Source organism: Lactuca saligna, chromosome 2, assembly GCF_052625555.1.
Source record: "Lactuca saligna cultivar CGN05327 chromosome 2, ASM5262555v1, whole genome shotgun sequence".
Taxonomy (NCBI): domain Eukaryota; kingdom Viridiplantae; phylum Streptophyta; class Magnoliopsida; order Asterales; family Asteraceae; genus Lactuca; species Lactuca saligna.
Window position 1 is genome coordinate 142521479 of NC_136418.1, and position 144179 is coordinate 142665657.

Below are 144179 nucleotides of genomic sequence, written 5' to 3' on the forward strand. Positions count from 1 at the left end.
AAGTGATAAAAGATGTTTGACTAATGAAAAATATATTTTAAAGTAATTTTTTATGTAGAAGGAAAAGTTGGGTTTTTAAAAATCATAAATTCTATCTTGGAACTTTTTAACTGAAAAGTTAATTTTTACCCTAAAAACAAATAAAAACACATTATTTATTTTTTTTGGAAAAAGTCATTGGTCAAAAAGTTTTTTTTATAAAAAGAACTTTTAACCTTGAAAAATAATCCCAAACACCTCTTTAGTCCTATTTTTTATATGAGAAAAATATTTTCCTCTCTTATTTCTATTTTTATTTCAATCTATTTAAAATGATGAGAAATATATAAATTTAACAATCTAATCAATATATATATATATATATATATATATATATATATATATATATATATATATATATATATATATATATATATATATATATACTAGCCGTTTACCCACGCAAAGCGGTGGACAACAAATAGTTTGATTCGACAATTAATTCTTTTCGATGAAGAATGATTATTTTCAATTCAATCATTAGTTTGTTTTAAGAAATATATCATATTAAATATAAAGAAAATTCATGAAATGACCAAATTATAGGGTGTTGAGTATTTATTTTGATGAAAAAAGATCTGGTCAAAACCTTGGAAAAAAAGATTTATAGGAGTTTGTTTAAATTTTAATATTATTTTATTAGTGATTAGTTGTACAATTAGCTTAATGATTTCGACGTCTTAAAAAATATTAGTATTTTATTCAATTTATTTTTAGAAATAGTTGGATTTGTTTTATAAGATAGTATATATATATATATATATATATATATATATATATATATATATATATATATATATATATATATATATATATATACTAGCCGTCTACCCGCGCAAAGCGGCGGGGCACGTGAGTTCTTTCGGTGATATGTTTCCATTACAAAATTGTTATGTTAAAAAAAAGTACATGTTGAAGACAATATAATCAAACTATGGTGTTATTTGTTACATCATGCATCAAATAACCAATAAAAAGCAACCAGTCAAGACAATACAAAATATTAATCGTGCAATACTTCTTTATACACCACATTTGCTGTATAAACCCCATCACCTTTTGAATTTTCGTTAGGCTGTACTAATACTTTTGTATTGCAACGTGAAACCCCTCTGGACAATGCAACATAAAGTTGTCCATGCGAGAATACTGGTTCTGGAAGATAGATACCTACATATGGAATTGTTTGTCCCTGAGCTTTATTGATTGTCATTGCAAAGCACAATCGAATAGGAAACTATTTCCTCTTTAGCTTGAATGGGAACATATCATCATCAGATGGACATAAAGGAATCTTAGGCAAAAATATCCTTGTTCCTGCATGTTGACCAACAGCTATTTCTGCATCAATAACATTTTGCTGAAAGCTTCTACATATCAATCGGGTGCCATTACACAACCCATTTGCTGGGTCAATATTCCGTAACAGTATTATCGGACATCCAACTTTTAATCGAAGGTAATGCGGAGGTAAACCACTAACACTGATCGAGTTTAAGAATTCCAACGGATAGAAGCCATTTTTATCATCTATGGCTTCATCGACACTATAGTAAATTCTCTCTTCTCCTTGAAATCGATCGATCATGTAATCGTTAATCGCATCGACACTATCATTTTTTGTAGATAATATTGCCCGCGATATGATATAATCTGATTCAGACCTATTAAATTCCAATGAGGGAAACACTGCATCAATCAAAGAATCTAATGATTTTTCTTTATCAGTGTATGGAATGACCATATCATCAGGGATGCGAATAAAACTTCCGTCCACTGTTTCTTTAACTCCATCACCAACCCGTAATAGAAAGTTTGAGAACCATGGATCAGTAAGTGCTCTCATATTTATTGTTAACCGCAACTTTATAATCGAAGACCAAAGAGGCGACATTCGTAGGCTAGAGTCTACAATTTGTGCTCGTGTCCCACGTCTTACGACTGGCAATACTTGTCTAAAATCGCCTCCCAGAACCATTATCTTTCCACCAAAAGGGAGTGCCACCCCAGTGATATCTTGCATTGTCCGATCAAACGCCTCCACCACCTGTCGCTTTGCCATCGATGCCTCATCCCATATGATTATTTTTGCAAGCCGAAGTAGTTGAGCGGTACCGCTTTGTTTTTGGATTCTACAGAATGAGTTATTATCTGGAGTTAGAGGAAGTTTGAAACGCGAGTGAGCTGTTCTCCCCCCAGGCATGTAATTAGCCGCAACACCCGATGAAGCTGTGGCGAGTGCAATATGACCAAGTTTGCGTATATTAGCAAGTAAAGCTTTGTACAGATATGTTTTTCCTGTTCCGCCAGGACCATCTATGAAGAACACTCCTGTACAATCAGTACACACATGCCTCATGATCTCATCATATGCATATTTTTGTTCAGGATTGAGAAACTCTTTGGCACGCAAATGGTCATCTTCCACAATTATAGAGCATTCTTCTTGTACCTCTCGAAAAACTCCAGACTGAAAATTCAAATCGGTGTTTACAGTCGGGAGATCAAAGTTATCAAGCTTGTTACCCATAGACTGTAGGAATACGCTTATGTCTGTAAGGACCATATTTTGTACTCGATTGACATTATCGTATTGTCTACTATAATCTTCGGAGAGAGAATTGTAGTGGGAATTCCATATCTTGCGAACATCTCCAGGATCACAAAAAACTAATATCGTTGCAAACAACCTTCTGAGAGCATTTGGAAACTGAAACAAGGAGGCCTCTACAAGACACTGCGATAAACTATCATCTGTCTCTATTAACCCTCTTTCAAGAGCCGCTTTTCGAAATGTGGGATGTCTTACGTTATTGACTGTGTACAGATCTTCAAAACATGTAGGACCCCTAACATGACATAATAACACACGTAGATAGTATCGCTCACCTTCAGCAGGATTTGCAGAAACCAAACGACCAACTGCTCGTGATACTTTTCGAGGATTCCATAGACGCGATTCTTTATTCCATGTGAAGTGTTTGGGAAAATCTTTGTATAAATATTCTCTTGCATTAACGTTATCTTTATTCATCTTGAAAAATGCAGTCAACATTGATCTCTTATCTTTCTCCCTCTCAACAACTGATTTCATTGCATCATCATCAGTGAACCTAACCAACTGTTGGTTTGGAAGATGCAATTGCAAAGTGATCACATTAGGGTGGATTTGATTAAGAGAAAAGCTAAAAATTCGCCATACTGCTTCTGGAGCGGAGACGTATCGTGCATCCTGAAAACGTTTTATCTCATTGATAACAACAGGTTGTGCATCTGGATCAATATGGATAACTTGCTTGTCGTGACCCTTGTAAATATACTTAAAGATGTATTTCACTGATGTTATACTCGAGCAAACCTCAACATTTAGATGGAAGTTGAACATCATCAACAACTTTGGGTTATATGGGACAACCCATCTATTATCCATCATAATACCTTGTTTATTCACAGCAATTCCATTATCTCTCCTTCGATAAACCGGATATGTGTCCTTTCCTTGTGTTGTGGCTTCGTTGAATTGTCGAGGGTATCTAAAATGACAGGTTGGTGGATCACCTTGCATACAAGAACATTTTTTGTTTAATGTACCACAAGGACCATGTATCATGTGTGATTTGACCAGATCGTGTAGTATAGGATACTTTGTCGGGTTTGGAATTTCGGCACACACATACTTGTCATAATGGTCTGTATTGGTGAGCTTCCATTCAGGTTTCATTATTAAGAGAAAATGAGCATGTGGTAAACCACGTTTCTGGAACTCTATTACATAAACATATGCACTCACCACACCAAGGACGTGCCTCTTCAAGAGTTGTTCCTTAAGGTCATGTAACTTAGCACGAAAAACTCTTGCAACCAGATCTGGTCTATCTTGTGCTGTTTGAAAATGAAGTAACTCATTTTGGATTTCAGGCCAATTCGGATTGCACGTTATTGTAAGGAATATATCAGGTTTCCCTCCATCTTGAACTAAAGCCATAGCATCGAGAAATCGTCGTCGCATGTCACGAGGACCTCCGATGAAACTTGCTGGCAAAACAACACGTTGCCCAATCATACTTGCTTGTACCTCACCGGCATTGACACAATCCACAACACCTTGGTATAACTCCGCTCTTATTGTAGATTGGTTTTTTCTACAAAATTCCAAACGCGAAGTCTCAATCTTGATGTAGATATCTACCACAAATTGTTGTAATAATCTCCCTCCTAACATAATTACGTTCAAGTTTGATCGAATCTGCAACTTGTAACAGTAGTACTCCCGCATAGTTACAGTTTTCCTACCCGTTCTTATATCAGTCTCTACATAATGATTAAATTGAATAAATTATATCAATTTTTACATTTGTAAAATTTAACAATATTAAAATTGTGGCTATGCGTACCTTCTAGATCTTCATCGAAGATTTGGTCGTCATTAACCATCTCATTGAATGAAACCCCTTGCCTTAGTATGTTAGAATGCCATCCAGGCTCACCATTTGGAAAGAATAAAGGATAACACAATGGGTCATAACATCCCCAATAAGATTGAATTGTTTTTGGTTTGTCGGACCTTCCATATACTATAATACTTCTTTTATATGCGGTTATGTTGTCATTGCCTTCAATCCAAATACCAGCAACCTGTGAAATTATACAATAGAAAAAATATGATTAAAATTGGTACGTAATTTGCATAGTTATATTTAATACATGAAACATCTTTTTTCTCAAAAACATATGTACATAATTAATTTCAAACCTCGGATGTGGTTGGCCGGTTGTACACCCTTTGGTCTAGTTCTACTGATGCATTTAAAGTGACTCTGTAATTGTCGAGCGGTCCTAGATCAGCAAGGCTACGAAATATTGCAACGTATGGGTTTGTAGCAAGAACGCGAGTCAAAATTTCAACAATTGGTTTAGCAAGATTCTTCCATTCGAGTCTATTTGACATCTCAGCTTCAACATCGTAAAAATACAATTGTAAGAACTTAGGTTCATCCTTTTTCCTTGGAACTAACTGATCGATTCTATGGTATATCCCTCCATTCACACAAAAAGTGTATACCCCAGATGTCATATTGGCCATCGATTCATCCACTTCTACGCCCATTGATGCAAATGAATAGTTGGTGTTGTATGCACGTATATTCTTTCTAAACAATTTGCCTAATTTTGTTTCTGAGGTGAAAAGATTGTGTAATTCGTCAGGAATAGATGAGTCTGCCAACTTTGTCTTTCCACTCATGCAACAAAAGCCAGCAGATTCAAATTGTAGTCGTTTTGCCCCACAATAACTACATATATCATTGAACTTCACCACACGATGTTTTTTACGGATACCGGCGAAAACAAAACTATATGGATCATCCGAGATGCTACCATTTTGTACTGATGGAGTGACATTGCCATGGATACAACCTTGTGGATCTGTAGACATTTTATTCATTAGTTAAATGTAATATAAATAAAATTAAAATAATTACACATAATTATTAGCCAATATATATGATATTTTTCGGTAAAAATCAAATACTGACCTATTGATGTTGAAATTTGAGTTATCAATTCATCGCGTGGAGGTAGTATTACGTCAGGCTGACTTTGAATACCTACGTATAAACAAAAATTTCTCATTAAGAATGTAAATTATGAAAGATTATGGTTAAATGTAATGTTGTACTACTTAGATTGTAATATGATAACTTCAGACATAGTTACCTGGTTTTGTTATGGTTGGTTCCGTCTGACGTTGATAAGGGTTTCTATTATAAATCAACTTTTTTTGACCAAAATCCATTACACATGTAGGAGATGCATTGGTAATATCCACCAGATTCCTATTTACTGTTGGCACATTTGACAAAAATGTTGCGTTTTGACTATTTCCTTCCCCATTAGCTATTCGTCTCATTTTGTTTTTCTCCTTTCGTCGTTCGTAACATGCCTTATTATATGCTTTTCGTTTTTCTGCAATATTTTTTTAAATGAATAATGTATAACGATGATATACTAATAATGATTGTAAATATGTGATATACCTTTTGTATTTTCTGCATCAATTTGGATAACATTATTATGTTTATTTTCTTTACCGTCAAACCTCATTGCAAACTGTAAAACACACAAAAAAATGTATACTTTATTTTATACATAACAAATCAAAAAGTATGATTATTCAAATACGAAATTTATTACCATTTGTTTTTGTTATAATAGTTTAGATCAAAACCAGATTTTATTTATGTGTTTCTGGTAATGTGAATGGTCTATAAGGAGATGATGCTTGAGTTGCCGACATATATTGGTTTGATGATACTTCTTTTCTTAGGTGAAGCTAGTTACTTTGAAACACGTTGCATCTAACTAAAAAAATACTATAAATAGTAGACTTTTTCATCATATAGTACTTGAATAAGAGATAATTTAAAGTTAAATACACATACCTGTTTGATTTTGATGGATCCGATAGAGCAGATGGTTTTTGTGAAGCCGATAGAATATATGTAGTTTATGCATGTACAAAGGAACACAAAGTGAGTGTGAATGGTGTATAATCGAGAAAGTAAAAATCGTAAATAGTAAACATACGCAGTAGCAGACTGTAGAACCGATGAAGCCTTCTTATATGTTAAATTATAATTATAGAATATGTTTGCAATTGGCGCCTATGGTTCATCTACTACGCAAATATCTCTCTCTCTCTCTATATATATATATCTATATATATATATATATATATATATATATATATATATATATATATATATATATATATATATAGGTTAAAAGTTTGTTATGAAAGGATTACATATAGTTCATACTTATGTGTATATTTATAATAAAATTTGAAAATTCGTAATCCATTTTGATTTACTTTTATCTTATTAGTTGAAAAGTATTCAAAATTATACCGGGAAACAAAATAAGATTTTTTGTTTTGAATTGGTTTTACATGTAATTCAATTTTAATTATTATTTTTGTAGATTCTTAAAAAAAAAAAAATAGGAATTGCATGAATTGAGTTCGCATTTGGTTTTGTGGGTCAAAACAGTTCGCATAAGAAGTTCACGATTTGTTTGAGGTTAATTGATTTTGATTTCGCAAGCTTGGAGTCGGAGATCTGGATTGTGTTCGCATCTATGGAATGCGAGGAGAATTTAATGGTGATATTCAGTTCGCATTTGGTGACACAAGTACGTGGTTGATGATTTTTGGTTGGTTCGCATTTGAAATCAGTGGGTTTCGCATTTGGGTTCGTATCTGGGTTTCTCAAACAACTGAAATGCGAATATGAGACAACTGATTAATTTCTCAGTTAATGCGATGAAATGCGAATGAACTCAAAGACGGATGGATGCAAGATGCGAAGAACTTGAATGAAAATGCGAAGTTTTTAATGTATAAATGCGAATTGGGGAAGAAAGCTAAGAGTTTCGCATTTGGCACCTGATCTTTTCAAGAAATAATATAAGTGGTCCAACTTCGCAAAATGGGGTCATAAAAAGACAAGTGCAGAATTTTCATTTCGCATCCCTGTAGTTGGACCACTTATATTATTTCTTGAAAAGATCAGGGGCCAAATGCGAAACTCTTAGCTTTCTTCCCCAATTCGCATTTATACATTAAAAACTTCGCATTTTCATTCAAGTTCTTCGCATCTTGCATCCATCCGTCTTTGAGTTCAGTCGCATTTCATCGCATTAACTGAGAAATTAATCAGTTGTCTCATATTCGCATTTCAGTTGTTTGAGAAACCCAGATACGAACCCAAATGCGAAACCCACTGATTTCAAATGCGAACCAACCAAAAATCATCAACCACGTACTTGTGTCACCAAATGCGAACTGAATATCACCATTAAATTCTCCTCGCATTCCATAGATGCGAACACAATCCAGATCTCCGACTCCAAGCTTGCGAAATCAAAATCAATTAACCTCAAACAAATCGTGAACTTCTTATGCGAACTGTTTTGACCCACAAAACCAAATGCGAACTCAATTGATGTCATATGCGAACTGATTTCATATATGCGAACACAATTGATTTCATATGCGAATCCACATCCATCGATATGAAACCAATACCAGTTACAAGCAATTATATATATATATATATATATATATATATATATATATATATATATATATAGTAATTCAAAAAGAAAATAAAAACACCACATTCACGAATGAAAAGTTAACAAATTAACAAAACCAATAATAAAACATAAAACTGATAAAAGATATAATGTGGTAAAACCATATGTGTTAAAAGTTCCACAACTGAATTGAAAACACGGGAATTAAAAAAGTTTTCAAGAAAATCTTTTTCTAATACTCTCTCATCAATATCTAGCTCTAATCCTATCAGCTTCATACATTTGTGGTTCAACATCAAAGTCGGTTAAAACAGTAGAAACCAATAAATTACCTGCAAAAACATGAAACATGTGGCATAAAATTTAATAATATGTATTTACAATTTGGAATATGTTGATATTAATATAAATTATATACTGATCATATTTTTTAACTGACCCAAATTGTTGTGGACCAGCTTCATGCAAGAAACATAGAGTATGGATTTGTTGTATGTTGCAACAATAACCTTAATCATAAGGTTTGCTGGTACGTTATACAACAATAACTTTGTTACGTTCCCCCTATTAAAAGGTAATGCTGTTTAAACTCTTATAATGAATGATAATAAATTTAATAAAAAACTATGTTGTTTTAATTTTTTTTTAAATACATATATACTTACGTCTCATCTTGGAGAATTAACTCAAATGATCGCAGCTGTCTAATTCGATTTCCCCATACTATTCTTCCAACCACATCTAAAAAACATATTTTCTTGTTAAATTTATAGTAGATGATATAAAAATGATTAAAGAAAAGATATAAATATACCAACAAGCCTTCTTTTATTTGTATGATCTTGTGCAACAGTTGTGACAGTAGACACAATTGGATAAAGTGGATACCCACTGGCAAAATCGCTTGCTAACCGAGTAAAAGTTGTGGCATGGTTTATCATTATCGCCTTATCACTGGTGCAGATTTTGTACTGTTGATACATTGGATTGTCCAAATGGTATTCATCAACTTGGAAATGTTGCACAGAGAATACATTTCCTTTCAGATTCATGTTTCGATATCCGGGCACTAAATGGCGAGGTATGATTGCTAATATTTTTTCTCTCTGGTGTAAATAACAAAATGGTAATGGTATTATTTACAAAATTAAACTTTTAATAGAAGTTGAATATTTTAATTGGAAAAAAACCTTACCTGGCGATCTATCATCCACAAGAGCATCCTGTTGTTTTCCATGTCCTCCCAAACATACAATACTCTAACACTTGTAATGTTCCACCATTCATATATTTGCCCCAAAGCAGAAAATTCATTAACAGTAGTATGATAAATATCCATTTCAACTGAAAAACACTTCAGTTAATAATTGCTATACTTGATGGTTTTTCTAATACATATTGCTTGTACTATGAAATAAAGTAAAAGTTCAATACCTGTTTGATTCTGATATAGCATATAGAACAGATGGTTTTATGAAATCAATGGAACAAATGGTTTGATGGTAAAGTATGGAAGCAAGATTCGTAATCTTAAATACGTATATATGTACAGATTACAAAACATGTTTGTTATTAATGGATGAGATAGATTTAATGTATATCATCAGTTTTTTTTTTAAATGACAATTTAAAAAATCCTAATCAGTTTGGATAGAATTTGAAGTGCTTATCTGATAAGCACTATGATAATTTCGAAGTTAGTGTTATCTTTTTCTAATTAATAATGATATAAACTGTAAAGATAATTTCGAAATTAATATGTTGACTAACATTGATCCTTAAAATTTGGGATATGAATGGTTTTGAGCGGGAAAATATTGACACCTGGGTAACCCTCTACAATAAATACCTATGTTTGCTTCTCTGAAATTCGATAATGACTTGATTCTTCCACCTGGGAAGAAGGTATGTTCACATATTTTTTGTTTTCTCTTTTGATTTAATTGTTACGTTGTAACTAATACTACTTTTGACATAGAAAAACGGCCATAATGTCGAACTCAAGTAGCATTGTAAATAAGCAGGAATGTGAACAAATCATCCTTCAACTTTGTATGCATGAGAAACATGAGAAAGAAAAGAAAAGGGAATGGGCATTGCTAAATTGGAATTGGGATGAGGTTATTGATATTCTAAGTTCTGAAGATGAAAAGCTGGATGATGAAGCTGTGGAAAAGTCTGACACATTAGATTCAACAAAACCAAAAACTTTGTCACCACCACTGAAGAGACCCCGTGTCAAAGTTCAAAGCCGAAACAGATGTTATAGGCTTCGTGATGAAGAAGATGGTGAATTTCCTGTTGATGTTGGGTAAGATCATTTGTACTTTGTTTTACAAACGATCATGAAAAACTGTTTTTTTTTATATATTTCAAGGATCAAGAAACTTATGAATGCCTTAAATTTCATTTTTTTGTCAGGAGTGGTTTGATTACTGTTGCAGCTGAAAACCAGCCATCTCAGGATGATGAAGATGCAGTTGTTAACACCTAAGTTTTTTTAGTAGATTTATTTGATGTTGGAATTTTTATGGTTGTCTTTTTTTTGGATTGTTTCAAATAAGTAACATGTTTTTATGGTGTTGTTTTTCCTTTGCTATTACATTATTATTTTCTGGGGTATAAATGCATGCCTTGTTTTTATGTCTTTTAAAAGGCAACCAATGTCACACAATCCATAGGTATTTATTGTAGAGGGTTACCCAGGTGTCAATATTTTCCCGCTCAAAACCATTCATATCCCAAATTTTAAGGATCAATGTTAGTCAACATATTAATTTCGAAATTATCTTTACAGTTTATATCATTATTAATTAGAAAAAGATAACACTAACTTCGAAATTATCATAGTGCTTATCAGATAAGCACTTCAAATTCTATCCAAACTGATTAGGATTTTTTAAATTGTCATTTAAAAAAAAAACTGATGATATACATTAAAGCTATCTCATCCATTAATAACAAACATGTTTTGTAATCTGATTAAATGTCACACATATGACATTTAATCAGAAAATCGATCATTCTTCAAATATGACATTTAATCAGAAAATCGATCTAAAAATGAGACATTTGGTGTTTATCGATTTTTCAGGGTCGACGGGTTGTATGAAAAGCGAAGGCTGAGTAATTGAAAATTAGAGGATCGATGGTTGCTACTAATTGCTTGTAACTGGTATTGGTTTCATATCGATGGATGTGGATTCGCATATGAAATCAATTGTGTTCGCATATATGAAATCAGTTCACATATGACATCAATTGAGTTCGCATTTGGTTTTGTGGGTCAAAACAGTTCGCATAAGAAGTTCACGATTTGTTTGAGGTTAATTGATTTTGATTTCGCAAGCTTGGAGTCGGAGATCTGGATTGTGTTCGCATCTATAGAATGCGAGGAGAATTTAATGGTGATATTCAGTTCGCATTTGGTGACACAAGTACGTGGTTGATGATTTTTGGTTGGTTCGCATTTGAAATCAGTGGGTTTCGCATTTGGGTTCGTATCTGGGTTTCTCAAACAACTGAAATGCGAATATGAGACAACTGATTAATTTCTCAGTTAATGCGATGAAATGCGAATGAACTCAAAGACGGATGGATGCAAGATGCGAAGAATTTGAATGAAAATGCGAAGTTTTTAATGTATAAATGCGAATGAACTCAAAGACGGAAGAAAGTTTTTAATCTTAAATGAAATCATAGTTTCCTAATAAATTAATTAACAAAATACTTAACCCGAAAACAAAATCGAAAACCAAAATATAACCACATAACGTGAACCCACCAAACCAATTACGAATGTCAAAGAAAGACACATGAGAATTAACAAAAAAAAAAAAAAAAAACTTTCATTCACAAATGGTATAATGCATAAATAAAGCTTATTTTTTTCATTTACATACAAAATATTAAGAACAAAACACTCCCATGTTCTTGTACATGATACATACAAAACAAAGAAGAAACTATTATTCATATGGTACCTTCAAATATAAGAATGATACAATAGTCAAATATGTATATGATAAAATTTGAAACAAATCAATCCAAATTCACAAAATTTTGTCAGTTAAATTTTTTTTGTTGTCTGACAATAAATGAAACCAAAAACTTATGCATTGCAATTTTCAAAAACAAAACTTACAAATGGGTTTACCCCAAACAATAACAAAAACTTACATATTGCAACTTTAAAGAAAAAACTAAACATTCAACTACAAGAGCTCTAAAAACCCAACAAGAAGATCATATTCAGATCTTAAGAAGCTTACCCACGATTTCTTTGAGATGTTGGTTTATATCAATCCATTTCAAGTCCTGTAAACACACATAAACACAAAGTTAGACATACGCATAGATACAGGACGATGGTCAGCAGCACCGGAATTTTAGAAGGATGCATAGAGGAAACTAATATGTGGAAGCTATGAGGTAGCTTTTTGATAGAGAGACAGAAAGGGGAAGTGCAAAGAACGATAACAAAGGTGGTGGGTTTAGCAAGCATTGTTATTTTTCTTGAAAACAAACATTAATTAAATGGATAAGGATTCAACAACTACAGTAAAATGATAGAGTAATAAGATATTTCCTTCATTAACTGGAGTCCATATCAGTACAGATAGTTGAAGATATACCTGAATTGATACAGATAGTTGAGAAATGTCAAAAGGACACAAATACCCTTAGTACCACTTAAACAAGAAAGCTTTACTCTAGATACACTTATACAAGAATATTTAATATACAAATGATTACCCAAAATGTAGACAAACATCAGAACCTGAAATGGAGAGGAAACACCGAAAATTGAGAGTAAACATTGACGATTATGTGATAAATGACTGAAAAGAACACTTTAAAATTGCTAACAAAAACCTGTATTGTTAGAGAACGTTTGTAAATTAATAGTGTTTGCCTCCTGGTTCTGCAATAGAGAGAGAGAGAGATGGTTGGAGACCTATGACCACAAAAAGAGAAATTCTCAAATTCACAAAATTTTGTCAGTTAAAGAGCACTAACCTTGAAATCGTGTTGGATCCTGGTCCACTGTGACACTTGTGAAAATGGTTGTCTGAGGTTTCTAGAGAGTCGAGTGCGACCAGCTGTGAGTAGTAGATGGTTAGGTCTCCAGGTATGTGTGTAAAATGCGTAACACTTACGACCTCACAGATAAGAAATTTTTTGCAGTCAATTGGTCATATAAGGGGATGGGGCAGAGATATGAAGAAAAAGATTCGTTCTAGACTTGACCGGTGCAATCGATCAAAATCAAATAATTAGAGAATAGAACAGTAGCATATGCTAGATGTCGAGAGATGGGGGTTGTGAACGGTGGTAAGATGAAGTGCGATGATGATGAAGGTGGCCTGTTTGATGGTAGTGAAGGTTATGTGACAACAAAGTTTACTGATGGTGTTGTGATGTTCGATATTCGGGTTTCTAAAGGAGATATGCAAGAGAAGAGAAAGGCAGAGGTGTTTAGCAGCGACTGTAATGGTCTCAGTGGTCAAGGTGTGGTGGGTAACTGCGTCGAATATAGGAGGAATTTTAGAGTATTTAATAGAGAGGGAGAGAGTTCAAGGAGAGAAGAGATGGCGACTCATCTAGGGTTATTCTACAAGGAAGGGCTATAGATACTAAGATAAGAGATGATATATAAAGTTTATCTATAGACCGATTCAATTGGCAAAATCTGAGGAAGACGGGTTCTTCTTTGACCAGTTCAATTTGAAGAAGAAAGCCAAAGCCTATTCAATATGTACGTAATTCATGTTAACCGCGTAAGATTTGGTATTTTTCTATGCATAAACTCATTGTAAATAGCGTAATAAGGGTTATACCTCTTAAAATTTAATATTATTTTATTAATGATTACTTGTACTAACAGCTTAATGGTTTGGACGTCTTAAAAAATATTATTATTATATTGAATCTATTTATGGAAATAGTTGGATTTCTATTATAAAGTAGTATAGATATATATATATTACGTTATAAAACATCTTTAATCCAACGCTAAATTTTAAGTTGTCCAAACCTTATTGCAGTGTTTACAATCATTGATACATTAAAAATTTATTTGGTCATATAAGGATAAAAACCGGTTATAAAGACTAATTCAAATAGCCACCTCCACAATTTTTTGCTTAAAATATGGAAAGACTCATTCAAATCCCCAGGCCAGTTCATCGGCTCCCCGTCACCTATATCTTCCATCTTCCCGTGGAAGAATTCAGAAAACCTTAGCATCCCTCCTTCAAGTCTCCGTCATCATCACCATACACCACCATCTTTGCTGCTGCTGCCCATTTGCACCACACCACCATCAACTTCACATATTTCCCCTCTATCTTAGAAGACAGTGACCAACAAACTTATCTGAAAATAAATCAGTGAAACTTATCTGTAATAGTCAAAGTTAAAATTGTATTCCCTCATTTTCAGTGTTCTCGGTGTTTCCATATTTTTAGCCAATTGAATAGGTATACCACATAAACTCTATATAATCTCCTATATCCCAGTCACTATATAGTGTATCGACATTCGTTGAGATCTATGCTCCTCATCCTTTCTCCTACCACTAACCGCTCCCTCTTTCTATCAGCCTCGAAGCACCGCCACCCAATCACCACCATCTCAATTAAATACCCCCAACAGCTTAACGCTCCTCTATCCCCTCATGAAAACCCATCTGGAGACAGCTGCGAAATTCATCGCACCCTCCTCATCCGCCAAACCTTTCTCCTCCACAACAGTCTGAAAAACCTTAAAACCACGATAAAAGGCAATATATACACAACCATCACCGCCCACCATCACAGAAAAACCCAAAGAAACCTTCATTTTTATCAAAGAGTTACAAATCCCTAACCTATTGCATTTTCTTTTACTGTAATTTTCGCAGGTTGCAGGGCATACATAAACTTATTCTCAAGATTAAGCAACATTTTACTCGTAGGCATTCATAGATTTAATTATTTTCTTTTATCATCTCTTGCCGAAAACGTATTTGCTATTTTTTTTTCTGTTCATCTCTGATTTGCTTAAAAGAAATTTTGTTTTTGTTTTTTGTTATCTAAGATGTGCAATCTGATTAAGCAAGCTTGGTGGAGCATTTTATGGATGTTTTCATAGTTGTAACCTCAGTTGTAGACATGAGGAAAGGTTGCACACCAAGTGTTTGATAAGAATCTCCAGCTAAATTTCATCTCAAATGGACAAGTTCAGTATTCCTCAATCTTTTTCTTTATTTTTTGATGAAACTTTTTCATGATTTTATGAATCATTTATTTAACCGAGGGACCAAGTTTGGGTAAACGAAAAGGGTATACAAATAAGAAAAAACACATTTAAATATGGATTTCTAATACTATAAGTTGTTTTGAATGTCTTTTACGAAGATCGGGTTTGTGAAGTGATATGATAGTATAGTATTGCTTGAGAGAGTCAAAACAACGAGATAAAAATAGCACTTTGTATTCAAAAAGGTTGTCCAGGGGGGATAACTGGGAACAACAAATTACAATTGTACGAGGACAAATCATTAGATTGTGATGTTCAACAAGGTATAATTTTTTTTATTTATCATATATCATGCTTTGTGATTACAAAGATGAAAATAGTAAAACGGTTATAAACTCATTAATAATTATATTAAAAAGTTATATCAAACATACTTCTGAATGGGATCAAGGTCCAAATAGTTATACTAAAAAAGCTTAAACAATTATACCAAAAATACCTCTGAATTGTGTATATTTTTAACTACTTTTAAGCCAAACCTTGAGATGATTTATACTCATTTCTTTCAACTATATATTTACATATTCACTCCTTTTGATATTTATAAAGATGGGACAACAAATTTTGCACATGGGTATCCAATCTTTGCAACATCTGTGGGAATGCTCTTCAAATGAAAGTTGCAGCTGCTGCTGTGATATGAAAATTATGATTTTTTTTTTATTTTTTTTATTTTTTTATTTTTTTATTATCATAACCCCTTAATATCTACTTCGATTGTTGAGCTCATAGACTTCAGCAAAAAGTTAGCTTCTTTTATGTTTTTTAGTTACTTTATTTTATTTTTAGACAATTTATTTTTACTTTTCAAGTAAATAGTTTGACCGGTGGAAATGATAATTCCTAGAGTAGTATCACCATCATTCCGTCAAAATCATATTCTAAACAAGATGATTTTCATATAAACCACGTGTTATAGATCGTTTCTGACATTTTGGAACTATATCAGGTACAACACATAAAACTTTATATAGTTTTTTTTATTCACACAACAATTTATACTAACTACATTCTCCTTTGTACAGGAGAGTGTGAAGGCCACCGAAAGCTTTTAATCTTCAAATTAGAGAAGTAAATGGTTTACTTTGAAAAATAATTATATTTTTTATTATAAATTATTTTGGTAACTTATTCTACAAATTCATTTCTTTTATATATTTTTGATGGTTGTAGTTTATGTACAAGTTTTAGAAGCATTAAAGTACGTTGCTGTAATCATGGATTTTGATAAAGTACATTGTTATTACTTGCCATGAATAAAATGTCGAAAATACCTTTTATGTGATATACAAAAAGGGGAGCTAACCATAGCATTCTTTTATTTCTTACATTTTATGTGATATAAAATACCTTCATATATTACATTCTTTTATTTCCTTTAAATTTATCATATTAACATAACCATAAGATTTCGTGATCAATTGAATATTCAGTAACCTTACAAGTTGTTGATTTCCTTTGGTTTTGGTTTCCCAATTAAGATTAAGTTTTAGGGGATAAAGTTTGAAGTTGCTAAAGATCCACCAAATATTTTGCATCACAATCTTCAGTTGAGAGGCTATTCGAGTAAAACATAATTCATGAAATTCGATGCATGTTATAGGATGCAATGGAAAGTAGACATTATGTCCACAAATTATTTCTATAATTTATTGTAATTTGTAGTATTTGTAATGGTTAGTTTAAAAGTTTTATTGTTTCAAATTATTTATCTTTATTGGATTTTTTAGAGACGTTATTGTAAAAATATATAAAGGAGTTTCTTTCATACATATGATAAGTAGTTCTTTTTTGGTTGGATAATATATATCTAAAAGAAATCTTGAACAAAGGTAAAGAATAGTAAAGAGCACAATGTTGAAAACCATAATAAACCGACATTTTCGATCCGTTTAACCAAGAAGCGGTCAGGTTAGAGTTTTTTTGAGCCGTTCAACCAAGAAGCGGTCGGGTTAGAGGCTTTTTGAAGGCCAACAACCACTTGTATACGAACTAGAGAAAATCGGTCGGTTTTTATGAAAACCGGTTTGACTGTAGCTGATTCAACCATTAAAATCAGATTTTAGAAAATGATGATTTTGTTTTTATTTTTAAGTATCTTAAAATTGAACTTAATATAATTTTATTTGAATTTTGTGTAGGATCTGGAGCCGAATTTCTTGGCCTCTTTTAACTTATTTTTTCTTTTGTATTTTTTGAACTTTTTTATAATTATGATATAATAATGACATTATTAGGTTTTGGACTGGTTGGACCCGTTGAAAATGACACATTATCATTCAAACTAAAGAGAAAATAATTTTATATTTGAGTATTCGATTATGTTTTGCATGGGCTTGTATTGTCAAGAGGGATATCACGTGACAAAACAATGGTATTAGTAAAGAAGGAACAAAACAAATCATCTCTGTAAATTAATTTCTAAAAACAATATGCATACCCGACGCTTGGCACGGATAAACGGCTAGTGTGTGTGTATATATATATATATATATATATATATATATATATATATATATATATATATATATATATATATATATATATATATATATATATATATATTGAAAAGGACCAAACTAAGGAACAATAAAGTTGATGTTTTTTTGGCACTTTCGGTCCTTTGTTTATGTTGGTTTGTATTTTTTGGATTTTTTACTGATATTTTTGTTTTGGGCAATTTATGACATTGTATCTAATCTTTGTGGACACGTGTTTGTATACGTGTCTGCTTCTTTTTATTCACTGTTTATATGTGTCTGTTTCTTTTTGTTGACCGTTTTATTCTCCAATGACATTCATCCGGATACATTTCTTTCCGACTTCACTTTTAGGCACTCCGTTTCTTCTACATCCAACTCATACCCCTTATCGCTTCTCTCTCGGATGTTCCTCTGCTTCCTAGCACCCATGTAGATCGATTTCACCATTTCTCTCTGTCTTATCTATTTGTTCCATATTCAAGCCCTAAATCGATTGTGACTTGCAATTATAGAAAGAAAAAAGAGAGAAGGAATGCAGAGAGAGAGAGAGAAAAAGAGGGAGATAGAGAGAGACAGAGCACATCACCTACGAGACACCCCCTTCACCGCCACGCACTACCACCATGGTTAAAGTCGGAAGCTCATAGATGTTGATTTCCGAGCACCGCTTTTTGTCTTCATTCATAGCTTCTGGAATGGCCCAAAGTGATGTCTATGTGCTCTCTTCCTTCTTCATGAGGTTTTCTATGAGCAAAAGGAGACGAACCATTGACTCAAGTAAAATCCTTGATTTTCTTCAAATCGGTTCTTGATTCGGCTTTCTTCCACGTAGTTCACAATTTGGAAAAGTTCATGACAGTTTACCCGACTCGGCAATGAAAAAAACGACACCGATATGTCCAATTCGTGTGTCACGTGAAGTGGTCAATTTCTACGGCACCTGTCCCGATAATCGTAACACATCCTCTCTTCTATATGTTGGAGGTGTTCATATTTTATTTTAATTTTTAATGTGTTGGGTTTGAATTTTGTTGCAGACTTTGAAAAAATAAGGTTTAAGAGAGAAACCATATCACGTAAGGTTACTCATACCTTCCCCCTCTTCCGTTTTGGTGATGTCTCTTGTGTGTTTTTGATCGTCTGTTTCTTTTTATTTTAATGTTCTTTGGCCATTGTCTGTTGTTGTTTGCAGGTTTTCAAACTTCTTTTGCTTCTACTTCAACAGTCAACTGCTTCTGGTATGTTTTCTGATGAATATTTTTTTATGTTATTAGTTTATGTTCTTTTATGTATTATGTATTTGTTTACTTTATGTTTACGTGCTTTGCCTATGTAATCAGTATCAATATAGGTTCATGTTCCTTTAAAGAAAATTGATTTGTTTGCCTTTTCTCCTTTGGCTTTGCAGTAGGCACAAACGTAGACTATTGAGTTTTAGGTGACTTGGATGGTGACATAAATGAAGCTATTTCACCAAATTGCTGGGTGCCTGTTCCGTTAATTCAATAGCTTTAGGTATTTAACATACATTTCTCAATTTTAAGTGCTTAATCTATTAAGCTCATGAAGTTACAAATAGAAGATTCATTGTTTTTGTTTAGGTATTTATGTAAAGTTGCATCTGCTGTTATAAAAAAATGTTCGGACGTTTAAAACAGCAAAAGAAACGGCTGATGCAATGCAGTGGGACTAGATTCATATGTAGTTTGTTTTTTATATCAGATTTATAATAGGCTTTACTGCATTTGATGCATAAGTTTTCAAAACATCAAAAGAACCATGTCCAATCAAATGCTGAAAGATTCCAACAGTTACAATATCCGATTTATAATTGTTTGCAAAAAGTGATCTCAGCCATGAGACATCATCAACAATGTCTCACACTCCACCAGTTGCAAAGACTTCGTCATATGAAGCTATAGGTAAATTTGTATATTTTGTATTTATAGCATAAAATAATACAATCCAACATGCTCCTATTAATATACAAATGAAGACGCATCCAAAGAACAAAAACACAAGCTGCAATAGCCAACTACATCCCTTCACAACAACATTATAAACCTCCTTTTTTGATATGCCACTCCATAGGCACTACCTTTTATCTACATAACTTCTAGGTGTGTAAACAGTTAATATATGAATCGATATACAATACTTATGCATATTTTGTATCTAAAACACTAGATAAAACAATGTGTAGTTAATTATAGAATTTTACTTAAGTTGCCATAAAAGTAATGGTGGCTTACAACAGATAATGTAAACACTCCATATACCTAATTAAGTAAAATACAATTAAGACCATACAAATCCATTTCCATCTAATACTGTTTTCCAACTATTTTTATTAAACATTTAAAATTTTTACATTACTCCAAGTATAAACAAAACATAGTAAAAACACTATATACAATTTCACGGTAGCATGAATATTACAAAATACAAATGATTTCATTTGCAATCAATATAAAAAGTCAGAGCCCACTAGTAGGCAATAAAAAAGCATTAATGGGCTCATTTTTACAACAACGACTTCACTGTTAAACCAAACTGAATGTTCACTCCAACTCAACAGTCAACACTCTATCATTAATCTAATACACTTTAATATTGATGCTACATCCGGATTAAAATTACACATACTCTGTCAAAAATCTGCTTCAAGAATGAGGCTCAAACAATCACACCCTCTCTTGTTTTCAAAGTATAAACAAATAGTTCATGAAAGAATATTTACAGAGAACCAAACAAAAAATCTCGTTGCGGGGTCACTCACCTAGTTTAAATTAAATTTAGTGATAATTGTCGCCGTCTATTTAAATAAATAGGAAGATAAAAAAAAATAGAAGGATATTTACCATTCAAGTTGTTCTCATCTAATCTTTACTCTATAGTATAGTGGCTTTAAACTAAAAGTACTCTTTATTTTTTGGGCTTTAATATCCAATTGGCCTTTCATGGGTTCATGTCCGTCCACTTGGTGACGAATAGTACTAACTACTAACGATAACGAACATTGTGATGTCAATTGTAACCCCAAATCATAGTGCTTCAAAATTGACAATCTGGAATTTAGCGTATTTGATGAAAGATTGATCCAAGCAATCCCATAATTGTTGTGCATGTTCTTCCATTATCTTTTTAGCATTGTGTTTGGTAATCTCTATCTCAAAAACCTCACACAGTTTCATGTCACAGTGTCATGATGAACATTGTTTGAATTAGGAAAATTTGTTTCAATTTTGCATTGTTGGTTTAAATCCGAGGAGATATGAGGGATGAGGATTCCCTGCCGATATCAACATCGACAACAATATATTCATCATCGGCATTGATTTCTAATAAGAAGGAGACCCTAGATTATAGCATCTTTAGAAGAGGCCGGTATAAGTTTTGGGTTTTCGCCGCCATTATCCTCCTCGCATTTTGGTCAATGTTTACAGGCACCGTCACTCTCCGCCTCTCCGTCGGCAACCTCAACCAATTATCCGATGACATCGCTAATGGCCCTCCTATCTATGACGATTTCGACGTCCTTGTCCGTCCTTTTCTCTCTCTGTGTGAATGTTTCCGTGTTTCTTTGGATTCGTTGATCTAATTTCTGGTTTTGAATAGGAAATGGAGGAGCGAGAGAAAGTGGTGAAACATATGTGGGATGTATACACCAATAGCCGTAGGATCAGATTACCTCGATTCTGGCAGGAGGCGTTTGTGGCTGCTTACGAGGATTTAACAAGCGACACGCCTGAAGTGAGAGAAATTGCCATGTCCGAGATCGCTAGAATGTCTTTACACTTTATTCATCTTGATCCTCCTCCTCTCCAATCAACGGTGCGTATTATACCTAAAGCCCTAGATTCTACGTTGAATTCATAAATATTAATTTAACAGTGACTTTAGAAAGAACTAAGCTTTGATTGAGTAACATATATGGTTACCTTTGAATCTCTTTCAAATGGTTGCATTGTTGGTAGTGTGTACAACACATAATTGATAGTAATCACCATCCTTTCCACATTCTCCTTATATCAGTACCAGACTTTATGTTTGTCTGACAATAATATACATAATGCACTTGGTGTACATTGGACAATGAGAATGGAAGTCGTGACACAAGAGAGCTTTTGGTTTTTGAATTTTAAAAACTACCAAATGTGTTTGGCCACTAATACATGTCCCCTATTTTATTTGAGAGAATAACATATATGCATATAAGTCATAAGAAATTAAGAACTTGATACATAAGTAACTTTAAGAGTTTGAAGTTAGATTAAGTGTATGTTGAAAAAAAAAAACAATGATGATCAAGTACAAAAGTTACTTGATCTTAATCAAAGTTTTCTAGTTATTGAGGTAGAGCTTATTTCATCAATGTATGGAAAAATGCAAACCCTTCAAACTTGACATCCTTTTAGGAAAGTACTAATAACTCTACAGCTTTTAGAAAATCCCACACTGTTTTTAGTTGACAAATATATAAAGTAGCAACAACATTTGAGATATTTGTTTATGAATATTTTGATTGCTCATTAGAGACTAATTGTGTGTCTACACAAACAATAGCAACATCAATTCCTACTTTTCCAAAACAACCATATTTTTTTCCTATTGATGGTTAAGTAATCTTTTGTCCTTTTTTTGTGTTGGTAGGAAAATTTGATTACATCACGAACTGTTCCTAGCTTTATTACACAACTACCTTCTTAGTAGAAGTTGAAAAGGGGTAACTAGGTAGTATAAGAATTGTACATACATGTTCTTTAACCCTTTTCTCGATTTATAGTCAAAAGATTTGTAATCATGCTTAAAGTCTAACCACTCGTAAGTAAAAGCTAAAAGCATGAACACACCTCATTTCAGCACTCAGCCTTTATGGCTTATTGTCATGGCTTGCTAAGTTATAGATGTATTACATGAAGTTAGACTTAAAATTTTGAAACCATCTACATGAGTCAAGAGAAGAGTTCATAGGAGGGAAGAAGGATCTTTCATGTAAAATACATTGAAAATGAGTAAAGTATTCTAGAACTAAGTGTCGTACGATGAGCTTATAAAGACAAGTCTTAGATAAATGCTATCAAAGCAAGCTTGTTCTAAATTTGGGAGAAGGTTAAGAATTGAAGGTGATAATGAACAACAATTCTAAGGCTAACATAGAGGTGGGTTTGAATGTGGGCGAGAAGAATATAGTACATGAAGAGCCTTGTCAATCATCACACATGAATTAGAGAAAGTCCAAAGACAGTAGAGGATGCCTTGACACACGAGTCGTAGAAGTAGAGACTTCAATAAAAACATGTCATAGGGAGCTTGGTTATGTTCAACAACTAGAGGGGTTGCGGAAAGAGAACGAAAGAGTTGAGACGAGTAGACGACGATCTTGTCCTTAACTCAACATGTTTGATGGAGGCTTACATTGAAAGATTTAATGACTACTGGAATCATGATACAAACCAATCTCATACTAGGCTCATATCATGCCATAAATCTGAAGTGCATAACTCAATGCTAAAAATGGTTTATAAGGGGATGGGACGCCTAGACTTATAAGCCACCAACCCAACTTATATTTGACTGATGTAGGATTGTGACAATACCCCATACTTAAAGGGATAATGTCTTTGTTGCTCACGAGGTCAATAACCCTCTTTTCGGGTCCAAACCACCACTCCCAGTGTTGGAACATTGTAAGGTGGGGATGGATCGTATACCAAATGATACAAATCCATCCGATACTAGGTTCATGTCATACCACCACCCTAAAAAACCAGCTTGGGGTGGGGGATACTTAGACCTATAAGCCACCACCCTAACTTATATTTAGCCGATGTAGGAACATAAGAAATCACTCATAAAGGAATTCAGGAAGTCAATAATAAAAAGGGTGTGTGAGTCTCTAGTGAGAGAGATGCATGAAATGTTAGCAGGAGAGCTTGTTTTGTTTACATGAACAAGCATATAGAATTTTTTTCCTTTGTTTTCAAGATGGTGGCTAGTGGAGATGGTGCTTCTGCTACTACATTGAGGATCGAGATTCCAAATTGAAACTATTTGTTTGGTAGGAGAGGGGAAGGGTGGTGGTTAGCTTTCTATGAGATTATTTTTGCTTTTCGTACAATATTTACGTTAGTTTTGTTTCCCTTTTTATTTTTAAATTACTTTGAGCTTTATGATGGTATTTGCTTTTTTCTTCCCCTTCTACCCCTTTCCTATCATTTATTTACTAGGGTCGGCTTGATTATCTATGGAAGCAGTCTCTCTACCTATAGATGGAGGTACGACTGCTTACATCTTACCTCCTTTTGCTCTATTCCTATTGGACTTTGATTTTGTTGTTGTTGTACTCTTGAGACGCCAGAATTTCCGAAGAATTTCCAGACGGTGACTCATAATCCTACTTTGGATGGTGACTCATAGTCCTACTTTATTGGTTAGCTACAACAATTGACAGAGTTGAAATTAAGCAGGTTAGGGGTGTTCATCAACCTTAGTAAAAGGGATCTTTTGAAACCTTAGTATGAGGATAGTGTGAGAGTATAAAAACTTCATGTATGGAACACATAGGGCATGTTTGGCACTGAGCATTTGGGAGCGTTCGAGAGCTTCTAACAGCGTTTGACAAAACGCTTCGTTTTGAACAGAAAGTCTCGTTTGGCACTTCAGTTTAAACAAAATGCTCCAAATCTAAATGCTACTTCATGTAGCGTTTAATAAACGCTACAAGCTACAAGCTACCCGCTACCTATTACAAGCAACCTGTTTCCAGCTGGTTTTGCTGAACACGCCCATAAACATAATGGTGATGGTCGTCAAGGAGAAGTCGACATACATTACTCTTTTTTTACAGACATAGGCAATGTACTTAATTTTTTTATCCATCATGGCAACATACATACATCTTGTTTTACTAATAATAGCAAATATGTAACTCATTATACCAACGTACATTCATTTTTACACATAATAACAACATACTTACAAAACTTTACTCATAATAGCAACATACTTACACCGAGATAATAGCAATATGTAATTTATATTGGTAGCAAAATGTGAGTACATTTCTATTATAAAGAAAAGATTAAAATAAATACATAGCTATTATATGTAAGAAATATAAGTATGTGTTATTATGTTCATACTTTTTAAAGTATATTATGCATAGTTTTAGGTTTGGAAAAATTCTGATGTGAATTTTATATTTTATATATGGTTTTAACAGAATTTACGAGAATTAAGTTTAAGACATGCACAACAAAACAAGGCCGGGATTCCAAGAAAGTATAGGTGATTGTCGATTGATTAGATCCAAGAGCCATTTTTTTATACTCATTAAATTCCTCATATTGGTTTGCACTTCGTAAAAAGTAGAGAAGATTATATCATATTTATACCCCACAGTTTTATATGTTTTTACACGTTTGTATTTATTTATTTATTTATTTAGGCACCAAATCTTGCATCATTTTTAGTGTTTATTTTGTTTATACTTTCACAAACTTTCCATCGTATTGTATGCACATAAGGATACAGTTAGTTTAATTTGTTTCTTTTAAGGTATTTTTTCAACATCAAAATACGTGGATTTTTCTATGTTGTTAAACTGTGGTTCTCCATTGTTGTAAAATAAAATAGATACAAACAATATATAAAAGCGTTTCTCCATTGTTGTAAATTAAAATAGACACAAACAGTATATAAACGCATAGGCAGTTAGTAATTAAATGTGTTTTATAAAAAAAATAATTTTCTTATAATAAATTGATAATGAGATTCGTTGTTACAAAATTAACCATCATTAATACACCAAAATGGGATGTGTTACTACTTACTACCATGTTGTTAAAATCTCGATTTATTTGTTATTTATACGACTAATCTCCAAAAGAAAATCAGGCTAAAAGCACATGACCTTATAATAATTATGAGGAATCATAAGTTTAGTACTTTTCTTTGGAAATTATTACAAAAGAATAGTTTATTTCTTAAATTTGCAAAAAATAAATAAAAATAAAAGATATTTTGTGATCTGTTTCGTAAAATGTTTTGGAAATAATGAATCTGTCAAATGAAATGGAATATGACGGGATTGAAATTAGATAGGATTGGAGTTTGTTTTATTTAGTTGAACTTTAATGAAATTTGTTTTTTGTTTGGTTTGAATATTTATTAAATGATATTGCAAAGTAATTATTTAAGATAAAATTACTAAACTAACCATAATTTATAATTACTTATTTATTTTTACCCAAAAAATAGCAATTATCCCATAATAGTTACTAAAACCATAGATTAAAAATAAAAATAAAAAACCTACGGTCAACGTAACCAAAAAAAATTAACTACGTTTTCGGGCAATTGGCTACTGTTTCGTGGGCCGTTTACTCTTTCAGAGCTTGTCGGCCTATAGCATATAGAGTTTTAGTTTTTAGATGACAAAATTGCAAAAATGGTCTCTGTGGTATGCAAATTTTTGGAGTTTTAGTACAAACAATGATTATAATATCCTTGGGGTATTTATTTTTCATTTTTCTTTCATTATTCTTAAAATTTAATATTTATTTATTTATTTTAACAATTAAAAAAAATGAAAAAGGGTCTACCTCTCTCTCTCTCTCTCTCTCTCTCAAAAACCAACCCCTCATATGTTCCTAGCCTTGCTGGAAAAACGAAGCCAAATAGTGGAGACTGCCACCAATGGTGATCTAGAAGCAACCACCACACCACCTGTTAGCCTCCCGTCGGCCACTAAATGCCACCGTAAACCCTACAGCTCCGCCACCTTCCATTGTTGTGCTGGAAAACGAGCAGGAAGAAGCTACACCACCCCACTGCCACCACCTTCTCCCCACCGAAAACAACAATCCCAACCCTACTCTACAAATGGTGGGGCTGATTTAATCAAAGTGTTATATACAATGGGAAAACAGGTTTGTGTCTTCATCTGATCGGGAATGGACACGAACGAAACTAGTCAAAAAATTGAGGGCACCGGTGGGGTCAAACAGATCGCGGCGAGGGGAGAAGGAGTTCATCAAGACCGACGATTCCTCCTTGGCCTTATTGATTTCATCGTTGGCAGCCACATATCGAGGAAGGTGAAGTAATTGCAGTCGATGACAGTTTTGGTGTGGCCGGTAAATACCGAGGAGGGGAAAGGAGTCGATATCTATCGAGCTTTCCTTGGTCCTCTCACCTGTTCGCTGGCAACAATAAACCGGGAGAAACAAAACAACTTAAACTTTCGCCATTTAGGGGTGTTTGGTAGCTCCAATCGGCTAAAAAGAAGGAAGAAGGGGTAGGGTTTCGTTGGTGAACTGTGAATGAGAAAGGGAGGTGGAGGCGGCGGTCGTCGTTTGTGGTGGTGAGGGAGGCTGCTCCAGCGGCTTCCCTTGGTTTCCTTCGTGCTGATCCAGTAGCGCACAAGCAGGAGAAAATCCGTAGCAGCAGCTGGGGGTGTTTATGGGTGGTGTATCACGATATGATCAAGAGGAAGAACGAGGGTTCTTGCCCCTCTAGCCTCCCCAAAAAATGAAGAGAGAGAGAGAGAGAGAGAGAGGCCCCTCCTTTTTTAATTATTAAAATAACTATTAGATTTAAAAAGTTGAAAGAAAAATGAAAATAAATATCCCAATGGTATTATAGTAATTTCATTATTTAGAGGGACTAAAAACGCAATGAAACTAGCTCAAAAGGACCATAAAACCAAAAAAGTCGATGTTTGGACTAAAACCCCAAAAAAATGTATACCACAGAGACTATTTTTGCAGTTTTGTCTTTTTAGATTAGGTTATTTGTGTAATTTCCAAATAAGTTAGACTACTATTTTATGTTAATAGAACTTTCAAAGAATAATAATGTATCTTTTGATTCTTGTTGTAATTTTAACGTATTTTTTATTAGGACTAGCTTTTATAGATATAGTTTTTTATTAATACCCGAAAAGAAAAATATGAAACCGTAGACTTCATACGAAACATTCGGTGTACAAGTAGACAATGCACACATTGTGCATCGAATGCTTGTACACCGTAAGTTTCCTTGATGAAATCGTAGGTTTTTCAAAAACTACTATTTGGGAGACTGTAACCCTTAGGAAGTAAGGTGTTGTTTGTTTTTTTGGAAAAAACCTTATTAGACCTCTTATTGTTGCGCGACGCAACACACGCGCAACACTTTTCATCTCGCAGCTATTTGTTTTTCAAAAGTCTTCGGATTAAAAAAAAATTTGTGCATGTTATTCTTGGTGCAACACTTGTTTTGTCTCTCCCTACCTCTTCCAACATCTTTTTTTTTCTTGTTAAAATATTGATTATATATTGCAGAAATCTTATTTCACTTTTTTTTTTCGTTTTTTTTTTGTTTATTCTCGTTGAATTTTTTTTCCTTTTTTTTTATATTGAATAATAATAATTTGTTGATGAAATATCATTATTTTATGCTGAAATATCTTTATTTTTTTTGTTAAAATATTATTATTTTTTGCTGAAATATCATAAATTTTTGCCGGAATGACATACATTATTAAATTTTCGATATTAAAAAACTATTTTCGGATTATAAAATAAGATTATTTCAAATTTTTTAATATTTGCAGCAACATGCAGATGTTAAAAAAACAAACACGATTCTTATTAGAGTATTCAGCCGTTTGATCCACCTCTTCTACTGAAGAAGGTTGTAGAGGTGGTCTGTAGACTTTATAAATTTTTTCTTTAAAAAACAAACAACACCTAAATCGTAACTTATAAGAAACCTTCGATTTTTATTTCAAAAATGGAAATATATATATATATATATATATATATATATATATATATATATATATATATATATATATCACTTTTTGAGAAAGAGTGACAAATTATGAAACTTATGGTTTTAATGACGTATGTAGGATAAGTGATAATTTTAACACCTCATATTTATTTAGGACTGTTTCCTATTTTATTGGTTTTATTGGTTTTAGAGTTCGGTTAGGACTCCTTGTAAGGTTATTATATAAAGTCATCTAGATGTTTTATTTTATTCATTCCAACATCTTCTTTCTCTCCTTTATTCCTTGGAGATTTATCAGCAATGTAATCTTTTAATAAGAGTGTTGTTTTAATAGTGGTTTTTCCGGTTTTCCACGCAAAATCGTTGGTGTTTCTGGGTTGCTCTTTTTATAACGAGTAGGATATACTAATTACTGTTTTTTCTACTTTTTGTTGTTGTTCATTAGGGCTACTCTGAAGGGAGTGAAACTTTTACTTCGTCAAATAAGAAAAGGGTATGTGTGTTTGGTTAGCACTTAGTATCCAATTACCAATTTCGAACAATGTTTCTTTGTTTTACATTTACATAGGTCCGATTTTGAAATGGAGAAAGACTGTGGATATATTCAGATATATTCAACTCATGTTATCAGCCTTGTGAAAATCCTTATTTTTCTGATTTTGAATTTCCATTGACCCGCCTCATGTTGAGTCTGTTACGAGACTAAAAGTATCTGATTCTACTTTTTTCCTCTAAAAGTTGATAAATTTTTATATACTTCATCATTGGGTTAGAATAGTCCTGATCTGATTTGCAAATAGAAAATGTTAGTGTTTGTTCTGAGCTAAAGTTGCAAATAAAAATATCCTGATTTGAATTTGTAACTTTGAAGGTCATGACCATAATTTTTTTTTTTGTATGTTCCCTAATCCCTCTGTCTAATGTCTTGAAGTCAATAATCTCTCTAATTTCTTGAATCGGGATACCATTGGCAATCTTCTTCTTACATGCTTTGATTTTTGATCGCTTCTCTACATGTTGTGTTGAAAGTGGAAACACAAAAAAGATATTAAAATTCTATGTATCACAAGTTAGTGAAAACAAACTACATTGATTTTTAATTTTATGGTAAACCAAAAGATACAACAAAAGTTTCGTAAATTGTGGTTTTTTGGTCAAAAATTCAAAAATATCTACTTAATATCGTTTTTAAATGTAGTTAACACCATTCATTGAAAAAAGATAGTTATGGAAATGGAAAATATAGTGTATTTTAGAAAGACAATCACAATCTTATTTAACGGCCACATTCGCTTCCATTAAAAATAAAGTTCATAGCAGGATGTTATCATAGATAGAAATTCATTTCCTTTTTTATCGGATGATACTTTAATCCTTTTTGGATGTTATCATAGATACGTATCTGACAATTGAGCCTAGTCAAAGCTCATTGCGCGTCGTCTGAGCCTTTTACGATGCGCAATGAGCGTCGTAAAAAGCTGTTTTTCTAATAATGTTTTTACTAAAAATAGAGAAGTAATTATGGTCGATGGCTAGTTTAGTAATTTTCTTATTGACCAAAATATTGATTTATTTTTGTAAGTTATTTTATTTTTGAAAATGATAAACTTTCTTTATTAAACTTTAAAAACAACCGACCTTCAAATTTCGACAAATCCTACATGATCTTGAGCAAATTTGGTTTGAAATATTTTGTTCTTTGTTTAATTCTTAATTTAGTAAATAAAATAAAATTAAATGGTATAAATATCTTTCTACATACATAAAGGACATGTTATTTACGGCAAAGTTACATGGACTAATCATGTAAATTTTTTTGGGTAAATTATACCATTCGTCCCTCGTGCATATGTCAGAAAGCATGTTTAGTCATTATTTTCAAAAATTAACTCGGACCATCAATTTATTTGTTTTTCCTTACACGCTTAGTCCCTATTGACATGATTACCTTTTTACCCTTAATAATTTGTTTTTTCATTTTATTTTGTTTACTTATTAGTTTTAAATTATATATATATATATATATATATATATATATATATATATATATATATATATATATATATATATATATATATAGGTTCAGGTTCATTTGAGACCATTCTAATTTTGTGAGACCGTGAGACCAAATCTAAAAATAATTTTAAAATGCAAAATAAATGGAAAAATCCAAAAATTCTTTTTTTAAATATTATTTTCGGAACTTGAATTAACTAAAAAAAATTAAAAAATAAAATATAAAAAAAATCTCGTTTTTTTTTTTTTTTTGAAAAATACGTGAAATATTCTAAATAAAATATTACACTGACATATTTTAAAAAATAATTTTAAAATGCAAAATAAATGGAAAAATCTAAAAATTCTTTTTTTAAATATTATTTTCGGAACTTGAATTAACTAAAAAAAAATCCTTTTTTTTTTTTAAAAAAATACGTGAAATATTCTAAATAGAATATTACACTGTACATATTCTAAAAATAATTTTAAAATGCAAAATAAATGGAAAAATCAAAAAATTCTTTTTTTAAATATTATTTTCGGAACTTGAATTAACTAAAAAAAATTTAAAAAAAATAAAAAAATAAATAAATAAATGACTCTCACGGTCTCACAAAATTAGGCCGTCTCACATGGACTTAACCCTATATATATATATATATATATATATATATATATATATATATATCCCTACCCATCTCAAAATTTTCCATAAACCACCACATATAACCGCCAGCACCTCCGGCATCACCGCTTACCGCCAGCACCTTCGACACCACTGCTTATCACCGCCAGCACTTCCACACCACCACCTTACATACTTTCCTTCTTTTCACGGTCTGTTTCCTTCTCTTATTCCATCACCACCACCTCTTACTTATTCCGACAATACTACCGTATACCTATTCCAACACCACCAATCACCTCTAGACCACAATCTAGTAATATATCTTACATTTTACTTGACCCTCTCACATGCGAACCTAGAGCTCCGTTCAATATGGTGGTCTGGTAGCTTCACATGAGTTCTAGCCCTAAAGCTCTAGGAAACACATACATATCAAAATTGGTGCTGAGATCTACATTATAAATTCCGAAATTGAAATCAGTGATGAGAGAAAGAAATGGAAAACCACCCCTGCATCTTTATGAGATTGAAGTATGGGAATTGATAAAACAAACAGAAAGGAAAGAAAGAAACTAGAGTTCAAATTTTATCATATCTGAAAGATCTGCACTTGGTCCCAATTTGAACAAATTTAAAATGGTCTTTAGGCCCTTTCCCTCTGTAACCATGTTGTCGGAGCTACTGGCCGCCTCTGCCTCCGATTCGAACAAAGAAGAAAGAAAGAGTGATAGTTCTTTACTGAGACCGGAGAAGAAAGAGAGATCGATCGACAGTTCTTCATTTGGGGTGTCTTGATGCTCGCCGGAATAGATGAAATCGTTAAGGCGATGTTCCTCGACAAAAGAGAAATCCGAGTAAGTGATGGTGGGGTTTAGTAACCTGGAAACGAAGGAGGTAGAAGAAATGTAGAAGGAAAAGGGGAAAGAGAACGGAAGGCTGGTTTAGAGTATTTAATTTTTTTTTTAATATAAAATAATTTTCATTTTATAGTTGGAAAGGAATATAACGTGCAAATTTTAATTAATGAGGGACGAAACATGCAGATTTTAAAATAATAAGGGATGATCCGAATTAATTTTTAAAAATAATGACTAAATAGGAATTGTGTAATTTACCCTTTATATATATATATATATATATATATATATATATATATATATATATATATATATATATATATATATATATATATATATATATATATTTTAATCATTGCGTAGAGGCCAATGTGAGAGCCCAATCCAAGAGCGATCGGCCTAAATCGATAAAAGAGCTCGTTAAATTACAAATTGTGATCAAAAGCCCACAAGACTATTGAAAATCACACAATTCTTTTTCTTTCCCACCATCAGCCTGATAAACCCTTGTAACTCTACAGCATCTTCTGGTTTTACTCCCTTCCAAAAAAAAAAAAAGATGAAGGCTTCATTCAGTGGAAGCTACGACGTCAACAATTCCGACGGCACGGGTTCCATAGTAGTGAACGCCGGCGGCGTCAACTTACAAGCTTCCGTCACTGGTGGCACATTCTGCAACGGGCCTCTTTTAAACGACCTTACTCTATCCGTAGAAAGCCCTGGATCCTTCGTCGTCGATTATATCGTCCCCAAAAAGGTGTAAATGAGTATTTATGTTTGACTTTCATCTAGATTTCCATTTTGCAGCTAATACTTTAGTTTTGCTATGAAATTAGGATGTGCGATTTCAGTTCATGAATACATTTAAGATTAACGAGAAGCCATTGAACTTGACGTATACACACTCGGTAGTTGAGAACACGACATCATTGGATGGTACGCTAGCGTTGAATTCTAATCATAAGGTTTCAGCGAATTACGGATTTAAGTCTGGGAGCTGTAAGGTGAAGTACAATTACATGCATGGAGGTGTGACGACTATTGAGCCTTGCTATGATTTTGCTGAGAATTCGTGGGACGTAGCTGTGTCAAGGAGAGTTGACGATGACAGTGTGGTTAGGGCTTCGTATCAGTCGTCCACTAGGGTTTTAGGGTTGGATTTGACAAGGAATTCCTCTAATAATAGAAGCATCAAGGTAAATTCTCTCTCAACTTTCACTTTATTGATGTAATTTATGTAGCTTTTAATGTATAACAGATGTTGAATTAGTAACACTGTAACAGAGGAATTGCAGTTATTTGATGTAATTTGCGTAACTTTGGAATTGGGCATGCTATGTGAAACAGTTCTTGACATTTGGTTCTTAATGCCTTTCAGGTTTCTGCATCAGTGAATTTAGCAGATAAGAAAAAGAAGCCAACCATAAAAGCCGAAAGCATCTGGGATGTCGAGATTTAATTGCTCCAATTCAAGAACAAAATTTTTGTTAGTAACTACTCGTTTTGCTAGTATTTATTTAAAAAAAAAAACTGGTCAAAGTAGTTTTTGTATATATATCACTGCATAATTTTTTTTTGGTGACAATTAGATTACAAAAATAACTTTATGAAAACTACCCTAACAAAAAGATATTGATCCTATTTCAATTTTCATGCTACATATAAGGATTAATCTTTGAGCTTAGATGCTTTCTATATGAGCTCAATTGTCTCCCAATATCTTCTGCTACCCTTTCTGCATCATTCGAAGCTCCAAATAAGCCTTGCCCTGTGAATCCTATGCTGTAAATTCCATTTCTGCCCTTCATGTTACTTATCCATGAATTTTTGGTTTTATTACCCTGTTCTTGTCCTGAAAAACTTTCCCCCTACAAGAAAAAAATCAATCAATGAAAAAAAAAAAGCACACATTTGGAAATTAAATGCATTCTTATGTTGTATTATTATGCATTGCAGATTGTACCTTTAACCATGAAGCTACATTACTTGTATAACCAGTAGCCAAGATTACCGAATCAAATTCTTCCACTTTTCCATCAATGAATTCCACGTGGCGAGATGTGAATCGTTGGATTTCACCCACAACCTATCAAAAATAAACAACTTAAAATATTTAGTCTAAAAATAGTATTAACTAGGATTATGTCAAGGTGATTTATATTTACCTTAATTTGGCCAGACTTAATCTTAGATAATGATCCAACATCCAAAACCGGTGTTTTTCCGGTTTTACCCTTGAGTTTAAGAGGTCCATCTTTAGGTCTTACAATACCAACCCTACTTGTGTCTCCAAGAGTCATCCGTGAATATACAATTAAGAACCAATCAACAAATCTTAAAGGAAACAACTTTAGCAAACCAACTGCAATCGCAAAACACGATCTTCCTAAAATGTCCCTAGGTAATATATGCAACTGCATACATTTTTAAATTATTCAATAATTCATATCAAATAAATATTAAACAAAAAAAAAAAAAGAAGAATATGTTATATTATATGTACCTTATCTCTTACTACTAAAGAAACTCTCGCACCATTATGACACAAATTCAAACTAATCTCCATCCCCGAATTCCCACACCCAACAACCAAAACATTCCTCCCTCTAAACTCACCACCGTTTTTATACTCACTACTATGCATCACTTTCCCGCCAAAAACCTCCAACCCATCAAACTCCGGCACCACCGGGGCGGCATTATCTCCGGTGGCCACCACCACCCACCGCGACACAAACTCCGTCCGGTTCGCCACCACACGCCACAAACCAAAACCATCGGAAGTTGTCTTGTATTCTGCACTCTTAACCTCGTACCCAAACATGGGACGAATTGAAAAGTGTTTGGCGTAGGAATCGAGGTAAGCGATGAACTGTTCCTTGGAGGGGTATTTTGGGAAATTATTAGGAAAGGGGAAATGAGGGAGTTGACAAAAGTTCTTGGGTAAGTGAAGCTTAAGGGAATCATAGGATTTTAGTCTCCATAGAGATGCTAAACAATTTTCTTTTTCAAGAATGACAAAGGGTACCCCTCGTTTTCGAAGGCATGCGGCTATAGCTAAACCCGAAGGTCCAGCACCCACGATTAGAGGGCCGGGGACATAAACACGCGTTAATTCCATGTCATCTGTAGTTTGAGAGAATCCCATGGATTATGGTCAAAGGTGTAGGAGTGAGAGTTTGAAATTTGAATTTGAATGAATGTATATAATGAGAGGTTTAGAGAGGTGGTGTTTGTGTCTTATTCTGTATATTGTTGGTTTAATGGGTTTAGTATTTATATTGTATTTTGGTATTTTTCTATGTTAAGCAATAAGCATCGTTGTTGTACTTTATTTATGGGGGGCCTTTGCTTCAATGTTCATTATCCGTATTCTATAATATTTTAGCGAGTGCCAGTTCACAAAAGGGGAGGCTTTTTTGGTGTTTTGGGTAAATAACCCATCAACAATTGACCCGAAATTTTGGAGGTTTCTCTCAAAATATGGACCCGGTTATTGGCTGTTAGTGAAGTACATGCACATCGTCTGGTCCTAAACAGTCTGGTCTTTCTTAACAAAAAAAAATAGTCTTTGTAAGACTTGTTCGGTTTAGGACGTTTTTCTTTTCATTTTCATATATTCTTTTTCTTCAAAAATTAAATTATATGATCATTTAATAATTAGTAATAAGTTATAAAAAAAAGCTCCAACTAGGTACTATTAATATTGTAAGTTTAACAAACTAGATAGGTGTTTGAGATTGATTATTTAAAACAAATTAAAGCTTATATGGTACCAAAAGAGTATGAAGTATTATTATTGTTCATGGGATGGTGGTCACACTTGAGTTGAACACGTGGTAAGCTACTAAGCTTTCTTGATGAAATACATTTTGCTATAATGGACCAAAAAATAAAAACCATGCATGACGTGAAGCTTTAGTGTCCGTCGATGGTGATGAAAACACAGAAAATATGAGGTTGTGATATGTTGATTGTGGGTGTTTTTTAGAGTTTAGAATGGTAAAACTGTTATTTTGTTTTTATTTATAATAAACACTATCCAAAAAATTGAACCAAGTATGAAGTATCAAAAACAATTTATTTAAGATCAATGAACACTTTTGAATTTATGCCATCTAAAACGCTAAAAAAATCCTTATCATATCAATATACAAATTTAGAACCAAATGTGGTCAAATTTTACGTAGGGTTTTAGTTTTTAACTAAAACATTCAGTCACAGTCACTCACCGTACCATGAACTGGGGTGTGACTGTTTAAAAACAATCACATCAATCAATCAGGATTGAGACCAGTCCTAATCATTACAATCATTTTTTAGGACCAGTTTCTACCAGTCAGATTATGATTAGTTTCAACATCGAACTGTTTTGTGAAATATGTTGATACGAGTAGCACACAGGATTGATACCAGCAACCGATTATGACATATTGCGGTTACGAAATGGAGTGAGTAAATCTGTTAGATTTTGTTTTCCATACACTTGTCACTAAACGGCCATCATTTTGAAGGGGCCTTAGTTTCTTCATGAATGTATGGTAGTGGAAGTCCATCCATGGCCTAATGCTTGTTCATATGCTGATCAAGCTTTTGTCTTTTATATTTTTTGTGGGACTGGCAAAACATGTGTTTGGCTAAACGTTTTCTATTTACATTTCCCCTTTTTTCAACTCAAATCTTGATAAAAACATTTGTTTTATTTACCAAACATAAATCAACTTAAATTTTTTTTTTTTTTTTTTTTTTTTTGTATAAATGGCAACTTGAAAGAGGTGTAGAAGTTTAAACCTAATGAAACATATTTATTTTTATTTTTTAGTGAAAAGGAAATGGTCATATACTAAATGAGCTTTTCTTCTTTTGTGTATTTTGAAAGGTTTAAAAAGATGTGAACAGAAAACATAAGTGTTACTAAACGTGTATTTGAGTGGTGGGTAATGGATGTTGATATATAAGGAAAGTAGATGGAGTACAGTTTTAAGGTGGTGATTAAAAATTGGATTATTGTGTACTAGAAATGATTATCGGTTAAAGTTTGAAAGCAACTTTAAGCAGATATGATCGGTTTTAGAGACTTGGAATATGCATAGATGTGGGGGTAACACTAATATGCTCTTTGGTCTTTAAGCCACGACACAGATTGTTTTAATTGTAATCCATTGTACATTAAACATCAAATCCTATTAATTTAATCATTCAAATTTTGTGTTACCAATTTAATTGTTTATTTGTCGACTGGCTATAAATGAACCACATGAACAATGTTCATGATATGGACTGAACGATCACATAAACATACAAATTTTATTTTTCATGTTTTTTATTTAACAAATCCAAATTTTATTTTTCATGTTTTTTATTTGATTTAACAAATCATTTTGTTCATGTTTGTTTTCGCTTGATAATCATATTGGCTAATAAGAACGATTTTGTTATATGAGCATGTCCTCAAATCTTTTGTCATTACATAATTTTGTTATCCATTATCACATAATTTCAAGTTGATATTCTCATGATCTCATCACTAATCTTATCCATTGAATTTTTGTGTAGTATCAACCCGTTTAATTAAACGGGTTCAAATATCTTAAACCTTTTGATTTCATGTGGTATCAGTTTTTGTCACCTCAAAATGACACCTTTGCATATAAACAAGCAGAAAAAAATGATGTTATCCCTTATTAGTCTTTTTCGTTTCATTTTAGCTTATCTAGATCAAATTTATGATCTCTAATGCATGCAAGATACAAATGTAAATTTTAATCCAATCACCTTGAGACTTGAATTAATGTTCTTATGGATCTAAGTAACTTATCATTAAAACCATGGGATTAGCTATCAAGTATCAAATCGAACTTTCAACTATATATTAGATTCCATACATGAAGAAGAACAACAGTCTAAAACACTGAATAAATGAGGAGGCTTATTGTCAGGACAAAATTTGAGCTTCTAACCTGTGTTAAAAAGTTTAAACAAATGACAAGATTCAGAAACTGAACCAAAAAAGAGCTTCCAACTGTAATAAAAATCAATAAGCAACAGAAAAAAAGCTCCATATTTGAGCTACAAATCACTCAAACTAACTAGAAATATAACATTTGTATCACTTACCTCGTTGACAAAATCCAACCACCAGTCTGGAGGCTATTGGCAGCATGTTTGTGCGTATCAGTGGTTTTATTCCCATATTTATGATTTATCAAACAGGGTTCATGACCTAGCTTCTCTTGCAGGATCAATGGCATTACTAGCTAATCCAAGTTCATTCTCCAGTTTTGACCAAGCAACCAAAAGGTTAGGAGGGAACTTCTTCCTCATTGTCCTGATCATCCCTTTTGCATCCTTGGTTCTTGACTTTTTAGCTAACCCTTCAACCAAATGCTTCAATGTATTGAAATCAGGTATCTTGTTTACCTTCACACTGTGCTTAAACACCTTGTAACCAGTCTCAAACTGCTCATTCTTACACAGATAAAACAACAGTGTTCTAAATGTTGCAGCATTGGGTTGACAGCAGTGTTCTTCCAACTTCTCATACACTTCCTTTGCTTCCTTCATCATCCCCTTCTTACAGTAACAAGTCATCAGGTAATTGTAACTTATGGTGTCTGGTTTCAGGGCTGCGTTGCTCATTTCTTCAATCATTGACTTGATGTTCTCGGGATCACCATCAACTGCGTTCATTAACCTTACGTTGTTTGCAGCAACATCTATCAAACACCCTCTGTTCACCATCTCATCCCAGATCTTCTCGGCTTCAGTTGGGTTTCCTTTCTTATACAATGAATGAATTATCGATGTATAAGTGATTCCTGAAATCTGAATACCTTTCTTGTCCATTTCTTTCAGTTTATCTATCGCCAATTCAGGCTTACCGGCATCGCAAAAGGACTTAACCAGTATACCATATGAATACTCGTCTGGTCTGAACCTATACTTTGCTGGCATTTCGTCGAACAGTAGTGGCGCACGATCGAAATTCTTCGTGTTCAGACAAGCCGTGAGTAAGGCGTTGAATGATAGAGCTGATCTAGGCGTTTTCAGGGCTTCCATCTGATTATATGTATTGAGAGCTTGCTCAAACATGCCGGCGATGCCGTATGATTTAATAAGGGAAGATAAAAAGTGCTCATCGGTGATCCGAGGATCGCTTTTATGGGACTCGATAAGGGCTTCTATTTCCGAGAAACGATGAGATTTTGCAAGGCGGCGGACTGTGATCTGTTGAGCATGATGTGCGGATCCGGGTGAAGATGCGGAGTAATTGGCTTTGACGGTTGAGTAGATGTCTAAAGCTTTGTCGGTATCGTGTTCCGTTCTGAGTTTTGATTTGGCTTTGGAAATGGTCATGGAAGCTGAGTTTGTGACATTGGTGGCGGAGGCAGTAGCGACGGCGGTCGACAGATGACGGGTGCGGCGGAGGAGCGCAGAAGAAGACGACGCCATGTCTATTGTCTAGGGTTTTGGGTTTAGCAATGAATGAATCTTCTTCAGTCGAGTTCGAGTCGCGACTCACGAGTGTACCTGTTACTAACCTGTATATGAACAGTTTGGGCCTTTGTTGGCCCTTGGGTTAACCCGCCTCAGTATTCATTAAGCTAATATTCGCATTTAAACCGGTTTTTAGGTATAAAATAGTAAAATACGGGTTTAACTTGTGACTAGAAGCAACCCTTTTTTTTAAATCAAATATAATTCGTTACATATCGACCGACCAAACGGTTAACAAGCTGCGTCGTTAGCTCTTTCTGAATGGCAAAACTAATTATTTTGAAAACAACATATATGAATCTAGAAGATATAACATTAGAATGTATCAAATGCAAAAGCTACAAACACATGTTGATTTTTTATATATGCATTATCGTATTTTGCCACTTTGCACGCAACGGTTTTCAAAGCGGCATGCCTTGTTGTGAAACCCCCGCTCCTCCAACAGACGAGAGGAGAGACCCAGTAAGATCCACACAAGCGTGTTTTCCTTCTATCCATCCAAAGACCAAAATGTCAGCCCGCCTGAGTGTGGATCTTCCATCATGCAGGTCCGTTAAAAAGTTCATTGATGCTTTTTTCATAGAAATACCAGAACGCCGACAAACATCAAAGAGAACATCCCTAATTACATCATGTTGATACTTGAAACCATGGAGCTCTCTACAATGAACCGCATGTTCCCCAAAAGTGTCCATGAAACATCCTAAAATTCAAAGCCAAAAAATTCATTTTTAATTAGGTTATTACATAAAACCAAAGTGTGAATAATCAAAATATAATATTATGAAACCATATCAGAGAATAATCTCAAGGATCTCGTGTGCGGAGAACATAGTGTGATGCGCTCCGATCAAGCCGGCTCCTTTCCTTTGAAATAAAGTACCTGAAACCAAAATTGTAAACCGTAAGCACGAAGCTTAGTGAGTTCCCCTATCATACCACATACCACTATCACATCATGTCGGTTTAACGTATTCTACGACTTTCATTTAGATCACTAAGGCTAAATATCACTCTAACGTAAATTCACTTTTTACGTCATTCAGCGTCGTGTCGGTTCTGTCGCGAAACTTCGACAGGTCATAACTTCTTCGTTATAACTCGGATTTTAGCGTTCGTTATATGTACGAAATCCTTGTAACATATACTACAACTTAGTTAAGATTATTCATTCAAAATAATCTTCCATCAAAAAGTCATTTTTGATGCTTATTGTTCTTAAATTGACTAGCCCTAATCTACGGGCGTTACAACTTTGTTAGCTAATTTTCACTTTATTTTTCGTTTTACGGTTCGAGAGGGCTTACATTATAAATGATGTTGCAAAACTCACAACTTCTTCATACGATCTACGTTTTCGATATTCTTTATAGTGTCGATTTCATATTAGGAGTACTACAATTTTCATTTGGATTGTTCGGATAATAATCAACCAATTTTTATTTCGATTTCTTTTTCACACACTGTTGTACTGTGTCGCACTCTAAACTTCAAAAAATCATAAATTATTCATATGAAGTCGGCTTTAGGAGTTCTTTATATGCACGATTCCTAATTACGATTATTACGACTTTCATTTAGATCACTTAGGCTAATAAACAACCTATCTCCTATTTATATTTTACGACATACGTTGACTTATTTGGTTGAACGCGAAAATTAGATAAATCATAATTCGTCATATGAAATTAGATTTAAGCGTTCTTTATATTCACGTGTATGTGATCACGACTACTACAACTTTCATTAAGATTATTTGGTGTAAATATCATTTATTTTTTATTCTTTATTTTATTGCTTCAACGATAAATTTTATATTTGGTTTTCTACAAATAGTATATAATCATAATATTTGTCCACATAATGTCTATACAATAAATATTTATTAACTCATAACACATATGAAGAACAATTACTCTAATCAACGATTTTAATTTTTCAATAAAATGTATAATTATAATTATTATACTCTAAATGTCTAGCCTGAAATTGCAGACGTTACAGTTTGCCTACCAAAACAAACTTGTCTAGCCATGGTATTGACATTCCTTAATCTTTATGACCAATTTGTAACAACTCTACATAAGATATTTGACATATGCTCATCGAGTGTGAAGTGGTGTCCCAAATTCTTCTCAAAATAAGTCGTTAGTGTGATATATTATATAATCTTATTCTTATCTATGGCCTGGCTTTTTGGATTTGTTGCATATGTCTGTGGCTCGGCTTGCAAAGTAGTTTGGGAGGTGATCATATGTGACACCCCCAATTTCACGGCTAGAAAAGACCGATTGGTTTATGTTTTATTCGAAAATTAGAGCACCCTTTTAAAAAAAGTATTGTGGAATTTGTTCCCAAAAGATAATCAAGATAAAATTTTATCAAAGCATTTCCGAAGAAATGTATTTCATTATATTAAAACCTCGGGATGTTATATTCGAAACAGATTAAAAACATAAACAAAACAACATAGGCCTTACAACATTTATCTATATCTACTGACCTATAGTCCGTAATCTATCGTCAAGTCATCCAACTATGCTCTTGTGCCACTACCTATAATACAAGAAACTGAGTGGGTCTGGCTTGGGATCCTGGTGAGCACATAGGGTTTTCAAACCATAATAAATAAGTTTATTAATTTCATCAAAGCCAACAAACCCGATTACCCATTCCCATTATCCTCACTTTACGTCCCTAATGCATCTAATATAAGGGACCCAGCGTAAAGATTTTCATCGGGGTGGACAATACTGCAAAGGGGGTTCCTCAACAATAATTGTATGTAAGGCAACCATGAGGGGGATGGAGTATACACTTGAACACATCATTCACAAACACCTACAAGTTGTGATCCTCCTAGCGTTCCACTGGACTGTCTAGAATAGTCTATGGTCTTCATCTATACTCCGCTAGATGACCAGATCATTGTCAACATCGAGGACTCTCATCATTTTATCGCACATCATCTATTTCATCTACCTATGTTTTACCCCAACATTTTTGTAGATATAAAATACATATACATTTTAAATCATTTAAAACTTGTATAAAAATGTTCATCCAACATAGATATCAAGTAAACAGATACTATGCATACATAACACGTAATTAATATAAAATACTTCATATCTATGTGTAAGATGAAAGTGACTATGCACTCACTTGTTAAAGTGACGACTTGAAAATTGAGTAACACTTCGCTTCCTAACAATATGATTTCCTTCGACAAAACCGGATATTATTACCACTAGATTTTAGTCTAATATTTATTGTGACTAATTATTAGGCTAGATTTGTCATTAACTCAGAGTCTACTTCATGATCTATCAAGTAAGGAACAGCCAGGTAGGATCATATCGGAGGTAGGGTTCGTTTGGTATACGAAGTATACTGTTTGGAAATCCCACTTTAAACACCTCATTAAATCACAGCCTAGACATCATTCTCGTAAATAGATCAATTAGTATAACGACTTTGAATCACTGATAAATCTTATTTATAGGTTCATAATAACGATATTATATTTAAATACAATCTATATTTAAATTAAGGTAGGCATATCTCACTTATAGCAGGTTTTACTAAAAAACAGGGTTCCGCTGGAGCAGAGCTTCTGAGCCAAAAATCTCTTTTTCTAGGAGCCATCGGGTGCTCTGGAGCTTTCTTCTAGCGCTAGGGGAGTTTCCTAATGCTTTAGGGGAAGAGGGGGTTAAGGAGGTTTAGAGAGAAGTTAGAGATAGAAAGAGAAATATGGAGGTGAGAAGAAATGAGGGTGGAATGGGTTCTATTTATAGGTTGAAATATGGAGGTGAGAAGAAATGAGGGTGGAATGGGTTCTATTTATAGGCTGAAATATGGCTCAACTTGGTGCCACATGTCATCATCTAGTAGCAAGACTTGGGGAGAAAGCAATGCCCCAGATTTAGCCACGTCACCCCCTTCGCAGTAGCACTCTTCCGACTTCTAAACCCCGTAACTTTTGCCTACAAACTCCATTTTCAACGTTATTTATATCCACGCATAAGTGAAGACATAATCTACAACTTCCATTTAGACTCCGTCGACTAATTCTCGACCTATTTTAAATTAAACAGTATGCGAATATTACACTGTTAACGACTGTGTAAAATTCATAACTTCTACATACAAACTCCGTCTTCGACTGTCTTTTTATCGTTGAGTTCTTATTAATGAGATATTTAATTCTCATTTAGGTTGTGTCGGCTAAAAATCGCTCTGTAACGACCCAAAATTTTTACAAATAAAATTTTCATTTTTAAATAGTCAACCATATTTCATAAAACTTGAAGATTTCAATAGTTAATGTCAAACCACCAACATTACAGTATTTTTGTTTTCAAAACAGCGTAGTGTCCCCAAAAACATATCAGAAAAGAGAGATAGAGTGCACGTTGCATCATCACGCCTTGACTTTGCCCTTGGGCTCCGATGTACCTAAAACAAATCCACAAATAGTAAGCTGAAAGCTTAGTGAGTCCCCCAGGGCATACCCCACACAAACCACGTATCACATTAGCTATAAAGCTATCTCTACCATATATCACATGTCAATTTATCTATAAAAGCTATCTCTACCATTGGCGCATATCCATTAGCTATACAAGCTATCTCTACTGTTAGCCACAAAGGCTATCTCTACCATTAGGCATTAGCCACAAGGCTGTCTCTACCATCAGCCATAAAGGCTGTCTCTACCATTAGCCACAAATTTATCGCTACCATTATCCATAAAGGCCATCTCTACCGTTATCCACAAAGGCTATCTCTACCGCATATCACGCATACATACATATCACACACCTCTACATAACAAGTATACCAACTATCATAAAATGGGCCAGCCTTAGTGCCTTAGACCCATTGGTATGGTGAGAAGACTCACCTCTCGAAAGTTGAACTGATAAGCTGAAGTCAAGTATATACCACACGTTGCTCCTTCTGAACTGCTCATATTCGATGAATAAATAACTCAGCATAATCCCAAGAATACCCTCGGGATCAACCCTGGTCAAAGTCAAAGTCTATAGTCAAGGTCAACAATCCATATTGACCTTGACTCGTCGAGTACAATCGGCCACTAACCGAGTTCCCTGCTTAACTCTTTGACTCGCCGAATCGCTCGAGAGACTCGTCGAGTTCCTTGATGTTCACGGCTGTAAGCCACCAACCATACACCCCTGACCGTGAACCCTTGGCCGTAAAACCTTGGTCGTGAACCCTCTCGACTCGCCGAGTCACCAGAGGGACTCGATGAGTTCTCGCGTAATCAGTTCCTTCCAGTAGGATTTAAGGTTTCAAACTTCAGATACATACTCTCCTAGTGAAGATATCACGTAAAGTTGCAAACTTTACATGCATGCATAGTATCACATGGCCATAACACTAAAACTAACATTCAAACAAGGTTCTTATGCATGGAGAGGGAATGAGATCAATAAAAGATGCAACTTTATAATACTTGGGGCCTAATAAGGTCCAGATCTGGAACCATATCATTGTGATAGGTCCAGATCTAAGCTTGCTTCCATTTCCTCAAAGTTGGTCACAACTCTCAAATATAATTTATGTTTAAGGTAACAGATTCATACCTCAAATCAATGCCGAAGACGAACTAGATGCTAGATCTAGTGTTTTCCCCTTGATACTTCTTCTTGAAGCTTGGAATCCTCCCCAAAATCTCATGGATAAGCTCCCAATGGGTCTTACTTCACTCACAAGAGGGTGTGCAGCCGTAAAAGTTCTTCTATGGTGCTAGGGAAGCTACTGGGGCGGATAATGACGTTTATAAGGGGGGGAAACCCAAAATTTAGAGTTTTCTTTAAACAGCTCGTACTCGTCGAGTCGGTCTCGTTCCACGTTTCATGAACTCACGACCCTACTCGACGATTTGACCTCCCAACTCGCCAAGTCCATGCATAAATCCTTTCCAATTTAAACGAGGTGTTACATGCTCAATCTGAAATTCGAATTTTAGGCTGTATACTGCTATACGAAATCTTAGAAAAATCATAATTTTCTCATACGACGTCAGATTTTGACGTTCTTTTTATGCACACTATCGGTTTAATGTATACTAAAACTTTCTTTTAGATATCTAAGGCTAAAAAGTAGTTTATCAAAAATTCACTTTCTCATACGACGTCAGATTCGAATTTTAACGAGGTGTTACACGCTCAATCTGAAATTCGAATTTCGGGATGTATACTGCTATACGAAATCTTAGAAAAATCATAACTTTCTCATACGACGTCAGATTTTGATGTTCTTTTTATGCACACTATCGGTTTAATGTATACTAAAACTTTCATTTAGATATCTAAGGCTAAAAAGTAGTTTATCAAAAGTTCACTTTTTACGATTCCAGTGTTGTATCGGTTTTGCCGTAAAACTTCGACATGTCATAACTTCTTCGTTATAACTCGAATTTCGGCGTTCTTTATATTTTCGGTACCAAATTTTTCATAGATATTGGATTTATCTACACTTTATTTTCACTCATAATTTATTATATTTTATAAATAAGTATAATGCATATAAATTCACATAATTCACATAATACTCTAGTAATTCCTCTTTATTACTTCAAAGCGGGTTACAATGGCTGATCCTAACTATTATATCATCGCATTAATGCTTAGCCTAGAAACACAGATGTTACATCATAGTCATTGTATGGTGATCAATTTGGAATTTCATAAATAGATGTGTATTTGATACAAATAAACCGAGAAGGGATAAAATATTTGATGACATAGTTTTGATTGCTTTTAGTTAGGTGGTTGGTATTGACATTCCTTATTCTTTATGCCCGATTTGTAACAACTCTACATAAGATATCCGGAATGTGCTGATCGAGTGTGAAGTGGTGAGAATATGAATATATTTGAAGATTTCAGAAAGAATTAAACAATATGAATTTTCAAGATTACAAAAATGATCGACGATTAGGGTGGTATGGTAAAAACAACACAGCTAACACAGATTTATACTAGGAGTTAACTATGAACCTACGACTTTGTTCCTTATCATCATCACCATCAAAGTCATCTTCACTTCCTCACCCAAAGTACGAACCTTCATGTAAGTTTGGGGACTCACAACACAACTCTTTATATTCCTATCCCTCACAATCATAGAACCGTTGTTGAATAAAGAAAGAAAATAGATACCACATTTCCTTTTTATGTCATCATCATTCATTAGAACTCGGTTGTTGTTGTCCTAATATACCTAAACTTTCAAATAACTCTTTATCTTCTTTTGTTGGTTTTTGTTAACTTGTAGATACCAATTTTTTTTTGCATCCTCTTATACATCTCTTGGTATGCAATGAATTAATCCACAACCACCACTTTCTTTGCATCACGTTTGACTCCCTTGTATTTTACATTTAACTTCCTTGTATTTTACTTTCACTCCACCACTTTTCTCATCCTCATTACATTCTAACTTAGACCCCTTGCTCCATCATCACGATTCTCTATGATCCTTGACCCTCCCGGACGATAATTGAGGGCATCTTTGATTAACTATTTGATGTGTCGGACCACACTATTCCATGCTTGTTCTACATCCCCCACATGCTCAACAAAAGCTTCTATGTTTAAGGTTGCCTTATCCTTAAAAGCCTAAAAGCTTCGTTCGTAGTCCATATTAAGTTTTTCCATAAGATCCTTGTTATCATGTGTATGCTTATTCTTAAAAGGAGGTCTACAACTAACAATCTTTGTTGCAATACACAAGCATCTTAGTAATAGTCTTTCAATCTGTGCATGCCATAAGGTTACAAGGTTACGCCTGTACAACAATAGGTAGTTGATTTGGATGTTATGCAATCCATTCTGGAAGGTAATCTAATGAGTATCCCTCTTTTTAAATTAGTATGAGATCGCTTAATTGGTTGAAATTTACTGCTCAAAACGATGATATTGTAGGTTCGAGCCTTACTAACATTGTTGGAAACATTTTGATGTGATTGTCACTTGAAATAAGTTCGGTCTATGTCTATATCTGTCTAATAAACATTATAAGAATGTTTCAGGTTGGAAAGATCCTTAAGATTTAACAAGTGTTTGAAGAATCAGATGTTGGAGCATTGGAAGTTGTCATGGAGCACTTGCCCAACATGGAGCACTTACAGCTTACATGGAGCACTTGTTGAACATGGAGCACTTGAAGAAAGCAAGCTGGATCAACATGATCTCAGATGTCACATCTAGATCATATGTGGAGCATCAAGATATTGGTGGATCATTTGGAATATTGATGATTCATCAGAAACATTGTTGGCTCATCCATAACTCTATGGCTCAACAAAACGTTGATGGATCAACATGAATACTTGGTGGCTCATCTCAACTCAATGGATCAACATGATCACATTGATGGCTCAACAAGATTGCTCATGACACATGCATTCCGTTCATGGTCCATCATGAACACGTACATCTCCAAGTTCAAGATGCATTCCAACATTCAACAAACAACTCAGCTTGATCAATGACACCTCTGGAAGTTGATGATATCTTAGAAGACAATAGAGCAACATGATGCTCATCACATTTTCAATGTTGATCAAGAAGGTCTAGAAATATGAAGACTGATAACTTGGATGGAACCCTAACGGAATACTAACGGAATTGGAATATTCCATCCATTCTACGTTAAGTATGGCGAATGTGTCAACTGCTGACTAAGTCATGATGACATGTCAACACCTGATTGGTCAAGCCATGTCATGGGCTTTTCCGAAGCCTATAAATAGGTCATTTGAGATCCATCATAAAGCTGCTCTTCCTGTTTCATTCCTGCTCAATTGTTGTTTAGATTAGTTTTCATAGTGTCATTTGAGTGTTTTAATGTGTTTACCATTCAAACACTTGTAACTGAATTCTAATAAACTTGGTTAATTCATAACTCTTTATTTTCCGCATGACTTGCCACTTGATGATTCTGAAACTCTATTTCAGTATTTTCAACACTTGACTCTTCTAGTCTAGGTTTAGTGAACATTTTTCATCTTTTTAAACATATCATGTGTTGTAGCATACTCAAGAAGTGAGTGACCATCATGTTACTAGTGTCAAAACTATAGTTTCCTTGCACCCATGGGTACCAATCAATCTTTGTATATGTCCATCGAAGTCTCCTCTAAGGTCAAACATTGGTCCTATGCTTCTAAGTATATCATCCAACCACATCCCAAAAACTCCTCTTTTCCAAGTCACCTAACTTACTACAAGGAGCATACGCACACACAATGCTCACCACCTCCCTTCATGCCACCATCTTACAAGTTCAACCACATTGTGTCTAGCTATGGCATGGAGACAACAGGACACCCACTTTCTTTTTTTTTTTTTTTTTTTTTTTTGTAGTCTTAAATACAACTTACATAAGTTACACACATTACACCCTCCAGCTTTCACCCATTTCCACTTGATCTAACGTATATAAGCTATGCTCACTTCCTTTTTCCTTAAACCCTAGATCGAACAACTTCACATTTCACATTCAAAGAACCAACACTAAGGGTGCAAATTCCCAACCTAGTATCCTCTATACTGGCAACCGTTGTCGTCCAGCTAGGCCTCCTACGAATGGAAATGTAATAAAAAAAATATGGAGTATAAAGGTTACGGAAAATGTAATTTTCAAAAGCACAACTATTGTTTCGAATTGCCTTCGTATCCATCACCATAACCACCACCCACCCCCATGGTCCACTTCATGTATACCATCGGATTGAAGTTGGAGTCAAAAAGTCAACTCTCACAAAAGTAACCATCACTATCACTTTCTCTTTGAGAGTGTGGCACGTTGAATTAGTAAAATTTGAAATGATTTAAATTAGTATCAAACCATACATGTTTCCAGCTACAAAAAGTCAACATACGGAATCTTAGAAGCTATTAAAGAAAAGCAAGAAAAAGGAGCAACTTGGCATAATGGATGGACTCCTTCAAAGATCCTAAAACCAAATGGAAATCCAGATTCCCATAATTTCCTTTCTTTTCTGGATTTAATTAATTATACAAATAAAAAAGAAAATATTAATTTACATCAAAATAGTAAAAATCCATATCACTAATTTAAATTTTAAACTAACTTACTACAAACAAGACTCAACACTTACCACACTACAATTGCAGACACAGAAAATGTAAGTCTACTCACAATTCGTGGCCCATTAACCAACTTTCCAACTGCTCACTGCTTTCCCATGTCTTTTCCGGTGAACTCACCACCACCACCACCACCGCGTCCAAATGACGAAACCGCCCTTGTAACATCAAGACTCCCGCCAATAGATGTCATTAAAGCCGATAAACCATTGGTGGTTCCACCACCAGCCGCCATACCCAACCCAAGAAAATCAAGAGTCGCATGTTTAGGCCCATATACAGATGGCGTCCCCATCATGAGTTCTTCCAAACCAGACCGCCCATCATACCCCACCCCTAACCCTAACCCAATTGTCGCACCACCACCACCACCGCCGCCGCCGCCACCGACATCCGAGTCATCTAACCGCCCACCATCAAGCCCGTATCCTCTAAGTAAAGACGCACCTGAGGCGGATGCACCCATCTGAGCAGCTTTTTGAAGTAATGCTGTTGCTGACATGGTGGGCTGAGGTGGCGGGGCGTATTGGCGGAGCTCCGGGCCTGCTGTTCTGAAAATTGAAGAGCCTTGATTGGTGGATAGGCAGAGAGAGATGGGTTCTTGAGATGAAGATGGTAGGGTTAGATCGGGTGTTTGTGTTGTTGATTGATTCATGGATCGAATCAAATCTTTGAATCCAATTGTTTGTGTTTGTGGTTGTGGTTGTGTTTGTGTTTGTGGGTGTAAAATTTTGGATGCAGTTGATGATGCAAACAAGCTTGCAAATACACTGCTGTTTGTGCTTCCTGTATTGGTTGATGTGCAACTACCACTACAACTTCCGCTCACTGCCGCCACCACAATTGGTGGTGAATTGTCCAAAACAGGTCTAGAATCTTGATTGGAGGTGGAAATTTCCGGCAAATCTGCGGGCAAATCAGTAATTTTATATAAAGCTTTTCGCTTTTTATTTGCTAGAATTGATGGTACTTACCTGGAGACTTTGCAATACATAAAACTGAAGACGTTACAGGCGGTGTTGGGGCGGCAGTGGGTGGAGGTGGTGGTGGTGATGCTGTTGATGTTGACTGTGGTGTTGATTCTACAGATTGAGGTTTTGGGTCTTCATCTTCAGGTTGACTTTTAGCAGTCTCTACTGCTAATGCATCACAAAATGCTCTGTGGGTGATAAAGCTATCTCTCCTTCATATAAATAAAAGAAATCTTCAACTTTTGTTTAGGGAATAATGAAAGATTTTTATAAATGTATGATACAAGAAGTATATTATATAACCTTGAAAACAGTGTCCCACAATCACATTTGTATTCTCGGGTTCCACATATTTTGAGATGAGCTTTCCAATCGGATTGAACTGCGTATTTTTTTGAGCATTGATCACATTTCCATTTCTTCTCACCATGTTTCCTACAGAAGTGTTTTTTGATCCCTGTGAGATCTCCTAAAGCGCGTGAAGGATCATGGTGAACACATGAGGGCTCAGGACATACATAGACTCTTTTCCTAATCTCTTTGCTTGTTCTCTGTTTAAGCTTCCATGGCAAATTGTGTCCTCTTCTATGGAGTTGCAAATTCTGGTCTCTTTGAAACCCCTTGTTGCAAATTTCACATACAAATCGGTTTGTGGCCATTAATGTTGTGGGAGATAGAGCAATCACCTCTGCATCTGGATCTATATATTGAATATTTGAAAACATAAAAAAAGAAATTAACTTAATTTCCTAATAGGTATATGCTGAAAGAAGTTCTGTTTTGCTTGACTCAAACAGCTTGAAATCAATTCCAGCTGGAGATTTGTTGATTAATCTAATGAAAACCTCCGAATAAAGGCAGCCAGCACAATAATCTTCCAGATTAAGAAAACACATATCGGAATCGTAGTTAGATTATTAGCAAATTTGGATAAGTTCCAATGTTACCTGGCATGCCGGCTAAATTTCGCTTCCTTTTCACTGGCTTTTCCGGAGGCGCCGCCGTCTGATTACCCGGAGAGGAAATACTAGCTTCGCCGGATACCGTGGATTCGTTCACCGCCGACGAGTTGTCCAAGTCGGTGGTCATGGCGACTTAATTATTCTAGGGTTTGCTTCTACTTCCGTTTAGAAAAAGGAGATATCTGTTATCCAACCAAATCAAGTATCGGAAGCACTTTTACTTTTCTAGGGTTAGATATCAAATTTAGTATTACTATCTATGGATCAATCTAACATCGATCGTTTCTACTTCGAACCATAACGCAAATCAAGCAACAGAAGCCATAGCACAAAATCAGCTCAGCTCAAGTTAATTTAGTCTCAAACAGTATGAAACAAGGGTTTCAGACATTTTCCCTAAATTTTAGCACTATTGATCGAACCACAGAGATAGATACAAACAGATCACTAGAATCCGAATTCAAAGCCGAAATCAATAATATCGACAAGAACTAAGAACAAAAGTGATAGAAAGATCTTAGAAGAGAAAGTGAAAATCCAGAGAGAGAAAGTGAGCGAGGGCCGAGGGGTTGCAAAAAGTCTTCGTTTATGAATTTTCAATAAAATATAAATATCAAAGGGGCCAAACTGGGGATAAACCAAAACATTTGGTTGTCTAACCATGGTTACTGTCTAACTCGTGGCTTCTTTAACTATAGTTAGACTAGAATAAGGGTTGTGGTTCCGAAAAGTCAAAGTACTTTTGGTCTTTCTCTTTTCAGTTTTTAACCAATAAAATTTGAACACGTGAGTTATACGGAATATTTTTGAGTGTTCCTGGATAGACACCATATCCCTACTAAGATCACACCATATTTCATTTTTTTAATTTTATTTTCATATTATCTTTTTCTTCACTTTCCTTTTATTTATTTTTTATTTTTTTAATATTTTTTATTTTTAAAAAATTTATTTTATATAAATATTTATTTTGTAGGAAATTAAAAATATATATTTTTTATAATTTTTTAATAGATATAGAATTTAATAAAATTTAAAAAAAAAAAATTGATGAATCACACGATAAGAGAGAGAGGGGGATAGACCCCCCTTATCTTTTTCTCGTACCCTCTAAACCATAGTGGCGGTACGGTGTGTCAATGTGAGGGAAAATATCTTTCACTTTTTTCTCTCTCCATACCTTTCGGCCTAAGGCGAAAGGGAATCGTGTTATAGAAATCACAACTTCTTCACTACCACGTAAACGACATGTCACTTTTTACCATAAAATAGGATTCCTTGTCACACACAAAGAGTGATGTCACATTTCTTTTTTACCAATTTTTTTCTAAAAAAATTATATTTTTAATAAAAAAAACTAACATTTCATTACTTCAAAAAAAAAAAAAAAAAAAAAAAAAAAAACATTACATTGAATTACTTAAAATGAAAAAAAAAAATCCTTAGCACTTAGAAAAAAACACTAAAAATCTTAAACTTACAAACTTAAAAAAAAAATACACATCAAACAATTAAAATAACTTAAGGAAAAAATGTTGGAATCCTAAGTTTTGGGGTCCAAGCAATCTAATTTATGGAAAGTTTAGTTTATAACAAGTTGGTCATAAATTTTCTAGTCTAATACAAGTTGGTATGTTAGACTATATATACGTGTCCATAATCGAGTTTATGATTATGAGAACAGATTGTAAAAATATTGGTTTTGAGTGATTTTCCAATTAATCAAAGAGTTATTTTGGCTATTTTGTTTTGCATTCTTGTTTTCAAAACTTTAATTGGTATCAGAGCTTAGGTTGAGAAGCTGTGAGATCGATTTGTACCTGTTGACGAGTCAGGTCAACATGACAAATACAGGGGGAGAAGGAGAAGCTCCGGTAAGAGTGAAGGAGGTTGGGACAACCTCAGTTTCGTGTCCGATGCTCACATCCACTAACTACACCGTGTGGGCAATGTGTATGAAGGTTGTCTTGCGCATCCACAAAGTCTGGACTGTGATTGATCCAGGAACCGATATCAATGAAGAAAAGGACTGCCTTGCCATGGGTTTGCTATATCAAGCCCTACCAGAAAACCTCATAATGCAGATTGGAGATCAGGATTCGGCCAAGAAATTGTGGGATGCGATTAGAGCACGTAATGTGGGTGCAGATAGAGTCAAAGAAGCGAGATTACAAACCTTGATGTCGGAATTCGATTGCCTGAAGGTGCTCGAGTCAGAAACAATCGACAACTTTGCCGGAAAGCTGTCCGGAATCGCGTCTACATCGTCGGCATTCGGAGAAACGATTGAGGAATCAAAATTGGTGAAGAAATTCCTCAAATCATTACCCATAAACTTCATTCACATCGTTGCATCTCTTGAACAGGTACTAGATTTAAAATCGGTATGGTATGAAGACGTAGTGGGTCGATTGAAGGCATATGAAGAAAGAATTGTTGGGTTTTAGCCATAAGAACTTTCCTATGTGCGCATGCAAAACCCTATTGCTTGGATCTAGGCTTTCTAATAAACATGCTTTTGAATCCAAGACTTCTAATGGCTAATTAGGTTAAACAACAATATTAAAACAGATCTAGAATCATACCTTTGAATCCCTTGTTGATCTTGTTTGTCTTGGAGCTTCTAGAGTCACAATTGTCACTCCTCTAATGGCTTACAAACACCAATAGCAAGCAAGATGATTTAGGAGAGAGGAGAGGGGAGGAATTCGACCAGAGGTTCCTTGCTTAAGGTTGTGTGTGTCGAATTCCCTCATCCATAGGGGCTATTTATACTATTAGACTCCTTAAGGGCTTCACCCTAAACCTTAATTGGATAATCTTCTCTTAAGGCTATCCAAATCCATTCCATAGATAACCCTATGGACGATTTTGAGCTATCCTAAAGCTCTTAGAATCCGTCCAAGGTGTATCCTAATGGATTTATAGTCTAAAGTCTAACTATCAAACAATTGACAGTTTATACCCTCTAATTTAATTAATCTCTTTAAGTCACCAAATTAATACCAATTAATTTATGACTTATATTAATCAAATAGCTAAATATTATTCCTTATAATATTTACTCTCTCTTAATAAATCATCCTTCAAGTTGCTATGGTGAAGGCAACCCAAAAGGACTATGCACCACCGAATATAGTTATAGCCTTAGACACTATTCCAACAGTCTCCCACTTGGATAAGTCTAGTAACTATATAAGTACAATACGGTTTGCAATCGTAGCTCTCAAAGACGCTGTCAACTCTGATCTAATCAATCTTGTCCTTTAGATAAGGGATCGTACAGTCCTCTGTTAGATATCATGCTGACAATCCTATGGAATGGTTAGTCTAGCATTTAGATTTCTCGATCTTCGATTTATTTGACATAGAACTTAATCGAACACATCAATTCAGTTCTGACCGGGCCCGGCACATAAGTCAAATCAAATCATCGAGTAGCCAAAATATCTCTTCTATCCTCTTAGGATAAAATTTACAGATAAACTTCGACTTATATGCATTTACTTATTCATTAACCAACTATACACAACAATGCGTTTTATAACATCAAGTTACTGATGCGTTTTCGCATTATCAATGCACAATCAATTAACAAATAATAAACCATATATCTAGGTTTTAAGACCATATGATATTATCGTCTTGCGATCACCTTTTATATCGTATTCCATAAAGTGATTCCAGCAAGCGCGGGTTTATTCCAATGCTCAAAACCAGTTCATAAGCACTCATGAACGTTGCAGCAACCCTTGTTATGTCTAACACCATTTAGACATTCTACACACCAATTCATGACAATCTTCATTCATATCTACTCCCAACATATGAACGGTTGTGGACCATTTGAATAATTCGATTATTCCTAATAAACTCAATTATTCTGGAAGTCAAAACATGCAAAGTGAAACAATAGTTAAACAATTAACATGTGACAGTAACTTTACTCATAAATAAAACTCCTTTATTTAATCATCAAACGTTAATTACATTTATCTATTATACGTTTCTAATACTATCTAACCCATGCTAATATCATCCTTCAGCCCAATACTCCTAGCATGCTGCAAGTGCTTAACCTTACTCAGTCCCTTCGTAAGCGGATCTGCTGGGTTATCTTCTGATGATATCCTCTTCACTACGAGTTGTCCTTCTTCTACACGATGTCTAATGAAGTGATATTTTCTGTCGATATGTCGAGATCTACCATGATCCCTCGGTTCCTTGGTCAAGACAACCACACCTTCGTTATCACATAAAATCTCCATGGGCTCCTTTATGGCCGGCACAACTCCAAGATCACCGATGAAGTTCTTAAGCCATATTGCCTCCTTCGACGCTTCGCTCGCTGCGATGTACTCTGATTCGCACGTTGAATCAGCTACGGTTTCCTGCTTGGAACTTTTCCATGTCACTGCTCCTCCATTTAGGGTAAAGACCCAGCCCGACTGCGAACGGTAGTTGTCCCTGTCGGTCTGAAAGCTGGCGTCACTATACCCTCGCACCTTCAAGTCATCACTCCCTCCAAAGACTAAGAACCATTCTTTCGTCCTCCGAAGGTACTTAAGGATGTTCTTCACCGCAATCCAATGTGCTTTGCCAGGGTTCCCTTGATATCTGCTAACCATGCTCAAAGCGAAGGCTACATCAGGGCGAGTACAAGTCATAGCGTACATGATTGAGCCAACTGCGGAAGCGTATGGTACTCGGCTCATTTCTGCTATCTCAGCTTCGGTACTCGGACTTTGAGTCTTACTCAACTTGGCATTTCCTTGTATCGGTAGTTCTCCCTTCTTTGAGTTTTCCATACTAAAACGTTTTAGTACCTTCTCCAAGTAAGTATTCTGACTAAGTCCAATTAGTCTCTTACTTCTTTCTCTTACTATCCTTATTCCCAAAATGTAAGAAGCCTCTCCGAGGTCCTTCATAGCGAAGCACTTCCCGAGTCAGGACTTAACCTCCTGCAGAGTCGGGATGTCGTTTCCTATGAGTAATATGTCATCGACATATAGAACGAGGAAGCTTACTATACTCCCACTGGCTTTGACATATACACAAGATTCGTCTTCGCTTCATACAAATCCAAACTCTTTGACTTTCTCATCGAAGCAAAGATTCCATCTGCGAGACGCTTGCTTAAGTCCATAAATGGACTTCTCAAGCTTACACACTCTATTCGGATGCTTCGGATCCACAAACCCCTCTGGCTGAGCTATGTAAACATCCTCAGCCAACTTTCCGTTAAGGAAAGCGGTCTTGACATCCATTTGCCAAATCTCATAATCATGAAATGCGGCAATTGCTAGCATCACTCTAATAGATTTAATCTTCGCAACTGGTGAGAAGGTCTCATCATAGTCAACTCCGGGAGTTTGAGTAAAGCCCTTCGCAACCAATCGCACCTTATATGTGTGTACGTTTCCATCCACGTCGGTCTTCTTCTTGAAGATCCACTTGCACCCTACGGTCTTACGTTCGGGCACGTAATCAACCAAATTCCAAACTTGGTTATCGTACATGGATTGGATCTCGCTATCCATCGCCTCTTTCCATTTCGCAGACTCCGGGCCTGCCATGGCTTCCTTATAGCTATTAGGTTCATCAAGATTTACTAGTGTACCATCACTAATATACGTGTCCCCTTCGGTAGTAATATGAAAACCATAAAACTGGGGATGAACTCTAACTCTATCGGAACGTCTAAGAGGTAAGGATTCGTCAATCGGTTCAACCGGAGTTTCCTCCTCGCGTTGAATGCCAGCGGTAGAGGTTCCTTCATCTATCGATTCTTGAATCTCTTCAAGTTCGATTTGCCTCCTACTGTCTCCTTCGCTTATAAGTTCTCGCTCTCGGAAAACTCCTCTCCTCGCAACAAAGATAACATTATCTTTCGGTCTATAGAAGAGATATCCAAAGGAAGTTTGCGGGTAGCCGATGAAAATACATCGCTCACTTCGAGGTTCAAGTTTGTCGTGAGTATCTCGTCTTACGAAAGCCTCGCAACCCCAAACCTTGATATGTGCCAACGAGGGAGCTTTCCCTGTCCACATCTCGTGAGGTGTTTTGGCAACCTTCTTAGTAGGGACTCGGTTAAGGATATGGGCGGCAGTCTCTAAGGCATACCCCCAAAAGAAGATAGGTAGTGAAGCACGACTCATCATAGAGCGAACCATATCCAATAAGGTTCGATTACGCCTTTCTGCCACACCATTCAACTGCGGTGTCCTAGGAGGCGTCAATTGCGAAACTATTCCACACTCCTTGAGATAATCGTGGAATTCAAGACTTAGGTACTCTCCTCCTCGATCGGATCGAAGCATCTTGATTTTCCTGCCCAATTGATTCTCCACTTCATTCTTGAACTCTTTGAACTTTTCAAAGGTTTCTAACTTTTGCTTGATTAAATAGATATACCCATATCTACTATAATCATCGGTAAAAGTCACATAGAAGCGGTTCCCATCCTTCGTGGTTGATCTAAAAGGTCCACATACATCGGTATGTATTAGGTCTAATAGTCCCTCACCCCTTTCACAAGTACTCGTGAAGGGTGACTTAGTCATCTTTCCAAGTAAACAAGACTCGCATGTGTCATCTTCCCTAAGGTCGAATGACTCCAACACTCCATCCTTTTGGAGTTGGGCTATGCGTTTCTTGTTGACATGTCCAAGACGACAATGCCACAAGGATGCTTTATCCATACTAGTGGAAGAATCAATATTCAAAACATCATTTCCTAAGTTACCAACAATCATAACAGTTTCATATATTCCATTACATGGTATAACTTCAAAGTAAAAGACACCATTTAGATAAGCCAAAATAGAACCATTCTCATTATTAAAAGAAAATCTAAATCCTTGTCTATATAAACCATGAAATGAAATGATGTTTCTAGCCATTTCTGGCGAATAGCAACAATTGTTCAAATCCAAAACTAAACTATTCTTAAGCACTAAAGAATACACTCCAATCTTGGTCACAGGCGACGATCTTCTGTTCCCCATGATTAGATTGATCCTTCCTTGCTCCATATCCCTACTTCTTCTTAGTCCCTGCACATTAGAACAAATGTGATAACCACAACCGGTGTCAAGAACCCAAGAAATAGCATGATTAGAATCGTTAGATTTGATTGCATATATACCTGCGAAAGATGGCTTGATCTTTCCTTCCTTGATGGCTTGCAGGTAATCCGGGCAGCTTCTCTTCCAATGTCCTATCTTGTGGCAGTGGTGGCACTCTGCCTCCTTCGGGTTAGAGCAGGGCTTAGAGGGATCAACTTTGGTCCCACTAGAAGAGGAACCATCTCGGGCTTTCACCTTGCGATAGTTGCTCGAAGAAGCTTTCCTCTTCTTTCCCTTCCCTTGACCAATAGCCAAGACAGGAGCAACGGATGGATTGGGAGTTGGTGCAACAGACTTGTCCTTGAAGTTGCTCTCAGCAACCCTCAAGAGACCTTGGAGTTTACTTAGAGTGACCTCCTCTTTGTTCATGTGGTAGGTCATCCTAAATTGATTGTACATCGGAGGCAAAGAGTGAAGCACCATGTCGATCGCCAAGTCTTCGCCGAAGTCAACATTTAACTTGCGAAGGCGGTCGACATACCTTTGCATCTTTTGCAAGTGCACGGTAAGAGATTCTCCATGACCCATCTTGGCGGAAATCATGTTAGTGAAGATCTCATAACGCTCTTGTCTCGCGTTTTGGTGGTACCTCTCCAACAAGTCTTGATGCATTTCGTATGGATACATGTCCTCGTAGGACTTTTGGAATTCGGAGTTCATGGTGGCGATCATGATGCAATGTACCTTCGTTGCATCTCGCTCATGAGTTTCAAAGGCGGTGATTTCGGCGGGAGTAGCAACTTCGGGGTTGATTTTCTCGAGCTTCTCGTCGAGGACATACTCTTTATCCTCATAGCGAGCAATGGTGCAAATGTATCTTATCCATTCGCCAAAGTTCGTTCCATCGAAGGTGACCTTTTGGCAAAGGCTCATCAACGTGAAAGAACTAGCAGCAGCGTTGTTTGCGTTTGACATCTATAGAAAGGACAAAGATAGATTAGGACAAGAATCCCTAATTATCACCCAATAAGAAAAATTAGGGCTAGGATCCAACAATAACATTTACATACTAGAAAAGGGATGCCGTAATCTAACATGCAAATAAATTGAAGGTAAGTGAATGACGATTCACTAATTCTCCATCACAAAACTTAAACTTTTAGTCCTAAGTGTTTTTGAGAATTCCTAGATTCGGATGAGATTTATTGAACTATTCAATGGCATGTTTAAATCTCGATATGCCCCTCTTGTTTGTGACTGGGATGCCGAGGATCACAAAGCGGGTGTGAATTACCATGCAAATTCACATGGTGCCTTCATTGTAACGATCACCTATTCGATGTGCCGGTAAACTACACACGCTCCATCGAACTATGATGAACAATGAATCACCCTTTGCCACCTTCGCTTAGAACCAATTAGTGTGCCGGTAAACCACACACGCTCCACTAACATCTTAGCAAGGTGCAAAGTGTAATTTCATGGGATTGCATCAATTCACTTTTCCTACAGTAACTAAGATTGGGAAATTAAAAAAAAAATTTTAGTTACTTCGTATTTCTTATCATACTTTTAATGCGAGGATGAGGTTGCCCTATCCTACCCGTTCGGCTAACGACCCTCCACCAATCAAGCAAGCGGTGGGTGTGAGTGTACACCCATTAAGCGCCATTTTATAGGCCGCAACCTTATACCCACCTTATAGATCGGCTTCGTGAATGAGGCCTACTAGCGGTAAGACTAGCATTTAGTTATACATATATATATATATATATATATATATATATATATATATATATATATATATATATTATTCTAGTAATATCATATAAGTATAGGGTTGCATTTTAAACTTTTCAAAATCTAGGGTTTGAAATTTAAGTTGTCTAAATTAAAACTTTTAATCACAATTATAAATTTCAAAACTTTAGGGTAGGTTTTTAAACATTTAAAACATGAAGGATCAAATAACAAATAATTCCAATTAACAATTAATATTCTAATTATCTTTATTTGATTTATCTTGATTTCTTTGAAGATAATTACCAAAATAATTAATCATTATCATATTAGGAAATTAAATATTTTATTAGATGATAAATATCTTTAATTAGATCAAGATAATAGTCATATTTATCAAAAAATCGGATTTACATTGATCTAATATGATTAAGGAAAGTTTCCATAAGATAATTATGAAAAAATCCCGAATCTGGCCATTCCTGACGCCTGGACTCGCCGAGTGCACAAGGGGACTCGCCGAGTCAGGTCTACTCGACGAGTCCACCTTGGAACTCGACGAGTCAGTGACTCAAAACCCAAAAAATCGAATTTTGCAGGTTTGTTTCAGTTAATCAAGCAACAATTTAAAGAAAACCAATCTAGGCTCTGATACCACTATTGGGTTTTAGCCATAAGAACTTTCCTATGTGCGCATGCAAAACCCTATTGCTTGGATCTAGGCTTTCTAATAAACATGCTTTTGAATCTAAGACTTCTAATGGCTAATTAGGTTAAACAACAATATTAAAACAGATCTAGAATCATACCTTTGAATCCCTTGTTGATCTTGTTTGTCTTGGAGCTTCTAGAGTCACAATTGTCACTCCTCTAATGGCTTACAAACACCAATAGCAAGCAAGATGATTTAGGAGAGAGGAGAGGGGAGGAATTCGACCAGAGGTTCCTTGCTTAAGGTTGTGTGTGTCGAATTCCCTCATCCATAGGGGCTATTTATACTATTAGACTCCTTAAGGGCTTCACCCTAAACCTTAATTGGATAATCTTCTCTTAAGGCTATCCAAATCCATTCCATAGATAACCCTATGGACGATTTTGAGCTATCCTAAAGCTCTTAGAATCCGTCCAAGGTGTATCCTAATGGATTTATAGTCTAAAGTCTAACTATCAAACAATTGACAGTTTATACCCTCTTATTTAATTAATCTCTTTAAGTCACCAAATTAATACCAATTAATTTATGACTTATATTAATCAAATAGCTAAATATTATTCCTTATAATATTTACTCTCTCTTAATAAATCATCCTTCAAGTTGCTATGGTGAAGGCAACCCAAAAGGACCATGCACCACCGAATATAGTTATAGCCTTAGACACTATTCCAACAAGAATAAGGGAAGTCGATGCTGGAGAAGGACAATCGAGGGTTCTATTTGCCGAAAAATCGATCGGAGATGGAGGTGGGTCGTCGACTGGTGGGGGTAACTCATCGGGAACGAAGGGAAACTGGAAAGGATCGAATGGGTCTAATAAAGCAAATGAGTTTGATAGGACTAATGGGTCGAGTGGATCCGGGTCTGGAGGGTCACATGGGTCAGGCGGGCCCAAAGGGAATAATAGGGTTTCTCAAAGCAATCGGCCCAATAAACTATCCAATTCTAATTCTGATTGCAAAAATTGTAATTGTTGTTATGGCAAGAATCGGAAAAATAGGGAAAAGGATCGATCTAAGGTGATTTGTTTTCGGTGTGACAAACCGGATCACTTTGCTTCTGAATGTCCATAACGACTCCAAAAATTACAAGACGGTGATTTTTCGGAACGTGATGACAGTGACAAATCCGTTTTTTAAATACGGATCGGGTTGAAGAATTCTATAGAAGGACTTAGAGATTCGGGGGTGATTGTTGGAATCCTAAGTCTTGGGGTCCAAGCAATTTAATTTATGGAAAGTTTAGTTTATGACAAGTTGGTCATAAGTTTCCTAGTCTAATACAAGTTGGTATGTTAGGCTATATATACGTGTCCATAATCGAGTTTATGATTATGAGAACAGATTGTAAAAACATTGGTTTTGAGTGATTTTCCAATTAATCAAAGAGTTATTTTGGCTATTTTGTTTTGCATTATTGTTTTCAAAACTTTAAAAAAACATAATATATGAAGTCGTCACTCGAGAACTTATCTTCTGGGAGATCCAAATTGAGGTTGATATGTTGAATCTTGTAAATGTGTTCCACCAAGTCTGTGCGAAGATTGTGAAATGTTTCGGTGCAACGTATCTCTACTCTCTTGTCTATGTACTCAACGCCACCAATTTCTATTGGTTGTGTATCGGGGATGGTTTCTTGCTCGTCATAAGCACATATCGCTCTTCATTCGTATTCAATAATCATATTATGCAATATGATACATGTATACATGATTTCTAAAGTTTTTCCTTTCCGAAATAAATTGTTGGTTTTTTCAATATGTACTGATGTTTCTTAAGAGTTCCAAAAGCTCACTTACCATCCTTCCTAGCTCTTTCTTGAGCTCTCTTGAAAATTTTCCGTCTAGAACCATGTGGACACAAAAATGATTTAAAAAACACAACATACTATCCCATTAACAAGATAATAATCATACTTATATGATGTTCCATGCACTTGAAAAGAAGAATTTGATGCAGATCCATCATATATGTTGTTAAATATAGGTGAACGATTGAGTTAATTGAACCGGGAGAACAAAAAAAATGTCAAATCCACAGATCCTGTGACACCGTCGTTTCATGTATGATTAGGGGTGCAAATGAGTCAATCTACTCGCGAGCTACTCGGGATCGGCTCGTTAAAAGCTCGACTTGAAACCAATTTTAAACGAGCCAGAGCCGAGCTCGAGCTTAATATTAAGCTCGTTTATTAAATAAGCTCGATCTCAAGCCTATGCCACTAAGCTCAATTAGGCTCGCAAGCCTAAACGAGCATTTATATAATATAATTTATTATTATTTACATATATTAAATTAAAAACATTTTTGGGAAATTAGGAATTTAGGGTATTAGTAAACGAGCTTTTCAATGAGCTCGAGCCAAGCTTAAGCTTATTTAGGCACGTCAAACGAAAAACGAGTCGAGCCCGAGCCCAAATCGAGCTTGTATATTTCTTTATGAGCTTGAGCTGAGCTCAGTATAAGAAAGTTTGAATCGATCTGAGCTCGAGCTCGAGCCTCCTATAACTTAAACGAGCCCGAGCTGAGCCTGAATAGGCTCGGGCTCGGCTCGGCTTGTTTGCACCCCTATGTATGATGTAACCTCTGTATTTCCAACTAAATTAGCCATAGTCTGTAACATCATTGGTCAATTATTGTAATCTTTATATGAATGAATAAGAAATGATTTTTAATATATTTATGTGCTTATGTGTTATACAATATTTTATAAGTATTTAATAATCAAATAAATAAGATTAAAATATGTGTCAAAAATAAAATGTTATTTAGGACAAATAATCTTAACCTAGTTGTAATACATGTAACAAAGATTCCCGAGATATAAGGAGCGTTTAAACCCAACTTCGTATGAATAAGTTACGCTTCTTCGAAGTTTCGTGATTAAACCGGTACGACTTTGTGTATCGTAAAAAGTAAATTTTTGATAAATTACATTTTAGCCTAAGTGATATAAACAAAGGTCGTAGTAGTCGTTAAACCGAGAGTGTGCATATATAAAATATCCAAATCTGACTTCGTATAAGGAAGTTATGGTTTTTCTAAATTTCAGCGTAGCAAAGTGCAATACTAATATCAAAATTTAGAACGGTTAATTGTTAGGAAAAACAATCTAAATAAGAGTTGAAGATCTCACCCATTTTTATTTGTCGATATAAAGATAGTCGAGAACGGATACTGTATGAGAGGGTTATGATTTCTACACAGACTTTAACAATCTAAGCGTGTAAAAATATAACTTTAAAAATAAAGTCAAAATTAGCCGATCGAGTCTAAATGAAAGCTGTAGATCTCGTTGATAACTGTGCGTGGATATTAACATGTCGAAAACGGAGCTCATATAAGCAAGTTATGGATTTTTAAGAAATTAGTAAAATTCGCGCGCAACCACGCGCACTGACACATGACCTAAACCGTGACATGTGGCATCATAAGAAAGCGACACATCACCCCTTCTGACCATATTTGCGGCGCCCATTTCAAAAATTCCTACAAATAGTGGCATTTCGTATATGGTGCTCATCTCTCCCCCCCCTCTCTCTCTCACTCAATTCTCCATCTTGTAGCCCATTTTTCCTTAGTTTTCTGGTAGTCGGTAAAGCCCTGCCCCCCCTTGAAGTACCCTACTAGTAGTAGCTACCTGGAGGAAGCTCCCGAGTTAGAGTTATGCCCACATAATTCCAAGTTTTTGTTAAATTACTATGTAAGTCAAGCTGCTTATTTATTTTAAGTGTAACTTTTAATTATAGTCATAGTCGTTATTATGAATCTATAATTAAGATTTATCGGTGACTCCAAGTCATTATACCGATTGATCTACTTACGGGAGTGATGTTTATGTTGGATTTAGTAAGGTGTTTAAAGTGGAATTTCCAAACAATATACTATGCATACCAAACAGACTCTACCTCCGATATGATCCTACTTGGTTATTCCTTACTTGATAGATATTGATGTAGACATTGAGATTATTGAGGAGTCTTGACTATCATTAAATAGCAGCAAGGATTATGAAACTAGACCAAGACTTAATGCTTTATACGTTTAGGTCTTTGAGAAGTGTTAAGGCAAAGTGTTGCCCTAACCCCTAGTCACCTACTTTGTCAGGTGAGTGTGTAGTTACTTTCAAGAACATAATTTAGTAAAAGTATATATTAAATGAGATATGTTTGATTTTATACTATGTGCTACTTTTATACCTTTAATAGTATTGCGTGCTACAAACTGTACAAGACATAGTTTCCCTTTACTATAAGTTTGGATTAGTTATAATAAGACATGCATAAGGTGTTCAATTCCCAATAAGTCGGACATTGTTTAGGTCTCATTATGGGGTGGAGTGTGAGATCAGACCGGAGTGTAGTAGTCCTCATCTTTCTTATATAACCAAAAATGGTGAGTCCATATCAAACAACTAGCAAGTATGTATGGTTCATTGACCAGAGTAGACGACAACACTTGACTATTTTAGGCGGTCTAGTGAATTACATTACTAGTGTGGACTTATAACCTACAGACGTAGATAAAATATTTATCAATAATTCTAAATATTGGTTGCCTTTATATGACTTACACTGACCATGGATTCCCTAGCTATGTAGTTAACCAAATACTCAAATGGCTTATCAGGTAGGGTGATTTCTCCAGATAGTGGTTGACTTAGGATTCATGAGAATCAATTGGGTTGGGTAGAATGTATTTAAGGATATTTATGTCAGATTTTATATACCTATAACATCTGTCAATAATTGTTTTTGCAGGAATGATATTATGATTTATTATCATTAAATTATTATGGGCTTAAAAACCCTATGTATCTCATAAGGTTTCTCAAACCTGACCCACTCATTTTATATGCATAACAGGTAGTGGATGTAAGGTTGTTGAAGCTTAGTTAGGTTTCCGAGTGAAATAAGAGATGCGCCTGTTATAGTATTTCAGAACCTTTTATATATTTACGTTGTAATGTATGTTTCGATATGAACGATGGCATCCTCAGAATTTAATATTACAAAATAAATTTTGTTATCTCAATATGTTTTAATTAACTAGGAATTTCCGCCTCTCGATTAAATAAAGTGCAAATAAAACGTTTTAATTGGTTATAAAAATTGGAGGATGTCACATTTGGTATCAGAACATTAGTTTAAGTGAACTAAGATATTAGGTAAATTCTAGACTTAAACTTAGAAGCTAAGTAGGAACGGTGAGTTGTGCGATAGAATGATTTAGGGTAGATGCCTTAGTTACTTTAGATCTTAACACAAGCATATTATAGGAAGATGACTTAACTGCTAATTATGTGCTAAATATGTATGTAGTAAGTAATATATCCCTTTATTAAAACTACTCGCCTATACGACTATAAAACGTCATGACAATCACGAGGAATTGTAGAGCCGTCAATAATGAAGGAGGTCCAACACCTCAGAACGTCAGAGCAGGAGCTGCTCAAATTTCAATGAATGAAGCTAGAGCAATGATGCGAGAAATGCTCGATCAACAACAACGTAAGTTTAGGGAGCTCTTGGCTCAGGAACCAACTAATGCTAGAGGAGGAGCGTGTCACATCCAAAAACTTTACGCCAAATTTAAACTTTTTCAATCATAAATAAAACCAAATAGTATTCGTTTACAAAATGTTTTCAAATCATTGTTCATCAGAGTGTCCCAATAACTAGATCAAAAGGATGAGGAACGTACAGTCACACCTTCGCCTTGCCATGATCTCCTGAAGTACCTGAAACAATAAATTTAAAACTGTAAGCTCGAGGGCTTAGTGAGCTACCCCCAAAACACCAATACCATGCTGATAAAACCATTTCAACAACAAACAATTAACAACATGCATACTGGGCCATCGGCCTGACTGGACCGCCCGGCAGGGCCTACAGTCTAGCTGAATCTGTCCTGAGCCTTCAGCATTACTGGACCACCACGTGGGCCTACAGTCTCCCGGACCGCTCATATGGTATGTTGGCCTTCAACACAAAGCAGGACTGCGTCAACCTAACCGACAAGAAAATAACCAAGTGCGCATAACTATCATATATTGACATATACAAACATCAGCCATATCTATTTCACTGAGCATCGATCATAGAAATCCCTCGTAACTAGAGTACCGACCTATCAGGTCACTAACATACCAATCCCTACGAATCATAAGTCAATACGAAAATCCACTTGCCTCTCCGGAGGCACTCCTAGCAATTCTTCAGGAAATACGTCTCGAAATTTCTGCATAACCAACACACTGCCCAAATCCGATACGACCTCCGCTCTCGTATCTAAAAACTAAGCCAGAAATCCTGAGCAACTCTGTTGTAGAAACCTTCTTGCCCTCACAGCCGAACAGAGGGTCGGTCCCTGTGAGACCCTCTCACCATGAATAACCAGCTCTCCCCTACTTGGAGTTCGAACCGGGACCAACTGTCGCTCACAATCGATCATGGCCCCACTGGCCCCCAACCAGTCCGTCCTAATGATCACCTTCAATCCTCGCAACGGTATAGGAACTAAATCCACACGAAACCTCTTGCCATGCACATTCAGGACACAGTCCTGAAATACCCTCACAGCACTCACAGTGCGATCATCCGCAATCTCCACCTCGAGCAGGGTATCCAGAGTCCCCGACGCATCTCAGAACTTCTTGCTAAGCGCAAGAGACACGAACGATCGGGTAGCACCTGAATCAAACAAAACATGAGCCGACATACCATTGACCAAAAAGGTCCATATGCAAAAATAATACATACATATAAGAAATTTTCAAACATAAGATAGAGAAGAATAAACACATACCTGCCACGACGTCTGGTGCTGCTCGAGCCTCCTCGATAGTCAGCTGAAAAGCGCGGCTTTTCACCATTGGAGCTTCCGCCTTGATATAGCGGCCATCAGTAATCCTCATAGTGGCGTGCGCGGGCGCCGCCACTGATCCCCCTCATCCTCCCTGCAACCTCAGACAATCGGCCTTTTTATGGCCTGTCTGGTTGCAATGGAAACATATCAAACCCTTCTTGGGGCAATCCTTACTCATGTGGCCTTGCTGGCCATGAGAGTAACATCATGATATCCCGGCTGTCCGACAAGCCCCACTATGAAACCTCCTGCACTTGGCACACCAGCCCCAACCCTGCTGGCCCCTACCCGAAGAATAAGAGGTCTTAGGCTTCTTAGCTTGATCCCCTGCTGCTTGTACCTGCTCAGTCTTCTGCTTCGTGCGGGACTCCAACTCCATCTCCCTCTCACGGGCCTTTTCCACCATCTCGTTCAGGGTTTTGCACCATGTAAAACTCACAAACTCCTGAATATCATCCCTAAACATAGCATGATATCGGGTCCGCCTCATCTCCTCATCCGTAGCATACTGAGGAATCAACAAAGCTCGATCTCAAAACTTGGCGGTGATCTCCGCCACAGTCTCGGTGGTCTGCTATGACCCATGAAGCTCCCTCGCCAATTGTTGAACCTTAATAGGTGGTGTAAGATCCGCATTGAAACATCGAACAAACTCAACCCACGACATCTCAGCTACACCGGCTGCTCCTACTTGGCTAGTAACATTACCCCACCAATCTTGGGCCCTGTCCCTCAGCATACAAGAAGCAAATCCAACCTTTGCCTCCTCCGGGCAAGAACTCGTATGCTAGGCATTCTCAATGTCTGCTATCCAGCGTCTGCTCATAATAGTGTCCCTGACCCCGGAGAACTCTTGAGCTCTACATGCCTTGAACTCCCGAAACGAGGGGGCTTGGGCTCCACCCTGACTCGCAACAACATCAACCCTGAATACCATAAGTATCTCCTCCATGATCTCTATCATACCCTCCTTGACCGTCCCAAAGATGATTGGGGTAGCGTCAAGGATGCCCCTCATAACCTTAGCCGCAATCAACTCACGCAACCTCTCATCAATACCATCAGTAGTACCGCCTGACCCAGCCCCAGATCTAGATCTCGATCCTGACCCCCCTGTTCCCAACCGTGTCATCACCATGCTGAACTGAAATATCATATATTAAAATGATCAGGATTTCTATATATATATATATATATATATATATATATATATATATAGGGGATCTTCTCACATTGGTCCTCCTCGAGGTCATCAGATCTAACAATGCTTCGGGTACATGTCCTGTGCTTCCAGTAGTACGGGCTCAATACTACCTTCCATACCTACATGTACTTTTCCCCACTGCTCTACCTGATAACTTCGATTCATCCCACAACCCAACCATATCCCACAATTACCAAATACATCAGCCTCAGGTTGTCCTAAGACTCGCTCTACTCATATCAACCAAACCAATCATGATAGGCTGCTTTTATGCATGCAAATTACACACAGAAAGGATCAACTAGAATTTAAAATAAGAGATTCTACCCTAAGACTATATCCAACGAGGAAAGGAAAATAAGGCCCAATCAATCATTCTGAGGCTATAAGATACTAACCGTATACAATTTTAAAAACATACACTTAGTAGGTTCCATATAATCAACAAAGCTTAATATCAGTATCATATGGTTATTCAAATTTGGACATTACTTACTTGGCTCGACTGATCATGTGCATCACACTCTCATCTTTTGGGTTTCTTTTAAATTCCTTTTAGGTTACTTTTGAAAACATTTGATCACCTCCTTAGTTTGAGTCCTAACACACCCGAGGATGTGCCCGAATCACTCAAACCAAGGCTGTAATACCAACTTGTAACGACCCAATTTTACAGAGAAAATTTTCATTTTTACGTTAATCAAAACCAATCTCATAAACCATAGTTTTCCAACATATGTTTTCAAAATAACATTCATTACATCATTGTTTTCCTTTTTAAACATCAAAGGGTCCCAAATACATTAAAAAGAGAGATAGAGTGTGCGCCACGTCATCACGCCTTTCCCTTGCCCTTGGGCTCAGAAGTACCTGAAACAAATCAACAATCTGTAAGCAAAATGCTTAGTGAGATTCCCAGAGCATACCACACACATTCACGTACACATATCATGTTAGCTAATAAAGCTATAACATGCCACAAAAACCATGCAATATAATCCATCAAGAATGCCATGGGCTACCCCACACGATCTTTACCTAGGACTACCATGGGCTACCCCACATGGTCTTACATCCAATGCCATGGGCTACCCCACATGGTCTTTACCTAGGCTTGTCATGGGCTACCCCACATGGTCTTATATCAAATAACATATAAATTCATAAACGAATAACACACACATAACATGATTAGATAATGGGTCGGTCTTGGTGCCGTAGACCCATAGGTATGGTGAGAAGACTCACCTCCAACTGCTGAATACAATAGCTGCTCTCTTAACAGTCCGAAACCACTAGTGTTGAACAATAACAATATTAACCCAAGATTCTAGTTTGATCATGGCTAAGCTGAAAACTCAACCCCGAAGTCCTTTCCTGATGGCCCAAGAGTCTTCCTTGGTTAATAGGCCCCAAGGTCCATGTTCAAAATTCATTAATGGGCCACATGGCCCATCAAGGTGCAACTATAATACACTCGCCCAAAACTGATCACATGACCCATTAACTCGAATTATGGTGAGGCCCAAAGATAGATTAAGGCCCAAAAGGCTTATAGGCCCAAAACAAGTTTAAGTCCATCAGGGGTGCGAACGCCATGCATACCACCATGGTACACGCAACGTATCAGGCTTTTGTACATTACACACGGTGTTCTCTATGCTACGCCCAACGTAGGAACAAATTAAGCACTCTTTCCATGAAGTGCTTATTACTCGATAGATCAACATCCCAAAATCAGATATGAGCACATCTTAACGACCTAGGTCATAAAGTTGGCAACTTTATGACCCTGCATACTATGAAGGATCTCAAAACCTCATTTCTCACTCTAAGACCTTAAGTAAGAGATCTCAAATCATGCATGGAGTCTCAGTACTCACCAAGCTCGTAACTTTATGCACTTAGCATGCATACAAAGCTCAGATCTGGACATCTCAGTCTCTAAAGTTGCTTCACATCCAAGAGAAGGTCTATATCCAACTAAATGGGACAAAATGGAAACTCTAACTAGATCTAAAGAACAAGATGGAAAGGTCACGACTTTATACCTCTAGAAGCCTCCCAAGGTGAACTAAGTGCAAAATCTTGAAGCTCCAAGCCACTCCAAGCTTACTTAGGATCTCCTTCTTCTTGAATGAACTTTACAAAGACCACAAAACCCACTCCTCAGGCTCAAACTCTTTCTCACAAAGATTCTCATGTGATGAGGGACAATAATGAGGCTCTAGAGGGCGAATAAGTTCGGGTCTAAAGGCTTAGAGGTGTTTAAATAGGGGGCAAGTCCGCATATTAGGGTTTTGCATCCCTGGCGTGTACACCCCGCATAACTCAAGATACGCCCCATGTACCCTGATTCCTCCGCGACCACAATCATGCAGTACGCTAAGCGTACTCTTAAGTACACCCAACATACTTAAGGGACCAATTATGCAAAATTATCATTCCTTAGGGTTTTCAAGGCATACCAGAATTTTGGATATTATAACTTTGACTTTTGACTTATATCTTTGACCAAGTTTGTCCCAAAGGGTGTTTGTGGTAACCTAATTTGGATTTAAGGAAAGTGTGGGCTTAGGATAAGACCCATATAGGGTTGGGCCCAATTCGTAAAATTGGTCCATTAGTGGGCCTTTGTGGATCTTTTGGTTTGGGGACTCAGTTTTTGGTGTATATTGGGTCAGGGGTAAAATGGTCATTTTACCCTAAGTATGGGTTATGGATTATGGCATGGAACCCAATTGCTAATTGGGTGTGTTGATTGGTATTGATAGCTCAGGAAGCTAACAGGGAAGAAGCTAGGGATTTCTTTCGGGGAGTTTCTGCATTCGAGGTGCGTCTTCCTCACTGTATTTGCGGGTTGAAGGCACCAATGCCAGCCTAATGGATTGGTACTCTATTATGCATGTTGCTATGTTGTTATGATCTATTAGATCGATATCCCGGTAGTTAGGATGTTGCTATGCTAGTTTGGTAGATCGGTAGGACTACATGTAATACTGTCTGCACGATTATTTATATATGTTGTTATCTGTCGGCATAGTATGTTGGGTTGAGATTGTATTGCTTTGCGCTGTAGTGAACAAACCCTGGAGCATTCCAGATATGAGCTGAGGGTCAGGTAAGGCATACCCGACTCACACTCAAGGCTCAATAGCATGCAAGATACAAGCTGATGACTTGGTTGGTATGCCAGACTCGTACTGAGGGCTTAAGGGTATTGGAGCAAATCCAGATATGAGCTGAGGGCTGGGTAGGGCATGCTAGAATCATACTGAGGGCTTAATAGCATTCCAGATACGAGCTAAGGACCTAGTTGGTATGCCAGACTCGTATTGAGGGATTAAGGGTATTGGAGTAATCCAGATATGAGCTGAGGGCCGGGAAGTGCATGCCAAACTCGTACTAAGGGCTCATGGGCATTCCAGATACAAGCCGAGGGCCAGTTAGGGCATGCTAGACTCGTACTGAGGGCCGAAGAGTAAGCTAGACATAAGTTGTGGGCCCAGGGGCAAGCCATACTTATGTTGTGGGCTTAGGGGTAATCCAATCTGATTAGTTGTGGACCCATTGCATGTTGTTATTTGTATATATTATCTGTTTGGGTGTTGGTACTTTGGGGGAACTCACTAAGCTTCGTGCTTACATTGTTAGTTTATGGTTTCAGGTACTTTATTGGACAGTGGCAAGGTGAATGCATAAACGTACACATCCTCGCATTTTGGACTTATGATTTCTAGGAAACTTTGATAATGGGAACTTTTGGAAATTATGTCGAAAGAGATTCTGATTTTTAAATAATGTTTTGGGAAGAACGGTTTTAGTAAATACTTCTATAGAAAAAGGGTTTTGAAAAGTTTAAAATTTTATGAAAATTTTGGGATGTTACAATGATCATAACTACTTCCTTCTAATTTCACTTTATTTGAATCGTTTTCGTATATTTTCTTTGTCAAATGTCAAACAACCTACACTTTCATTTTATAGAGTTCATTTCCATTCATTCTAAATCTTGAGTTATAAAGCTCCAAAGATGATATCTTAAAAATGTGTAAATTTCCATAAGCTTTTCATAAAATTTCTCCTAACATTATAAGTACATGTGTTGCTTATATGAACTCGAATTTGGGTGATTTTATATCTCTTGATTCCTTTCCATATCTACTAAAACTTTTGTTTAGATATCTTCTACATATGAGGTCAAAATCTTGATTTATAAGGTCATGAATGATGAGTTTTGTACAAGGCCATTGTGTTTTAAAAAAATATTTACATATCCATAGTACTTTTAGATTTATTTACCAAATCATAATAAACTTTAAATTTTACTGCCAATTCCATCTTTTTTTTTTATACCGAACATAAAAGAATATTAATTAGACTTTTATGGGTTGTGCTTAAGAGGCCTCCTCGCTGCATCCTCTTTGTTTGGTTTGTCTCCGGAAAATGATAAAATCAAAATAACCCAAAACATTGAAAAAATATTTTTCTTTTTTTGCTTACTCGCCAGAAAATAAGAACAAACATTGTCAGCAGAAAATAAAAATAACCAAAATCGATTTGAATATGTTGACAAATTATTTGCTTTGAATTTGCTCGCCGAAATATGAAAGCAACCAAAATCAATTTGGAAATCTAAAGTGTAATGCTGGAGATGCACAACGTTCATCGATAATATTCCAAACACTTCTAGGATTGTTTCAAACATTGGTTGTTCAACAGTGTGTTATAAATAGGAATATTGAGGGGGAGACGTGTTTCACCAATTGTACCGAGAGGTATGAACGGAATCGCCGGTGACGTATTGGAGGTAGATGGTCGGCCTCGTTGTGTCAACAGTGCTTTAAAGTTGATGGTTACAAGTACCGGTAGCGGTTGTGAGATGGGTGTTCTTCGACACTCCTCATCGGGTAGACTAACCATTACTAGTGGTGCTTGTGAGGAAGAAAGCAGAAAACCAGTAGACACGTATGAATCTCATGGTGAAGTAAGCTTCATCATCTTAATTATCATGATCTAAGAAAGTTTGCTCCAATTAGTTAACCAATCATCTGTAGAATTCAATCGTTAATCATTAAAACATGGTAAAGGCTTTTAAGATAGAATCCATGTGTAGGCACCCATGTCCCAGAGGGAGTGAAGTTTAGTAGTTTACAGTGGTGGTAAAGATTACTGATTGTTTTTAAGAAAAACGAACCACAAAAGACAATTAAAAATGATTTCTTTGTTTTATTTAATAATAAAATAAAATCTACAATTAAATGGTAAATAAATTTAAAAGTACTTATGGTAAATACTTTTTAATGCTACCTTTTGGTAAAAAACTCCATGAATGATTTAAGACTTAATTTATAACCAACTAGTTTATAATCCGTGGGAACCACGGTTACAAAATTAATTAAATTTTTATAGTGAAAACTCAAAATTATTAATCAAATATTTTAAATAAATTATTAATTAAAAGATATTTTTTTTAGTTATATAAAATTATAATTGTTAATTTAAATAAATATATAAATTATATCATCTTATAATTTGTATTAATTTTATTGTAATGTTATTAATTTAATATAATTAGAGGGGGAAATTTAAAATTAAGAATTAATATGTTAATAAATGACATGTATTAATTAGGAAAACTAATAGGGTGATACATATCAAAAGTAGAATAATATGTATTTATTAAAAGATCTAATAAAATGATACATATCAAATGAAGATTAAAGTTATTTTTTTATTAGAATAGAAAAATATATTTTCTGCAAAAATTCCATTATAGTGCGTACAAGGGGCAAAAATTCCATTATAGTGCCCACAAGGGGCCTTTTCCATTATAGTGTAAACAAGGGCTTTTTCTACAGTAATTCCTTTAAAATGCACACAAGAGGTATTGCATATACATATCATTAACAAATAAACCTATAAACTCACAATAGCTTATAAAAAAAAAGACGTGATTACAAAATTTTCTTATATTTAAGAAAATACCCTTTGGTTCACAAACATAATGCACATAAATTTTACATTTGTTTCTAAAGGTACCATTTGCACACTTTAACGTATTTATTATTAATTTCTTTTTAGTTGTTACATGTTAGGAGTAATCTAAATTGGTCATAATAGGTTCAAAACCTTTCTAATGTTGTTACCGTAATGTAATTTTCTCCATTGTTTTTCTAGCTTTTTACTAGAGAGTTGGTGTTTTGAATCATAATGTTACTGTATCTTACATAAGTGTGAATAAGACTCTTATGTGTATGTATATGTTGAAGTCTCTCTTATCTATATAACAACTTTAAACTCCACATGTATTTTATATGTTATCATATTCCACATGTATGTATATGTTAGTGTATCTTACATAAGTGTCTGCATTCCTGTTGCTTAACAACACATTTTTCTGATCTCATCGAGCCTCCATCTCTATGGGAGTGTTAGTTTATCCTACATTAGTACAACATGGTTCCGTATAAGAGTCGGTGTCCTGCACCCCATTGATTTAACACATCCATGTCTACCTTGTCAAGCTTTCGTATCTTGGGGGAGTGCCAGTGTATCCAGTATCAATATAACACGGTAATATAAGTGTCTATATATGTTGGGATTTTTCATCTCTCTATAAGGACTCTAGACAATTTTAGACTCAAACATATATCACAATGATAATTATTTCTAAGAAAATATACACATACACACATTAACATACATATATTCATAATGATAGCTGAAACATGTTTATATTATAAAGGCCGGGTGTGACACTATTAAATGTGAGAATTGGTGTTTGGATTTTATTTTTTTTTTTTTTATTTTTTTATTTTTTTATTTTTTTTTTTATATTATTTGATGGCACTAAATTTTATGTAGCTAGTCAGTTGTCAAATTGATTTCATCATAACAAAATTGAAAACAACTAAAAGTTTATTTCTCGTTGTACTTGGGTTTTAGTAGATTTGCCAAAGTATATTAGATGATACACCGAGTGTCGCTAAAATTATCACTATTTTAAAAGATACGAGCTTCAAATTCTCATAAAAGAGACACAACGGGAACTCGATCATGGTAGTTTCCATGTAACATATCAAATCAAACCCACTTAAAACTAGAGAGTTAAGAAAATGCTATTGAGAATATACGTTTATATTAAAATTGGTTGCATATTTATTTATTGGTTTTAAGCAAATAAAGAAGTAAAATTGGTCTCTTTAACTCTCACAAACCAAGTTCAATACATTCATAACACATGGCAACTTCTTATGACTCCTCTTAGCCTAACTTCCACTTCCTAAGTCTCTCCATCACAAGTCCCACATTTTCATCTCTTCCTCCTCCCTTAAAGATACCTTCCCTTCTTTTTATGCCTCTTGCCATCCTCTATCACCACCCCCTTCGACCTTCCTTTCCACTTCAACTTCTTTTTCTTTCTCCATTCTAGCTCTTTCTCCGTCTATTTTTGCCTCTTGCGACTTTCCACCTCTATCTCCTCCAAATCCCCTTTCCATTCTGACTTCTTCTTCCTTCCTCCTTATAGCTATTTCTCTTTTCCTTTTTGTCTCTTTCTTCCCTTCACCACCACCCCATCTTCCCCCCTCCCGTTCCCTTCCTTCTTCTTCCATCGCCCTTTCCTCATCCTCCGCACACGAGGTGCAATCTAAGAGTATCGATTCTTTTTTAGCAGACAAAACTTGATCCATTGTCGTGTTACTGACATTAAAAGACTTCACCAACACCGATTTATCTAATTTTTGGAGAATGGACAACTTTCCAGATAGATATTGAGGAAAACTATCCTTTGATGTCAGCGTGAACCCCATGAAAACAAAAGTATCATTATTGAAGGATATTTGAGCCATTGGATGATATCTTGGAACCACAAACACATCACCTTCTGCAACCTTAAACCTCGAGTTCTTGCATACTTTTTCATTTGTAGTGGTAGGGCAAACCACCTGAACTATTCCTTGTCCACGAAGCACAATCGCTATTTCTGCACTTCTTGGGTTCCAGTGTGGTCCTATCATCGATCCCTTTCAACAATACACCATCATGAGAGCCATAAACCAAGATAGTAAAATCTTCCTTTCTAAAAAAAGTGTTAAAAAACCTAACCTTTGTTAGATTCACCATGAACACACTGAAATCAGTGTCTTTCAACACATCCAATTGTTTTTTGGTGACGATTGTACTCCATCCATAACAATTTTCAACATCATGATCCGACTCACATATATTATATGCCTTCTTTTTGTTTTTGTCCTTTTTATTTTGGATGTGGAAGATGTCACTGTTCTTGGTTTCTAGAAAGGAATTGGTAACCCTAGAACCAACTTCCTCCATGGAGTTATTAACTACAGGCAATCCTTTCACAATCAAAGGTTGTGTTTTTCCTCTTCTTAGTTCTTCCACCAATTCTCCTGGCAACTGGAATTAGACAGTGATTTCATGCTCTTTGTCAAAATTTTTAAATTTGTTCTCTTTAAAAAGATAGGAAGTGCATAATTTCGGGAGAGAGAGAGAGAGAGAGAGAGAGAGAGAGAGAGAGAGAGAGTACATTTAAGGCGGCTTGAAGGACTACGTTGTCAAACCCTAGCACCAAATCATGAACCCCGACATATACTTCGTCGCCTTGTTTGTTCTGCAACATGTGGAAAATATTGCACTTAATGTCAACTAAATTATAAAACGAATAACATAAGATAAGGCTAATATTGTGGGATTCAATCGATAGATGCTCATACTTGTAGTAGCTCGTCATCTGAATCAGAAAAAATGGCGTAAATCTGAAGTTCCTGCCCGTCGTTGTCCACTAAGTTGTTTTCAAGGTAAAAAACAGTTTCTGGTTGTAGCCTGTAGACGTCTCCGCTCACCAAATTTACTTTCTCAAGTTTATCGTCATCGTTGTTGACGTCCATCCAACTCAGGCTTCCGCTGCCTGATCATAATTAATATTCAGTACGTTTAAGAAAAATCCTTAATTAGACTTCAGTGTTATTGATCTGGTTAAACTCCAAATGTAATGCTTCAGTTTCAGTTTTGTGAAATTCCTATTAATATAAGTTGATCTACTCGTTTGTCGATGATTACTACAGAATATGCATACATCTCTTTCATATTACCTTTCACGTAGTGACTTTGGTTAAGCCATCAGAAATAAACCTTATCAGTAATAATTGTAACATCATTTTATAAATAAATAAATAAATTATTAATTAGAATTGGTCAAACATTTCTTTAATAAAGAATAGCTAAACCAAACGTTTCCTATAAATATGTATTAACTCATTACGATTTTTATGTTTATGATACTTACAACATAGAAATTAATTAGCGTTTATGATACTTACAACATAGAAATTAATTAGCATCAACAAAGTATGAATTAATATTTAAACTAACATTCACAATAATAAATATATGGGTATCAGTAGTATCAATGTCACACATATATAATAAATTAATCTGTTGACGAAAATATTTTAATTCAACCTAATTAAAATCTAACATCCTTATCATGCATGTCTGTACGATTTCAATACTTTTTGTTATATCTATGATTTTATTAAGAACAGAACCTTTTATGTGAAAGACTTAGGACGAACAAGAAAAAAAAGCCCTTATCTTTATTATAATTTTGTATTTTTAAATAAAAATATATAATCAAAAAAATTAGGCCCTGTGTGCAGCTGCCCACTTTGCCCTCCCTGTAAACCTGTAGTTACTTTTCCGGTATTCAAATTTTAAAGTCATGAATGGCTACAAAATATAACTTGTACATTAAACCTGAAAAAGTTGAGAATATATATGTTGTTGGAAATTTAAGTTAACGAGCGCATGCAAGATACCTGAGTTAACATAGAAAATCATTTCCGAATAAAGTTGAACAGGAAGTAAGAGAGACTGAGGTTCCATGGTGATAAAATGGAGGTGGTAACTCCCATTTCTGCCATCACTGATCTTAACAGCCGATATTTCACCAAACTCCGACGACAATAAAGGCCACCTCTCGTCTTTCCTAACCGTAGGTCCATCAATCACCGGCACCGAACCCCCACTACCACCGCCACCAGCGGCAGCTACAGCTCTTGTTGCATGTGGGAAGTAAAAACTTAGAGGAAGTAGAAAGTAAGTAGAAGTGATCAGTGTAAGGGAAAGTGAAATGGAAAAGAGATTAGCCTTCATTTTTTAAATTGTTTTACTTAAGTATGTGTTGGGGATAAAGGCATTAAATAGAGTGAGTATAGTGTGACGTGGTATTTGATGTTGGACACGTGGATGGGAGGTGGTGAGTGCCGGGTGCACCCTTGATTGAAACCGTTGGTTGCATTCGATTTTTTCATGCAGAGTAAACAGTAGCTACTGGTTGTAGGCAGTTTCCAGGAAATTTCTTCCTCGTTTATGTGAGAAAAATCATCATCGGAATATAATATTTTTTTCAGAAAATATATTCGTTAAAAGCCGCAAGTGAATAAGCGATTCTTCATTTTGTCTAGGCACTACTACAAAAGCCGTCATAGGACTCGCAAAATAGGACCCGGTTTTTGGGAAAACCGGGATATATCATAGAAAAACCGGCACTTAAAAGGGGATACGCTATATGACCAGGTTCAGTTTTAAAAACCGAGAATTAATAACAAATTCTTTCAATTCCTTTATTTGTAAGTTGTAACCAAAACTCCTTTTTCTGTTTTCTCCCATTTTCAGCTTTCAACAAATGCACTTCCAATCCCTTTTCTTAAAGTACAACAACAATCAATATTCAAGTTTAGCCTAATACTACCACACCTTTTATTAAATAAATATTATAGTAAAATAACATCTAAGTGGATAAATAATATATTTTTTACAATTAGGGGTTCTTAGAATATTTCGATTCTTATAATTTAATTGGATTAGGATCCCAAATGTCTCAACTTTTTATATTCATAATAAAACTTTCACTTACATTTTATTTTCGCCATATTTTCAAATACTCAAAAACAATTAACAATTTTAAATGCAACATTCTGCAGCTCAAAGGGTTGAATCAATTAGCTAGTGTTCGAGTCAATGGCACTGTGCTAAACCCGATATCAAAACCGGTTCTGGCCCGATTCTTAGATGCAGTTTACCTGGACCAAAGGGACCCAAACCTTGATTACCCAAATTAAAATCCGGATGAAGTAATCTTTAAACTAGAAACCCATACAAGTTTTAACGGTTCCAATTGTCCGGTTTTCAGTAATTCAATCTCATCCATAGGCACATGTAACAGGAAATATAGATCTAGTATGTAATTACATATTTACATCACACTTTGAAATTAACCATTGACTTATAAGTTTTCTTTTTTAAACGATGAACACTTCATTACATGAAAATGGCAGTAAGTAGAACTACAAAACAAGAGACACATGTCATCCGGATACATATAACTACAAGCAAAAGACCATTGTACATATAATTAAAAAATATTCATCATTTTTACTTGAAAAATCAGCCTTTAAAAACTTTAAGCAGCTACAACATAGCTAATAATCCATATTTTCTGTAAATGAAAGCAGCTCCATTTCAGTAAAAGATGAGTTGTTTGAAACAACAAGTGATAGCATTGCATTTTTACACTTAATCGGCTTAGGCAACTGCACTTAAATTTTGAAATCAAGACAAAAGCAATACCAATACAGTTAATTTAGCTTACAACAGCAACATCCAACCAGAAACCGACTTTAGGGGCATGGATAGATGGAGGACTCAAAATATGGAACTACTTGTGCACTCAGCCATTAACACCGGAAATCACATCAGACCCATGTTGGGTAGAACAAATTGACAACGTAAGATTGTTTTGGTATAAAGAAAACAAAGGAATTAAGTAGTTACTTTTTTACTTGTGGGTGTTACATTGAATACATTCAACAAAGGAATTAAGTAGTTACTTTTTTACTTGTATCATTGTTTTAATCAATTTATCCTTATATGTAAACCACTCATTTGTTTGCGAGAAAGTCATCTGACATCTTATTGCAAATGCAGCTCTTGAATATTTTCATTGCTAAAATCCCCTCTTTGTTGTTGCAGTAGAAACCGGAAGAGTCATGATTAACCACACCACTTTATCAAGCAAATAATACTTCTCATATTTTTTGAGTTTCCACAAGACCTTTGCATAGGTCAGCATCTGTTGATACAACACTTAGCCTGAGATTCTTTGTCATATCGATATTAAAAATCTCCGATAGATATCATAATTGAATTCTCTCTTGCTTCGTAAAACATTAAGGATAATACTTCTCAACAAGAAGACAAATCTGATCAATATTAATCACTTTAAGGTGTTCTTTTGAAACTAAACCAGAACTAAGACTTAACAACTCCACTGCCTAATCATTGAATATGCTGTTCAACTCATTTAACTATTTGTCCAATGTGGATGTAAACAAATCTACTCGATAAAAATGTTCAAAGTAACACGATTATCGTTTTCTTGAGGCCGATATCGAGTAGAAGTATATGGAGCTTATCCAACATATCTACTTGATGTTTCTCATAAAAAACGTAACATGTACAAGTAAAGAATCTTATCCATTGTTCCTAGAATCATTTAGACTCTCCTTTGTTGCTGAAACTAACTCCATGACATTAAGAATATATTGAGATTTTTTTGTAGAGCTTGAGAAAGTATATCAATTTTCCCATTACTTCTTTCTTCAACTGAAGACTAAACTTAATGTACATAGATAATTAGAACACCAGGCACCATATTAAATTTGTCTCCAAGAACAAAAGTATCGACTTTATTTCGTTAACTCAGTGCATTCTTTGTATTATATTTCTATCATGCAAAGAAAAATAAATCATAACAAGAAAAATAAAATAAACATAAAAATGATAAAAGTTAAACGAACTAAAACTAAATAAATTGACCAAATATAAATGAAAATATCTAAACAATTTAAGTCAAAAGAAAAATTAATTACAATTTTGGAAAATCAAATTTTACTTTGTTTTTTTTTTCTTTATCTCATATTTAAATTAATTACAACTTTGGAAAATCAAATTTTGTTTTGTATTAATTTTTATATTGTTTTTGTGCCTAATTGTGTTTGCAGGGATATTTCTTATATACTAAGTCTTTCTCTACAAAGGAAGAGAGTTTTGGATGATTAACCCATGGTGTGATAACATATATGATATTCACCTGTTTGTTTTGAAAATTATTAAATTAAATTGTTTGGAGTGGTTTTTTGATATATGGTGAAGAAATTATATGTTGGATCATTAGGGTTATATTTAAATTTAACTTTAGTGTTTATCGGTATATGTTTTCATTCAATAGGAGTGTGTTTGGCGTGTGTCTTGATTTCTTGGGTAGTAGATTACAATAGGTCAATTTCTTGGCTACGAGAATTTGCATTTATGTGGGCTTCTTTGTTTCAGTGTGTGTTTTGTCTTTTCGTGTTTAATGGTTCTTACAAGGTGGTATATATATATATATATATATATATATATATATATATATATATTGGAGTTATAATCTTTATTTGAAAAGCATTTCATATGGTTGAAGGTCTTCTTCTCATTGATGGTTTTAAATGTTCATTGGTGAAACTGTATTGTGGGTGTATTATTAATTGGTGTTTATTATCTTTGTGGGTTTAATATTACTTGATCGTTATTCAATAATCAGGTGTTGCTTATGTCGATGTTCTATAGTTCGATGCTATTTTTGTTTGTTGCTCACAAGTTTGTTGATGTTTTTCTCTGTTGATCCAAAAAAAAAATTGGTCTACTCTAGATTGTGATATATGCTTGATGTTTGACTCCTACAATTCCTGCAATTAATTCCTTGTTGTAAAGTTAAATTTGTTTGAATTCGGTTTCAAGAGTTTGTCTTGCAACAAGTTCAAATTTTGTTGTACATACTATGGGTTCGGTTTGTTGATATAGTTGGATACTTAGCCTCTTGGTTATGCAACGGTTCGATTATAATCCGTTGCCTTTTTCTTTTTGGATGGAATCACATATTCCAATATATTCCTTTGTTCGTTGATGATGCTCCTCAAGTGCTCTTGCGGTTACTGCTGTGTGGGTCTCCGATATTCGATGACACCTCTAAATTGTATGCTATCGGTCTTAACTTCCTAAAGTCTTAATATCTTGGCATTGATGCGTTCATCCTGATCTTAACCCTCACTAGAGGGCTTTATCTGTGGGTGTGTTTCGTGGTGGTATTCCAATTCTAGTGTTTTGTTACTACAAAATCAAAAATAAAATACGGTTGAAAAGGCAATTATAATACAGACATTGAAGCGTATTCTAATAGAACGTGTTTTATTTGAAGAAGCAATAAAATACGGTTATAGAACCGTATTCTATTTAGAAGATATAATACGGTAAACTATGCATGGAATACGGTTGTAGAACTGTAATCTATAAGAATATAGAGTACGGTAATCTAAGTAATAGAATACGATTGCGGAACCGTAATATATGAGAAGATTTAGTACACTAATCTAGGAAATAGAATACTGTTGTAGAACCGTAATTTATATGTCTATTAATAAAAAATCAAATATTAAATAGTTTCGAAACCAATTATACCGGTCTTCCGTTTGATACATGGATATGCGTGTTTATAAAGTTCAGAAATTTAGTCATGAGAAATTATAAAATTGACAACTACAATAAAAAAATAAACATAAATACATTAGCATTTTACGAACAATAATAATTGGTCATTCCAAATAATAAAAAGTAACTATAACAAAATAGTAGTTAAAAATAAAATACTAAGAAACAATCATGCTAGACTCAAACGACAAAGGAGAAGGACAATTGTTTTCATTACAAACCTATAAGACCTAAAAAAGGTAAAAAAAAAACAAACAAAAAAAAACAAAGAAACTTCTTCTATCTTTTTGCACCTTTCTGATTAGTGTGGCTCCATTATTCAAAGTGGACTAGTGTGGCTCCATTATTCAAAGTGGACTCGAACCAACCATCAGCAATGAAAAGCTAATCAAGAACCAAAAGTAAAGATGAGTCAAGATTTTATATTTTTATGTGTAAAAACAAAGCATATGATACATGACTTTGTTTAAACCATAGAATTAAGGCTAATCAAAATAAATCCAATAATAACAAGTGTAGAAAATAGAACTAACCATTAAACACAGGCTTCATTTCATATATTTACTTTGAAAAGTAGTCATCCACGCATTGACCACATCGTCCAACAACTTTTCAGGAATGGGGTTTATATCATTCCAAAGGTTCTATATGCAGAATAAAACAAAAACTCTTATTGAACAAAAGAGACTGTTTGGTGCAATAGACAAAATGAAAAAACAATATTACAAAAGTTACTTACATTCGGGAATGCATATTGCCGATACATGACAAATTCACGCATCCATTTCAACACATAATAGCCACATTCCCAATTAGACGATTGTTGATTGCACTGAAAAAATAAACATTAAAGGTTTTCTTATATATATATATATATATATATATATATATATATATATATATATATATATATATATATATATATATATATATATATTGAGAGAGAGAGAGAGAGGTCAATTACATCAGCAATCGTCCATGTCATTGGATGTGATGTTTCAAAATCTTCATTAAACATTTCAACAGCCCTAAAACAAAAACAAGTAATATTGTTACAATTTATAGAAAGAAATGTCATCCAAAAATATATAAAAAATATCTTACTTTTCAACATGCTTTATGACTTTGTAGGAATTAGTCGGATTTCCTGACTTCTTGATGGAATCCAAAATGTAACCAGTGCGTTGATAAGGGCAAATCACAAGCAGCAACCAATGACGACTAGAATGTTTAAAGTGCTTAGGATAAAAATCAATGAACAAAAAAACATACAACAATTATTATAGTAGACTATAGTACCTTTGCCAATATGGGGCAAGAAAAAAGTCTTTTTCTTGATGGAAATTCATTGTTTCAGCGATGTCAGTTGCAACACGATTGTTGTGTTGGTTAGTCTTGTCCTGCTCATCATGGACACATACTGTTTCGGTGATTGAGTGTGGGTTTATAAATGCACATCTGTTAACCCCATTTGTTGCAAGAATGGAATGTAGCACTCTGAAACAAAATAATATATATTATAAAAATAAAATATTTTAAAAGTTTAATATAATGAAAATTAATACACTTACATTTGATACCAAAGTATACAACTGATGTCAAGCTCTTCACTATTCAACATCTCTAAAATCACATCATGCCTAATGTACGTTTCAACCCTCCCCGGCCCAAACATACCAGGTTCTGACTCAACATGAAATTCTTCAATAAATTTGTTGCTTGTAAAATTATTATACCATGATTGAATGACAGGTCTGCCTTGTAGTTTCTTTGGTGTCACAAATTTTTGTGTTGCCCTCTTTGCAATTGTTGGCAACCGCTTGGCTGCTTGCTTTTTTTGGTATTGTTGGACCTGCATTAACAGACCATTTGAATGTTACATAGGGTTCAAGAATTTCAAGGGACTAATACTAGTTTTAAGCAATTACCTGGTTATCCATAACAGGGGAAACTTTTTTAGTGGGAGGACTTGCATCTTTTTCCACGGATGGAGGCGAGTGGGAGGTCTAGTAGATAGTCAAAGTAAGTGATTAATATAATTATGGTACTACTACAATATTAGAAGAAAAATAAAGGATATGCATGTATACCTTAGTAAGAAGAATCGCATGTCTTGGCCACTGAATAAAACTATAAAGTGCTTCCCCTAGGTTATCAGCATCACTGGTTGGCACAGAGAATATGGAGAGAATGATAGTCACCATAGATTATATCTACTGATACCTTCACATGATCTTTTTGTAAAGGTGTCGAGTGTACTATCCCATTTCCAAATGGGTGGACGCGTCCCTTGGCACATCTTCTTTGCACCATGCTGTAAGGTAGCAACAACTCACACTCTATAGGAACCTGAAACACACATCATGTAGTATATATGTAGCTAGTGCCTTTATATAAGTAATTATTTATGTTATACAGATACACAATACGCACTGATATTTTATCTAATGCATCCACCACTAGTGTCGATTCAAGACTAGTTTTGTTCACCACCGGGCTTGGGCTTGTAACAGTGTCATCAATCGATTTAGCATGTTCCTCTTGCTTAGCCTTCATCTCTTTCAAATCTAGTATCTCATGTTTTTTCCTATTTTTCTCTTTAATCCCTAGTATAGATTGCTTCAGTCCAACATTGTACCCGATTGCCCTCATACGACCAGGATGCTCTGGTCCTAAAACCTCAACCAATAGATTGGATCTTGGTCTAATCTCCAAGTCTCCTTGAGATACTTGCTTTTCTTTCTCTACCTGTACATGTAAACAACATGATCTTGAGAACAAATACCCCATAAGAAACATTATTTCAGGGAAATCATAGCAAAATTAAAATAAATGGATTATTATTGTACAATATTATCCACTAAGGGCTCCATATCTGGTGTTACAATCAATGCCCCTGAGGAGTCACGTTTTAACCGAGCAAATATATATTCCCTTGCTCGTTCGCTTGATATCTGGTGGGCTTTTGTCAATACACCAGACTCCATCTCTTGCTCCCATCGAGGTCGCATGCCACGATACCCTTGTGGGCCTAAACGGGGCGGGTTCTTGTTCATCATCACACTTGCTGTTGCTTTCACTCTTATTTCCTTCATATATGAGGAGCAAAATTACAAACATTACAACATAAATAACCTCACCAGTAAGAAAGTAAATGTGTCACTTCTTATGAGCTAATGGAGAAAATGTAGTAAATAATTACCAAGAGTTTCATACCTTAAATTCGGGCTTGGACTTTTGCTTTACAAAATCATTCCACATGTCTTTGTCTAGGTAGGGGTATTTTTCTAACGGATCAATGCGTCTGTCCATGAACTTGACAAGCTTGGACTTGTAGCTCCTCCATTGTTGATTGCAAACTTTAAGTACCTGAGCTTTGTAATCATCATTTGGTATGTTCCAGTGAGTCTGTAGTAAAAAGTGTATAGTAACTATTATTAACATGTTTAATTATATTTAAAATAAACACACATAACAAGTTTTAGTTATTATACCTTAATATTTAACCACAACTCATCAATCTCAGGTTGAGGCACTTCATTCCACTATTTTAGGATAGAAATCCTAGTTCTCACAGTGACTCCACAATAGGTGGTGAATTCAAATCTGTTATTTCCGATAGTTTGACCTAACTCATTGAACTCAATTTGTAAATGTACTAATTTGTGTTTTGGCTTATCCTTTATAAGAGAGACACTCCTCCCTTTCCTTTGTGGGCGACTCATTGTATTCCTACAGGAACAAATAAGATATCAAGACAAAATAAACTCTCAAGAGTTGTCAGAAAAATTACATCTTATCAAGTCATAAAAACACAATACATATCAACAAAAAAAAAAAAAAAAAAACAGATCAAATATTAGTAATAAGATAATCATAGTAAATATCAACAATAAAAAATAGCATTTTTTTCACTTGTTTGTCGTCTTACAGACTCCTAAATTACTCAAAAACCAAAACTTTGATAATTTTATCACAATACCTAGTAAACAGATGACAATTTTTTAAATATTCATCTGGACATTATCGTGCAAAATAGAAATTACTGGAAAAAACATTTTTTTCTCTATACTCGAACCTGAGAAGAATTAAAAGTAAGAAACATTCTTTCTCTTACCTCGAATCTTAGGTAATACCTGCGCACAGTGGTGAAAAAACTCAGATTTGACTGCAAACGGTTGTGGTGCTGCAACAATGGATATCAATTTTGAGAGGGAAAGCTCAAAATTGACTGCTGTGAAATTCACTTCTGTAAAATTAGGGCTTAATTATGGCTATAAAGTTAATATCGATTTTAAGAGGGAAAGCTCAAAATTTTGGCAGGCGACATTAAAGGATTGTGCAGTTGATGCTACATGGCGGTTATCAATCGAAACTATATTTCTTATAAAAAAAGAATTGCAGACCATAATTAAAGATGGTAAAAAAAAGGCGTGCTTGGTGAAACCTGATATGTGCTAAAAAGGGGTTTTGAACAAAGCTAGTAATTAAATCTTTATGATCTACGGCTCATATATATTTTGGGTAAAAAATGTTTCCATAAATTTGCCAAATGCATAATATATTAATTAAATATTGGTTGACGGTTAATCCTTTTATGGCTATTTTTTCTTTACTTTCATAAATAATTCATGTAGTAAATATAATTATGAAATTGATATTTAAGATGATGATCTAATAAAAAAATGTATAAGGCGGTAATCAAAGATAGTATATGACATGAAGCATGACACGACATGAAAGTTGAGTTTTAAAATGTATATTAGAATATTAAAATTATTTTGGATAATTTAAGTAATTCGTATTCAAAACACTTTCTAAGTTTGTAATTTCGATCCGTTGGTACCACAAAATCAAATTTGAGATAATCCAATAAAATACAATAAAAAAAGGAATAAATGTGAACAAAAAAACTCAACCCCTCCCCCCCACCGACACACACACCTCCAACAACCCCATTCATCACCACAACTACCCTCCACCATTACTACCACCACCACCTCTACCTATGCCACCACCGCCTCCGCCACTACTACCACCGCCACCACCACCACCTCTACCACCACCATGAAAACCGCCTACAACAACCACCACCACCACCTTTACCATCAGTGCCACCACCTTTACTACCACTACAAACTTTTCCACTGTCACCACAACCACCTACCTCTTCCACATCCATCACAACACTACCATCACTGCCTCTAACACAACCACCAGCTCCGGTGGAGGTGGCTGTTGCGGTGATGGTGGTGGTGGCGAAGGTGTAACACCGAAAACCTGGTATGTCTGGAAACCCTCAAGAATTTACGTTTTAGCATAATTGGTCCCTTGAGTATGATGGACGTACCTATGAGTACGCTTAGCGTACTCTACATAAATGATCGCGGAGGAGCCTCACGTACGCAGGGCGTACGTGAGGGTATGTCGGGCGTACGCGTCGAAGGGTCAAAACCCTAAATCCCAAACTTGCCCCCTATTTAATCATCCTTAGCCTCTTAGATCAAATCCTATCAGCTTCTTGAGCCTCTTTTCGTCTACTTTCATATGTGGTATTGTGTGTGAGAGTTTTGAGCTTAAGGAGAGGGTTTTGGTAGGCATTTTAGAGTTCTTTCAAGAAGGAGAAGTAGTTGTACAAGCTCGAAACGAATTGGTGCTTCAAGATCATGCCTAATCGCCACCATCACCACCACCTCTACTACCGCCACGGAAACCGCCTATAACAACCACCACCACCACCTCTACCATCAGTGCCACAACCTTTACTACCACTACAACCTTTTCCACTGCCACTACTACCACCACCTCTTCCACCTCCATCACTACCACATCCGCCATAACCACCACCGTCACCGCCTCCAACATAACCACCAGCTCCGATGGATATGGTGGTGGTGGTGGTTGTTGCGGTGATGGTGGTGGTTAAAGGTGGTGGCGAAGGTAGAGGTGGTGGTAGAGGTTGGAGGCAGCGGTGGTGGAGGTAGTGACGGTGGATGAGGTTTTGGTGGTAGATTAGGTCTTTGGAGGTTGTGGGGGAGGTTCTTTTTTTGTTCACATTTGGTCATTTTTTTGTACATTATATACCATTCAACTTGTTGAACTGTTCACATATTACCCTTTTACCTACGCTAGCAGGTTACAAGGATAAAATGTGAATAGGTTCGACAAGTTAGATAGTATATGGCGTACAAAAAAAAAAATGAAAGTGACTGAATATAAACAAAATCAATAATTTGTTACCCTGAGACATTTTCTCTTTTTATTACTATATTATAATAACTGAATTCCATTGAACTACAACAAATAGCATGTCATTCAAAAAATAAATAAAATAAAATAAAATAAATTCAATTTCATTAAAGAGCACCATTGTAAATTAATTTAATTTGAGTATAAGTATGGTAATAAATAAAGGCTTGATAGTCTTGAAACAAAATAAATACGAATCAACTAAAAAATATTCTCTTCGTCATATACTCTCATCAATTTTGTGTTCCTGCAAAAAAAAATAATAATAAATAAATAACATAAGATCATTACACATTTATAATCAAACATTATTTATAAAAAAATAGATGGTTTAATACCTTCATCATTAGGTTGAACAATATACCCCTTCATTATGGTCTGATCTTAAGTAAACATTATTATCAATGTTAAAATCTGAAGATGGAATACCAATGGAAAATGGAGGCAGCTCGTCAAATTGGTCATACTCTTCCTCGTCCTCAACATTTTCAACCCCAAGTATACGTCGTTTTCCATGTAGGACAACGTGCCAGCTCGAATCTTTCGGGTCCTCAACAAAGAATATTTGCTTCACTTGTTTGGCTAGAATGAAGGGTTCTGTTGCATAACCCTCTGTGGAAAGGTTGACAAGTGTGAAACCGTCGTCATCAACCTTAACACCTCGCCGGTTGTCGACCCACTTACACTTGAATAAGGGCACTATAATGGAGGAATCATATTTCAATTCCCAAATTTCTTGAACAACGCCATAATATGAGTCTTTAGCTATAATTGACCTTCCTTCATGAGTCGCACTAGAGTAGTCAATCGATGTGGCTATTAACGTGACTCCACTATTCTGTACTGTACTCTTTTTATCATGTTTTTCAGTGTAAAATGTATATCTATTAATATCATAACTTTGGTATGTTGACACCGCATTTAGTGGACCATACCCCAATATTTTCACTAATGGATCAACATTGGTTGTGCCTAAACTTTCTTTCACCTTATTTTTAAACCATTGTGGAAATGTTCCCATATGCTTTTTTGCCAACCATTTTTGTGTCCTTCTATTGTGGGTTGTTCTTAAGGTTCCCATGTGCTCATTTATGTATGGAGCAACAACTGTCATGTGTTGTAAGACTGTAAAATGTGCTAGATGGAATTCATTTCGATCGGGAATAACCACTTTCAACCCACTTATACCAACCCCTTCAAGTCTACCTTCATGTCGTGATTGTGGTATTCCAATACTTGGCACCCCTTCTAGATAATTTGTACAAAATTCAATAACCTCCTCTGTAGCATATCCTTCAACAATATTGGCTTCGGGTCGATGTTGATTCCTTACATACCCCTTAAGAAAACCCATATATCTCTCTCAAATGGGTACATGTAACGTAGAAATATAGGACCACAAATCTTTATTTCTCTTATAATATGGGATACAAGGTGAACCATGATGTCAAAAAATGAAGGAGGAAAGTACATCTCAAGCTGGCAGAGAGTGATGATGATATCATTTTGCCATGAATCTAAAATCTCGGGATCAATTACTTTTAAATGAATCATGTTAAAAAATAAGCAAAGTTTTGTGATTGTGTGCCTAATATGGTCCGGTAGTATACCACGAATTGCAATGGGGATCATATGTGTAAGTAACACATGATAATCATGCGACTTCATACCACTCAATTTCAAGTCTTTCAATGATACTAACGTCTTGATGTTTGAAGAATAGTCGGATGGAACCTTCACACCATGCAAGCATTCGCAAAATGATTGTTTCTCAACTTTAGACATGGTATAACAAGTTGGTGGTAAATACACGTGTTTTTCGTCTTTCGGAATAGGAGCAAGCTTGGGTCGAATTCCCATTTTAATCATGTCCCTTCGAACCTTAATTCCATCCTTTGATCTTCCAGTAATGTTCAACAACAATCCTATCAAGCTTTCACCAACATTTTTCACTATATGCATAGGATCAATACAATGTCGAACATCTAACTTTTCCCAATATGGTAATTCCCAAAAAATTGACCTCTTTTTCCAATTATCCGGACAATTGTTTTTAACACCTTTTCCAAACACAATGTTTAGATTTTCAACCCGAGAAAACGTAGTTCTTCCGTTCATTGGTTGAGGCGCTTTACCATTTTCTGTTTTACCATCAAACAAATTTCCTTGTTTACGATATTCGTGATCCATTGGAAGCGATCTTCGATGTCCCATATACACATTTTTTTTTACAGTTTTCCAACCATAACCGGTGTGTATCATTTTCACAGATTGGACATGCCTTATTTCCTTTCGTACTATACCCTGATAAATTTGCATAAGCTGGAAAATCACTTATAGTGCAAAAAATCATGGCTCGTAGTTGGAAATGCTCCTTCTTATATGCATCATACACTTCAACGCCCAAATTCCACAATTTTTTCATGTCCTCAACTAACGGAGACAAATACACATCAATATCGTTGCCAGGTTGTTTCGGGCCTTGAATTAGCAATGACATCATGATGTATTTTCGCTTCATGCATAGCCAAGGTGGAAGATTATATATACATAGTAGCACTGGCCATACACTACGTTGACTACTCATGTTTCCGAATGGATTAATTCCATCTGAACTAAGTCTGAATCGGATATTTCTAATCTCAGCAGCAAATTCCTTAAATTCATAATCAATATTTCTCCATTGAGGAGAATCAACCACGTGTCTCATTTTTCCGTCTGTGCTACGCTTCTCGAAATGCCAACGCAACAACTTTGCATCTTTGGCGTTTGCAAATAATCGTTTTAGTCTTGGTATGATGGGAAAATACCACAATACTTTAGCAGGGGCTGCATTCCTTTTCACATTGTCGTCTTCTTCCATATGATTCTTCTGTTTATATCGCGATTTACCACATGTAATACATTTATCTAGACCAGCATACTGATCTCTATAAATCATGCAATCATTTGGACATGCATTAATTCTCTCGATTTCCAAACCCATTGGACACACCAATTTTTTCACTTGATATAATGAAACAAGTAGCTCGTTATCTTCAGGAAGCATTTCATGCAAAATCTCTAGCAAGTTTGTAAAACTTTTATCACTCCAACCATTATTCGCTTTTAAGTTAAATAATTTCAGCACAGCAGAAAGTTTGGTAAATTTTGTACACCCAACATATAACGGTTTTTCCGCATCGACAAATAGTTGTTGAAATTTTTCAAAATCTTTATTAGGAATGTCATCTTGAATATCATGCAACATGTCATCTATTTGATCATAATTATCATTGTCAAAATCGTCAGTCTCGTCGTCGTTAGTTTCGGTATCAATCAAATTATGATCAATTAATAGCTCACCATGTCGTGACCAACGAGTATACCCATTCATAAACCTATCACATATAAGGTGTTCTTCAATTAACTTTAAATCGGTAAACATTTTACAATTATGACACTTTTTACAAGGACACCAAATTTGACTCTCTCCTTTTTTTACTCGATGATCCTCAGCAGCTTTAAGGAAATATTTCAGCCTAATCAGGTATTCTTTGTCATGACGTTGTAATTCATACATCCAAGTATCACGATCCATCTATAATTCAAGAAATTTAGCTATTATCAAAATACATGCACGATAAATATACAACAAATGTGGTTGTAAGTTATCACTCCTAATCACTTTTTGAATAATTTGTCTCATATTTTAACATATATTAATAAATCAAGTATTTAAAGCTAAACCAACGATATTTCTTTAACCATATGGAAGTAACTATACCTTATAGCCGGAGAAAAGAACCTGAAGAAGATCCTTCTAAAGTTTGTTGATGGGTAACTACCCTACATGATAAAAACAAAACACGAATAAATTATAACCAAATTCAATTAACAAAACTTAGAACAAATATGCAATTTAATCTATAATAAAAAAGTTTGGGACGATATAAGATGTATTTTGCAGGATTTTTAACAGAAAATATAGCACCTAATATTTTTAGTTATAATAATAATAATAATTATTATTTATATAATGAAATTATAATTTTAACAAAATGAATAAATAATGGCTTTACATATAAAACCTGATTTCATTCATGAATGCTTAATTTACCTGCTATCTTTTTTTTAATAAACAAAAAAAAATTGTAACCGACAAGTATTAATTATCAACTAATGCATCATATTCCATGGGCATAACCCGTCACCCTTTATGTTCGTAACCTAAACCCAAGCGACCATTTTCCAGCCGGCACCTTATCTCTCCCATCTTCAATCGCCGCCCCCATCGTTGAAACACCACCGTTGTGCTCCTGCTGCCGGCGACAACGAGGACTACCGGGAATGAGCTACTGAAGACCACCGACGTAGATGTGTACGTCCGCTGCCAGCATCCCTTCGTGTCTTCTTCTACTTCTGCCTTCATCCATAGACGCGTCACGACAGCCATTGGTGCTTCTCCGACCACCTTTCTCCATCTGTTAACGTCAAAGCTTACATCCTGTGAGATTTCGCGTTGTGATCTTTTACAAGAAACCCTAAATTAAATCTTACCAGACGATCGGGATTGAAGAACGTATTGGTAACACTTGGATGTAGAAGATAGACAACAACCACGATTCAGCGTCCATGATTGACAGTGGAAGATGTTGAATCCAAATTGAGGGCAAATTGAAATCTCAGATGAAGCTTAGGAATTGGCGATGCGGGGAATGGATGGGGACGAGAGCGATTGGGGGTGGTTTTATGTGTATTGTAATAAGCGAAGGCGGCAGGTGCTATGTCAATTGTTTTTTTTTGTTTTGTTTTTTTTTTTTTTTCAATTTTGCTATGAATGGCATGCCCCTAAAAAGGTTCAGCCGATGGTAATCAAGAGATTGAAGGTGGAGGATGGAGGAGGTAACTGTTGAAATTGGTACTCCTACTGATCAAAAATAGTCTTACATACTTTATTGAAAGCTAGTTGCTATATGTATTGAGCTGAACAAAAGCTAAAAATCACGTACCAGTAAAAGTTAATCCTAATCCTCCTTTTCCGGAAGATTTATTCAATAACTAATGAAACGTGAATCAGTCAGCTGTATATTTGTAACAGTAACAATGGGATTAAAGACGGTGCTACATGGAATTGTGATCTGGAGGTTTGTTTTTTTTACGGATAGAAGAAAGCAAGATGCAGAAACAGAGTATACTTGCTTAAAACATACCTTGGAAGAAATCAAGACAAACGTGTATTCAGATGCAGATCATCACCATGTATGGTTCAGAAATCAGAATAAATACCACCTTCGATATGAAAAACTATGAACTTACGTTTTTTTTTTTTTTTTTTTTTTTTAATGAAAGATGGATTGGCAGGTGAATACGTATATATACATATATACAGGAATCTGTATAGAATAAGGTTATGGACCTACTATAAGGGTGCCTAATTTTTAGGTATTATGGTTTAAATCATGTATAAAATACAGCTGTATATGGATAAGTGCATCCCAGCGTATTTTATTCCCTTTTACTTCGATTACACCAAATAGAATACAGATGTTTTTTTTAATAAAACCGTATTTAACATTATATAATCCGAATTACTCTATAACCCGTATTCTATATGCTGTACTCTATTTATGATTCTGTAGTAGTATAATAAAAGATAGTTTATGATACTATATAAACCATAAAAGTTTCTATGTTTATTTATCTAAAAGTTACATTTTTTTTAATAATATAAATTATAGTATTAAATAATGTATTGTCAACCAATCCGTTTTGTCCTATAGCTAACATATCAAGTTGGTTGTTTTTCTTAACTCAATGAAAAATGACATCGATATTATGGTCACAATTTAGTTTGCCCAAACAGTTTGACCTCTTTTATTACTAAACAAGTTCATTACATGTTCACAGAAACAAAGATTTCTTCCTACGTACTTTTTACCCATCCTCACATTCCCCTTCATTCAATTCCATGACCGTAGCTGCCACCTTCCCCCTCAGCCACTCTTCCCCTCCCAGCCGCCTCCTCCGCCTCTCTCTGCCTCCTTTGCATTTCTTCCTCTTCCCTTCTAGCTACTTCTCCTTCTCTTTCTTTCTCATCATGCCTCCATCCTCCTCCACCTCCTCCCTCCCTTTCTCTACCAGCTTCTTCTTCCTCAGCACACGACGTGCATTCATAGATGCCATATTCTCTTTGAGCAGACAAAAGTTGATCAATTGTCGTGTTCCTGACATTAAAAGACTTCGTCAACACTTTTTTACCCAGCTTCCTGAGAATTGACGACTTTCCAGCTACATATTGAGGATGATTTTTCTTTGATGTAATCGTGAACACAATGAAAACAAAGGAGCCGTTATTGAAGGATATTTGAGCCATCGGATGATATCTTGGCACCACAAACACATCACCTTCTGCAACTCTAAACTTTTTGTTCTTGTACACTGTTTGCTTCTCTATGGTAGGACAAACCACTGTAATCATTCCTTCTCCATGCAATACAACAGCTACCTCATCACCATTTGGGTTCCAATGAGGTCCCATCATCACTCCCTTAATTTTGGAACAATAAAACACATAAAAATTATCATCTAGATTATAAAACCTCTCAACATTCTGAAAGAACCAAGTTTCCAACAACTGACCTTGGTGAGATTCACCATTACAACACCGAAATCAGTGTCTTTCAACACATCCAATTGTTTTCTCGTCACAGTTGTACTCCATCCATAGCGATTTTCAACATCATGATCCGCCTTAAGAATATTGTATGCTTTCTTATCGTTTTCAACTTCGAATAATCCATCATTCTTGGTTCCTATGAAGGCTCTGATAGCTCGAGAACCAAATTCCCACATGGATCTATTCGTTTCAGGTTGTCCTTGCACAATCAAAGATTGCTTCCCTTCTCGTAGCTCTTCTATCACTTCCTCCGGCACCTGAATTAGATATGTTTAATGGTTTTAACGCTGTTCTTAAACACAACAGAGTGAGTGAGTGATCAGTGAGTTTACACTTAGGGATGACTCAAGGACTTTGTCATCAAACCCTAGCAGTAGATCTTGAACACTGGCGTAAGCTTTGGCGAATTGTCCGTTCTGCATTATGATGTGTAAATATTATCAGTTAATGTCTGATTACGAAACTAATAAAACAAAGATAAATTCAAGAGATCCAAAGTATATATATATATATGCTTCTGTGTGTTTAATTATATATATAAAGGTTGATGTTCATACTTGTAATTGGTTATCTGAAGCTGAATAAATGGCGTAAATTTCAAGTTTCTGGGGGTCTTGGTAGTGTATGTCGTTTTGCAAGTAAAAGACAGTTTGGGGACTCAGTCTGTAGATGTCTCCCTTCTGCAACTTTACTGTTCGGAGCTTATCGTCATCTTCCTCGACATTCACCCAGTTCAGAGTTCCACTGCCTAATCATATCAACAAACTACTCTTTATTAATTCAAATAAATATATGTTACTAAATATAGAAAGTTATTTTAGTAAGATTTTAGTTTCGGTTTTATTTATTTATGTATTATCAGTACTACAAGTTATATTCTTTGACCAAGTGTTGTTTAAAATTATTTAAAAAAAATATTAAATAAAAAATAAAAAATTACATCAACTATGTAGTAAACTGAGTCGTTTGTTTTAAAAAGTATATATATTATCTCATTTGCTCATTTTTTTTTTTAAAAAAAAAAAAATTCGTGTTTAGTAAGAATATTTTTAGAACTTTTAGCTTTTAAAAAAATTGTTTAAAAATTACGAGCTTAAAATTTTATTTTAGGTAAATAAGTATATATATAACTTAAAAAGTACTTAAAATTGCTGTTAATTTTTTTTATAAGTTTGTAGCTTTTAGTTTATCTTATACTAAAGATAATTTCATATATAATTATTCAATTTTCAATTTTAATAAAAGGCCATTCTAACTTTTGGCTGAAATTTTAAATAAACTGTAATTCTTTTTTCTTAAAAGATTAAACGGTTAACTTCTTTTTTTAAACAGCGAAACTAATAATTTTAAATATTCATTAAACCTTAAAGTCTTACACTATTGTATAATATTGTTATTTATTTATTTATTTATTTTTTTGAGTCGGAGAGTTCAAATTTTAAGGTCGTGTCTATAAACACCATATATCAATCTTCAAAAAGTCACACATTTCTGGATTTGAGATATATAAAGTGGTCTGGAAATCGAGTTTAGGAACGCATATATATAATACCTGAATTAACATAGAAAACCATTTGTGAATAAAGATGAACAGGAAGGAAGAGAGAGTTAGCGTCCATGGTAATAAAATGGAGGTGGTAGCAACCCTTTTCACCATCGCTAATCTTAATGCCTGAGACTTCACCAAACTCCGACGACTCTAAAGGCCACCTCTCTTCTTTCCTCACCGTAGGTCCGTCACTCACCGGCACAGTACCGCCGTGACCACGACCAGCTAAACCTGTTGCTGCAATTGCATGCGGGAAGTGGGGAAAGAAAGGGACTAGAAAGTATGCAAAGATTACAAGTCGAAGTGAAAAAGAATTGTCCCTCATTTTCGTAAATGTTTTTTCTTGAAAGTGTGCGTGGGGTGATAATTGATAAAGGCGTTAAATAGAGGGATCAGTGTCGTGTGACGTGGCATTGGGTGTTGGACACGTCAATGGGAGGTGGTGCGAAACGGGTGCACCCTCGATTCATAGTGTTGGTCGTATTCGGGTTTTACATGCAGTGGTTACTCATTATAGGCATTTTCCAGTGTCTTTCTCTTTTTGGAATGAATCGTTTGAAATCATCGTATGGAACTTTGGTTATCAAATATTCTGAAGAAAAAAAACAACAAAACCAATATTTAAGAAGTGTTAACTGATTTCTTCATAAGGATACACAAAATGACACTTATTTTTCTCATAATTGAATACCAGGTCCGGCCTTGACATTTCGGAGACCTTATGCAAAAACTGAAATAAAGTCCCATAAAAAAATTTCTTATAAATATTATTAACTACATTTGTTACCACTAATTCAAAACCTAAAGTTGCTAAAAAAGATCTCATAAGTTTACTACCACAAAATAATGTTTTCACTCATTGGTAATCAAATAAAACTGCAAAACTGTTATAAAGAACTTTTCAAAAAAAAAAAAAAAAACAACGCATTACTATTTTCTAAACATCGGCCTTCAAGCATTTTTAGAAGAAAATTCATCTATGAGACTTTCATAATCAATATTCTTAAGAAACTCTTTCTCAATCGAAATCAATACTAAAGTGTTTAATCTCTCTTGAGACATGGTTGAACGCAAATAAGATTTTAAAATCTTTACTTTTGAAAAGCTTCTTTCCGCTGATGCAACTGTAATAGGAACAATCAATAACATTTTGTATGCTAGACAAGAAACTGGATAAGTGTTCATCATTTTTAAGAAATTTAGTATTCTGTTAGTTGTATTGTGTTCAACCGGTAAATGTTTTTATAACAACTCTAGTTCGTTGAATAAATCATCAGCATCAATGTCTGAGATATGACCATTTCACAACCTCTTTTTCAGATTTTTGCAACATGACTCTAGCTCACTAGTATTCATTGACTTCAACTTTCTGTTGTGAGTAAAAAACCAAAAATGTCTTCATATTGTTTGTATTGTTCAAACCTTCGCTCTAATGAAACAATATTTTGATCAACTATGTACACAAAAATATTGAATCCTAAATGATTCTTGAGGTAAAAGTTCCTTTACCGGCGTTGATGACCCAATGTCATTCTCATCAAATGTCTTCTTTTAACAACTCTTCTTTTATTATTTTTCTCAAGAAACACTGGACCAATATTCAAATCAGAAGCTATAGCTCTCGCACAATCCAAAACCTTCTCAAACCAATACATAAAAAAATAAAACCAACAACAGTTTCATTATTTATTAACTTTATGGAGTATTAACACGAAGAGATGACAGAAAGCAAAACACTGCAATCAAGCGACAATGATGGTAGAAAAATTAAAAGATGAAATACTAACCTTAATTTGCAGTAAGCAATCAATGAGATATTCAGAACAACAAAAGCAAAAAGACGAGAGACGAACAACACAATTACTAGGTTTTGTAAGGTTTGATTTTTTATTATTTTTTGGTGAGTTTATAAAGTATAAAAACGGTGTCTAAAATTTATTAAGAAAACAGATTTACATTTTTTTTGGATATAGTTATTTTCCTTAAATTGTTGATAAATTTTAAATTTATGATTAGATTTTGATTTTTGTTGATTTTTTTTAATAATTAAAATGCATCTAAAATTGGAACAAAATATTATTGGGCTAATTTTATTTATTGATAAAACATAAAAATAAAATTTACAAAAATACAAATACTATAACTATAAATTATCCCAAAAATCAGAGGCTCCAAAGATCGGAGGTCTACACCACCCCAAGGTCGCCACTGTTGAATACAATAAATTTTATATAAATTTGTTTAACCCGTCAACATAAAATATAACAAATGTACCAAATTCTCATGCACCAACAATCCCACTCTTAAAAAGAAATAATGATACATATGTCCTATTAAGTTTTTAGGGTTTACTCTTTTAGCAATTAAACTTATTTTGTGTCTTTATAGGAACGAACTCATTTTTGCTGGTCGATTATGTCAACATAAAATATCTTCTTTAATAAATGAAGGTTTTTTTTACCACTTGTCACACTCTCATTCATTTTACCACATGTCATTTTGAATTAATTTTTATTCCATATGTAATTTTGTGGTTTTCCTATTTTATTAAATTTCATATGATATTTAAATTTAATAATAAATGCATATCAATTTTATTAATGGACTTTCCTTATAACTTCAAAATTTTAAAATAAAATCTCATTAATTTGTTTTGATTATTTTATCTAAATGATTTGTTTAAATTTAAAAGAGAAAAAAACACTTTAATTTTAGTAATTCAATAGTTTTTTCATTTTTCTTATAAATTCAAATTTCTCAAATGTTTATACATATTTAATTGTTTTAAATACACCTATGTAATACATGTGGCTCACACCTACTAACAAATATACCAAATTCTCGAAATCGTTATTTAACCCGTCAACATAAAATATAACAAATGTGCCAAATTTTCATGCGGCAACAATTGCACTTTTAAAAAAGGAAATGTAATTTTGAATCAAACAATATTAAAATAAACTTTATAATGCTCAGATCAAACCACTGTACACAAATATTATTTAATTAATAAACATAATAAAAAAAATCAAAGTAAACCTTAAAATACAAGGGCTGGTTAGTGGTTACTTTTGGTTAAGGAGGTATGGGTTGTCAGTCATCTTTACTCTTTGTATTGTGGCTTTGTGCATCTCCATGAAAGACAAAAAGGACTTCAATTTGAATTTAAGAATTCATACTTTAAAAGATGTAACAATAATTAATATAATCAACTTTAATTTTAAATGTCACCACTAAAAAAATAATTGAATAGCTTAAATTATGTATGATTCAATAAGGACACCGTCGATCCAAAAGCCCAACATTCATTGGTGAGTGTATTTTTTTAGTAAAATTATCAAAGACATAAAAGTTTACTTCGATATGACGATTAGGCAGACAACAATTTTTGAGTGTCTAAGGGTCCCACATGGTCAAAATTTTCTTATGACTATTCATATTGACGGTTTTGGCCAGCATATGTTGCCATTGGAGTATCGTGTCATCCCCAAGTATCGCTTTATGATCCATTTATTTCCGGCTGACGAGACTTGTCCTGTTTGTAACAAGGCATGCTTGGACTCATTTGGGGAGCATGCGGTTCATTTTAAAGAGCTCCCGGGTTTCAAGTACCGACATGATCTGGTTAAGGATGTTCTTTTCGACATATTTAGGTGTGCTGAGGTTTCTGACAAGAAAGAGGCACATGTGAACTTTCTGACCGATCCATTGGAAAGAAGATCAACACTTAGATCAGTTGATGTTTTAATATTTGGATGGGCTGGAGGAAAGCATGCATGCATCGATCTAACAAGGATTTTCCCTATCGTGGGCTTGGGGAGTGGGGTTTTCACTGTAGGGCAAACTGTTTTAAAAGTTACATCAAGCAAAAGTGGCAAAACATGAGAAAGCGGGCATGTAAAATCAACACACGTTTATACCATTTGCATTTGATACTTTCAGTTTCCTTGTTCCAGAAGTTGTAGAGCTAAGTTCAACGGGTCATGCATAGTAATGTTATGACCCCAAGATCTATAGATATTGTTTTTAAAAGAATTAGGTTTGTCATCCAAAATGGGTTGTGGCATAGCTTGTTGCTCGTTTACCCGCTACGTCTATGTAAAATTTTGTTCTTTATTTAACTTATATAAAAATTAAATTTGAAGACAATTACCATGGAAGCATGGAACATGCTTAAGAATGTATTGTTGGGTTTTAGCCATAAGAACTTTCCTATGTGCGCATGCAAAACCCTAATGCTTGGATCTAGGCTTTCTATCAAACATGCTTTTGAATCCAAGACTTCTAATGGCTAAGTAGGTTAAACAACAACATTAATACAGATCTAGAATCATACCTTTGAATCCCTTTTTGATCTTGTTTGTCTTGGAGCTTCTAGAGTCACAATTGTCACTCCTCTAATGGCTTACAAACACCAATAGCAAGCAAGATGATTTAGGAGAGAGGAGAGGGGATGGAATTCGGCCAGAGGTTCCTTTCTTTAGGTTCTGAAAGCTTGTACACGAATTCCACACCCCAAGGGCCTATTTATACCTTTAGACTCCTTAAGGGTTTCACCCTAAACCCTAATTGGATAATCTTCACTTAAGGCTATCCAAATCCATTCCATAGATATCCTTATGGACTATTTTGAGCTATCCTAAAGCTCTTAGAAACCGTCCAAAGTCCATCCTAATGGATTTATAGTCCAAAGTCTAACTATCAAACAATTGACAGTTTATACCCACTTATTTAATTAATCTCTTTAAGTCACCAAATTAATACCAATTAATTTATGACTTATATTAATCAAATAGCTAAATATTATTCCTTATAATATTTACTCTCTCTTAACAAATCATCCTTCAAGTTGCTATGGTGAAGGCAACCCAAAAGGACCATGCACCACCGAATATAGTTATAGCCTTAGACACTATTCCAACAGTCTCCCACTTGGATAAGTCTAGTAACTATACAAGTATAATACGGTTTGCAATCGTAGCTCTCAAAGACGCTGTCAACTCTGATCTAATCAATCTTGTCCTTTAGATAAGGGATCGTACAGTCCTCTGTTAGATATCATGCTGACAATCCTATGGAATGGTTAGTCTAGCATTTAGATTTCTCGATCTTCGATTTATTTGACATAGAACTTAATCGAACACATCAATTCAGTTCTGACCGGGCCCGGCACATAAGTCAAATCAAATCATCGAGTGGCCAAGATATCTCTTCTACCCTCTTAGGATAAAATTTAGAGATAAACTTCGACTTATATGCATTTACTTATTCATTAACCAACTCTACACAACAATGCGTTTTATAACATCAAGTTACTGATGCGTTTTCGCATTATCAATGCACAATCAATTAACAAATAATAAACCATATATCTAGGTTTTAAGACCATATGATATTATCGTCTTGCGATCACCTTTTATATCGTATTCCATAAGGTGATTCCAGCAAGCGCGGGTTTCTTCCAATGCTCAAAACCAGTTCGTAAGCACTCATGAACGTTGCAGCAACTCTTGCTATGTCTAACACCATTTAGACACTCTACACACCAATTCACGACAATCTTCATTCATATCTACTCCCAACATATGAACGATTGTGGACCATTTAAATAATTCGATTATTCCTAATAAACTCAATTATTCTGGAAGTCAAAACATGCAAAGTGAAACAATAGTTAAACAACTAACATGTGATAGTAACTTTACTCATAAATAAAACTTCTTTATTTAATCATCAAATGTTAATTACATTTATCTATTATACGTTTCTAATACAATCTAATCTATACTAATATCATCCTTCAGCCTAATACTCCTAGCATGCTGCAAGTGCTTAACCCTACTCAGTCCCTTCGTAAGCGGATCTGCTGGGTTATCTTCTGATGATATCCTCTTCACTACGAGTTGTCCTTCTTCTACACGATGTCTAATGAAGTGATATTTTCTGTCGATATGTCGAGATCTACCATGATCCCTTGGTTCCTTGGTCAAGGCAACCGCACCTTCGTTATCACAGAAAATCTCCATGGGCTCCTTTATGGCCGGTACAACTTCAAGATCACCGATGAAGTTCTTCAGCCATATTGCCTCCTTCGACGCTTCGCTTGCTGCGATGTACTCTGATTCGCACGTTGAATCAGCTACGGTTTCCTGCTTGGAACTTTTCCATGTCACTGCTCCTCCATTTAGGGTAAAAACCCAGCCCGACTGCGAACGATAGTTGTCCCTGTCGGTTTGAAAGCTGGCGTCACTATACCCTCGCACCTTCAAGTCATCACTCCCTCCAAGGACTAAGAACCATTCTTTTGTTCTCCGAAGGTACTTAAGGATGTTCTTCACCGCAATCCAATGTGCTTTGCCAGGGTTCCCTTGATATCTGCTAACCATGCTCAAAGCGATGGCTACATCAGGGCGAGTACAAGTCATAGCGTACATGATTGAACCAACTGCGGAAGCGTATGGTACTCGGCTCATTTCTGCTATCTCGGCTTCGGTACTCGGACTTTGAGTCTTACTCAACTTGGCATTTCCTTGTATCGGTAGTTCTCCCTTCTTTGAGTTTTCCATACTAAAACGTTTTAGTACCTTCTCCAAGTAAGTATTCTGACTAAGTCCAATTAGTCTCTTACTTCTATCTCTTACTATCCTTATTCCCAAAATGTAAGAAGCCTCTCCGAGGTCCTTCATAGCGAAGCACTTCCCGAGCCAGGACTTAACCTCCTGCAGAGTCGGGATGTCGTTTCCTATGAGTAATATGTCATCGACATATAGAACGAGGAAGCTTACTACACTCCCACTGGCTTTGACATATACACAAGATTCGTCTTCGCTTCGTACAAATCCAAACTCTTTGACTTTCTCATCGAAGCAAAGATTCCATCTGCGAGACGCTTGCTTAAGTCCATAAATGGACTTCTCAAGCTTACACACTCTATTCGGATGTTTCGGATCCACAAACCCCTCTGGCTGAGCCATGTAAACATCCTCAGCCAACTTTCCGTTAAGGAAAGCGGTCTTGACATCCATTTGCCAAATCTCATAATCATGAAATGCGGCAATTGCTAGCATCACTCTAATAGATTTAATCTTCGCAACTGGTGAGAAGGTCTCATCATAGTCAACTCCAGGAGTTTGAGTAAAGCCCTTCGCAACCAATCGCGCTTTGTATGTGTGTACGTTCCCATCCACGTCGGTCTTCTTCTTGAAGATCCACTTGCACCCTACGGTCTTACGTTCGGGCACGTAATCAACCAAATTCCAAACTTGGTTATCGTACATGGATTGGATCTCGTTATCCATCGCCTCTTTCCATTTCGCAGACTCCGGGCCTGCCATGGCTTCCTTATAGCTATTAGGTTCATCAAGATTTACTAGTGTACAATCACTAATATACATGTCCCCTTCGGTAGTAATATGAAAGCCATAAAACTGGGGTTGAACTCTAACTCTATCGGAACGTCTAAGAGGTAAGGATTCGTCAATCGGTTCAACCGGAGTTTCCTCCTCGGGTTGAACGCCAGCGGTAGAGGTTCCTTCATCTATCGATTCTTGAATCTCTTCAAGTTCGATTTGCCTCCCACTGTCTCCTTGGCTTATGAGTTCTCGCTCTCGGAAAACTCCTCTCCTCGCAACAAAGATAACATTATCTTTCGGTCTATAGAAGAGATATCCAAAGGAAGTTTGCGGGTAGCCGATGAAAATACATCGCTCACTTCGAGGTTCAAGCTTGTCGTGAGTATCTCGTCTTACGAAAGCCTCGCAACCCCAAACCTTGATATGTTCCAACGAGGGAACTTTCCCCGTCCACATCTCGTGAGGTGTTTTGGCAACCTTCTTGGTAGGGACTCGGTTAAGGATATGGGCGGCAGTCTCTAAGGCATACCCCCAAAAGAAGATAGGTAGTGAAGCACGACTCATCATAGAGCGAACCATATCCAATAAGGTTCGATTACGCCTTTCTGCCACACCATTCAATTGTGGTGTCCTAGGAGGCGTCAATTGCGAAACTATTCCACACTCCTTGAGATAATCGTGGAATTCAAGACTTAGGTACTCTCCTCCTCGATCGGATCGAAGCATCTTGATTTTCCTGCCCAATTGATTCTCCACTTCATTCTTGAACTCTTTGAACTTTTCAAAGGTTTCTGACTTTTGCTTGATTAAATAGATATACCCATATCTACTATAATCATCGGTAAAGGTCACATAGAAGCGGTTCCCATCCTTCGTGGTTGATCTAAAAGGTCCACATACATCGGTATGTATTAGGTCTAATAGTCCCTCACCCCTTTCACAAGTACTCGTGAAGGGTGACTTAGTCATCTTTCCAAGTAAACAAGATTCGCATGTGTCATCTTCCCTAAGGTCGAATGACTCCAACACTCCATCCTTTTGGAGTTGGGCTATGCGTTTCTTGTTGACATGTCCAAGACGACAATGCCACAAGGATGCTTTATCCATACTAGTGGAAGAATCAATATTCAAAACATCATTTCCTAAGTTATCAACAATCATAACAGTTTCATATATTCCATTACATGGTATAGCTTCAAAATAAAAGACACCATTTAGATAAGCCAAAATAGAACCATTCTCATTATTAAAAGAAAATCTAAAACCTTGTCTATATAAACCATGAAATGAAATGATGTTTCTAGCCATTTCTGGCGAATAGCAACAATTGTTCAAATCTAAAACTAAACTATTCTTAAGCACCAAAGAATACACTCCAATCTTGGTCACAGGCGACGATCTTCTGTTCCCCATGATTAGATTGATCCTTCCTTGCTCCACATCCCTACTTCCTTTTAGTCCCTGCACATTAGAACAAATGTGATAACCACAACCGGTGTCAAGAACCCAAGAAATAGCATGATTAGAATCGTTAGATTTTATTGCATATATACCTGCGAAAGATGGCTTGATCTTTCCTTCCTTGATGGCTTGCAGGTAGTCCGGGCAGCTTCGCTTCCAATGTCCTATCTTGTGGCAGTGGTGGCACTCTGCCTCCTTCGGGTTAGAGCAGGGCTTAGAGGGATCAACTTTTGTCCCACTAGAAGAGGAACCATCTCGGGCTTTCACCTTTCGATAGTTATTTGAAGAAGCTTTCCTCTTCTTTCCCTTCCCTTGACCAATTGCCAAGACAGGAGCAGCAGACGGATTGGGAGTTGGTGCAACAGACTTGTCCTTGAAATTGCTCTCAGCAACCCTCAATAGACCTTGGAGCTTACTTAGAGTGACCTCCTCTTTGTTCATGTGGTAGGTCATTCTAAATTGATTATACATCGGAGGCAAAGAGTGAAGCACCATGTCGATCGCCAAGTCTTCGCCGAAGTCAACGTTTAACTTGCGAAGGCGGTCGACATACCTTTGCATCTTTTGCAAGTGCACGGTAAGAGATTCTCCATGACCCATCTTAGCGGAAATCATGTTGGTGAAGATCTCGTAACGCTCTTGTCTCGCGTTTTGGTGGTACCTCTCCAACAAGTCTTGATGCATCTCGTATGGATACATGTCCTCGTAGGACTTTTGGAATTCGGAGTTCATGGTGGCGATCATGATGCAATGTACTTTCGTCGCATCTCGCTCATGGGTTTCAAAGGCGGTGATTTCAGCGGGAGTAGCAATTTCGGGGTTGATTTTCTCGAGCTTCTCGTCGAGGACATACTCTTTATCCTCATAGCGAGCAATGGTGCGAATGTATCTTATCCATTCGCCAAAGTTCGTTCCATCGAAGGTGACCTTTTGGCAAAGGCTCATCAACGTGAAAGAACTAGCAGCAGCGTTGTTTGCGTTTGACATCTATAGAAAGGACAAAGATAGATTAGAACAAGAATCCCTAATTATCACCCAATAAGAAAAATTAGGGCTAGGATCCAACAATAACATTTACATACTAGAAAAGGGATGCCGTAATCCAACATGCAAATAAATTGAAGGTAAGTGAATGACGATTCACTAATTCTCCATCACAAAACTTAAACTTTTGGTCCTAAGTGTTTTGAGAATTCCTAGGTTCGGATGAGATTCATTGAACTATTCAATGGCATGTTTAAATCTCGATATGCCCCTCTTGTTTGTGACTGGGATGCCGAGGATCACAAAGCGGGTGTGAATTACCATGCAAATTTACATGGTGCCTTCATTGTTACGATCACCTATTCGATGTGCCGGTAAACCACACACGCTCCATCAAACTATGATAAACAATGAATCACCCTTCGCCACTTTCGCTTAGAACCAATTAGTGTGCCGGTAAACCACACACGCTCCACTAACATCTTAGCAAGGTGCAAAGTGTAATTTCATGGAATTGCATCAATTCAGTTTTCCTAAAGTAACTAAGATTGGGAAATTTGAAAAAGATTTAGTTACTTCGTATTTCTTATTATACTTTTAATGAGAGGATGAGGTTGCCCTATCCTACCCGTTCGGCTAACGACCCTCCACCAATCAAGCAAGCGGTGGGTGTGAGTGTACACCCATTAAGCGCCATTTTATAGGCCGCAACCTTATACCCACCTTATAGATCGGCTTCGTGAATGAGGCCTACTAGCGGTAAGACTAGCATTTAGTTATACATATATATTATTCTAATAATGTCATATAAGTATAGGGTTGTATTTTAAACTTTTCAAAATCTAGGGTTTGAAATTTAAGTTGTCTAAATTAAAGCTTTTAATCACAAATTTAAATTTCAAAACTATAGGGTAGGTTTTAAACATTTAAAAAAACATGGATGATCAAATAACAAATAATTTCAATTAACAATTAATATCTTAATTATCTTTATTTGATTTATCTTTGATTTCTTTGAGGATAATTACCAAAAAATAATTAAAACAATTAATTAATTATCATATAAAGAAACTAAATATTTAATTAGTTGATAATTACCTTTAACTAGATCAATATAACACTTATATTTATCAAAAAAACGGATTCATATTGATCTAATTAGTTTATGGTAAGTTTGGATAAGATAAACACAAAGAAATCCCGAATCTGGCCTTTCCTGACGCTTGGACTCGCCGAGTACACAAATGGACTCGCCGAGTCAGGCCTACTCGCCGAGTCCACTTTGGAACTCGCCGAGTCAGTGACTCAAAACCAAAAAATCGAATTTTTGCAGGTTTGTTTCAGTTATACAAGCAACAATTTGTAGAAAACCAATCTAGGCTCTGATACCACTGTTGGGTTTTAGCCATAAGAACTTTCCTATGTGCGCATGCAAAACCCTAATGCTTGGATCTAGGCTTTCTATCAAACATGCTTTTGAATCCAAGACTTCTAATGGCTAATTAGGTTAAACAACAACATTAATACAGATCTAGAATCATACCTTTGAATCCCTTGTTGATCTTGTTTGTCTTGGAGCTTCTAGAGTCACAATTGTCACTCCTCTAATGGCTTACAAACACCAATAGCAAGCAAGATGATTTAGGAGAGAGGAGAGGGGATGGAATTTGGCCAGAGGTTCCTTTCTTTAGGTTCTGAAAGCTTGTACACGAATTCCACACCCCAAGGGCCTATTTATACCTTTAGACTCCTTAAGGGTTTCACCCTAAACCCTAATTGGATAATCTTCACTTAAGGCTATCCAAATCCATTCCATAGATATCCTTATGGACTATTTTGAGCTATCCTAAAGCTCTTAGAAACCGTCCAAAGTCCATCCTAATGGATTTATAGTCCAAAGTCTAACTATCAAACAATTGACAGTTTATACCCTCTTATTTAATTAATCTCTTTAAGTCACCAAATTAATACCAATTAATTTATGACTTATATTAATCAAATAGCTAAATATTATTCCTTATAATATTTACTCTCTCTTAACAAATCATCCTTCAAGTTGCTATGGTGAAGGCAACCCAAAAGGACCATGCACCACCGAATATAGTTATAGCCTTAGACACTATTCCAACATGTATAAGGAAAGAATGTTATTGTATCAAAATAAATTTGGTCATTTAACCGATTTAGTGACTAAAGTTCTTCTTTTTTTTACAAAATTGTCTTTAAAGTAAGAAATTATATGTCAATTACACCATTATACATCGAATAATGGGAACAATTAGTTCCATTCCTGATGTGACATTTAAATAAATTAGACAAAAAGGTTTTGAAAGTCGCATAAGTAATCCACCTCACATTAATTAAAGTAAAGAAGTTACTCTCATTTCTGTTCCCCTCTCAGTGACCAGGAACGAAACAAAAAAATCTAGGGTGTAATCTTGTTTCTCCGATCGAACTCAAGAAGCAGCCAAGCATCCAACAATGTCAAGTGGAGCTAACTTCCAAGGTGTTTTTCTCTAAAATCCCTTCTCATATAATCATGGTATCAAATTCACATTCATTAATCATGATTTTGCTAAAATGACATACTTTGATTGTATCACCTTTCTCGAACATTTCTTGCAAAAGAGTATAAATAAGTTATTCTAGTGAAATGCTAGATAAGCCCTTTTTATTCGGGATTACTCCTATTGCAAATGATGGAGACTATGTTTGTTTCATTTTTATGCTTATGGATCTGATGATATAATTCCCCCCTATGTGGACAATGTTGGTGTAGGAATAGAGGATTGGTATGGTTCTGAGATAGAAGAAGATAGTGAGGATTCATGTATTCATAATGGGGAATATGAAAAAGAAATTGATAACCTTAGAGATGAGGAGTTACACTTTAATGAGAATTATTGGATCTATATGTCCAAGAATCATTATGGAGTGATATTGCTAATAATATATGATCCTATAGGGTCACACCTTTATCAAGTTGGCATATTTGTATATTTATTATTACTATGATTATTAATAAATAATATCGATTCTTGTATTTTAATTAGGCTATAATTATTGTTTTGTGAAAATAATAATTATAAGAGAGTATTACAAGTTTATTATTTCATATGGTATGAATTAATAAGTCATGCATAACATTTTGGACTAGTTGGATTCTTTTGTCTTTTACCCAAAAACAAAATTTATATTTTATAAACTTGTAGTTTATAAAAAATAAAGAATCTTACTTTTTACCCATTCCAAGAATAGTCTTTTACCCATTCCAAGAGACTAGGGAGAGAAAATAACTTGGTTTATTTGGAGTTGTGATTTAAGTGTTAATTAGAGTTCATTATCGTATGTGTTAGGCGGAGGCTAGATCGATGATTCGTGTGCGAGATCTATTTGCTTACTTACTAGGTGAGTCTTCTTGAGTATACTTACCTTGAGTGGTAATTTTGTGTGACCGGAGGGTCTTGTGTGCTTATATTTAGTATTGTGATATCCTGCATTATGTCTTTATGATTTATGTTGTGTATTATGCTGAGCTTTACTGAGTTAGGACCTGAGGGTCCACCCAAGTTGTGGGACCGAAGGGTTCCACTGAGACACATCGACCAGAGGGTCTTACTTGAGATTTAGCCATGAGAGGCTAATGAGTGATGTGTGGTATTTTGGCGAACTCACTAAGCTTCGTGCTTACCGTGTTATATTTTATGTGTTTCAGGTACTTCTCAGGATCACGGGAAGGCGTCGACTTGATTGTACACACGAGACAGAGTTATGTTTTGAGGATCCTGGAATATGTTTAAACAATTTTATGAGCATGTGTTTTTGAGAAATTGACATTTTTGGAGAATTGTGAATTGTGTTTATGAGAATTATGTGATTTAAAATGAAAAATTTGTTTGAAAAGTTACGGTGTTACAAGTTGCTATCAGAGCCTTGGGTTGAGGGATTCGGATGTACCTTCGGGTGTGTCTGGACTCAAACTGAGGATTTGAGAAAAAATTTCAAAAGAAATGATTTTTCCAAAAACGAGAAAGAGTTTTAAAGAGAAAAACGAGTTGGAGCATTGTGTACAATAAGCAAGAGTCGAACGGTGATTTCCCAAAATACCCTTACTTATTTGTGTTATGAGATAATTATGAGATGTTAGGGATGCATGCTAGAGGATAGGCGAGGTAATTCATATTTTGGGCTAGAGGTACCTGATTTGTGATGCCTTAGCCTAGGAACTGCTGCTATCTGTTATTTCCCTTGGACGAAATTACAAAAATGGTCCCTGTGGTTTACCAAAAGTTACAAAGTTAGTCGTTGCTAATTTTTTTTGATGCAAATGGTCCTTGTGGTTTGCAAAATTTGCAAAGTTGGCCCTTTTTACTAACACCGTTAGTATATAACCGTTAGGGATTGAATCTGTAAGGGCATTTTTGTCTTTTTAAATATTAAGGGACTAAATTCGTGATATTTGATAAACCATAATGACCATTTTTGAAGTTTGTTTGGAAAAAAAATTAATTGACTGAAAGAAGGAGAGAAGGCTCGAACTTAAGAGCTTCACCCCCTAAAATGACAACAGCCTTAACCATTTAAGCTGGAGGCTCACATGTTATAACTTCCTAAAACTAACTTATACAATAACAAAATCGTTAATACATAAATAATAAATAAATTATTAAAAACATTTTTATTACATATATTATTTTTAAATAAAACAAAATTTATTTTAGTCGTATTATAAAAAAAATAGTTTTTACAAAAAATTTATATGTATTTTTTATGTATTTATTTAACACAAAATATATTTTTTTATATCTTTAAAAAATACGTTTCCTATAAAAATATGTTTTTGTAAAATATATTTTTTTATGTCTTTGAAATAATAATAATTAACACTACTCACGACATAAAAAAACATATAAATTCTTTTGGGTGGCTAGTTCTAAAATATGTATTTTATCTTATTTAAAATACATATTTTATCTTATTTAAAATACGTATTTCATCTTTTTTAAATACATATAATCGAAAAACAGTTTTCAAAAAACTGACTGGACCAATCGGTTTTCTGAAAACCGTTTTTCGGTTATATATATTTAAAAAAACTTATTCGGTTATATATATTATTTAAAATACGTATTTCATCTTAATCGTAAGTTCTAAATCGTATGGTTAAAATGAAGATGAAAATAAATAGTTGTATAGCTTTTTGAAATAACGATAATTAATAGTATACTTGACATTAAAAAAATACCGTATAAATTATTTAAAATACATAACAAAATCGTTGTTAAGTTGTTTTTAATACATATAACTGAAAAAACGGTTTTAGAACTAGCGACCCAAAATAATTTATATATTTTTTATGTCATGATTAGTATTAATTATTATTATTTCAAAGACATAAAAAATATATTTTACGAAAACATATTTTTTTATACGAAAACGTATTTTTTAAAGATATAAAAAATATATATTTTTTATGTTAAATAAATATATAAAAATACATATAAATTGTTTGTAACAAACTATATTTTTATAATACGACTAAAATAATTTTTTTAATTTAAAAAAAATACGTAAAAAAAATGTTTTTACTAATTTATTTATTATTTATGTATTAACGTTTTCGTTATTATATAATTTGGTTTTAGGAAGTTATAACCAAGTTAACTTCCAGGTCAAATGGTTAAGTCCCATTGTCATTTTAAGATGGTGAAGGTCTCGTTCGAGCCTTCCCCCTTTCCTTCAGTCAGTTAATTTTTTTTTCCAAACAAACTTCAAAAATGGTCCCTGTGGTTTATCAAATATCACGAATTTAGTCCCTTTATACTTAAAAATACAAAAATGCCTTTACAGATTCAGTGCATAACGGTTATATACTAACGGTGTTAGTAAAAAGGGCCAACTTTGCAAGTTTTGCAAACCACAAGGACCATTTGCATAAAAAAAATTAGCAGAGACTAACTTTGTGACTTTTGGTAAACTACAGGGACCATTTTTGTAATTTTGTCTTTCCCTTGAGTATATGCTGAGTAGGAGTATCTAGCAGGAATCACTTAAAAAGAGTTCTGAGTCGAGGGATAATCTAGGAGAGATACCTAGATGAGCATATGGGGGGTCTACTGAGAGAGTAGTTTGTTATTCATGAGAGATAAAGTACATGTGAGTTGGGATCCTAGGAGGAGGACTTGGGGTGACTACATGTTGATGTGGAAGGTAGTATTAGACCCGTACTATTGAAAACAACGGATCTGTATGCAACCCAAGTAAGTATCCTTAGGGTACTAAGGAGCATGTAGGGACGGGAAATCGAGTGTGAGTATGCTCGAGTGAGTCTCTGATGATTTTTGTGTAGTGTTTTAGAGATATCATGGTGGGTACATGCCACAACCTCGAGGGCGGTAGTGCCAGTGACGAGGAGATCCGCATGATCACTCATGAGGAGGTGGCCATAGCTATCCAAGATATGATACCGGAGATGTTTAGGTCTATTAGGACCACACTGATTGAGACATTCGATGAGCAGTATGATATTGTTACTAAGGCTGTTACTGCTGCAACCACCGCAGCTGTAGTCGCTGCTAGGCCATGGGAGGTGACTCGTTGTTGTTCTGGGAGTTCAGCAACACAAAACCACTAGAGTGTGATGGGACTTAGGATCCGATTGCTGTTATTATATGGATATCTGACATTGAGCGGTGTTTTTATACGTGTTCATGCCCCGAGCACTTGAGAGTTTGGTTTGCGCTAAACTAGCTTCGCTTGGGAGCGAAGGACTGGTGGAAGTTTGTGATAGCCAACTTTACTTTTGCAGATCATGTTGCAGTGATTTGGGAGAGATTTACAGAATTTTTCCGAAACGAGTATGTTCCCCCGGTAGAGAGGGAGCGGTTAGCCCAGGAGTTTCTGTCTCTCAAGCAGAAGAGAGAAACTGTAACTGAGATTTCGAGGATGTTCCATGAGAGGGTATTGTTTTGCCCTGAGCACGTGTCTATTAAGCATGCATGAGTGAGTCGATATCTGAGCATACTGAGGAGGGATAAATGGGAGTTCGTGGTGAAATCTTCATATCGGACATTGGCTGAGCTTCAGACCAATGCCAGGACGAAGGAGATTGAGCTAGAGTTGTAGACCAGAGAAGAGGAGGAATCCAAGGGTAGAGACAGGAGACTGATACAATCATAGCCGGCGACGAAGCAGGCAAAGCCTGCTGATGCGAGAGTTGGGGGCCACAAGGGCCGCACTTGTGTCAAGTGTGGCAAGAGTCACGAGGGATCATGTCGAGCAGGGATTTGCTACAAATATGGCAAAGAGGGGCATATGGCGAAGGATTTTCCCAAGGGGTTTGCAATTTGCTTTCACTACAACCAGACCGGCCATCAGAAGGTCGAGTGCCCTCAACTCATTCAGGGATCAGCCTAGGGTTCCACTACTATTGCTTTACGTGTTACTGATAGTCGGTTGGTGAAGGCCGAGGCTCCGAGGGCTTGTGAGAGAGCTTTTCACCTGACAACAGAGGAGGTCCGCACAACACATGATACTGTGGCTAGTACGTATTTCCTTACTTATATTATTTTGAGATTTGTTGTGATTATTTTGTGTTGTATATAGGTACTTTTTGATGGGTTTTAGCCATAAGAACTTTCCTATGTGCGCATGCAAAACCCTATTGCTCGGATCTAGGCTTTCTAATTAAACATGCTTTGAATCCAAGACTTCTAATAGCTAATTAGGTTAAATAACAATGATGAAACAGATCTAGAATCATACCTTTGAGTTCCTTGTTGATCTTGTTTGTCTTGGAGCTTCTAGAGTCACAAATGTCACTCCTCTAATGGCTTACAAACACCAATAGCAAGCAAGATGATTTAGGAGAGAGGAGAGGGGAGGAATTCGGCCAGAGGTTCCTTGCTTTAGGTTGTTTGTAGAATTCCCTCACCCCTAGGGTCTATTTATATTTGTAGACTCCTTAAGGATTACAGCTTTAACCCTAATTGGATAACTTAGACTTTAAGTTGATCCATATCCTTTCCTTGATAACCCTATGGACGATTTTGGCTTATCCAAGCCCTAGAAATCGTCCATCCTATCTAGGATAAGGATTTATAGTATAAAGTTTAACTATCAAACAATTGACAGTTTATACCCTCTTATTTAATTAATCTCTTTAAGTCACCAAATTAATACCAATTAATTTATGACTTATATTAATTAAATAACCATATATTATTCCTTATAATATTTACTCTCTCTTAACAAATCATCCTTCAAGTTGCTATGGTGAAGGCAACCCAAAAGGACCATGCACCACCGAATATAGTTATAGCCTTAGACACTATTCCAACAGTCTCCCACTTGGATAAGTCTAGTAACTATACAAGTATAATACGGTTTGCAATCGTAGCTCTCAAAGACGCTGTCAACTCTGATCTAATCAATCTTGTCCTTTAGATAAGGGATCGTACAGTCCTCTGTTAGATATCATGCTGACAATCCTATGGAATGGTTAGTCATGCATTTAAATTTCTCGATCTCCGATTTATTCGACATAGAACTTAATCAAACACATCAATTTAGTTCTGACCGGGCCCGGCACATAAGTCAAATCAAATCATCGAGTGGCCAAGATATCTCTTCTACCCTCTTAGGATAAAATTTACAGATAAACTTCGACTTATATGCATTTACTTATTCATTAACCAACAATACACAACAATGCGTTTTATAACATCAAGTTACTGATGCGTTTTCGCATTATCAATGCACAATCAATTAACAAATAATAAACCATATATCTAGGTTTTAAGACTATATGATATTATCGTCTTGCGATCACCATTTATATCATATTCCATAAGGTGATTCCAGCAAGCGCGGGTTTATTCCAATGCTCAAAACCAGTTCATAAGCACTCATGAACGTTGCAGCAACCCTTGCTATGTCTAACACCATTTAGACATTCTACACACCAATTCATGACAATCTTCATTCATACCTACTCCCAACATATGAACGATTGTGGACCATTTGAATAATTCGATTATTCCTAATAAACTCAATTATTCTGGAAGTCAAAACATGCAAAGTGAAACAATAGTTAAACAACTAACATGTGACAGTAACTTTACTCATAAATAATACTCCTTTATTTAATCATCAAATGTTAATTACATTTATCTATTATACGTTTCTAATACTATCTAATCTATACTAATATCATCCTTCAACCCAGTACTCCTAGCATGCTGCAAGTGCTTAACCCTACTCAGTCCCTTCGTAAGCGGATCTGCTGGGTTATCTTTTGATGATATCCTCTTCACTACGAGTTGTCCTTCTTCTACACGATGTCTAATGAAGTGATATTTTCTGTCGATATGTCGAGATCTACCATGATCCCTCGGTTCCTTGGTCAAGGCAACCGCACCTTCGTGATCACAGAAAATCTCCATGGGCTCCTTTATGGCTGGTACAACTCTAAGATCACCAATGAAGTTCTTTAGCCATATTGCCTCCTTCGATGCTTCGCTCGCTGCGATGTACTCTGATTCGCACGTTGAATCAGATACGGTTTCTTGCTTGGAACTCTTCCAAGTCACTGCTCCTCCATTTAGGGTAAAGACCCAGCTCGACTGCGAACGGTAGTTGTCCCTGTCAGTCTGAAAGCTGGCGTCACTATACCCTCGCACCTTCAAGTCATCACTCCCTCCAAGGACTAAGAACCATTCTTTCGTCCTCCGAAGGTACTTAAGGATGTTTTTCACCGCAATCCAATGTGCTTTGCCGGGGTTCCCTTGATATCTGCTAACCATGCTCAAAGCGAAGGCTACATCAGGGCGAGTACAAGTCATAGCGTACATGATTGAGCCAACTGCGGAAGCGTATGGTACTCGGCTCATTTCTGCTATCTCAGCTTCGGTACTCGGACTTTGAGTCTTACTCAACTTGGCATTTCCTTGTATCGGTAATTCTCCCTTCTTTGAGTTTTCCATACTAAAACGTTTTAGTACCTTCTCTAAGTAAGTATTCTGACTAAGTCCAATTAGTCTCTGACTATCCTTATTCCCAAAATGTAAGAAGCCTCTCCGAGGTCCTTCATAGCGAAGCACTTCCCGAGCCAGGACTTAACCTCCTGCAGATTCGGGATGTCGTTTCCTATGAGTAATATGTCATCGACATATAGAACGAGGAAGCTTACTATACTCCCACTGGCTTTGACATATACACAAGATTCGTCTTTGCTTCGTACAAATCCAAACTCTTTGACTTTCTCATCGAAGCAAAGATTCCATCTGCGAGATGCTTGCTTAAGTCCATAAATGGACTTCTCAAGCTTACACACTCTATTCGGATGCTTCAGATCCACAAACCCCTCTGGCTGAGCCATGTAAACATCCTCAGCCAACTTTCCGTTAAGGAAAGTGGTCTTGACATTCATTTGCCAAATCTCATAATCATGAAATGCGGCAATTGCTAGCATCACTCTAATAGATTTAATCTTCGCAACTGGTGAGAAGGTCTCATCATAGTCAACTCCGGGAGTTTGAGTAAAGCCCTTCGCGACCAATCGCACTTTATATGTGTGTACGTTCCCATCCACGTCGGTCTTCTTCTTGAAGATCCACTTGCACCCTACGGTCTTACGTTCGGGCACATAATCAACCAAATTCCAAACTTGGTTATCGTACATGGATTGGATCTCGCTATCCATTGCCTCTTTCCATTTCGCAGACTCCGGGCCTGCCATGGCTCCCTTATAGGTATTAGGTTCATCAAGATTTACTAGTGTACCATCACTAATATACGTGTCCCCTTCGTTAGTAATATGAAAGCCATAAAACTGGGGATGAAATCTAACTCTATCGGAACGTCTAAGAGGTAAGGATTCGTCAATCGGTTCAACTGGAGTTTCCTCCTCGGGTTGAATGCCAGCGGTAGAGGTTCCTTCATCTATCGACTCTTGAATCTCTTCAAGTTCGATTTGCCTCCCACTGTCTCCTTGGCTTATGAGTTCTCGCTCTCGGAAAACTCCTCTCCTCGCAACAAAAACAACATTGTCTTTCGGTCTATAGAAGAGATATCCAAAGGAAGTTTGCGGGTAGCCGATGAAAATACATCGCTCACTTCGAGGTTCAAGCTTGTCGTGAGTATCTCGTCTTACGAAAGCCTCGCAACCCCAAACCTTGATATGTGCCAACGAGGGAGCTTTCCCTGTCCACATCTCGTGAGGTGTTTTGGCAACCTTCTTAGTTGGGACTCGGTTAAGGATATGGGCGGCAGTCTCTAAGGCATACCCCCAAAAGAAGATAGGTAGTGAAGCACGACTCATCATAGAGCGAACCATAAACAATAAGGTTCGATTACGCCTTTCTGCCACACCATTCAACTGCGGTGTCCTAGGAGGCGTCAATTGCGAAACTATTCCACACTCCTTGAGATAATCGTGGAATTCAAGACTTAGGTACTCTCCTCCTCGATCGGATCGAAGCATCTTGATTTTCCTGCCCAATTCATTCTTGAACTCTTTGAACTTTTCAAAAGTTTCTGACTTTTGCTTGATTAAGTAGATATACCCATATCTACTATAGTCATCGGTAAAAGTCACATAGAAGCGGTTCCCATCCTTCGTGGTTGATCTAAAAGGTCCACATACATCGGTATGTATTAGGTCCAATAGCCCCTCACCCCTTTCACAAGTACTCGTGAAGGGTGACTTAGTCATCTTTCCAAGTAAACAAGACTCGCATGTGTCATCTTCCCTAAGGTCGAATGACTCCAACACTCCATCCTTTTAGAGTTGGGCTATGCGTTTCTTGTTGACATGTCCAAGACGACAATGCCACAAGGATGCTTTATCCATACTAGTGGAAGAATCAATATTCAAAACATCATTTCCTAAGTTATCAACAATCATAACAGTTTCATATATTCCATTACATGGTATAGCTTCAAAGTAAAAGACACCATTTAGATAAGCCAAAATAGAACCATTCTCATTATTAAAAGAAAATCTAAATCCTTGTCTATATAAACCATGAAATGAAATGATGTTTCTAGCCATTTCTGGCGAATAGCAACAATTGTTCAAATCTAAAACTAAATTATTCCTAAGCACTAAAGAATACACTCCAATCTTGGTCACAAGCGACGATCTTCTGTTCCCCATGATTAGATTGATCCTTCCTTGCTCCACATCCCTACTTCTTTTTAGTCCCTGCACATTAGAACAAATGTGATAACCGCAACCGGTATCAAGAACCCAAGAAATAGCATGATTAGAATCGTTAGATTTGATTGTGTATATACCTGCGAAAGATGGCTTGATCTTTCCTTCCTTGATGGCTTGCAGGTAATCCGGACAACTTCTCTTCCAATGTCCTATCTTGTGGCAGTGGTGGCACTCTGCCTCCCTTGGGTTGGAATAGGGCTTAGAGGGATCAACTTTGGTCCCACTAGAAGAGGAACCATCTCGGGCTTTCACCTTTCGATAGTTATTTGAAGAAGCTTTCCTCTTCTTTCCCTTCCCTTGACCAATAGCCAAGACAGGAGCAGCGGATGGATTGGGAGTTGGTGCAACAGACTTGTCCTTGAAGTTGCTCTCAGCGACCCTCAAGAGACCTTGGAGTTTGCTTAGGGTGACCTCCTCTTTGTTCATGTGGTAGGTCATCCTAAATTGGTTGTACATCAGAGGCAAAGAGTGAAGCACCATGTCGATCGCCAAGTCTTCGCCGAAGTCAACATTTAACTTGCGAAGGCGGTCGACATACCTTTGCATCTTTTGCAGGTGCACGGTAAGAGATTCTCCATGACCCATCTTAGCGGAGATCATGTTCGTGAAAATCTCGTAACGCTCTTGTCTCGCGTTTTGGTGATACCTCTCCAACAAGTCTTGATGCATCTCGTATGGATACATGTCCTCGTAGGACTTTTGGAATTCGGAGTTCATGGTGGCGATCATGATGCAATGTACCTTCGTTGCATCTCGCTCATGAGTTTCAAAGGCGGTGATTTCGGCGGGAGTAGCAACTTCGGGGTTGATTTTCTCGAGCTTCTCGTCGAGGACATACTCTTTATCCTCATAGCGAGCAATGGTGCGAATGTATCTTATCCATTCGCTAAAGTTCGTTCCATCGAAGGTGACCTTTTGGCAAAGGCTCATCAATGTGAAAGAACTAGCGGCAGCGTTGTTTGCGTTTGACATCTATAGAAAGGACAAAGATAGATTAGAACAAGAATCCCTAATTATCACCCAATAAGAAAAATTAGGGCTAGGATCCAACAATAACATTTACATACTAGAAAAGGGATGCCGTAATCCAATATGCAAATAAATTGAAGGTAAGTGAATGACGATTCACTAATTCTCCATTACAAAACTTAAACTATTATTCCTAAGTGTTTTCGAGAATTCCTAGGTTTGGATGAGATTCATTGAACTATTCAATGGCATGTTTAAATCTCAATATGCCCCTCTTGTTTGTGACTGGGATGCCGAGGATCACAAAGCGGGTGTGAATTACCATGCAAATTCACATGGTGCCTTCATTGTAACGATCACCTATTCGATGTGCCGGTAAACCACACACGCTCCATCGAACTATGATAAACAATGAATCACCCTTTGCCACCTTCGCTTTGAACCAATTAGTGTGCCGGTAAACCACACACGCTCCACTAACTTCTTAGCAAGGTGCAAAGTGTAATTTCATGGGATTGCATCAATTCACTTTTCCTAAAGTAACTAAGATTGGGAAATTTTTTAAAACGTGTAGTTACTTTGTGTTTCTTATTAGACTTTTAATGAGAGGATGAGGTTGCCCTATCCTACCCGTTCGGCTAACGACCCTCCACCAATCAAGCAAGCGGTGGGTGTGAGTGTACACCCATTAAGCGCCATTTTATAGGCCGCAACCTTATACCCACCTTATAGATCGGCTTCGTGAATGAGGCCTACTAGCAATAAGACTAGCATTTAGTTATACATATATATATTATTCTAGTAATATCATATAAGTATAGGGTTGTATTTTAAAACCTTTTAAAATCTAGGTTTTGAAATTTAAGTTGTCTAAATTAAAACTTTTAATCACAAATATAAATTTCAAAACTTTAGGGTAGGTTTTAAACATTTAAAACATGGAGGATCAAATAACAAATAATTCCAATTAACAATTAATATCCTAATTATCTTTATTTGATTTATCTAAGATTTCTTTCAAGATAATTATCAAAATAATTAATCATTATCATATAAGGAAATTAAATATTTTATTAGATGATAAATATCTTTAATTAGATCAAGATAATAGTCATATTTATCAAAAAATCGGATTTAGATTGATCTAATATGATTAAGGTAAGTTTCCATAAGATAATTATGAAAAAATCCCGAATCTGGCCATTCCTGACGCCTGGACTCGCCGAGTCACAAGGGGACTTGCCGAGTCAGGCCTACTCGCCGAGTCCACCTTGGAACTCGCCGAGTCCACCTTGGAACTCGCCGAGTCAGTGACTCATAATCCCAAAAAAATCGAATTTCGCAGGTTTGTTTCAGTTAATCAAGCAACAATTTAAAGAAAACCAAGCTAGGCTCTGATACCACTGATGGGTTTTAGCCATAAGAACTTTCCTATGTGCGCATGCAAAACCCTATTGCTCGGATCTAGGCTTTCTAATTAAACATGCTTTGAATCCAAGACTTCTAATAGCTAATTAGGTTAAATAACAATGATGAAACAGATCTAGAATCATACCTTTGAGTTCCTTGTTGATCTTGTTTGTCTTGGAGCTTCTAGAGTCACAAATGTCACTCCTCTAATGGCTTACAAACACCAATAGCAAGCAAGATGATTTAGGAGAGAGGAGAGGGGAGGAATTCGGCCAGAGGTTCCTTGCTTTAGGTTGTGTGTAGAATTCCCTCACCCCTAGGGTCTATTTATACTTGTAGACTCCTTAAGGATTACAGCTTTAACCCTAATTGGATAACTTAGACTTTAAGTTGATCCATATCCTTTCCTTGATAACCCTATGGACGATTTTGGCTTATCCAAGCCCTAGAAATCGTCCATCCTATCTAGGATAAGGATTTATAGTCTAAAGTTTAACTATCAAACAATTGACAGTTTATACCCTCTTATTTAATTAATCTCTTTAAGTCACCAAATTAATACCAATTAATTTATGACTTATATTAATCAAATAACCATATATTATTCCTTATAATATTTACTCTCTTTTAACAAATCATCTATCAAGTTGCTATGGTGAAGGCAACCCAAAAGGACCATGCACAACCGGATATAGTTATAGCCTTAGACACTATTCCAACACTTTTCTTGTGAGGTTTGTACCTGCTTTGGTGTTATTTGACTCGGGTGTGGGTCGATCCTTAGTGTCTTTAGCTTTTAGTCGTCACATCAATATCAGGTGGGAGGCATTGAGTCGACCTTTGAGGGTTTCTATAGCCAACGAGCATGTTGTTTTTGCTACTAATGTATTCCGGGGATGTGTTCTGAAGATCTTTGGTGTTGAGTTCCCGATAGACCTGGTACCGATCGCGATGGGTGATGTATGTGTCATAGTGGGCATGGATTGGTTGAGTCAGTTTGGAGTTATGATCGACTGTGAACGTAAGATGGTGACTATACGAGACCCTAGTTGGGGAGTGCTTACGGTGTATGGTGAGGGTACCAGATCTAGATCAACTTTCTGCTCTGCTGCCAAGGTGAGAAAGAGTCTACAACAAAGTTGTATGGGCTTTTTGGCGTACATGATGGATATGCGTGTTGCTACGGAGAGTCCGAGTTCTATCTTCGAGGTTCCGATAGTGTGCGAGTTCCTGGATGTTTTCCCCGAGGAGTTGTTGGGTGTGCCTCCCGAGAGGCAGGTGGAGTTCCGGATTGATTTGGTTCCGGGTGCGGTTCCTATTGCTAAGGCACTTTATCGCCTTGCACCGCCTGAGATGCAGGTGTTATCCTCCTAGCTCCAGGAGCTGCCAGGGAAGGGTTTTATCAGACTGAGTAGCTCATCGTGGGGAGCAGCTATTCTATTTGTTAAAAAAAAAGAATGGTTCACACCTGATGTGCATCGATTATCGGGAGTTGAACAAGCTAACGGTCAAGAACCGTTATCCACTACCGAGGATCGACGATTTATTCGATTAGTTGTAGGGGGCATCTTGGATTTCCAAGATTAATTTGAGATCTGGGAGTCATCAGATGAGAGTTTGTGAGGAGGATATCTAGAAGACGACCTTTAGGGCTCGTTATGGGCACTACGAGTTTGTGGTGATGCCTTTCGGACTCACCAACGCACCGGCAACGTTCATGGATCTCATGAACCGGGTGTGCATGCCCATGTTTGATCGATTGGTGATCGTGTTCATCGAGGATATTTTAGTATACTCGAGGTCCAGAGAGCAGCATGAGGAGCATCTTCGGGATATTCTTGGAGTATTGAGGGCGAAGAGGCTTTACGCCAAATTCTCCAAGTGTGATTTCTTGTTACAAGAGGTGTAGTTCTTAGGGCAACTCGTTAATCAGAATGAGATTTTGTTCGACACGGCCAAGATTGAGGCAATTATGCGTTGGGAGGTGTCGAGATCCCCATCCAAGATCAAGAGTTTTCTGGGTTCGGTCGGCTACTATCGCAAATTTATCAGAGATTTCTCCAAGATTGTTGTTCCTCTTACCATATTGACCTAGAGATTGTGCAAAGCCCTAATGTTAGCCATTCCCGAAGGAGTGGAGGACTTTGTACTTTACTGTGATGCATCTATATCAGGGATGGGTGCGGTGTTGATGTAAAGGGGGTATGTGATAGCATATGTATCGAGGCAGTTGAAGCCTCATGAGACGAGGTATCCTGTCACACCCCAAAACCAAGAATGGCGGAAACGTTCTGGGGCGGAGGACGTCATGTATAATATCAACAACAATGTAAAGTAGTAAACAAGCAACAACATCATCCATTGCGTTAATAATATAATTATCATACAAATATGTTTTGTCAAATTTTGATAAACACTAAAGCATAAATCAAAATGAAAGATAAGTCTTGAACAAGCTCCATCTTCCTTTCTCCTTGCATCGGTACCTGTCTATGATGACCTGAGGATACAAGTAATTTTGAAAGCGAGTATCAGCTTTGAAGCTGGTGAGATCATAAGTATTTAGTGTCTTAATTTGTATGTAAGAATTTTTAAGTCTATGTATTGTAAGAATTTGTAAGTGTATATGGATTGTAAGTGTTTGAAAAACCCTAGAATCCATATGATTCCTTCTAGTATATGAAGGTGTCTTCTACCAAGACCTAACTGTTCTGTGTGTGCGTGTCTCTTGTAAGAGGATGTATTTTCCAAAGTAGAACTATCATTATCCAAAAATATAGTTCGTACATTAATGTTTAAGTGAGGTTATCACTAAAAATGTGTAATGGAAAAATCAATGTAGTACTATGGTGTAGTGCCGAACTACAACCGTACCTATTACCTTAAATCTAGGGTATTACTTCCAAGTACTGTAGTATTTGATATAAATAACTACATCGATACTCAACTGCCTTATTTGAGGGATAAGGTATAATGTGATGTCTAGATCCCAGACTATACGCTCCCCTATCAAAGGGATTTTGGGACCTACCCACGACCCCTGCCTGAATGGAAACCGTCAGCATCCACATTACTAATGATCATGTATACTCGATATAACTATCACAATTGCGGTGTGATTAATCAGTATAGTGAGATCCTGAACTGGTTCCGTGCTATAGCCGCTAGTGACGTCTATTCTATGTATATGTAAGTGTACTCATGTAAGTGTGATCATGTAATTGTACTCATGTAAGTGTGATCATGTAATTGTACTCATGTAAGTGTGATCATGTAATAGTACAGTAGTGTACTATAATGTTCTACGTGTGCTAGCTGTAATGTGTATTCTGTCTATCTAGCAAGTATAGTAATGTAATCATTCTAGTATAGCTGTATATGTTCTCGTCCTAGTATAGTTGTATATGTTCTCGTCCTAGTATAGTTGTATATATAATGTACTGAAAAATTCTAGAAAGTATTGACTCATGAATGAACTGACTCATTGTATGATATCGCGTTCTAGTAATTATTCTAGTATCTTCCTAAACTACCCATATGGTAGTTTACTAGTAATCTATCTGGTAAGTATGGACATGGATGTATACCCTCGCTACCCAAGGGCATATGTTAAACTGGAAGGACCTTTTATGACTATATATGTACACATGCTATATAACTAATATTTAAACGACTTTCGGACGAATACCCGATATCCCACCATACCACATCTCAAGGTGCGAAAAGGAAATAGGGTGGATAGCCTTCCTAAGTCTTTTAAACATTTCTTATATAACTATACATATAGAGGCATGCAATTTATAATATAAAATCATAAATAAGTTTTGTAAGACATTTGAAATATAAGTATTATTTTAAGAAAAGATCGACTTGATGTCAATCTATAAAACAATTTGAAGGCATAAGTTTAATAAAACAGTTTAAGTATAAGGAAACATTTGTTTGAAACACAGTTGTAAATAAGTTTGAAAGGTAATGTACGGAGTAAGCTGTACAGTGTAAAAAGGAGTTTAAAACATATAAAATGTTTATAAAAAAAAGTCATTTGAAGGAAACTGTTTGGTAAAACGGCTAATGAGTAGCCAAATCATTTGAATGCTGTATATTAATCACATGTGATTGATGTAATAAGTAATACAATCCTACTTACTAATCACATGTGATTGACATAATAAGTAGCATGATTCTTCTTGTATCCCCCCCATAAAACATTTAAAAAGAGTTTAAAACATTAGTTAAGGGGTATGAACTCACCTGCAGTAAGTGACTGGAATTGAACGGACTGTTATCGTACGGAAGGATCGAACAAGTGCTTGGTGTCAAGTGGAGACTTAGACACACACAATGATCCTAATTACATATGAAAACATATGTATATAAATAATTAGTGATTGTAACACTAATTATACAAGTAATAACATTTAAGCGTGAGGAAAACACTTTTGGTCAAGTGCTAGGAGGCTAAAGGGTTGCAACAAAGGAGTGCAATGCCCCTAATGTGAGTTTAAGGTCAAAAGACAATATTCATTGGAGTTTACGGCCCAGGGGAGTAAGCTCCTGGCCGTAAACTCTCAACCAAGGCTTAAATGGAGCTTAGAATTGTCACAACTCTAGTGGGGAATTGTTTCTAGGCTTAAACAAGTTTTTGGGCACCATATTGACTCCATTGGGGAGTTTACGGCCCAAAGACCCTATTCCCTTGGAGTTTACGGCCGTAAACTCCCTTGGGAGGGTTTTTATGGTGCTTTCAAGTCTCAAACATTTCTAGGAACAAGTCTAGGCTTTAGTACTTGGCTTTAGGAGGGTTTATGGCACTAAATGGATCCATTTTATGGAGTTTACCGCCTTGGAACCCTTTGGCCGTAAACTCCCTCTCACATGGGGTTCTAAATGTTTTAGCTAGTCCATAACTCATCTAGGTACATGCCCAAATTGTCTCATGGCCTAAGGAAGTGCTTAGGGTGTCCTTTGACCCCTTTATGGGAGTTTACGGCCCAAGAAATACTCTTGGCCGTAAACTCTTCAATACTTGTGCTTTTCTTATGTTTCCTAGGTCCTAAACACATTAAGGTATTTGCCAAAAATAGAGTCCAAGCCTTTGGGGGTGATTAGGGCACTTTTAGCCCTTGAAAAAGGGGTTTACGGCCCAAGAGCATATCCTTGGCCGTAAACTCCTAAAACTATATGATTTTGATTGATTTCTAGCCTCTAATGTTCATACATAAAGTCCTTAACTAGTTGCCTAACAAGGAATTGGGACTAGATGGCCTTTAGGCCTTGTTTTGGAGTTTACACCCCAAGAACGTTCTTGGGCCGTAAGCTCCCGGATCTTGTGTTTTGGACATGTAAATAATGTTATTAAGTATATAAAAAGTATTAAAACACATCTAGGGAAGTAGACTCACAATCTTGGATGAAAACCCGAAGATCCGTGAGAGAGAAATTGGCTTTTCTCTAAATGGAATTCAACTAATGAACCAATTTGGTTCAGAATCCTATTTATAGTCCTGAGATTTTTGGCAGAAAATATTGCTATTCTCGGAATGGATTCTAATGATCTAGGGTAATGGAATTACAGTGTTGCACAAAATCCTAGTGCAACCACTCTCCTAATATCTCTTTAGGTGTAAAACCCTGAAACTGCCAAACTTATATTCTAAGTCTGAATTTTCACTGTAACTGCTCTACTTCTATTGGATTGAAATGGTTTAATTAGAATGGAAATTTCGGGTTGTCACATCACCCCCTTGTTAAAGGGAATTTCGTCCCGAAATTAGAATTTAGGCAAGGAAGTATGCACGAATTATCGAGTCGTGAGGAGGAAACTTCCTAATCGATTGGTTCTAGCGCACTTAAGTGAAATCGGGCTCTCGGTTGGTATTCCAACGAACCTTCACTAAATGGCGACGGTGTTGCTTCGTCCGCTTGACCTCTCAGTCGAGGGTCACTACGGTTCTAACACAAAGGCGAGGATCTCGACGAGTGGACTTGCAAGAGTCCTAACGGAAAGGTATGGTTTCACGATCGAGATGCGAAGGGTAGAATGTACGTTATTGAGTTCGCGGAGTAGGTCTAGTTTGTGCGAGGCACAGGACCGATTCTGATAAGAATCTCAGAGATCCTGTCTAAATTGGATTTAGCTTTCCATGCTTTACGAAGCGTATTAAGCCATTCCCAGAGTGAGTTATCCTAAAGAACTTGGTCACTCACTTGGAATCTCAAAGGTTCCTTTTCTTGAGTAACCTCCCAGTCAAAGGCCACCCCTTGTTGGGTCAAAGTCGTACGAGTTTCTGTAGCTTGCAAGGAGTTCTGAATGAACTAAGGCGGTAGGTCGGTAAGACCTAGTATCTGGCGAAAGACTGTCGGCGTCTCTGATGTCGATAAATGTTCAACGGTTTTGACAAATTGTAAGAGTGCTCATAATTTCTCACATTACTAACAGTGTGTCTTAGAAATTTGACTCTTCAATTTGAGAACTCGTGCTTTGAGAACATCGCTAAAAGTTCCTCTGAAGGAAATGTTTTCCCATGGGTTCCTTCTTACTACAAGGGTAGATAAGTAAGTCATTACATGGAGAAATGACGAACTGATCCAAGTAAGAAAGACGTACCCTACTCGTTTAGCTCATGAAAGCTATGGGCATATTGGTCCTACCCGAAGGGTATCACTACGGACTCGAAGTGTCCGCATCGAGTTCAGGAGATAGTCTTCCGGACATCTTTCCCTAAAACTCGAACTGATGATATTCGGATCCCAGATCCACTCCTGGAAGTAGTTTCTTTCTTTGCGTTTGCTCAACCATTTTGTCTACGCGCGACAGAGATAACGATTTCTAATGAAAAATCTCGACGGAGTCCTCGATAACCGAGGTACATACAATGCGATCCGTTGATCTCTGGAAGAATATGACTGAGGTTCTCTAGGGTGAGAAACCTAGTCTTCTAATTCTATTTATGTGTAGTTCACTAAGTTGTCCAAACTGTTCTTGTATCTCCATGGGTGTTTAAACTATAAGGTGATCTGTTTACGGGAGTCGTACTGGGTTCTATGCTTGTTCTCATGACAATGTGATTACTCATACTTAGGCAGTTCTGTGTCCTGAAGTTCATATTAGAATTCATACATAGTTTCACAATCACCCTTTCGTGTATACGAGTCATATATAATTAAGGTTGAAAAGGTAGTCGAATAACTGGTTCTTCTTTAAGCTCACATCCCATCGGGGAAAAAGAATTTAAAGTGGAATCATCAATTCTAAACCTGTAGAACCTTGATTATATATCACTCTTATGCATACATTCCTCAGTGATAGATCAACCTTATGAATCCCTGGATTAAACTTGACGTACCGCACGAGTGGTACTTCGGGGATTTCTTCGGAAAGAAAATAACTAATAGGTACTCCTGGCATGAGTACTTCGGTGTTCTGATGTGACGGTTTCGCTGGAAAAGTGATCTAGAAGAAAGAGATGTACGTATGAAGCTGTTTTCGTGAGGATCAAATTGAATCGAGTCGTATGATAATGTCGAAATCATACTGAAACTTAAAGACATTAGATTTGAACATAAGATGTTTACAGACAAAACACAACCGTGCAACCATGAACAGAGTTACAGTACTATAGATTAACCACAAGACTATTGCTGCGAATAAGGTATACTACAAAAGACAAGTATACGCAGCACGAGAGTCCTTATACAGATAGGATCTCGCAAAAGGTAAGACTCTGGTTGCACTAGTTCTAGATAATTTATAAGTCTGTTACAACGAAACGCCTTAATTGCATTTAACGTGGTTCCAGAGCAGGCTCTCCTGCAGCTGTGATCCTGAGAATTCTCCCATCTGCGCCAGAGTTCTTTGCTATCGGGCAATCTTTCTTGAAGTGCCCTACTTCCCCGCATTGGTGGCATGCCTGGGTAGTACTAGCTTTGGCGACGGGATTACGGTGTTTAGCCAGAGTTATGTGGACACGAGTGCCTTCCTCGTTACTCCACCTTGAAAATTGTTTCTTAAATCGTTCTGCGTTATAACTCATCTTGTGTGTAGGGTTAATCCCAATGAAAGGGGCTTGAGTGATGGGTCGTTTCTGTGCTCCACAGTCACGAGCATGGTGCCCTATGTCCAGGCAATTGCAACATTGCATCTCATGGCAAGTTCCATGATGATGGAAGCCACAAGTATCACACTTCGGGAGTTTTCCCTCGTATGGCCTGCTCGGTACTGGGATGGCAGGGGTTTCCACTTGTTGCGGTTGCATAGTCAGCTTATTGGATTTCTTGCGTTCTTTCTGGGCTTGACGCTTTCGTTTCTTGTTCTTTGTGTTTCGGCTTTGCGAGCCAGTGACTGTTACTGTTCGTTGGTTTCCCGGTTTGGTACTACCATCTAAACTCTCGACTCCTTCTTCAGTCTTATTGGTGTTGCCTGAGTTGATGTGTGTAAGGAAAGTTGTCACAGCAGCTGTTACTACAGCTTGTAATGTAGCAGCGTCGATATGGAGGATAGGGATTTCGGTGCTCGGCTGATCGTTTTTGGATGACGACATGATTCTGTAATACGAAAATAAGGAATTTGTGAGCGATTCTGGTTGACCCTGATGTGCTTAGATTGTTCATGTAAAGAGTACGACTATGTTCTCGAAAGTTTGACCTACATCCCTATGATGCAGTCCTAACACGTAAATGGAAGTATGATCGCGAAGGTTTGACCTACATCTCCACGATGTAGTCCTAGTACTGAGTAAAAGTGTGTTTCTGAAGGTTTGAACTACATCCCTATGATGCAGTCCTAGTAACGGGCGGAAGTAAGTTCGTAGAATGGTCTCAATACTTTTGTTGTTCGAGTTGAGGTATTGTGGGTTGGTGAATAACAAGATCCAACCACTGAAAGAGACTTGGAAATTTCTCCGGATCTAACTTGCTATAGTCCAATGACTTGACTAGCATGATTCAGATAGACTCTTTTGAAAGAACGATAAGAGTACTTGAACGAAGAATGACACAGAAGTTAGCTAACTGTCAATATCTTGGATATTCACGACGTAAAGGTTCAGGAAAATGACCTTGTAAAGGTCTCACATCATATCCGCAGAAGATAGTTCCTGACAGCATAAAGACCTAGCTAAAGTACTTACGGAACAAGAAAATTTCCTAGAAAATGCCACATCAGGTATAGACAGATAATTACGATTCGTCTTTATAAGGAAATAAAGTAAAGCGTCTACTACCGGCAACGGTCATCCTCCTGGTGAGCTCTCAGTTCAGCCAATTGACGTTCCATAATAAGTAGGTGTCTTTCGTACACCCTAAGGCGTACTCGAAGTTCCATGACTTCGGCTCATGATTTGGACAGTGCTTGCAGCAGGGTTTCATGGTTTCTCTCTTATCTCTCATGTGCATCTTCTAGATGAATGGTGTGGAGGGTATGCATTCTAGCATAGGCGACTACTTCTGTAATCTGATGTAGGGCTATCCTGCCTTGAATCTCATTTCGGGCCACTCTGCGGACCAAGATTTGCAAGACTCTATCTGCTGAGCCCCCATTGCTCAAGTCGTAAAAGCTTCGGTCGCTATCAAATGGCATAGACTGATCTTGTCCTTGGCTCCATGTTTCCAAGCATTCCACTCACTCAGGGTCGGGCCACGAAAAAGCCAGACGAGGGTTAGGAATTGGAAAGGGAGCTGCTCGGGGTAGGTTTTCAACCTCTGGTCGGAGTTAGCATCATACGAAAGGTCTTCATCATGGTGATCATTCAAGGGGAAAAGGATGATCATTTTCTGGTTATTCTCCAAACCAACCAGCTATGAATTCATTCAAAAGATACTGGTTGCCGAGGGGATGGAGTCCAGCTATGTTTTCTATGCGAGAATTTAGGGTAAGAGAATAATTATTAGACGAACTATCTAGATAATTATGTAGAAAATCTTCATCAGTTACATCTCTATTTGTGAAGTGCATACCAGCTATGAGTAATCTAAACAGGATAGACCTTCGAATAAGTGACCTTAATTCCAAATTCACACAAAATAAGGGTAAGGAAAAATTATCACAAATTCTAAGTCTATAACATCCTAATTACATATAGCCTTAGTGTATCCACTTAGCAACTATCAACTTAGTAATGAAGATCCCATTTTAAATTCTCAAGTGTAAAGTACTTATAGTAACACCAAATACTCATATAGTATTTTAATTTTAATGTTATGTTCTATTGTTCTCATTGTGGTAGGGTTGGTAAGATTTTAGCATTGTTGCAACCACACACTTAAACTTAGGCACATGCTAGTCAACCCTCGGATAATATAGGTGATCAGGTTATATCTTCCCAGTTTTGACCATATGTCTCTAAGCCCACTTGTGTTGTCCAACAATCGTAATTCTTTTGTACTGTCCTAGTGACACCGACTTTAGTATGAATGCAACACGTATACTTACTTAAATATTTTACTATTTAAAGTATAAACTCTTCGTCAGAGTATTTTTAATCCCTTATGTATTTATAGTTAGTATATCTTTTATGGGTTGATATACTTAATTCACTATAGACAATGCTCGGATACCAATCTGTCACACCCCAAAACCAAGAACGGCGGAAACGTTCTGGGGCGGAGGACGTCATGTATAATATCAACAACAATGTAAAGTAGTAAACAAGCAACAACATCATCCACTGCATTAATAATATAATTATTATACAAATATGTTCTATCAAATTTTGATAAACACTAAAGCATAAATAAAAATGAAAGATAAATCTTGAACAAGCTCCATCTTCCTTTCTCCTTGCATCGGTACCTGTCTATGATGACCTGAGGATACAAGTAATTTTGAAAGCGAGTATCAGCTTTGAAGCTGGTGAGATCATAAGTATTTAGTGTCTTAATTTGTATGTAAGAATTTTTAAGTCTATGTATTGTAAGAATTTGTAAGTGTATATGGATTGTAAGTGTTTGAAAAACCCTAGAATCCCTATGATTCCTTCTAGTATATGAAGGTGTCTTCTACCAAGACCTAACTGTTCCGTGTGTGCGTGTCTCTTGTAAGAGGATGTATTTTCCAAAGTAGAACTATCATTATCCAAAAATATAGTTTGTACATTAATGTTTAAGTGAGGTTATCACTAAAAATATGTAATGGAAAAATCAATGTAGTACTATGGTGTAGTGCCGAACTACAACCGTACCTATTACCTTAAATCTAGGGTATTACTTCCAAGTACTGTAGTATTTGATATAAATAACTACATCGATACTCAACTGCCTTATTTGAGGGATAAGGTATAATGTGATGTCTAGATCCCAGACTATACGCTCCCCTATCAAAGGGATTTTGGGACCTACCCACGAACCCTGCCTGAATGCAAGCCGTGAGCATCCACATTACTAATGATCATGTATACTCGATATAACTATCACAATTGTGGTGTGATTCATTAGTATAGTGAGATCCTGAACTGGTTCCGTGCTATAGCCGCTAGTGACGTCTATTCTATGTATATGTAAGTGTACTCATGTAAGTGTGATCATGTAATTGTACTCATGTAAGTGTGATCATGTAATTGTACTCATGTAAGTGTGATCATGTAATAGTACAGTAGTGTACTGTAATGTTCTACGTGTGCTAGCTGTAATGTGTATTCTGTCTATCTAGCAAGTATAGTAATGTAATCATTCTAGTATAGCTGTATATGTTCTCGTCCTAGTATAGTTGTATATGTTCTCGTCCTAGTATAGTTGTATATGTAATGTACTGAAAAGTTCTAGAAAGTATTGACTCATGAATGAACTGACTCATTGTATGATATCGCGTTCTAGTAATTATTCTAGTATCTTCCTAAACTACCTATATGGTAGTTTACTAGTAATCTATCTGGTAAGTATGGACATGGATGTATACCCTAGCTACCCAAGGGCATATGTTAAACTGGAAGGACCTTTTATGACTATATATGTACACATGATATATAACTAATATTTAAATGACTTTCGGACGAATACCCGATATCCCACCAGACCACATCTCAAGGCGCGAAAAGGAAATAGGGTGGATAGTCTTCCTAAGTCTTTTAAACATTTCTTATATAACTATACATATAGAGGCATGCAATTTATAATATAAAATCATAAATAAGTTTTGTAAGACATTTGAAATATAAGTATTATTTTAAGAAAAGATCGACTTGATGTCAATCTATAAAACAATTTGAAGGCATAAGTTTAATAAAACAGTTTAAGTATAAGGAAACATTTGTTTGAAACACAGTTGTAAATAAGTTTGAAAGGTAATGTATAGAGTAAGCTGTACAGTGTAAAAAGGAGTTTAAAACATATAAAATGTTTATAAAAAAAGTCATTTGAAGGAAACGGTTTGGTAAAACGGATAATGAGTAGCCAAATCATTTGAATGTTGTATATTAATCACATGTGATTGATGTAATAAGTAATATAATCCTACTTACTAATCACATGTGATTGACATAATAAGTAGCATGATTCTACTTGTATCCCCCCCATAAAATATTTAAAAAGAGTTTAAAACATTAGTTAAGGGGTATGAACTCACCTGCAGTAAGTGACTGGAATTGAACGGACTGTTATTGTACGGAAGGATCGGACAAGTGCTTGGTGTCAAGTGGAGACTTAGACACACACAATGATCCTAATTACATATGAAAACATATGTATATAAATAATTAGTGATTATAACACTAATTATACAAGTAATAACATTTAAGCACGAGGAAAACACTTTTGGTCAAGTGCTAGGAGGTTAATGGGTTGCAACAAAGGAGTGCAATTCCCCTACTGTGAGTTTCAGGTCAAAAGACCATATTCATTGGAGTTTACAGCCCAGGGGAGTAAGCTCCTGGCCGTAAACTCTCAACCAAGGCTTAAATGGAGCTTAGAGTTATCACAACTCTAGTGGGGAATTGTTTCTAGGCTTAAACAAGTTTTTGGGCACCATATTGACTCCTTTGGGGAGTTTACGGCCCAAAGACACTATTCCCTTGGAGTTTACGGCCGTAAACTCCCTTGGGAGGGTTTTTATGGTGCTTTCAAGTCTCAAACATTTCTAGGAACAAGTCTAGGCTTTAGTACTTGGCTTTAGGAGGGTTTATGGCACTAAATGGTACCATATTATGGAGTTTACCGCCTTGGAACCCTTTGGCCGTAAACTCCCTCTCACATGGGGTTCTAAATGTTTTAGCTAGTCCATAACTCATCTAGGTACATGCCCAAATTGTCTCATGGCCTAAGGAAGTGTTTAGGGTGTCCTTTGACCCCTTTATGGGAGTTTACAGCCCAAGAAATACTCTTGGCCGTAAACTCTTCAATACTTGTGCTTTTCTTATGTTTCCTAGGTCCTAAACACATTAAGGTATTTGCCAAAAATAGAGTCCAAGCCTTTGGGGGTGATTAGGGCACTTTTAGCCCTTGAAAAAGGGGTTTACGGCCCAAGAGCATATCCTTGGCCGTAAACTCCTAAAACTATATGGTTTTGATTGATTTCTAGCCTCTAATGTTCATACATAAAGTCCTTAACTAGTTGCCTAACAAGGAATTGGGACTAGATGGCCTTTAGGCCTTTTTTTGGAGTTTACACCCCAAGAACGTTCTTGGGCCGTAAGCTCCCGGATCTTGTGTTTTGGACATGTAAATAATGTTATTAAGTATATAAAAAGTATTAAAACACATCTAGGGAAGTAGACTCACAATCTGGGATGAAAACCCGAAGATCCGTGAGAGAGAAATTGGCTTTTCTCTAAATGGAATTCAACTAATGAACCAATTTGGTTCAGAATCCTATTTATAGTCCTGAGATTTTTGGCAGAAAATATTTCTATTCTCGGAATGGATTCTAATGATCTAGGGTAATGGAATTACAGTGTTGCACAAAATCCTAGTGCAACCACTCTCCTAATATCTCTTTAGGTGTAAAACCCTGAAACTGCCAAACTTATATTCTAAGTCTGAATTTTCACTGTAACTGCTCTACTTCTATTGGATTGAAATGGTTTAATTAGAATAGAAATTTCGGGTTGTCACATATCCCACCCACGATTTGGAGCCGGGGGCAGTGGTGTTTGGTGTGTGTAAAAATGCACTGATTTTATTCCTACTCTAAAAATATAATTCTAGCACACAAAGGCAGTGAACCTATCTTTTAGTGGTATAGTTAAATAAGTAGGGTATCGAATTCAGGGAATGGAAATTAAACTTATAACTAATTTTAACTAGACAAGTAATAAAAGTAAAGGGTTTTTCTCTAGTTTTACAAGACTAGAAACTTAAACACACTTCCTAGCACATAATTAACTAAACAACTAAGACAAGTAAAAATTTACCAAATTTAATAAAAGGTTTCTGTTTAGGTCCAATTAATTCACTCCTATGGTCAATTTTATGATAGAATATTATATTGATTGTTATTGGTTACCAACTATAGTGATTAGATTCGCATTCGCTATTACCAACCCTTAGGAAATTACTCAATTTAAGCAGTGATCAAGTGTTTAAACTCATTAACTCCCTAGTTCAACTATTTGGATTAAATAAGATTTGTAATTGGTTAATCAAATTGGTGGTTCAACTAACCTCTTGTTTGTTGGTTTACCAAACAAGCTCACACATTAATTTACCCATTCTCTAGTTAATCATAGTTTCATATTCACTAATCCCAGGCATATAATGAAGTGTTCACATAAATCATATGAGGTTGACAATTAAGAGATGTTCATGCAGCCTAATTGTCTTCCAATTAACAGAAAATAGTTATAATCAATGCATAAGGTTCTTTAACAAACTTAGTTTAATAAAATCACCAATAATCAATCAAACAAAGTAATAAATCACACCATCGGATAAATTAATCTTTCCTAAATAGAAACTACGAAATTTAGCTCATGATTACAGTCATAGAAAAGCTAAAAACGAATTTAATTAAACTAAACATTATTCACTTCTAGATTAAGTGGAAGATTTAACCTAATTCTTCTTAATATCAAAGATTAGGGTTCTTCAGGTCTCCAAAGGTATCTTCTGTCGCAGGTTTCTCTCCAAGGAAGCCAAAAAAATCTCCAATTTGGGATCTCAACCGATATTTATACTTATCTCAAAACAGGGTCTACTAGGCGAGTAAAATCCGTGTTCGGCAAGGATTTTTGACTTTTCTTCGCGAATATTCTTGGTAACTCGCCGAGTATGTGTGTGGACTCGCCGAGTAGGTCCAGATTTTCTCCTCTTTCTTCATTCTCTAGCTTCCAATTGCTTCTCCTTCTTCCTTTTTGTTTCCAAGCATGTCTTCTGGACTGAAAATATAATTTCGACATTATTAAATACCTTTTATCCATATTATGCAAATAATTAGCTAATAATTGATAAAAATCTATACTAAAAATATGGCTAATTATGCACACATCAAAATACCCCACACTTGACTTTTTCTTGCCCCCAAGCAAAACTGAATTTTAGCATACTAGAATCACATAAGACAATCCCAATTGAACCCAGCCATTATGCCAAGACTGAAACACATGCATTTTTGTCTAAAATTTTCCTAAGGAACCCCCATACTCTAAATACTCACAATCCTCATAAACATTCACCCACTTTTTCCGAATAATGCTCATTTTATGCATCCCTATGAATCCATCCGCAGAAAACCTCTTAACCTCAAGGTATTTTTGGTTGAGAAACCTAAGCATACATAATCTAGACAATTACAATTTATGATACCACTATGGAGCTCTTTTGGAATTCTTCACTTCTTTGACATTTGATCTTTAATTTCTGGGTATCTTCAACTTTTGATTTTCTTCAGAATTTTTGATCTTTGTACTTCATACTTTAACTTTAATGCTCCAAAAAAAAAATTGTTCAAACCTTTTTCTTGTAATTCTCTCTCTCTCTCTCTCTCTCTCTCTCTCTCTCTCTCTCTCTCTCTCTCTTTAACATGTAACTCACTTTTTCCACTCAAAACCCTACATGCTTAAGCAGGGGCGCTCAACTTCAACTTTTATTGGTTAACGATAATAATTTTCCCAGATACATTTCTGGTACACGATGCTAAACATATTACATCCTTCAAACTAAGCGAGGTCGTGTTTTTTTCCCATGATTTCACTAGAATAAGGAAGCCACAAATGCACTAGAACGTATATAGGCGCAACTAAACATTTGGGTTTTCATGCAATCATCAACATAATTCTAACATGGAATCCTACTTACTTATACCAAAGTTTTCTAAGTTAAGTCCTAAGCAATGTTTTATGCAAAATTTGTAAAATTTTAAAAATAAAACTAAATTAGGATTCTAAATTTACTAAAATGTAACCAACCCCCTACCCCACACTTAATTCATGCAATGTCCCCATTGCATGTTATGCATGAAAAGTAAAAATATGAAATGTAGAGGGAATTGGAACAAACTCCCCTGGGGTAGCAGTCGCGAAGCTGGTCTTCTTCAATTAAGCTCCTACTTCGAATGGCTTTAGACATGGAAACAACTCATCCATGCCTTGGGTGTCATGTTGCGCGTGGTAAAACTCTAAATAGCTCCAAATATCTAGGATAAAGCTCTCAGAATTCTTCCAGGAATGAATCTCAACGAAAAATATGGATAAGAACTACAATGAATGTGCCCAAAATGAATCTTGAGTGTGAAATATGATGGACTCAGCGAGTCAAGTGTGTACTCGGCGAGTAGATCGACATTCAACAGATAACCGCGTATTTGCACATGCACTCGGCGAGTACCCTAGGTGCACTCGGCAAGTAGATTGCTGAGTCGAAAATAAATTTTCCTGCTTTTTATTCTTGACTGAGGTGCTAAATCAGGATACTTCAGTGACTCTTCTTCTATTTCCTTCAGTAATAACATATTTTTTCACTCTTCATCCTAACGGACTCAACCTTAAATATAACATTCCGCACTCTCATCTAAACCAATCCTCACTTTAGCCTTGACCAATGAGACTCCTAAATGCATCCTAATCTTCAAACCTGAAAAACATGTAACAACAAGTGAAAGCAAACAAACCAAGGTCATACTTAAACATAAATCCAAGTACATCAAAGTTTAACATCAAACAAAATAAAAACATTAAAACCTCCAAATCAAATCAAATTTCAAACTTCTTCATCCATGTCTGGCCCTCCTGCTTGGTCGTTTCTCCTCTGCATCCGCTCTTCCCAATTCATAATGTACGGATATCTGGGTCCGGGACGTGGAGTAATGTGAATTTGTTTAAAGAGATAATTAAATGACTCATTGTTATAGTTAATGCCCCGACCAATGTCATCCAAATATCCCCGATACTCCACTTGATTCCACTCCTCGTTCTTATCTTCCACCAGGATAACCGGTGGGTCTTCTCGAACGCGTTCCTTCCTATGTCACACTCTTCTTCCCGGATCCTCGGGAACAACCACCTCATCTTCATTTGGGATTGTAAAAGAATCCCTAAAATTTTCCATAATCCTTGCCCTCCTGAATAAGGTAATGCTAAACGGAGGAGGAGAAATCACCGCCAACGCCCTGGCCTCTTGCATGCCCAAAATGCCATATGACCTTGCAAGTCTTGTCACAAACATACCCCCATTAATTTTGGAGGTAATCTTCTCTTTAACTTCTCCATCCGCAAGGTATTTCTCCAAACAATATGGCAAGTTGCAAAAGACGTCCGGAGTGATAATGCTCCACAAATAGAAAATGTCGAGGGTAGGAACTTTGTCATCATCCTTCCTCATATGTATAGTACTAGCGATGAGGCGGTGGATGAGACGATGGATTGGAGAATGAATACGGCCCTCTTGAGTAGTAGAGGGAATATACACCCGATTTGCAATAGTGTTCCACCAAGTGGATGCAACAACTCCCTCGGGAAGATCCATGTGGCACTGCTCTAGAAATTCTCAAAATCATCTGTCATGATGACATTTTGGTCATAGAGACCAACCCTCCATGCGAGTTCCGCTATGCTGCAGTGGTGCAGCTCCCCTCCGAGGCAAAAAGTGATAATGTTGGTGTTATAATATTCACTACCACCCCGAAATGAGATAGTAGCAAAGAATTCCCAACACAATTCTGCGAACACGGGTTCTTGTATTTTAAACAACTGCATCCATCCGTCACATATTATTTTTGTGCCATCCACTTCGAAAGATTTTACCAAATACTGGTTTAACTCCTCTTCCAACCCGGTTTGAGTTAGTCAGTCCCAATTAAGGGCATTAGGGAGATAGATCTCTTTTTGTTTCAAGGCCTCCAATCTGTTTTTCGCCCAAGCTTGCGACGATCTTGAGGTGATTTGTGAAAAAGCAAGCCATGAAATGTATCCATGACTTCCTCCCCTTGAACTCTGACCTCTTTTGGACATAATTTCTGCAAAAAACATCAAGAAAACAACAACAAACAAAAACCCAACAATTAAAGTTAACCATACAGGCCTATCATAGCATCTACTCGCCGAGTCCATGAACTACTTGGCGAGTAGTATGAACTGTGAGAACAGTTTCAAATCGTTCCTTATTCGGTCAATCAAAACACAAATATTTGCAAAGGGTTTGTTGTTCAAAGTCCCTTGAGCCTAAATCCACAAGAAATTTTGTCCAAAATCCTCCTAATTTATCCTAAAATCGAAACCCTAGAATTGGAGTAAACCCCCAAATCCGGATTTTAGCAAAAATAAGGACCAATAAATGATAAAGTTGTGACCTTTAACAAGAATTCAAAGGAAAAAATCATACATTTTGCTTTGTGGATGAAGATTCAACAAGAAATCAAAGGAATGGCTTGAGAGAAAACTGAATGCTCGACAAGTAGGATGAGAAGTGGTTGGTGAAAATGAGTAAGGTAAAAGAAACCCTTATTTACAGATTGTAAAAACCCGTTTAAATGCATGTACTCGTCAAGTAGAAATTCCTACTCGCCGAGTAGGGACGCGTATTCGCGATTTTGCGTGTTATTCCAAAAGTACTCGCCGAGTAATCTTATGAACTCGGTGGGTAGATCATTCAGTTTGAAAAAAACTCAAATTTTTTAACCACCACCCCACACTTTGAGCATTGCTTGCCCTCAAGCAATCATTTTAAGCATAATTTCAGATGAAGAATGAAAAGAAAACAAATCCTAAAAGTGAAAAAGAAAAACAAAGGGAAAAGAAATGCCAACTCTAACTCGGGTTGCCTCCCGAAAGTGCTTCTTTTTAAGGAGTCGTTAGCTGGACTCCTTCCCAGTCTACGTTTCTGCCATGCCTTCCAGCAACAACTCTTCTTCTAGGTCTTCATTCCTTGGGATTCCTTCTTCATATTTTTTCACCCGATGTCCATTCACTTTGAAAGGAGTGCCATCTCTTGATAATAACTCGATAGCTCCATGTGGAAAAACCTTCTTTACTAGAAATGGACCATCCCATCTTGACTATAGTTTGCCCGAAAAGAGTTTGAGCCTTGAATTAAAAAGTAACACTTTTTTCCCTTCATGAAAATCTTTATTACCCTTGATTTGTTTGTCATGCCAACTCTTGGTTTTTTCTGTATAAATCAAGGAGCTAGTATAGGCTTCATTCCTAAGTTCTTCAAGAGCATTTAGTTGCATCAACCGGTTGGTTCTAAGTTTAGCTATATCAAAGTTGCACATTTTTAAAGCCCAAAAAGCTTTATGCTCTATTTCCACCGATAAATGACATTGCTTCCCATAAACTAGCCTATATGGTGTAGTACCAATAGGTGTTTTGAAAGCTGTTTGGAAGGCCCAAAGTGCATCATCTAACCTATCCGACCATTCTTTTCGATTGCTACCCACCGATCATTCCAAAATTCTCTTCAATGCTCTATTCGTCACTTCAGTTTGCTCACTAATTTGTGGATGGTAAGATGTAGAGAAATTATGGGTTACCCCATATTTCCTTAACACCTTTTCTAATTGATCATTGGGAAAGTGAGTGCCTTGGTCACTAATAAGGGCTTTAGGAACTCCAAATCTTGAGAATAACTATTTTAGAAAGCGCACCACCACCCGAGCATCATTAGTTGGTAAAGCTTGTGCCTCCGCCCATTTGGATACATAGTCAACCACCACTAACATATATTTTTCCCTTTTGACATTGGAAACGGTCCCTTAAATCGATCCCCCACACATCAAAAACTTCACACACTTGAATACTATGTTGTGGCATCTCGTTTTGGGATGATATGTTTCCCACTCTTTGGCATGCATCACACTCTTTAACATATTGGGTATCATCTTTAAATATTGTGGGCCAATAAAACCCAATATCAAATATCTTCTTTTTCGTGTAATGTGCTTCATGATGTCCACCGGTGGGCCCACTATGGCAATGCTCCAAAATTTCGTGGCTTTCTTTCCCGAATATTCATCTCCTTATGATCCTATCCGCGCAGCTTCGGAAAAGATATGGCTCGTCCCAAAAGTAGTATTTTATTTCTGAAAATAATTTCTTCTTTTGTTGGCGGGTAAAATCTTTTGGGATAAATTTGGTAGCTAAATAATTAGCTGTATCCGCAAACCATGGCTCCTCCCCGCAGTTACTAGAATGTACTCGTCCGGAAAGTCATCTCCAATTTTACCCTCTTCCAATGCTTCCAAGTGCAGGTTTTCTATTCTTGATAAATGGTCGGCAACTACATTCTCCATTCCCTTTTTATCGCGTATTTCTATATCAAATTCTTGTAAAAGGAGAACCCACCGTATCAATGTGGGCTTTGCATCCTGCTTGGCAAACAAGTACTTAATAGCAGAATGGTCAGTAAAAACAGTGGTTTTAGATAAAATAAGATAAGGGTGGAATTTGTCAAAAGCATACACCATGGCTAATAATTCTTTTTCAGTTGTGGTGTAATTTTCTTGGGCCAGATTCAGAGTCTTACTTGCATAATAGATGGGTCGAAAGTGCTTATCAACCCTTTGACCAAGGACAACTCCTAATGCAAAGTTACTTGCATCACACATTATTTCAAAAGGTAAGTTCCAATTCGGGGAAATGATGATCGGGGCATTAGTTAGTTTTTCTTTCAAAAATTCAAAAGCCTCTAGACACTCTTTAGTGAAATTAAAGGGTGCATCTTTTAAAAGTAATTGTGTTAGAGGTCTAGTTATTTTAGAAAAATCTTTTATGAAACGGTGGTAAAAACCCGCATGACGTAAAAAACTCCTAATGCCCTTTATATTAGTTGGTGGAGGTACTTTAGCAATTGTATCTATTTTTGCCCGATCCACCTCAATCCCCTCTTTGGATACCTTGTGGCCCAAAACTGTACCTCTTTAACCATAAGGTGATATTTTTCCCAATTAAGGACTAAATCGGTTTTTTCACACCTTGAAAGCATTAAATCAAGGTTA

General features: G+C 36.0%; 10 protein-coding genes and 5 long non-coding RNA genes across 15 annotated transcripts; 3 read left to right on the forward strand and 12 right to left on the reverse strand.

The window, feature by feature from the left end:
* Window positions 1–1276: 1276 nt before the first annotated feature.
* On the reverse strand, window positions 1277–6234 carry LOC145030182 (uncharacterized). The gene is made up of 7 exons (XM_078978589.1): window positions 6220–6234; window positions 6075–6147; window positions 5755–6003; window positions 5574–5645; window positions 4793–5463; window positions 4434–4674; window positions 1277–4350 (listed from the first exon to the last, which is right to left on the reverse strand). The coding sequence occupies exons 1-7, from the start codon at window positions 6232–6234 to the stop codon at window positions 1277–1279; spliced, it is 4395 nt and encodes a 1464-aa protein (XP_078834715.1).
* Window positions 6235–8376: 2142 nt separating this feature from the next.
* LOC145029154 (uncharacterized) lies at window positions 8377–8842 on the reverse strand. Its single transcript, XR_013676399.1, has 3 exons — window positions 8802–8842; window positions 8576–8700; window positions 8377–8468 (listed from the first exon to the last, which is right to left on the reverse strand). It is a non-coding gene; the product is annotated as an uncharacterized LOC145029154 (long non-coding RNA).
* A 3392-nt stretch (window positions 8843–12234) lies between these two features.
* LOC145031890 (uncharacterized) lies at window positions 12235–13870 on the reverse strand. The gene is made up of 2 exons (XR_013677048.1): window positions 13156–13870; window positions 12235–13060 (listed from the first exon to the last, which is right to left on the reverse strand). It is a non-coding gene; the product is annotated as an uncharacterized LOC145031890 (long non-coding RNA).
* Window positions 13871–18237: 4367 nt separating this feature from the next.
* Window positions 18238–19677, forward strand: LOC145029155 (uncharacterized). The gene is made up of 4 exons (XR_013676400.1): window positions 18238–18875; window positions 18959–18997; window positions 19114–19159; window positions 19330–19677. It is a non-coding gene; the product is annotated as an uncharacterized LOC145029155 (long non-coding RNA).
* Window positions 19678–20959: 1282 nt separating this feature from the next.
* LOC145029156 (uncharacterized) lies at window positions 20960–25381 on the forward strand. The gene is made up of 3 exons (XM_078977762.1): window positions 20960–21462; window positions 21540–21755; window positions 25147–25381. Exons 1-3 carry the CDS (start codon window positions 21196–21198, stop codon window positions 25213–25215), a joined length of 552 nt encoding a protein of 183 aa, XP_078833888.1. The 5' UTR covers window positions 20960–21195; the 3' UTR covers window positions 25216–25381.
* Window positions 25382–32676: 7295 nt separating this feature from the next.
* Window positions 32677–33799, forward strand: LOC145031892 (outer envelope pore protein 24, chloroplastic-like). Its single transcript, XM_078980549.1, has 3 exons — window positions 32677–32943; window positions 33023–33382; window positions 33565–33799. Exons 1-3 carry the CDS (start codon window positions 32746–32748, stop codon window positions 33643–33645), a joined length of 639 nt encoding a protein of 212 aa, XP_078836675.1. The 5' UTR covers window positions 32677–32745; the 3' UTR covers window positions 33646–33799.
* Window positions 33714–35443, reverse strand: LOC145031891 (putative indole-3-pyruvate monooxygenase YUCCA4). The gene is made up of 4 exons (XM_078980548.1): window positions 34690–35443; window positions 34352–34600; window positions 34150–34272; window positions 33714–34054 (listed from the first exon to the last, which is right to left on the reverse strand). Exons 1-4 carry the CDS (start codon window positions 35332–35334, stop codon window positions 33842–33844), a joined length of 1230 nt encoding a protein of 409 aa, XP_078836674.1. The 5' UTR covers window positions 35335–35443; the 3' UTR covers window positions 33714–33841.
* A 2577-nt stretch (window positions 35444–38020) lies between these two features.
* Window positions 38021–39724, reverse strand: LOC145031893 (small ribosomal subunit protein mL103 (rPPR7)-like). The gene is made up of 2 exons (XM_078980550.1): window positions 38304–39724; window positions 38021–38146 (listed from the first exon to the last, which is right to left on the reverse strand). Exon 1 carries the CDS (start codon window positions 39636–39638, stop codon window positions 38403–38405), a length of 1236 nt encoding a protein of 411 aa, XP_078836676.1. The 5' UTR covers window positions 39639–39724; the 3' UTR covers window positions 38021–38146; window positions 38304–38402.
* Window positions 39725–49681: 9957 nt separating this feature from the next.
* IDD1 (C2H2-like zinc finger protein) lies at window positions 49682–52363 on the reverse strand. Its single transcript, XM_078980551.1, has 4 exons — window positions 51753–52363; window positions 51109–51505; window positions 50809–51017; window positions 49682–50740 (listed from the first exon to the last, which is right to left on the reverse strand). The coding sequence occupies exons 1-4, from the start codon at window positions 51892–51894 to the stop codon at window positions 49920–49922; spliced, it is 1569 nt and encodes a 522-aa protein (XP_078836677.1). The 5' UTR covers window positions 51895–52363; the 3' UTR covers window positions 49682–49919.
* A 24611-nt stretch (window positions 52364–76974) lies between these two features.
* Window positions 76975–78276, reverse strand: LOC145029157 (vicilin-like seed storage protein At2g18540). Its single transcript, XM_078977763.1, has 3 exons — window positions 78098–78276; window positions 77911–77994; window positions 76975–77780 (listed from the first exon to the last, which is right to left on the reverse strand). The coding sequence occupies exons 1-3, from the start codon at window positions 78269–78271 to the stop codon at window positions 77283–77285; spliced, it is 756 nt and encodes a 251-aa protein (XP_078833889.1). The 5' UTR covers window positions 78272–78276; the 3' UTR covers window positions 76975–77282.
* A 5801-nt stretch (window positions 78277–84077) lies between these two features.
* Window positions 84078–85460, reverse strand: LOC145029158 (uncharacterized). Its single transcript, XM_078977764.1, has 6 exons — window positions 85269–85460; window positions 85074–85190; window positions 84934–84997; window positions 84709–84801; window positions 84503–84613; window positions 84078–84353 (listed from the first exon to the last, which is right to left on the reverse strand). The coding sequence occupies exons 1-5, from the start codon at window positions 85316–85318 to the stop codon at window positions 84518–84520; spliced, it is 420 nt and encodes a 139-aa protein (XP_078833890.1). The 5' UTR covers window positions 85319–85460; the 3' UTR covers window positions 84078–84353; window positions 84503–84517.
* Window positions 85461–85546: 86 nt separating this feature from the next.
* LOC145029159 (uncharacterized) lies at window positions 85547–86711 on the reverse strand. The gene is made up of 3 exons (XR_013676401.1): window positions 86060–86711; window positions 85898–85975; window positions 85547–85821 (listed from the first exon to the last, which is right to left on the reverse strand). It is a non-coding gene; the product is annotated as an uncharacterized LOC145029159 (long non-coding RNA).
* Window positions 86712–86841: 130 nt separating this feature from the next.
* Window positions 86842–88337, reverse strand: LOC145029160 (uncharacterized). The gene is made up of 4 exons (XR_013676402.1): window positions 88087–88337; window positions 87464–87701; window positions 87186–87377; window positions 86842–87058 (listed from the first exon to the last, which is right to left on the reverse strand). It is a non-coding gene; the product is annotated as an uncharacterized LOC145029160 (long non-coding RNA).
* Window positions 88338–90438: 2101 nt separating this feature from the next.
* LOC145030183 (uncharacterized) lies at window positions 90439–93798 on the reverse strand. The gene is made up of 5 exons (XM_078978590.1): window positions 92522–93798; window positions 91829–92418; window positions 91650–91735; window positions 90583–91557; window positions 90439–90465 (listed from the first exon to the last, which is right to left on the reverse strand). Exons 1-5 carry the CDS (start codon window positions 93796–93798, stop codon window positions 90439–90441), a joined length of 2955 nt encoding a protein of 984 aa, XP_078834716.1.
* Window positions 93799–95979: 2181 nt separating this feature from the next.
* Window positions 95980–98762, reverse strand: LOC145029161 (vicilin-like seed storage protein At2g18540). The gene is made up of 5 exons (XM_078977765.1): window positions 98429–98762; window positions 97434–97624; window positions 97209–97292; window positions 96840–97133; window positions 95980–96747 (listed from the first exon to the last, which is right to left on the reverse strand). Exons 1-5 carry the CDS (start codon window positions 98748–98750, stop codon window positions 96157–96159), a joined length of 1482 nt encoding a protein of 493 aa, XP_078833891.1. The 5' UTR covers window positions 98751–98762; the 3' UTR covers window positions 95980–96156.
* Window positions 98763–144179: the final 45417 nt, after the last annotated feature.

Coding starts and splice junctions, on each gene's coding strand:
- LOC145031893 (XM_078980550.1), bottom strand. CDS start 39,638: ATGGCGTCGTCTTCTTCTGCGCTCCTCCGCCGCACCCGTCATCTGTCG.
- LOC145029161 (XM_078977765.1), bottom strand. CDS start 98,750: ATGAGGGACAATTCTTTTTCACTTCGACTTGTAATCTTTGCATACTTT. Junction 97,293..97,433: donor CTTCAGATAACCAATTACAA/GTATGAACATCA, acceptor ATCATAATGCAG/AACGGACAATTCGCCAAAGC. Junction 96,748..96,839: donor TAATGGTGAATCTCACCAAG/GTCAGTTGTTGG, acceptor TCCAAAATTAAG/GGAGTGATGATGGGACCTCA.
- LOC145031891 (XM_078980548.1), bottom strand. CDS start 35,334: ATGGGATTCTCTCAAACTACAGATGACATGGAATTAACGCGTGTTTAT. Junction 34,601..34,689: donor CTTTAGTAGTAAGAGATAAG/GTACATATAATA, acceptor AAATGTATGCAG/TTGCATATATTACCTAGGGA. Junction 34,273..34,351: donor TTAAGTCTGGCCAAATTAAG/GTAAATATAAAT, acceptor TATTTTTGATAG/GTTGTGGGTGAAATCCAACG.
- LOC145029157 (XM_078977763.1), bottom strand. CDS start 78,271: ATGGACGTCAACAACGATGACGATAAACTTGAGAAAGTAAATTTGGTG. Junction 77,995..78,097: donor CAGATGACGAGCTACTACAA/GTATGAGCATCT, acceptor CACATGTTGCAG/AACAAACAAGGCGACGAAGT. Junction 77,781..77,910: donor TCCTTCAAGCCGCCTTAAAT/GTACTCTCTCTC, acceptor GTCTAATTCCAG/TTGCCAGGAGAATTGGTGGA.
- LOC145030183 (XM_078978590.1), bottom strand. CDS start 93,798: ATGGATCGTGATACTTGGATGTATGAATTACAACGTCATGACAAAGAA. Junction 92,419..92,521: donor GCTTATGCAAATTTATCAGG/GTATAGTACGAA, acceptor GGGACATCGAAG/ATCGCTTCCAATGGATCACG. Junction 91,558..91,649: donor TTGACATCATGGTTCACCTT/GTATCCCATATT, acceptor GGTTTTCTTAAG/GGGTATGTAAGGAATCAACA.
- LOC145029158 (XM_078977764.1), bottom strand. CDS start 85,318: ATGAATTTCCATCAAGAAAAAGACTTTTTTCTTGCCCCATATTGGCAA. Junction 84,802..84,933: donor TGACATGGACGATTGCTGAT/GTAATTGACCTC, acceptor TTATTTTTTCAG/TGCAATCAACAATCGTCTAA. Junction 84,614..84,708: donor GGCAATATGCATTCCCGAAT/GTAAGTAACTTT, acceptor TTCTGCATATAG/AACCTTTGGAATGATATAAA.
- LOC145030182 (XM_078978589.1), bottom strand. Junction 5,646..5,754: donor ACCAACCATAACAAAACCAG/GTAACTATGTCT, acceptor GTTTATACGTAG/GTATTCAAAGTCAGCCTGAC. Junction 5,464..5,573: donor TCAAATTTCAACATCAATAG/GTCAGTATTTGA, acceptor AAATGTCTACAG/ATCCACAAGGTTGTATCCAT.
- LOC145029156 (XM_078977762.1), top strand. CDS start 21,196: ATGAGGGATGAGGATTCCCTGCCGATATCAACATCGACAACAATATAT. Junction 21,463..21,539: donor ATGACGATTTCGACGTCCTT/GTCCGTCCTTTT, acceptor GGTTTTGAATAG/GAAATGGAGGAGCGAGAGAA. Junction 21,756..25,146: donor CTCCTCCTCTCCAATCAACG/GTGCGTATTATA, acceptor TGGTTTTAACAG/AATTTACGAGAATTAAGTTT.
- LOC145031892 (XM_078980549.1), top strand. CDS start 32,746: ATGAAGGCTTCATTCAGTGGAAGCTACGACGTCAACAATTCCGACGGC. Junction 32,944..33,022: donor ATTATATCGTCCCCAAAAAG/GTGTAAATGAGT, acceptor CTATGAAATTAG/GATGTGCGATTTCAGTTCAT. Junction 33,383..33,564: donor CTAATAATAGAAGCATCAAG/GTAAATTCTCTC, acceptor AATGCCTTTCAG/GTTTCTGCATCAGTGAATTT.
- IDD1 (XM_078980551.1), bottom strand. CDS start 51,894: ATGACCACCGACTTGGACAACTCGTCGGCGGTGAACGAATCCACGGTA. Junction 51,506..51,752: donor AAATTTAGCCGGCATGCCAG/GTAACATTGGAA, acceptor TTCAATATATAG/ATCCAGATGCAGAGGTGATT. Junction 50,741..50,808: donor ATGTATTGCAAAGTCTCCAG/GTAAGTACCATC, acceptor ATTTGCCCGCAG/ATTTGCCGGAAATTTCCACC.